General features: G+C 39.0%; 4 protein-coding genes across 9 annotated transcripts in view; all 4 read right to left on the bottom strand.

Annotated features, from left to right (window-relative positions):
• Positions 1-24546: 24546 nt before the first annotated feature.
• Positions 24547-25236, bottom strand: LOC141512395 (translationally-controlled tumor protein-like). The gene has a single exon (XM_074221302.1). It carries the CDS (start codon positions 25234-25236, stop codon positions 24718-24720), a length of 519 nt encoding a protein of 172 aa, XP_074077403.1. The 3' UTR covers positions 24547-24717.
• Positions 25237-42116: 16880 nt separating this feature from the next.
• Positions 42117-81563, bottom strand: LOC141512129 (uncharacterized). Of its 2 annotated transcripts, XM_074221003.1 has the most exons (5): positions 53594-53642; positions 52979-53119; positions 47412-47538; positions 46948-47043; positions 42117-43821 (listed from the first exon to the last, which is right to left on the bottom strand). In XM_074221003.1, the coding sequence occupies exons 2-5, from the start codon at positions 53093-53095 to the stop codon at positions 42215-42217; spliced, it is 1947 nt and encodes a 648-aa protein (XP_074077104.1). In that variant the 5' UTR covers positions 53096-53119; positions 53594-53642; the 3' UTR covers positions 42117-42214. The 2 variants fall into 2 exon arrangements, with proteins under 2 accessions (XP_074077104.1, XP_074077108.1); XM_074221007.1 differs by lacking the exons at positions 46948-47043; positions 47412-47538; positions 52979-53119; positions 53594-53642 and adding exons at positions 67967-70733; positions 76647-76773; positions 81149-81563 and having other exon boundaries at positions 42117-43490.
• A 1185-nt stretch (positions 81564-82748) lies between these two features.
• On the bottom strand, positions 82749-104137 carry LOC141511998 (uncharacterized). Of its 3 annotated transcripts, XM_074220932.1 has the most exons (5): positions 104041-104137; positions 103644-103742; positions 96271-96397; positions 95812-95895; positions 82749-92450 (listed from the first exon to the last, which is right to left on the bottom strand). In XM_074220932.1, the coding sequence occupies exons 3-5, from the start codon at positions 96392-96394 to the stop codon at positions 90175-90177; spliced, it is 2484 nt and encodes an 827-aa protein (XP_074077033.1). In that variant the 5' UTR covers positions 96395-96397; positions 103644-103742; positions 104041-104137; the 3' UTR covers positions 82749-90174. The 3 variants fall into 3 exon arrangements, with proteins under 3 accessions (XP_074077033.1, XP_074077039.1, XP_074077042.1); XM_074220938.1 differs by lacking the exon at positions 103644-103742 and having other exon boundaries at positions 104041-104097; XM_074220941.1 differs by lacking the exons at positions 95812-95895; positions 96271-96397; positions 103644-103742; positions 104041-104137 and adding an exon at positions 92962-95804.
• A 34641-nt stretch (positions 104138-138778) lies between these two features.
• LOC141512030 (uncharacterized) overlaps positions 138779-144179 on the bottom strand; it is a 23955-nt gene continuing 18554 nt past the window's right edge. For all 3 annotated transcript variants that reach the window (XM_074220950.1, XM_074220952.1, XM_074220956.1), the window contains one exon: positions 138779-144179. This exon is cut by the window's right edge. In XM_074220950.1, coding sequence (XP_074077051.1) covers positions 142275-144179 — 1905 coding nt within the window. In that variant the 3' untranslated portion in view covers positions 138779-142274.

A 144179-nucleotide genomic window follows, 5' to 3' on the forward strand; every position in this document is an offset into this window, starting at 1 on the left:
TTAAGAGAATTCAAAGAATAATGAAGAGGAGAAGAAGAACAGAAAAGACAGAATAAAGGAGAGGAAGAGAAAAGAACATTTTGTTCATCTAGGCCTCACATAATATGACCTCATGGACTTTCACCCTCCTGGTTGCTCTTGGCTGGATCAGTTCTGTTGCCAATGACAAATCATGTGCATCTGAATGGGTGAAAGAACCCATTACTCAGACTGAACTTACATTTTCTCTTAATATACTGTTCCACTAGTCTTTTTTCCATTAGCTCTTTTTGTTTTTAGTACATACTGTTCTTAACTTAAAATTTTATTTTTACAGCTACATAAATCACATATATGATTCCATTTTTCACAATACATTTTTTCCATTCAAAGGTCTTAATATTTAACACTTCTTGATTTTAACTGGTATAACATTTGGGAAGGCAAACAGTCACTCAAAAATCCTGCAGTGTAATTGGAATATCCTCTGTCCCCTCTTCAGCCAGAGTAAACCAATTAACTTCTTTTTAAGGGGACAGTCTTAATTTTTTTCTGGGGAGGAGTGGTCTTCTGTTTTTAAATCAACTGTCCCATTATTTTCTGTAATAATCAAATTATATATTTTAGAATGGACCTTATTCTCTTGTCTTTCTGGAATTTACTTCCCCCAAGCTTTCTCAATGTCAAATAGCATTTCTTTTGTGATTGCTTATTTAACACAAACCTTTCCTCATCTGAGAATACTCATTGTCTCTTTCTCTGTTTCTATAACTTCAAATAAATTCCCTTTTTAACATTTGTTTTCCCAAGTCTCCATAAAACTATTCTCTATCACTACATTATTATTAGTCTATTTTCTTAATTCCTCTTTTTGCTAACTTCAAGGTCGAGATAAATGAGCCACGAGCAAGCAAGGTGTCTGATCTCTCACACTCCTTCGAATTGCCTGTTGCAGCCTAACAAGAAATTGTGCAAAATCTTAATTAGCAAATTGTTTTATTTTTATAAATGAAATGTTGCCTCCTTTCTTTTCCAGCAATTTCAGCCATGCCTGTTTTGCAGCAATGATATGCTTGTAAGCTGTACCCAGTTTGTTTGTTTGTTTATTCTTGCCCATGGAACACTGCCAGTGAGCATTTCAAATAATATTCTTAACTTCATTTCTTTTAGCTTGACTTCTCAAAAAATTCAGTTTTCCATATGACGTAATCTCCTGTTGTAAGAGTACTTTTTGTTATCATAGTCCAATCGTCTGGGGCTAATATTTGGCTGACGTTTCTATCATAGTTAAAACATATTGGCTAGATTGCCATACATGCTTGTTGCGATTTTAATTCCTTAAATGTTTTAAAATCTAGATTATTATATTCTCTCAAAACATTCCCTGTATTCTTTGGATCAGGTCTCTCAAATATGGGAAAGGCGAACAGTAACTCATGCCCTATGGAATCTCTTCTCCTTTATCCACTCCTTTTTGAGCACCTATTATTTTTTGTGAGAAAATGAAACTCTGGAATCCTTTAGATTATGACAATTTTCAATTTAATTTATCAATTGCCTCATTGATATTCACAGAAAATTCATTTACAAATAGAGATTAATTGGAATTATTATTATTTTTAATTTGGATGAACAAAATAACCTTCCATAACAATGAAGATTCCTCTGCAAAAGTGATGCCAAAATGTCACACTAGCATGGTTGGCTATTAGAATTTAGATGAATGATAATTTATTACCTAATTTTAATATTGACATGATTATAGCAATTTACCATAGAGATCAGGAATATAAAACAATATGATCCCTATTATACGTGGATGTCTATTCCAGGTAGAGCTCATGTGGTAGTCAAATGCCTTAAGCCAGACTTTAAATTTGCCAAATTTATAAATTCCCAAATATCACATTTTGTGACACCAAGTCAGAAAGAGTTCAATCTCAGAATTTGTTGTAAAGGATTCTTTCAAATCTTATCCCAGTGAGCCTTTGATCTGCAGTGTCCAACCCCCATTGGATTTTCTGGCTTCTATAGACTATGGCCTACCAGCATTTCTTTGATCCCTGTATTTCAAACTCAAAACAGAAGGCCAATATTCAGTCCCATGAAGTTTTTAATAGCACATTCCTATAATCATATAGATATTCAGTTCTAAATTTATAGTTTAAAGGATCAGAAAATGCCACAAAGTGATTAGAAGTTTTCAGTGTTAACAATAAGGAAACTATCATAGGCAAACTCACAAACTTTTATCCTTGTTGCAAAGATGATTTTATAACGAATGATTTGGAAACATACACCACAAATTGTATAAAAGCAGTTTTTTCTATTAATATATTCGCTTATTATCAATGTCTAAATAAGCAAAATCACACAATTGCTTCCAGAATCCTGGCAAAAGCTGGTTCTTAAACACTTGCATATATTTCTACAAATGTTCTGTATTTAAGATGAATAAAAATAATTTATACTATGGTAATAGCCAGTTGTATTTGTAGAAAATGGAAAGGGAGAAAAAAGAAAAAGTGAGAACTAAAATTTAAAAAAAAATCAAAGTATAGTAACCCCAACTTATATATAAGGTTGAGAACATCATCTATAATATGCTTGAGGGGCAACTAGGTGCTGTAGTGGCTAGAGTATTGACTCTGGAGCCAGGAGGACCTGAGTTCAAATCCGACCTCAGACACTTAATACTTAATAACATATATGACCTTGTGTAAGCCATTGCTTTATAAATATGAAAAACAAGTTTGACAATCACAGAATTACTGCAAAAATATTTTAAAATATAAAACTACTGTTACAAAATTATACCAAAGTTCATACCAAATCTTAAACCAATCTTAAAAAGGGAATGAAATTTCTCAGCAACACAGTCTTATAAATGATAATCTCATATCACTAATGTAACTCTTACTTGTGCCATGGAATGGCAACAAAATTAGATCAAAACAACAAAAACTTTTCTTCTTGCAATCTTTAAATGCCTTAAATATTAACCCAATAGCTATTGTTACACAAATAATAACCATGAAAAAATAGACAATTTTAAATGACAGTTATAAGTAATATCATCCCATCACTGCAATAAATTAATTTACAGATTTGAAGGATTAGTAGACTTTACACAAATCACATCACAAAACTTCTATAAAACAGTCTTTTCTGAGATTTTTTTAAAACCACAATAAATGTTCCCGATGTTAAAAAGGACAACACATTAATTGTAAACTTGTAAAGTGATAGACATCTCTCTTCTTCTTTTTTTAAAATTTGTTATTTTTGAATTTTATATTTTTTCCCCTAATCTCGCTTCCCTCCCCCCCACTCCCCACAGAGGGCAGTCTGTTAGTCTTTACATTGTTTCTATGCTAGACACTGATCTAAATTGAATGTGTTGAGAGAGAAACCATATCCTTAAGGGAAAAAAAAATAAAATATATCTCTTCTTCAATCTTAAAGCAAAACTAAATCTTTTCTTATTTTTGCAAGGCAATGGAGTTAAGATCTTGCCCAAGACCACACAGTTAGGTAATTATTAAGTGTTTGAGGCTGGATTTGAGCTCAGATCCTCCTGACTCCTGGACTAGTGCTTTTGGCATTGCACCACCTACTGTCCCCAAAAATAAATCTTAAAATTGGATTTTATCAAATCCAATTGACCTAAAATTTATTTTTAGGCAAAAGACTGCAGTTACCACAGATCTTCTAAATATCACCTTCCTTGAATGTTAGGGTGTTTACATAAGGAAGGGTTTAAAACTGGGAAAATATACATACCTAAATTATCTTATCACAAATGACAAAATTTACAAAGGCCTTAAGATCTTATTGAATACAAATTTTGCTTTGGCTACATAGATGCTTTGTTTGAATAGTACTGACAAATTTTCTGTCTATCTTAAATTATATAAGTATATTCTTACATGGAATGAGTTTGACAATTTAAATTACACAGTTTCTCTCCATTCTGTGCAAGGATTTTTCCAGATTTTTCCAGCACTGATACTCTTGCAACAGGGTTGGACTTTCTCTTCTATTCCTCCTGCAGAACCCTCAAGATGAACCTCTAGAACTCAGTTCAGAGATGAGATAATTAAGAAATTAAAAGCTGATTCAATTCATCTCAAGAAACTGAAAAGTGGAATGGGAGTAGTGGTATATAGTGCCTTAAACAATGTAAGCTGCATGGTCAGTGCAGAGGAACAATGAAAACATATATTCCTGTCCAAATTTCTTCTACTTTATTCTCCAATAACTCAAATTAACAAATTAACAAAAAAATAATTTTTCATATAGAAAAACAACCTTTTGTCTAATTCCTTTCAAATATTAGTTTTAAAGGAACATTACATGATTAATCCAGATATTATCAATCAAGTTAATTAAAATTGCAAAAATTGTTAAATTCTCATCAAACTTCCTTACAGAAAATTCTTTATAAAGATTTATGACTAGATGGTTCAACATAATCATTTTTTATAATGACAAGGTTTTTCCTTGTACTTTACAATCTAATGAAATGCATATCACAGCCCCCAAATAAACAAAATAACAATACATAAGAGATTCCGTTTTTAATACATTCATTCCATTTATTTAATGCACAATTTAATATGTCCAATTATTGACCAATATCTCTTAATATTTGAACATTCATGAACATCACAGTATCATAATCCAAATTTTGCATTTTTCAAATACAATTTTATATACCATTATATATGGTAATACACACAAAAACAACCGATATATGGTTCTCTAATTAAAAAGGTGATTGTATAGCTTTAATGCATACCTTAATTTATGTAGTCCTATTACTTTTCAGAACTAAATTTTGGATTAATTCAAATCAGATTTAGATCCTTTTATTTCCTGATACCCAATTAACTATATATATATATATATATATATATATATATATACACACACACACATATGTATATATGTATATATATATATATATTCCTCCATATTTTTCAACACAATAACCTTTAATAGTAGAATAAGATTTTCAGCCTCCATTCTTTAGTCTGAAACCAACAATTGATGATTTCATGAGAATTCACCAACCCAACACTGTTTCTTGATACTAGGGTACCTTCTAACTGAAACATGGGCACATCCCAAATCATTTCAAATCTGGATTCCACACTCCCAGAAAGATTTCATTCACTTTTAAAATAATACCATATATATATATATATATATTATATATAGCATATATATAATATATATATATATATATATGGAGAGAGAGGGGGGGGAATTTTTAGTAGAACAAAGATTGTGCATTAGCAAACTGTGTTGCCAGATTTAAGAGGCTCTATTCTGGCCTTCCACCCCAAACCCCAAGTCCAGTGATCTCTTTTCAGTTCTACAGGCTAGGGGAAATTAGAGAAGAGTTGCCAGAGGAAGCAACACACAGAACTCTCTTATTTACATTATTATTATTATTATTATTATTATCATTATTATTATTAGTTTTTAAAAATCAAGCTAATTAAGATCAGTCAAAAATAATTACGGATTGATTATAATTTTTTGAAGCAGCTCATACATGTGTTAAGATTTTAAATAGCCAATCAACAATTAAATATTGAAATTTATTCTACTTTATCTAAAACTAGTTAATCATCAGCCCTATCAGGAAGATATCATTCCTCTTTAATAGGTGGAGAAACAAAGCAGCACAAGCCCAAGTTACTGATCTTAAACTAGCAAAGCTGAGAACTAAGACTTGACTCTTCGGTCTGTTAACACCCAATCTAGAAACCATACTAACTCAGAGAGAAGGTATTTTTTTCTGGAATAATTTTGCACTTTATTGCTGTTAATATTGTTCCTGTTTGAATAAAACAAAATTTGAAAAAATGGCTGCTTTAAAAAACTATTGAAATTTATCACACTAAATTTTTCTTTCTATATCTCAGATACTCAATTTTTGAACCCTTTAAACAACTCACAATTCATCAACAAAAGATTTTCAAGTTATTTTTATCAATTTATGGAGAAAAGATATTTATTTTTAAATTTAAGTGCAAAACAGATTTTAAAATATATGTAAATGTCACATAATTTGTATCAAATCTAAATATCTATAATATACCTTTCAAATAAACAGAACATTTTACATAAAATAATCCATAATTTGTCACCATTAAAATACCCAATTAAGCCTAAATATTTTTCTATTTTTTTTAAACAAACTTTCAGTTCAGATTAGTAGCTAGCCTGTGCTTTCTTCTTTGGATTTAGAGGCAGAATTGTGAGATGTCAGAAAACTTCCAAGGTGAATGAGATAAGGAAAGATAAGAGGAACAGCTAAAGAGGGAGATGCCATGCAGTCAGATTTTTAGAACAAACTTTTAGGATTGAATTGGCCACTTTTAAAAAGAAGATCGTTCAGATACATTGCTATCCTTCCCATGTGGAAATAAAAAGTTGACTGGTTTGAACAAGAATGAAGAAATAGACACTACATAGATCAACTACAGTGCACGTGGTAGCAAACAGAGGAATGAGAGAAAGCAGGGTGTGAATAACATAGGAAAGAAGGCAGGAAATTACCTGAAAATTATCTTGTCCAAGAGTAACAGAAAAAGGGGAAGTTTTAAAAGCTCACAAAGGGGGGGAAAGACATTTAAATTCTTTTTTTGGTTACTCTCCAAAAGTTTTCCCTATTTCTTCCAATGGCTTGGTTTCTTGCAATGATGACAAACCCTTATTACTTGATTCCGGGACATGCTTGCATGACATGTTTGAGCTGCATAATGTACATTTTATCTTTCTTGGCTTTCAAGTCCCTTTTCTCCTGGAGGTCCTCCTCTAATTGAGCTGCTAAGTGTACTAATGAAACAGCTGTGAACTGGGGACACCTAGTTTGCCATTCAGGCTGGATAAGTTTAGTATTCCAAGACAGAAAAGGCTGAAGATTGTTAATAGAGTAAGAGAGAGACTGAGTTTGTCCTCCTGCATCCTCATCATGCTTTAGACCAGAATTTGCATCATACTCAGCTAAATACTCAAAAAAAATTGAAATACTAATTTGTCTTGTTTTTGAATAATAGTTTCCATCTTTGAAAAATCCACTGGTCAGGGAAAAGCAAGTTGGATACCTTCTATTAAAGCATACCCTAAAGCTTTTGCATCCATATAATATCTTTCCTGATCTGCATAAGATACATAATCTGTCTCCCAAACTCCTCAAATGTAACTTTCACATTGCCTCCTTTCCAACTAAAGCTAAGATTAAAGGGCAAATGTCTGGAATCACAAGGTGATGGGATTGCAGAGTAACATTAAATTGAGCAGTAAAGCCTATTTTTTTTGTCAGGGGTCAAGGAAATTTTTTTCAAAATCTGTAATTCTATGTCCCATGATTTAAATTTATACTGTGAGACAGTAAAAGTTTAATATTGGATGGAACCTGTTCTTCTCCATCTCTGGTTGGAACAATCTGAGGGCATGGTTTATTTGTAAACTTAAAAGGATAGATCCCAACAGGGTTGATATTTGGGATCTTATCTGGAGATGGGGCAACCTCATTAGAAGCAGGATCTCCTGGGGCAAGAGGAGAGATAGCAGAGATATAAGAAGGAGATGAAATAGAACAGGAAGGATGGACAATGGGATACATTGGAGATTAGGAAGGTGAGATGCAGGGCGACAAGATGGTGCAATGGATAGAGCACCAGCCTTGGAGTCAGGAGTACCTGGGTTCAAATCCAGCCTCAGACACTTAAATAATAATCACCTAGCTGTGTGGCCTTGGGCAAGCCACTTAACCCAATTTGCCTTGAAAAAACCTTTAAAAAAAAAGGAAAGTGAGATGGAATAAGGAGAAGATTGAAGAGTAGGAATGGGAGGAATTCATGATATAATGAGATGAAACAGGAAAGTAAGAAGAGAAAATGAGCTGAAATTAAATAAAAGAATAAAAAGAACTTTAAGGAGATGAGCCAGAAACACAAGAAGAAACTGAGGAACAAAGAGAAAAGGCAATGGAGGGATTAATATTCAGGGGATAAAAAGGAGATGAAACAGAAGAGGAAAGGTAAGAACTTGGAAAGAGAAGAGCGAACAGGGATTAATATTGGGGAGAAAAGGAAGATGAAACAAAAGAGAAAGGAGAAGACATTGGAAGACAAAAAAAGGTAACAGGGATTAATATTGGGGAGATGAGATGAAATAGCAGATGAAGGGAAAGACATTGGAGGACTAAGAGGGATTAATATTTGAGAAAAAAGAATGACAAAAAACAGAAGAGGAAGGGGAAGAGATTGCAAATAAAGAGAAGAGGAATACAACTGGAAGGAGAAAGAGAAGGATTTGAACAAAGAGGAGGAGAAGGTAAATGAGAAGAGACAGAAGCAGAAGAACAAGAAGGAGATGAAACAGTGAGGGGAAAGAGAAACAAAAGGAGAAGAAAGTGAGTTATGAGTGAGGATGACTCTCAGATAGGAAAGTGGACAGAAAAGCAGGGGTTTCCTTCAGATTATGTAGAGCAGGATAAATGAAAATAGCTGAAAATGGGGTTTTACTAAGAGGTGGAGTAGGACTCGGGTTGGCAGCTGGGATGCACTACAATGAATCGTGAAGAGGAAGAAAGGCAAAGAAGGCGAATAAGGGGAGGGACAGAAGCTGAAGGAAGTAGAGGGGATGGAGTTTTTGAAGAAGGGAATAGAGTGAAGTTTGGAATGTCCACGGGCTTAGTAAGGGGAGGGGTGAAAATGAGACCAGAGGAGAAAAGTGGAGAGGTGGTTGAGGAAGGAAAACCTTTCTTAGGAATCATGAATGAAAAAATTTCAGGTTTGTACTCTCCTTGTACCATCTTACTAAACTAGTGATGAACATTCCCATTCCTTATTAGAAGTCATAATAGTTTTTTTTAATTGATGTTGTTTTAAGATAGTTCAATTTAGCTTTTTCAAAAGTTCCCCATCTGGATCAGCATAATTTAGGGTCATCACTTGTAAGTTTACTTCAATGCTGACAAAATGCATGAATCTTAGAGTCATAATGCTTAGTCATATGGAAAACTGGTATCCTTTCTACTTTAATCTTAGATTTAGATTGTCTTATGATCAGTTACAACAAACAAACAGAAATAACTGTACACAAAATCAAACACCAAAAGACACACAAACACAACAAAAAAAATATATAAAATAGACACTGGATATATGATAGGGGTGCTGGACAAATGCCTTGCACTTCACCAAAAAAGGGCCAGAAATCTAACCACCAGGACACTTCAACAAAGAAATGCCATACTTAGATCTAGGGATAAATCTTCAGCACTCATCCAGTTGCTTAAAAACCAGATAATTCTTACCAACCTGTGAGAATCCCCCAAAACAGTGGTAGAGAATTTCAGCTTCAAAGAAAACAAAAGTACAAAACTAGAACAAATTGAATTGAAAAGTAACAGACTCACCTTTAGACAAACCCTCTATTGGGTCAGCTCAAAATCTGTCCTAATTTTCTAAGGATCCCTTTTTGTGAATTTGTCCAGAGGGAAAGTCAATTCCCTTCCAAATCAAAATTGCCTCAACCCACATATGTCAGCTTAAAAACAATGATTTGAAAGAGAGCTGTAATTTTAAAAGTTACAGACCTCTTTTCTCCCAAGAAGCACATCTGACTACAAACTAAGGACCTGATTTGCAGAGCTCTTTCCCTCAAAGGAACATGTGTGAATTCAAATAGAGGAGAGAGAGAGAGAGAGAGAGAGAGAGAGAGAGAGAGAGAGAGAGAGAGAGATTTCCCTTGTTCCCAGTAAGATGTAAATTAGCTTGATTTATATCCAAGCAGCCTTTCCTCCTTGGACTCTATCATTCTACCTCTTTTCTTCATCTTCCCAAGCCATTTCTTTGTAAGATATAAACTGTTTTCTTCAGTTTCCCATAACTAATGCAGAAATGAAACCTAATCACTTATCCTAATCCCTTCTCTTTTTTCCCTACAAAATTTCTTTTCTACTCCTTTCTTCAATTTCTCAAATTTAGTTAAAATTTTTCATTTTCTTTCTCAAACATGTCTATTTCCTTGCCCTGTATTTCATCAAGTAAGAAGAGCTTTTCTGCTTATAATGTTCTAGCAAGGGGTAATTCACAAACATGAAGACTATTGGGAGGAGGCATAATGATGAGTGACATCTTACAGAATCAAGGGGAAGTTTCCAGAGATTAAAAATGGGACAGTCCCCAGGGATAAGCCATACAACTAAACACCAGATAAATTACAATATAACAAACTTCTGATCCAATTTTCTTTCCTCTGAAGACTTTTGATGTCCTTCTGCATCTTGAGAGTCTATTCCCAAAAAGTCCTCTCTAGTTCAGGTGACTTGTTGAGACCTTCTTTTCTAATAAAGGAACTTCTTAACACTACATTTTAATCAGATCAATATTTTGTGTTTTCATCATTAGCCACTAAAATTCTGGAGCTCCTTAGATCATGACAATTTATATTTGACTTGCCCACTGTCATGCTGACATACACAGAAAATTTAGTTACAAATAAGAATTAACCTAGTTTTGCTTTATCCTATCTTTTAATCATTCATTTGGAGGATGCTACTTCACTCTATCACAAAAAAACTTTCATAATTCTTCTACTACACAAGCCAGATTAACTTGAGTTTGTAACATAAACATTTGACAATCATATTAGTACTAAAAAGAGTATCCAGCAAGTAACTGACAATCTTAAACTTTTGCTACTATTATGATGACTCAAACATCCTTAACTAAAAAGAATTTTTCTCCCCCAAACTTTTCTAAATATAGCATAGATTCTTCTTCTTCTTCTTTTATTAAAGATTTTATTTATTTTGAGTTTTACAATTTTCCCCTAATCTTACTTCCCTCCCCCCACCCCCTACAGAAAGCAATTTGTCAGTCTTTACATTGTTTCCATGTTGTACATTGATCCAAATGGAATATGATAAGAAAGAAATCATATCCTTAAGGAAGAAACATGAAGTGTAAGAGATAACAAGATCAAAAATTAAAGCAAATAGTCCTTGGACTTTGTTCAAACTCCACGGTTCTTTATCTGGATACAGATAGTATTCTCCATTGCAGACAGCCTGATTCTTCTTCTTCTTCTTCTTCTTCTTCTTCTTCTTCTTCTTCTTCTTCTTCTTCTTCTTCTTCTTCTTCTTCTTCTAAACTCAGATGGCTCACATTCCCATTCATTAAATTGGGAGTTTACACAGAATCATATCTTTATATCCTAAAAGCTTCCCATTCTTCTTAGCTAAATACCCCCTCTAACATAAAAATTAAGGGATTAAATTCTCACCAAAACATATAGCTGACAGCAAATGCCAGAACCACATACTTAACCTAGCTGGCCATTAAATCCAATTGAACTAAAACTTCTATATGTGGTTTGATTATTTCAGTGTACTATGAAGTTTCAGGGTATCAAAGGAAAATTCCCTTATAGATATAATTTTGAAGGTCAATGTCCAGGCAGAAGTCATGTGGGTAAGTCAAATGCCTTAGAACAGATTTAACCTAGCAGGAGAGACATTATCCAAATGCAATATTTGGAAAGTCAAGTCAGAAGGGTCTAACCTCAGACCACAATGAAAAGACACCCCCTTCAGTTGTTCATCCCTGTCACCAAAAGTCTTCAGGTCCCCACTGAGCTTCCAGGCTCCAGAAAAAGATTAACCCACCAGCACTTCCTTTTGCCGACCATTCCTGGTATCAGACACAGAACAGAAAGTCAATTTTAAAACCCCATGATCAAAATAGAAATTTTACTTAATTAGAACTTCAAGTGAGTCCAGTTTACAAGAACTAAATACCAATTATTTTTTTAATTTTTTATTAAATTTTTTAAAAATTTTATTTATTTTGAGTTTTACAATTTCTCCCCCAATCTTCTTTCCCTCCCCACCCCAGAGGGCAGTCTGTTAGTCTTCACAATGTTTCCATGGTATACATTGATCTAAGTTGAGTGTGATGAGAGAGAAATCATATCCTTCTATTCACTTATGTTTTAAGGGAGAATTCACCCCATTTACATTCAAAGTTATAATTACTAACTCTTTATTGCCCTCCATGCTGTCTTCCCTCTGTTTGTATTTTTCCCCTTTTTTCCCTTTATCTATATTCCCCAGTATTTTGCTTCTGGATACCACCACCTTCAGTGTGCTTGCCCCCCCTGTGTCAACCACCCTCCCCTTTCTTTCCCCTTTCCCTTTTCCCCATCTACCCTCCCTTCCTTCTGTTAGTTCCCCTTTCCCCCCTCCCTATCTCCTCCCTCCCCTTTTCCCCTTTTAATACTTGGAAGGTAAGATAAGTTTCTTAACTTAACTTGGTGTGTAAGTTGACTTTAAGCCAAGTCTGATGAGAGGAAGATTCAGGTGGTTCTCAACTTCTCCCTTCTTCCCCTCTATTACAATAGGTCTTTTGTACTATTAATGTAATAAGATTCACCTCAATTCAGTCTCCTCCTTCTTCCCACATCCTTACTGTAACCCTTTTTAAGGAGGTATTTTTTTAAATCATTCTGAATCACAGAAAAGTCATGAGTGTCCATCACTTCTGGCTACGTATATTTTCTCTAATTGAGTTACAATTCTCAAGACTTATGAGAACCTTTCTCCCAAGTGGGTATATAGCCAGTTTCATCTTATTGAATAGTAGTTTTTTCCCTTTACCCCCTCTTTTTTTTACCTTTTCATGTGTCTCTTGAACCTCCTGTTTGATGTCCAAATTTTCTATTAAGCTCCAGTCTTTTCATCAGGAAATATTGGAAGTCTCCCATTTTGTTATATGTCCATCTAGTTTTGCTTTATCCTATCTCTTAATCATCCATTTGGAAGATACTACTTCACTCTAACACAATAAACTTTCAAAGACTCAGCTTTGCTGGGTAGTGGATTCTTGGCTGCATTCCAAGCTCTCTTGCTCTTTGGAATATCTCATTCCAGGCCCTTTGATCTCTTAATGTTGATGCAGTCAGGTCCTGCATAATCCTTACTGTGGCTCTTTGGTATCTAAATTGTTTCTCTCTGACTGCTTGCAGGATTTTCTCTTTTATCTGATAGTTCTGGAATTTGGCCACAACATTCCTTGGTGTTTTCATTTTAGGATCCCTTTCTAGAAGGGATTGATGTATTCTTTCAGTAACTATTTTGCCCTCTGGTCCCATGATATATGGGCAGTTTTCTATCACTAAATCCTGTAATATTAAGTCCAGGTATTTTCTCTCTTCTATGTTTTCAGAAAGACCTATAATTCTCAGGTAGCCCCTTCTTGATCAGTTCTCAAGGTCAGTGGTTTTGCTGATAAGGTATTTTACATTTTTGATTTTTTTGATTTTTTGGTTTTGTTTAACAGGCTCTTGTGGTCTCATGAAGTCATTAGTTTCCACATACTCTATTCTTTTTTTAAGAGAAGAATTTTCTTCATTTACCTTTTTCAACTCCTTTTCCAATTGGTCACTTCATATTCCATTTGACCAATTGAGGTTCTGAGAGAATTATTTTCTTTTTGCATTTGTCCAATTGTATTTTCCAATGATTTGTTTTCTTGTTGCAAGGTGTTAATTGTCTCTCCCAAATCTTCCAATTGATTTTTAAACTCCTTCTTGATTTCTTCAAGGAAGTCTTCCTGTGCTGGAGACCAGATCATATTCTCCTCAGGGGTTCTAGTTCTCTCTGAGTTAGGGTTTTTTCTTTCTAGGAATTTTTCCATGGACCCCATCTCTTATGGCCTTTCTTCATTTTCCTAAGACCTTATGTTGACAAGGGGCTGGTTCACAGAGGTTTGGTGCTGAGATCCTAGAGGCTTTGCTCACTGGGTTTAGTAAGTCCAAGTGGTCTGGACAAAAGGCTGTGTTGGTTGCTTTCTCTAGAGTCTAAATACTAAAGTCCCAATTAAAAAGCCCCCTACTCAATATGCAGATCCACTCTGTAAGTCCCTCCTGGGTCCTTGCTAAAATCAGGAATTCTAACTCTGACTTCCCCTACATCCCCTGTATCCTATCTCTGGCTCTCCTGTATCTTTGTAATACAATTACATTCTACCTTATGCAGAGATCAGTCAAGTTCTTCCAGAATTCAGAGTATTGTTTGATATACAAACCCCATCTCACAAGTATGTGGCATAACTAAATTAAAACATCTGTCCTTCTAGTGGCACTAAGTTCTGATCTCCAAACCCATGTTTATTTGTATGAAATTGATCTGTTAGGTCCCTTTCTCCTCTTTCCCTATACAAAGATGGTATTTCAGATGCCTCTTGGCTAGAGACCTCCCCCCACCAACCTGTTGTATTTTTTAAAATTTTATTTATTTAAAGCAATGGGGTTAAGAGTGACTTGCCCAAGGTCTCATAGCTAGGCAATTATTAAGTGTCTGAGGCTGGATTTGAACTCAGGTCCTCCTGAATCCAGAGCCAGTGCTCCATGCACTGTGCTACCTAGCTGCCCAAACTTGCTTTATTATACAATAAATAAATATCTCTACCTTCTTTGACTAGGAAATTGCCTATCATCTCCTGAATTCTCACATAATAATTCCTAGTGATTGTGACAGAAAAATCACAAATTATTGCCATTATTTTTATCTTTCTCATATTACAAAGGTGTTTTTTACTGCAAAGCAAGCAACCACAATCTTGGGGGGGGGTGTGATACACATAATCACAAAATCTCAATTTATATACAAAACTGGAAATTTTCTATAAAAGCAACTTCATATTAAAACTCTTTAACCACTAGCCATGCTTAAAATACAAATCATCATTTTCAGAATTCTTTCAAACCATTAGAGAATTTTTAGATGACTTTAAATCCTCAATATATGTTATTCCAATGTAACAAAACAGCAATGAGAATACTACATTAATTACTAGATTTAACGAAAGTATCTTTTCATTATTACATTATACCTAAACAAGTTCCAACACAAAGTTCCAACACATTACTTAAAAATTTCAGGGTTCCAAGAAGGGGTCATAATTTTTATAATTCCCCCCATTACCCTTTCAAAGTATTGAATTATTAATTCCAGGCTTTCACATATTACACTAACTCCAAATAGCTATATTTTTCACAACAGGTAACCAAATAATTCTAAGTACAATATCTCTGCTACAAAGTATGTCACATAACTAATAAAGATTTCTCCACATCTTCATTACAGGGGGCTACACAATTTTTTTTAAATTGCCCAAACATACTTTAGAGGTTCCCCCTCCCAATACATCAGCAGAAAGCATCCCAAATTCTGGTCATGCTTTCCAATTTCCTGGAAACTAATCCTCTGAGTCTATAATTACCATGAGGGAAGAAATGCACAATCTTGATAGCTTTAAAATAAAATATATAATTACTAACTTACATTAAACATAAGATTCCTATGCTAACATCTTCTTCCTTTAGAACAAAAACAAACAAAAGGGTTCCCTTAATTTAAGGTTAAACCTTATAACTTGATATCTTAACATCTTTTACATCTTGTTTTACATGGTTATTCACTTCTACCCCAAATATACTTCTATTTTCAAAAAGAAAAATTAGATATTTCCAAGCATTCAATGTCAAACATATGATAATTTTTATAACTGCAATTAACTCTTATTTATACCATGGATGCTGGGCAATGTTACATTTACATAAAATTTACAATTTGATATATTTTCTTATTTTCAAATAGCAGATGTTAGCTAGTTAATGTCTAAGACAGAAAATCAACTCAAGTCTTACCTGACTCCAAGTCTAGCACTTTGCTATTTTCCTTGAAGATAATTCCAGATAATTTGAAAAGGAATTAATCTCCCTACTTCATTTTTAAAATATCTAGTAGCAAATTAATCTTTAGATGACTAATTTTGTGGCCAAGCAGCATCCACAGGAAGAAAGGACCAAGAGCACATACAGAAAAATCTATGTATCCAATTAAAATTTAGAGAAGGCCGTTCTTTCTAACAAATGGAATCCTCATGATGGCTGCAAGTTTTCCAGTTTGCTTCTTGAACTGCGGCATCATTAGTTGTACGCACAATTTTCCAATTCATAAGACTAGTTTGTGTGTATGGGGAGAGGGGGCATTGAGAGGAAATGAGGAGAGAGCAATACTAATGATGGCTTCCCCATTTCCCCCTTTTATATAGCAAAGTTCTTGCGTTTAAGGTGCCAGTGATATTACACTATTTTTTCTTGCTTTTGAGGAGTTCTCAGTCAATAATGGGTAAGGAAACTAAATATTATCTAATACTTCAAGTCTTAGATCTTCACTTTGGCATCTCTGAACATTGTATTGATCAAGAAAGTAAAGGAAGAAGAAAAAAAGAAGATGGAAAGAAAATCTGGTTCATCCTATGACTAATTGTTATTTCGCCTTCTCTCACGTACTTAGAGGCCTAATCTCCTGGTCTTGACTGGACTCAATAAAGTATCAATCTGTAAAAAAAAATAACAGATGTTAAGTAGATTTACTTTAATCTTATATATACATAGTCCCTTCCATAAACATGAGGTGAAATGCAAGGTTTTTATTTTCTTCTTTAACAAACAAAAGACCTTGTGAAATCCTTGACAATGTATTATCACTTAACATTAAAAGGAAATGGCTCACAGATGAGAATTTAATAAATTCACTATATAAATGCCTCTTGCAAAACTTTTTCTCTTCTGACAGTGTTTCTTTCCCAAAAGGAATCAGCAAATATTCCTGATAACAATATTATTTTTCCTCTTCTTCCTTAGTAACATATATAAGTTCCCAAGTTTCTTCACATGTAATAAATTTCCATTTCCACAAAACTTCCGAGTATCACTTCCCTTAAACTCAAAGTGGGTCTGTTGGTTTCAGATAGGGAAACCTGTTAGTCTTAAGTTTTCTTTTTTTTCTTACCATCCAAATTAGTATTTTTCCTTTTAAAGCCGGGGGTGGCGGTATTTTTCTTTTCAAAAAAAGTCTCCCCAGTCCCCTCTTTTCACAGAGGGACTACTAAGATGCATGAAGCAGCCTTTTGCTATGGAAATGCCAAGTAAGTTTCAGATCAACTCAAGGAAACTAAACAGCTTAGGACCCCAACCAACCAAGACTGGTCTATGAATCATCTCCTAGGGCCAGATAAAGTGTTTCTGATCAACACCACAATTTAAATGCCCAAATATTTAATTTATTTGAGAACCTATTTTTAATTTCTAATTCTACCAAAATGTCAGTATTATATCATAATCAAAATTATGCATTTTATGAACTCAAGTTAACATTTTTCAAATAACAGAGCGGATCAGGCTCATATAGAGCCCCCCAATTTAAGAGATAATAAAAAGTTCAATTGCTTTCAAATCAAGGGGCAGTTAGGTGGCACAAGTGATAGAACACTGGCCTTGGAGTCATGAGTACCTGAGTTCAAATCCAGTCTCAGACACTTAATAATTACCTAGCTGTGTGGCCTTGGGCAAGCCACTTAACCCCATTGCCTTGCAAAAAAAAATAATATGATTTCATATCAAACACTTCAGAGTCATATGATCCAAAAACATACCTCTTTATGTTCTCCTTACAGAATAATAAACTGATTTACCTTTCATTCTGCAGTATATGAATTTTTCTAATCCCAAATCTCTAATATTGGGTATCCCTGATAGGGTAAACTATAATTCCATTTATCTCTGCATAATTTCAGATGCCTTTCCTTATCAAACTTCCTGTCCCAAACATCCCAGACTAAGCTCCTAGACAAGAAAATTACTTGCTCTCCAAGGGAGGAATTCAGCTGAATCTCTGTTGTTTTACTTCACTCCTGATCTAATTACTATCCCTAACTCCCCTTAAATATATTCCTCCATTCTTCACAGGAACAGCTTAAAAATCCCTCCTAGTTACCAAACTTTTTGCCATCATTCATTAGTATTCTTTTTAACTGATCTTTAACTAAAACAACTTTCTTTTCACTGTATTCTGTATTTCTGGTCTTCATTGTTTTCCAGACAATTCACTACTAGAGAATTAATTTTACCTTAATTCAGTTTGAGTTTGGATTCCATAATCCCAGAAAGATTACATAATTTAACTTTTTCTTGTATAATTTTTCAGATTTAGTCATACTGTCCTCATATATCCAAGACTATTCCTCTTCCTCCCAAATATGCCTTTCTTAGGGTTCAGAGAAACCAACCCCGAGCTTTTCATTTTCCATTCCCTTTTCTTCTCAAGTTCCTTAATATCCATTCTACAAATTTCCCATCTATAGTATTATTATACTATACTGCTTCACCATATTTCAGAGTTCACTGACTAACTTTAGTATAGATTGTTCTCTGACCAGATATGATAAGTTATTAAACCCATACCTTCACAACTACATCACCTCGTCTTTCTTTTAGTTTGTCACAATTAAAATAAACTCCTTAAAAGAAAACTTCTTAGATCACCCGCAACCCAGCAACCAACCTTTTCAAACTACTTTATCAAGTTTTTAAAGCAGGAATTTCACTCTTTCCCACCCATTTCCCCTGTAAAAAGGCATTTTAACTTTGAGAAGCACACTGAATAGGGAGCTGTCCAGGTTGAAATGCAACAGCCTGCTTCTGGGTGGGGGAGACCAAGCTGAACTCTGGTATCCTAGACCCAGATCTAAGGTGGAAGAGAGCCAGAGAGGAGGGTGGAAGGGAAAAGACTTCCCCCCATACACACACCCAGCCCTCTATAGCTTAACTGCACAGATCTGAAAGAAAAAATTTCTCTTCGTCTCTCATGGGAGGGTGGGAAGTCATTTAACCTCTGTTTGACACAGTTTTCTGAACTGAAATGAATATAATAAGAAAACCTTCATCACATGGTATTTTTGAAGATGGTCAAAAGTAGATTTTGGGGGCAAAACTAAGTCAGTCCAATATATCTATTAAAATTCTTTGCCTATGAGTCTAATGTTGCTTCCTTCTCACCTTGGAAAAGAAAACTCCTAAGATATTGACTAGTTCCCCCAAGTCAGCCTTTCCCTAAATCCTGTCTAATAAGGGAAGTCCTGGGTCCTGAATAAATGTAAATTAACTCTCAGATTAAAAAGATGCTCAAATAATGTGTCTAAGGAACCTTGAACAAGTGACTATGAGTGAGAAGACAACTTAACTGGTTTTCCTTAAGTTGCCATCTTTTCCTAAAAGAGCAGACCCAGAATATACAGGAGACCCAGAAAACTAGTTCACCTGCAGATCACAGACTTGGCTACTTAAACCCTCTACCCTATCAGTTTGACCTTGAGAGTCAACTCAGCTACAAGACAGGGGTCAGTCAGAGAGCATCAGAAAGATAAACTGGCCAGCTGGGATGCTTGAGGAGAAGCAGAGCATCCTATCTTCAAGATCTGTCAGGGAGGGGCAGCTAGGTGGCACAGTGGATAAAGCACCGACCCTGGAGTCAGGAGTACCTGGCTTCAAATCCGGTCTCAGACACTTAATAATTACCTAGCTGTGTGGCCTTGGGCAAGCCACTTAACCCCATTTGCCTTGCAAAAACCTAAAAAAAATCTGTCAGGGAGAGCTTGGCCAGAGAAACAGAGGCAAGGGGGAAGAGTTCTATGGAATGGGAGTGAGGGGGGCTAGACATGTTTTGTGGCTTGCTTCACCTTGGGGCCCACAGCAACAACATCCCTCCCAGAAGGAAGCTGAGAATCAGGAGTCAAGCCACCACTGCCTTATGCCTCCAGTTCAATTTTATTACTGCTTAGCTATTACATATATACTGTTGGGTCTTCCGGGGTAGAACAAAGAATACTGAGGTAACTGGGGGTGAAATACACACAAGCAGGGTACGTGCAGCATCTTGCATTACAAGATAAGGGGGTATGTTAGGGAGGAGGTGGTAAAACACAGCTGTGTCTAGTGCCCTTGGTCTGTGGGGTGGAATGTCCAGCTCCCAAGGACTCTGGTGCACCTTATCTCTTAGGGCAGCTTGCCAGCTCCTGAGACTGTCCAGGTGGTGATCTGTTAGAATAGCCTGTGTTCCCACGGACATATAGAAAGGGAGAAGAGACATGATGTCCCAGAACAGAGGAGAAAAATGTGTGGATTGTGCTTGTGGTTCAGAAATCATGAGGAAAAACAAAAAATTAACACAGCAGGGTAGAAATGGTAGGGGGGTGGGTAGTTAGTGCTTATGATGGCCAAATGTTCCAGATCAGTTTGAAACACAGAAGGAGAGAGCAGGGCAAGGTCATGCCTTCTTTATTCAATTACCTGCCTAGTTTTGTAAAGGATCATAAATAAGACATTGCCATTCTCATATTAATCTTGTCCTTCATTTTTGAAGAAGATCCCAACATCAGGGAGATGTTGCCATGACAAGCACAGAATTGGATTTGAATTAAAGGGGCTATGCTAAAATCTCTTCCCTCACTTTCTCTAATTTGGGTCCAGTGTCCAGATATTAATCAAGATGACTGGAGATGCTCTGGATGCCACAAAATCAAGATTAAGTAATGCCCAAGGTCACAGATAGTAAGAATCAAGTGTCTGAGACTGGATTCAAACTCCTGTCCTCCTGACTCCAAGGCCAGTGCTCTATGCACTACATCACTGTTATCTATAAAAGAAACAAATCTGCTGGAGTGAGAGAAGAATTGAACACTTTATTCACAGATCTTGCAAGACATGGGTGCCTCCCCTAGTGTGAAGCACAATGTGGTACAATTATAGCTGTTATTCTATAGGTTTTAGAAACCCTTTCCCCTCCCACCTGGATTTTCATAGGTTCTCAGAATGTGAATTACAGTCTAAGAGGTCCACCCATCCCATGAATGTCTCTAATATGATCCCTCCTCATCATACAACATATGTTATGTTGATGAACCTCAATTGTCACAGTGGGTATGTGGAATAGATTCAAGTACTTAACTGAGCAAACTCAGTTGTGTTAGGTCAATACCTCTAGGTCACCCCTGACTAATTTTCTTCTATTCTTAGGTTTGTAATCTTCAGAATGGCATTAGGAGAACTCTCCCAGGGTTTTGATTGTCTGGGGTCATTCCCCCTTTGGGGGGAATGGATTTCATAGGATTTCATAGGGACCCTCTACCCTATGGAGACCAGCAACACCCCACATTCCTCACAACCACCTAACCAGCCTCATAGGCAAGTGCTCTAGAGACCCAAGAGGCAGAAGGTAAAGAAGGAGAAATATCTATTCATTTTTGATTATTAAGGAAATGTTATTTGGGCCTCTTTAATGTGTTCTGAGGGTGTCCAGTAGCTGCAGGGACCCTCATCAAATGAAAATTGCCTCCTATTATTCAGTGTGACTCCATAGTCAAATGTAAATCCACCAAGATAAAAGCAACTTCAGCTCATCCCTGTCACCTCCTGAAATTTCCAAATTTGTTGAGTTCCCCTGTCCACCAGGGGCTGGATTCAGCTCAGGAGAGAAAAGAAAACACGTATACACCTGGGTGGGGAATACCAGCAGGACAACTGGCAGAGCCAGTTTATTGAAAACATCCAAGAGTTATTATAGAAGAAAACCACAAAAATTAGCATACAGGATGAAAACAATGATGTAGCTTTGTTATGGGCAGGAATTAACCCAGCAGGATATGACCCAGGTCAAGAAGTTCAGAAACAGGGTTTATCAAATAATGAGGCCATGAATGACACAGTTTGTGTTATCAAATCAGAGGTCTGTGGAAGCTTTCAGCTCAAGGATCACCAGAGCTTAGGTTTTTGGCCATAACTGGCCTCTTGACCCCAAACTCACTTGAATGGGCTCTACACTTCCCTCTTTTCTGTTTACACAACAAACTCACAATTTCCCAACCTGATGCTTAACCTGGGTAACATGATCCTGAACTCTATTAATAGCATATATAGTGACTTTGGTTACAGAAAAGAATACTTTGAAAAACACTTGGTAAACAACAAAAGAGAAACATAAAGAGAATTAATATAAGAGATAATTGTATAATATTCTGAGTCCAATGTCCAAAAAGGGTGGGATGATGAAACCATTTAATTATCTTATTGGCTGTCTTTTCAGGAATCAAATCCCATTGGGAGGCTATTTGGATGTCTGTAGCCAATTTATACAGATCTTCAGTACCAAAAGATAGTTTTTAAAATGAGAGACAAACAACAAATGATCAATATCATAATTACAACAAAGCTGAAATTGTTATTTACAGGTGGAAAATACAACCAATCATACAGTTTTTTGCTCAAATCTATATATTCTTCGCTAACTCAAATTGTTTATTACAGAAGTTTGTAATGCATTAACCAAATGATAAAGATTTTCATAAAGTCTTCTTCTGAGCCTTAAATGTTCTAGTAAGAGTTTCTGACAATTCTTGAGTAAATTTTGCCTCTATCTATTCCTTATTCATCACTTCTTTACATATACATGCTCAAATAATACAATTATACCAGTTAATATTATTTCTTCCTTTTTCTCAGTAATGATCATAAATTCCTCTATATGGGGTGTGATACTATTTAAGTCAGAAAAATTAGACCTAATTTCTCAGCATCTCTTCTTTGATATTTCTAATAGTAACTTTGTTATATCCCAAATAAATTTTCAGTTTCCCCTATCAAAATAACTTCAGTCATATTTTTCTCTCCATAATATAGTTGTTATCCATGGAGGGTTTTGCACATGAGTCCAATATTCAGTTCCTTTTGCAGTTCCCAAATTAACTTTCTTTTTGCATAGTCTGACCTTGCTTCTCCTCTTATGCTTTCTTTTTTCTTTTCTTTTTTTTCTTTTTTTTGGGGGGAGGGGGTTACAAGGCAAATTTGGTTAAGTGGCTTGCCCAAGGCCACACAGCTAGGTAATTATTAAGGGTCTGAGACCAGATTTGAACCCAGGTACTCCTGACTCCAGGGCCGGTGCTTTATCCACTACGCCACCTAGCCGCCCCCTTATGCTTTCTTAAATGTAAGTTGTTCATTTTCGATTTTATTTGATTCATCTGGTCTGCATGGTCTCATCTTTCTTTCTGACATTCAGACAGTTTCTCCATCTGTGGACAAAACAGAAGCAAACCCTGGACCCCAGGTTAGTAATTGATCAAGTCTTTTCCAATGTCCATCTTTTATATCCTTCCATATTACTCTATTGAGTACTTGTAGGGATATTTATTCTGTTATCTACAGTAATTTTGAAACCAAAGCCTTTTTCAGCCAAGGTTTTATTGTTATCATCAAAGTCAAATAATTAATGAATACAGAGCTTTATTTAGGCAGAGTCTCGTATCTGTTTCCCCTCATCCCCTCTTTTCTGTTTATGTGGGAACATTTTTAATGAACTATAGGCTTGATCCAATGGATTATAATGAATGCCTGTAATATATTTTATATTATAGAGATAGAATTGTATAAATGCCAAGTTTATCCAGGGTCATTATCTGTTTTTATAAATTTTGGTATCCCTGTAAAACAATAGAATAAATGATCAGTCACTCCTAGAGTAGCCTCTGAATTTTGTGCTGTTGCCATTGTATATGAACTAAATGTATCTACAGTAACATGAATAGATTTCATTTTTCCAAAAGGTGCATAATAAGTCACATCCATCATTAGGAGTCTGGCCTTTGGGATTCTTAAAATAATTTAGAAGGGCAGGTAAATACCCCTTTGTGGACAGGATATTACTATATTTCTAGCTTGCTCTCTGGTGATATTAAGGTCTTTCCTTAGTACAGAGGCATTCTGATGAAATTTTTTGTAAAATAGTTTAGCTTCCTCTTCTACAAAGCTTGTAAGGAATGGAAGGGTTAACTGACAGGTCTTATGATTACCTTCATATATATGTCCAGGTGATCCAGGATAGGATTTTATATATTCCATAAAAAAAGGAATTCTATCCATTTCTAATAACTTCTAGTAATTCTCTAAAGAGATGATTTAATACTATATCAGTGCTATGATTAATAATGATTGTTATTATGCATCTTATGACATCATAATCATGCTTACTAATCTGTAAAAATATTAAGGAGTTGTGGTCACTTTCTTAATACCAATAATATAGAATATAATTTTTTTTGTATAGATGTAAAAGGAGTATATAATTTCTTTTCTATTATTGCAATATGCTCAGACCTACAGGTTTAGAATAAGGTCTACTACATTGTTTAAAAATTTCAGGGAACCCAGAGGATCGTAACTTCTGATATTGTCCCTCATTATCTCTACAAGGCAATACAATGATTAATTCTAGCTTAGATATTATTAACTCTTAACCTATGTGAAACATAAGATTCCCAGGCTGATATTTCATTCTCTTAAAACAAAAACAAAGCAAGTTATCTTAAAGTTAACCTTAGACCTGAATGTCTTTCACACACAAATTTCTTTCAGATCTCTATATTATAAGTTTATTTTCCTCTTATTCCAAATATATTCCTTTTTTCAAAAAGAAAATAAATTTTCCATGAATTTAGTTATATATATATATGTATATATATATATATAAATTTCAAAAAACTTAATGTAAATTTTTTCCAAAGCCAGTGTTACAAGATACATATATAATTTTTTTTTGGGGGGGGGGGGTTAAATGTGTTTTATTTTAGACAACCTACATGACATGTTTTTAAAAACAATGCCTCCACTCTAAATAAATCAAGGTCAAAAATAAAGGAATAAAGCTCAAGATGACATCAGTCCAAGTTTGTCCAAGTCCTGGTGGTTGTGTAGATGACAAAAAGCAGCAGCCAGTTATGATGACAGGTGATTCAAAGTAATCAGCTGAATTTGTTAACATTTCTCCATTTCTAAACCATCCTTAAAGAAAATCATATATAGGGTCACAACATCCTCACGGAAGTCCAGGAGAGCCACCATGCCATCTGGATTCATGTTTTCACCTATGAAGAACTGATAGTTTTTAAAATTAGCAAGGATATGCTTGATTTGTTCTGCAGCTCCAGTCATAAAAGGTTTTACTCTATCTGGCTTGTTTTCTTCAAGTCTGCCTTTGATTGATTTCATGTAGTCTTTGATGTCCTTTTTGTAGGACTCTTTTGTGAAACTAGTTTCTTGCAGATGATGGTTTATTACTATATCGACTCCAGTGATTACGGTGGCATCTGTTCCTTCACCCTCAGGACCTTGAGCAGAGGCATTGCCACCGATGAGTGAATCATCAGTGGTACCCTCTGTCCTCCTGACCATCTTCCCCTCCACCTCCAGGCACAGCCCGCTCGCCATCTCCCGAATCTTGTCAATGTCGGAGAACATCTCGTCATGGCTGATGAGGTCCCGGTGGATGATCATGACCGCGGCGGCGGCCCGGAGCTCGGTGCGAGCGCGATGGAGCGGCGCTGGGGGGAGGGGGAGCGGGCAGAAAAGCTATAATTTTTAATAGATATAATTTCATAAACATGAAATGGAAAAACTTTTTGCAAACTCTCTGGGCCAAAAAGACCTTGAGAGATATAACCTGTTGGCAAGGATTTCTCTAATTTTCTTATAACAATCTTTACAAATGTGATGGATGACACTTTAATTCCTTCATATTTTGTTATTGTAACACAATTTTAAATTTTCAAAAAATTGTTTGAATCTGTTCTTATACAGCTTACTAATTACACATAACACATTTTCAATTTAAAGTATATTCCCTTTACTCCCTAAAACTTTGCAATAAAAAATTCTTAAGACTGTTTCAAAAAATTTTTTTATGATTACAAGATTTTCTTTATAGTTCTCTTAATAATCTTATAAATTCCAAAACTCATATTCAAAATTACCCTAAATCATTTTCTTTTTCAAAATATAAAAGTTTGCAAATTTCTTCTTATCTGTATCAGTGGTATTCTAATTTCTCAAAGTCTGTGCTAAACAAAGATTTTAGCAGACTTCCAGTCTCTATCAAGGTCATTCTGACTCTGACCCTATCTATTTTAACATTCCCAATAGTTCTTTTTCCTCCTTTTGACTCTGGAGGAACCACAAAATATTATAACCAAAAAAAGTATTATTTTTACAAATCCCTTAATTCAGTTACATGTATTTTCGGATAACTTTGTTCACTAGATTACACATTATAGATTTAACCAATCTGAAGAAAAAGTGAACATTTACTTAGCAACTGCTTTCAAATCAATTAGGCAGAGTCTTATATATCTTCTATATCTGCATCATTGAAGGGGATTATTACTTTTCCAATCAATTCACTGCCAGATATTGTAAAAGTGGTGGTTTAGTGCAATTGTCAGATTATCCCCATCTCATTTAAATACATATCTCCATTTACTTTTTCCTCTTCCCATTTGATTTTCTTTTTGTTGTTGTTGTTTTGTTGTTGATGCAACTCTTTTTTTAATATTTTATTTTATTTTTTTATTCTCATTTTGTACAAATGTTTTTTTTACATTAATAAAATATTCTTGTTTAAGAGTAAACAAAATACCCCTCCCCCCATGAATATAGACTTGCTTGGGCAATAAAGGGGAGAGAAAAAAAATAAAATTAAAAAAAATAATAGTAATAATTGTAGGTATGGCCAGGTGGCGCAATGGACGGAGCACCAGCCCTGGAGCCATGGGCACCCAAGCCCACATCCAGCCCCACAGACCCAACAATCACCCAGCCGTGTGACAGGCAAGCCATCTGATCCCCACTGCCCTGCAAAAACCAAAAAAGAAGGGGGAAAAAAAGACCCAAAATAAAATAAAATAGTAATATTAGTAAGGGTGGCTAGGTGGCAGACAGAGCATTGGCCCCTGAGCCAGGAGCACCCTGGTCCAAATCTGGCCTCAGACACCCAAAGATCACCCTGCTATGTGGCCCCAGGCAGGCCATCCAGCCCCATTTGCCCTGCACCCTCCCCCAAATAATAATAATAAAATGTGCTTGAGTCTTTGTTCCAACACCAACAACTCTGTCATGGGTGGATCACATTCTTTATGATAAGTCCATCACAAAAGTTACTTCCATATTTTTCCAACATTGCCATTGCTGATCGCAACTCCCTCCTTTCTTATTTCTCCACTACCATGTACTGTATTTTCTCTCTCCTTTCACTCTGACTCTGCTGTAGGGTCACTGAGTGGCACAGCAGACAGATCCCTGGTCCTGGGGCCAAGAAGCCCTGAGCCCCCATACCACCCCTTAGGCCTAGCATCCACCTGGCCCTATGGTCCTGGACAGGCCTTCCAATCCCAGCGCCTTGCAAGAAGTAAAAAAGAAAATGTGTTATATCTGATCACTCTCCGCCCATGGTCCATCCTGTCCTCCTTTGTTCACATCCCCACCCCTTCCCCCTGCTCCCCCCCACTTCTTACTCCAGATGTCTATACCCCATTGAGTATATTTGCTGTTTCCCTCTCCTAGCTATCTATGATGAGAGCAAAGGTTCCCTCATTCCCCCTTGCCTCCCCCCTTCCATATCATTGCAATAGCTCATTGTAATAATAAAAAAAAATCTTATTATATGAAATATCTTGGCCTATTCCCCCTCTCCTTTTTCTTTCTCCCATTACATTTCCCTTTTTTCTATTGACTCCATTTTTACACCATATTTTATCTTCGAATTCAGCTTTCTCCTGTGCTACAACTATAAAAGCTCCCTCTACCTGCTCTATTAACTGAAAAGGTTCATATGAGTGTTATCAGTGTCATTTTTCTATGCAGGAATACATGCAGTTCATCATCATTAAGTCCCTCATATTTTCCCCCTCTCCTCCAATCTCCATGCTTCACCTGAGTCCTGTATCTGAAGATCAAATCTTCTATTCAGCTCTGGCCATTCCAAAAGGAACTTTTGAAATTCCCCTGGATCATTGAAAGTCCATCTTTTTCCCTGGAAGAGGACATTCAGCCTTGCCGGGTAGTTCATTCTTGGCTGCATTCTAAGCTCTTTTGCCTTCTGGTAATATTATATTCCAAGCCCTACAAGCTTCCAATGTAGTTGCTGCTAAGTCCAGTGTGATCCTGACTGCAGCTCCACAATATTTGAACTGTGTCCTTCTGGCTGCTTGTAATATTTTCTCTTTGACTTGGGAGTTCTGGAACTTGGCTATAATATTCCTAGGGGTTGGTTTTTTGGGATCTCTTTCTTGGGGGGAATCGGTGGATTCTCTCCATTTCTATTTTGCCCTCTGCTTCTAGAATATCAGGGCAATTTTCCTGTAGTAATTCTTTGAAAATGATGTCAAAGGGCGGTTAGGTGGCGCAGTGGATAAAGCACCGACCCTGGAGTCAGGAGTACCTGAGTTCAAATCTGGTCTCAGTCACTTAATAATTACCTAGCTGTGTGGCCTTGGGCAAGCTACTTAACCCCATTTGCCTTGCAAAAACCTAAAAAAAAGAAAAAAAGAAAAAAAAGAAAATGATGTCAAGGCTCTTTTCCTGATCATGACTTTCAGGTATTCCAATAATTTTTAAATTATCTTTCCTAAGTCTGTTTTCCATATCAGTTGTTTTTTCAATGAGATATTTCACATTTTCTTCTAATTTTTCATTTTTTTGGTTTTGAAGTATTGATTCCTGATTTCTGGTAAATACATTAATCTCCCTGAATTCTATTCTTTGTCTGAAGGATTTGTTCTCCTCAGAGAGTTTTCTTATCTCTTTTTCCATCTGGCCAATTTTGCTTTTTAAAGCATTCTTCTCCTCAATAACTTTTTGAACTGTTTTATCCATTTGACCTAAGCTGGTTTTTAGCATGCTATTTTCTTCAGTGTTTTTTTTTTTGGATTTCCTTGACTAGGCTGTTTTTCCTGCATCTCTCTCATTTCTTTTCCCAGTTTTTCTTCTAACTCCTTCATTTGATTTTCAAATTCTCTTTTGAGCTCTGTCATAGCCTGGGCCCAATTTCTGTTTTTCTTGGAGTCTTTAGATGCAGGAGCTTGTGCTTCCTCATCTTCAGACTGAGTATTTTGATCCTTCTTGGGCTCATTTGCAAAATATTTCTCAACGGTGCTCCTCTTATTTCTCGGCTTGCTCATTTTCCCAGCCTGGGCCTGGTTTTGGGGTGCTTCCTGAGCTTTTGGGACACTCCCACAAGGGTCTCAGTGTGTGAGGCTCTGTCCTCCCTCCTGGTCTGTGAATGACCATAAGTGCCCCCCTCTGCCACGGGGCTGAGGTGGGGGGGGCCCTGCTGTTCTATGGGGGGGCCTAGACTGGAATCAGGATCTGAATGTAGTCAGAACCCCAGAGTCCTGTTCCAGGGGCAGAGGGTAGAGCTCTGCAGTCTCTCTTCGCTCCCCTCCCTCAGCTCAATGGGCTCATGCCCTGAGGGCTCCTGCTTTTCGGCTCTGCCTGCTTCTGTTTCTGGATCTGGGCTGCAGAAAGACCAAGCTACTCACTGTGTACCCTGAGGGCTGGGCTCCACGTGCTCGCTCTGGCAGAGGTCCCCCACTGTTCCCCCACTTTGTGCCTGGTGCTCCCGGGGGTGCAGCTCAGGAGACTCCCCCACTGCTGTGAGCAGCTCCCAGCGGCCTGGGGCTGCCTCCGGGAGGCTGAAGTTCTTTCGCTCTGGTGGGCCACCCCTTTGGTGGGCTGCCCCTCCAACACCGGGGAGCAGAGCCTTTCTGCTCTTTTCCAGGTTACCTTGAGTAGGAGAATTGCCTCAATGGGTCCTTGTTCAGTCAATGTTAATTAACTGAAACTTTTAAGCATTCTTTAGGGTTTAGAAAATGTAGCTATTCCTAAATTTTGATAATGAGGCTGGTTGATTCCTTGCTTCATTTCTGTGAAACTGTAACCACAAGACATCCGCCCTCAAGATGCTCTAAAAGTTTAGGACTAAAAGTAAAATCTACTTAACATCTGTTATTTGAAAATAATAAAATGCATCAACTTTGAAATCTTGTTTGATGTAAATGTAACATTGCCTAGCATCCTGGCATAAAATAAGAGTTAATTGGTGTTTTAAAAATTATGATAGTTCTCTCTATTCCACTGGTTGTCCTTCAGGGAAATCTGATCTGTTATCCATGTACTATTAACTTTGCAAGTGAACACAATCAATCAGCCACAAAATAAAAGAAAATGTAGTTGCTAGCATACCCAGTCTCCAGTCAATCATATTGTTTTCCTTATCTATGATGCTCCCTTTTACTATGGATGCTCCTCCTTCTGTCTATAAAAAATTATCTATAAACTCCAACCTGGGGTCTTAGCTATTGATGAGGAGGCTAAGACTCTATTTATTGGCAAGTTTGTGCCTTGCTAATAAATAAATCATGCTCTGAAAAAAAATTATGATAGAGATAGAGATAGAGATATAAAGATTGAGTCCTTGGGAATTCTCATTTTCTTTGAAAATAGAATAATATTTGGGATAGACGTAAATAAGCATATAAAACAAAATGTAAAAGATACTGAAGGGGCAGCTAGGTGGTGCAGTAGATAAAGCACCGGCCCTGGAGTCAGGAGTACCTGGGTTCAAATCCCGTCTCAGACACTTAATAATTACCTGGCCGTGTGGCCTTGGGCAAGCCACTTAACCCCATTTGCCCTGCAAAAACCTAAAAAAAAAAAGATACTGAGTTATAAGATCTGCCTTAAGTTACGGAAAACCTCTTCATTGTTTGGTGTTGTTCTAAGGGAATGAGATGTTAGTATAAGAATTTTAGTAATTAAATGTTAATTTTCAAGAATTGAAATCTTTAGCAGTTACGTGATATACTGTTATAGATTTATAATTATTTGGTTATCTCTTATGAACTTATAAGCTATTTGAATACTGTAATAGTATTGAAGCCTGGAATTAATACCTGACTTTTTGTAAGGATAATGAAAGTGAAATATCAAAACTAAGACCACCACTAGGATTCCAAATATTACTAAATAATATATAATATAATCATGGGAATATTGTTTTGTAAAATTTAAAAACTCATATGTTAACTGACTTGAATACCTGGTTGTTCTTACTATTTTATTACATTGAAATTAATAACACGTGCTGGAAGGTTTTAAAGTCATCTAAAATATGCTAATAGTTTGAAAGAATTCTGAAAGTAATAATTTGTATTTTGAGTTTGGCTAGCAGTTAAATAGGTTTGATGTGAAGTTGTCTTTATAGAAGTTTTCAAGCTATATAGATAAACTGGGATTATTTTGGATATATGTATTTTCCATAACTGTGGGTGAGGTAAAAGCTCCTATGTAATAAGAGAATATAAAATAATAGAGATAACTTGAGATTTCTCTGTGGCAATCTCTAATTGTTATATGAGAAGTCTGAAGATGATGGGCAATCTCCTAGCCAAAGGAGGTGTTTAGTTATTTTAAGCATAGTTAATAACTAAAGGAGTTCATTGAAAAAATGCTTTTATCAATAAATCCAGTTTTAAATGTGAATTAGGATTATTATATTTTTACATCTCAAATTCTGCTTATCATATTTCATTTATAGCATTGTCCTCATGATGCAGAGAAAAGATGAAGAGAATTGTGAATGTAGCTGAAAGAAATTGGGTGGAGATGTAACTTGACTACCATGGAAAAGATATAGAAAATTATGAATGTAACTGAAACAATCTGTAATCTCAAATTGGGTAGTGATCCCCATTACCATTGATTCATTGTTTAATGTAAAATTTGTATCCTGATCTACCTAATTCCAGGTCCAGTATAGAGGGAGTTCACCTTTTGCCCTCTGGATGAGAGGCAAGACATAAAACCCTGGGTTGGACCCTGGCTCAGGGCCACAGTCTTCTCTGACTATGGCCTAGTCAACCCTGTTTTTATCCCTCACTCTCTGTCTCTCTCCCTAGCCCTTCCTATGTCTTGTAAACTTAAATTTTTGTTTTTTTCCACCCTTGCTTTCCCAAGTCTAAATAATAATTGCTCATAGACAGAACTGAACCCAAGTAGCCAGTGGCAACACTTAGGTACAAGAGCAGCAATTGAATTATGACTTTCTCTGGATCTCTGATACCAAAATACAGCCTGGCACACTCTTGATTCAATTAATGTTCAAACCACCTGAAGCTCTGATCATAGGTAATTGCTATATTACAATATACTAATAATTGATTTATCTGACATCAGATGTGTTAAAATAGAAAGACAATATGCCATTTGAGCCATTAAACCTATGAGATTTGACACTGATACTGCAGATGGAGTGAGTGGCTTTTTTTTAAGATTTTTTTTTTTTTTGCTAGGCAATGGGGTTAAGTGGCTTGCCCAAGGCCACACAGCTGGGGATTTATTAAGTGTCTGAGACCGGATTTGAACCCAGCTACTCCTGACTCCAGGGCCAGTGCTTTATCCACTGCGCCACCTAGCTGCCCCATGAGTGGCTTTTAAGAGAACAATCTGAACTCAGCTGAGATAGAATTCCCTTAAGGAAAGGCCTCATCTGGCAGACCTGAAACCTGGCTCAATGGAAAAGGATTGTCTAGAACCCCTGCCTATAACAGACATCTAATACATAAACATATCTCCTGTCCCTCCATGCTTTTTAATAGCAAATTGCCATAATCATGCCAGATGCACAATAATTAAGTAGAAGAGTGATCCATTGGAACTCATCTTCTAAATCTTCAATAATTGACAAGTATTTATTTAAATTTTGTTGCAAACTACTTATTGGACATGTGCAGATCTGAAATGATTATTCAGTACAGTTGTTTATATTATTTTTGAGCTTTTGGTTCCAGCTTAACGTGGCATTTATTAATGTATCTGTGTTTTATTGGAATCCATGTTCTTATGAAAAGTATTCTGATACTGACAGGATCATAAAATATAATTCTTGATCTTTATAGACCTAGTTTTGTCCTAATTATTTGGCCTCTGCTGAATAGCTGTTAAAATAGCTCTCTCTGGTTTTGCTTGCTCAAATTTTTTCCTGAGTTTTGCTTCTCTAGATGACCAATTATACATCTCCATTAGTCTCTGCAGGATGCCAGTCAGCTGTGCCAGTCCTGATAGCAAACATCCTCTGGAACTTGCCTTAGAGTCCTCACTGCAATGTATTCCTCTCCAAGTGGACCCTGAAAAGCCCAGATGAATCTGGGTCCCAAACAATTGAGGGAGGAAATGATGTAGAGGATTATGAATATAGGAATTTTATAATTAGAAACAAAAAATGTTATCTTCTATGCTGTTAAATTTTGTTAATTGCTGAAGACTCTTTGCTTCTGGGATATAAACTGATCCCTATTGTTTTATTGCTAAATGCAAAATTTGTACCCTCTCCTCATTCCCCCTTCTCCCAGTTTCTGGTTTAAAATAGAGCTCATGCATCTTGGGACAGGAAGTACCAGAATGTAGCTTGTCATTGGAGGATACCAGGTTCAGGTGCTAGACCACCACCCAAGCATCAACCCACTACAAAAGAGCATTTAAAAAAAAGCACTGCCCCTTCTGGGCTCTTTGACTCTCTTGGACCCTATCCACAAGGATATTCTCTCTTTCCTAGGCCATGTACTCCCAAACTATACCCTGGTGATTCACCATGGACCCCCATGCCACATGGGGGGGCTCATGGTCTCTGTCTCTCTTTCTCCCTATTTCTCTCCCTGTCTGTCTCTGTGTGTGTGTCTCTCTCTCTCTCTTTGTCTCTATCTCACTCAAACTTCACCTAGCCTGTCCTCAAAGTGCTTATTTCTTTTCTAGAAGTTTTAACCTGTATACTTTGTAATAATTTGTAATAAATCCTGAGCAGTTTTAAAATAAAATCCCTGAGCAGGGAGCATGTGAATTCTTTTGTCTTCCAATAACCCTAGATCTTCTGTCTTTAATTGGCAACCCTCAAATATCATCAGCAATAGCTATTCCCTGTTTGGGAATTGGCCCCTGGCAGGGACTGCAGACTGAAAGCAGAGGGGTAAGAGGGAGGGTTTGGGAGACTCCTGGCAGGGGGTCAGGGACAGGCCCAGAACTACTACAGAGGGAAGCAGAAGGACTGTGTACTGTCTTTCTAGGTGCTGAAAGGGCTCCTGGTATCCTCGGGTAGAACTGAGGTTTGGAATCTCTAAAGGGAACTGAATCCAGGGCCTGGGGTCTAATGGGAACCAGTCCAAGAACCTTGGGGCCAGCTAAAGAAGGTGGGGCAAGCAGAAATTCTGTTCCTGTATTCAAAGTGGGGTTCTGGGGGCAGAAAGGTGGTCAGGATGGATCCTTATCCCAAGTCATATCAGAAGGCAGAGCAGCCAAATCACGACACAGGAACTGGGGGCAGGTAGACAAGACACCTGGTTCCCTCTTGGCAAAGTCTGAAGCTTGAGAAAAGGTGATCGAATGGTCAGTCTGTGGAGGGTAAGCCAGGATACTCGGGAGATGACTAGAACTCTGGAAAAGAGCTAGCAGTCAGGAGTTTGTCCAGTAGCCAGGGCTGGGAGGGAGACCAGCTCCAGACACTCACCACAAGGTCCGTTGAGACTGATGAGATCCAAGACAAGAGCAGCCAGCAGACACCAGGAAATGGGGGTTGGGGGTTGAGGATAGAGGAAGACTAGTTCAGACTTACCTGGGACCTGCAGCACCAGAGCTGGTTTACAGAAGGCAGTGATTTTGGCTCCAAGGAAAGATAGCAGTGTTTTCTCACTTACTTTTTATCATCCGCCTCTGTGAGGGTTCTCTTAGTTCCAAGAGTACAACCTCACCAGGACCTCAGGGACCTACCTCACCCTCATCCCTAAAATGACTTCCCCTTTTCCACTCTAGACTCCTCCCAGCCCTCCAAACTCTACTTCAAGGCATCTGTTCCACCTGGGCTTCAGTCCACTCCACCTTGGAGAGTTTCTCCTCCTCCAGCCCCCAAGTACCTCCCTCCCCCTTCCTGAGATTTAGACCCTCCACTTTCTCAGTAGAAAGAATGTCATAAAACCCTTTGGGCAGCAGACTATGGAGAGGGCCCTATAGTTTGAGGGTAAACTGAGGTTCCCTATGGTACCACTTACATTTCTAAATTCAGATTGGATGGGGCTGTTTGTCCTAAACTGAATGATAACAGGCTATCATTTTAAGCAACACGTTTATTAAATAGGATAATTCTGATGTTGGACCTTGTTTGGGGAAGTCAGACCTTAAAACAAAATACTTAAATTTGAAAAGAAGGTGGCATATTTACAAACTATAGCTAGGTGGTGCAGTGGATAGAGCACTGGCCCTGGAGTCAGGACCACCTGAGTTCAAATTTGACCTCAAACATTTAATAATTACCTAGCTGTGTGGTCTTGGGCAAGCCACTTAACCCCATTGCCTTGGGAAAAAAATAAAAAAACTTAAAAAAAGAGTAATTGTATCAAACAGTATATCAAATCAATAGATTCATAGAGATTTTTATATATGATTATTTAGAAATGCATTGAATTGATGTCAATTGACTGGTAATCATTAGAATTCACATTTTAAATCCAAAATACTATTTATCTTATTCAATATTTCTTCTATCAATATTTTTAGGAAACTACTGTATGTGCAATGTATGAATCCTAAAATTATAAAAATCTCAAAAATATGAAGTTAAAACAAATCTAATAGAAAAAAGATAGATTGGGAATGAATTTTATTCTCTGTGTTTTACCAAACAAAACCTAAAAGTAATGGAGACTATCCCATCATGATCACAAAGAAATTGGGAAAGCAAATGGCTTCTTATACTACTTGGGAAATCAGAAAAATCCGTAATGTTGTAAATCGATTGTAATTATAAATGCTTAGTCCAGAGTGTTTAAAATAGCTTTTATTAATAAATTTTTCTACAGAAAATAGCCATTTCTCCTAGTGAGAAAGACAGGGAATTGTCAGGACATCCAGTTTTTATATGCAGTTTGAAAGGCTTGCTCCTCCCCTTTGTGCCAGCCATCGGTCAGGGTTACAATCTAATCCATAATCACCCCCATACCACTTTCTAATAATGTTTTCCCTGCCCTGGTCAGGGACCCTAGGTCAACCCTTGTCTAGTTGAAGCTACTTTTTGACGTCCCCTGGGTAAGGAGGCTTAATGTTAGTTAGGAGACCCACTCAGTTCAAAGATTAGTCAAGGTCATTTCTTTTGTCTTAAACTCACATACCTGCAGGCAAATGTACCATCAGCTACAGGAGGATCCCAGTCTTTGCAATATGTGTGTGTGTACGTGTGTGTGTGTGTGTGTGTGTGTGTGTGTGTGTGTGTATTTTTTGCAAACTAACAATCTCCTCTTACATTCTACGGAAGCCAAATAGTCAAACACCTTTCATCACACTTAACATCCTTATTGGCTATGCATAGGAAATTCCTCAATATCCCTAGCTGAAAGTGAGCTACAAAGATCATAATTTTTTATCTCTTCCTGAATTCTTCTCTTCTCTTCCAGGAGGATGGTTTCCTTACATTCTGAGCACTGTTCTCCTAGATACTGAGATCATCACAACAGGGGCTAAATTTCTAACTAGTCAGGCAAAGTGACCTGATCTGAAGCCTAGTATTCTCTAAACTGAATTAATCTTCTTTCACAATACAGTAATGAGAAATTATTATTGCTTTCCCAGCTGTAAATTAAAAACTGAAGGTGATGCAATTAAACCCTTACTAAATCAACTCCTCTTTAGAGGCTGTGGAATGATGAATTAAACTATTTGAGAATGTAGTTCCAATGTTTAAAATTTTTATTTAATTTTACTTTAAACAAATACTGATAATAACATCATTTAGGAAAAATATCAAACACATAGCAAATTCTTAGGAATATTTAACAGAAATAGAACACGTGCCTGAGTCTTTTCTCTTTGGAAAAGGTCCAAAATCCTCCCAAACTTTCAGTAGAAACTGAAAAAAAGTTGATTGTCCCATTCTGACTTAGTAACTAAGAGCTCTCCCAGGTCTAAGGAACTTGTGTAGTGGGGCTGGTTTTTAGAAGTTTTTACCTGATACATTTTCTGGCCATTGATGATAAAAAAAAAAAAGCATAAAACTGCAAATGGGAGAATCTTGAACAAAAAGATTATTTTCCATGTCCATGTATAATAATTACTATAAGTTTTTACCACTATTCCTGGTAAAGGGGCAGTTTTTCTTAGCTTTCCTGAGGAATGGAATGGGTCCTCCTTAGGCTTCAAAAGGAAAAGTAGTCCTGCCTTCCACAGTCCAGAAAAGAACTATCATTTGAAGAGTGCATGCCCTTGTCCCCTTAACTCAAACTCCTTCAAGCAAAATAGCATTGGAGAGGGATGGTTCTCTTTGATATCAAATAATGAATGATCTCTAGACAAGTTTACTCGTCTTATGGATATTCTGTTCCCCCCCCCTTGTTGCTGTTGTGAAAGCAATATTAATTTCTCATAACTATTTTGTGATAGAAGATTAATTCAGATCAAGTCAGTTTGCCTTACTAACTCCTGGTGTATGTTACTCATAATATCTAATCCCAGGAAAAGACAAGAGAATTCAGGAAGAGATAAGAAAAGAATTCAGGAAGAGATACAGTAATGATCATCTTTGAAGATCAGATGCATCTAGAGATATTGAGCTATGCATAGGCCATTAAGGATATTAAGGATTTTTTTTCCATTTTGTGACTTCTGTGTGACCATCAAGGATTCACTGATGTTTAGTAAGGGAAGAGTGTGAATTAAAAACTTTACACAGTCTAGATTTTCTTAAGATTTTTCTCTTGTGTGTATTCTCTGATGTTGAACAAGATTGGGCTTCTTGTGAAAGTCTTTCCACAATGATTACAGTTAGAAGGTTTCTCTCCCCTGTGGATTCTTTGGAGAACAGCCAATTTCTGTCCTGGAAAACTGAGATCACTGGGCTTTTCTTGGTGTTCGGGGTGGGAGCAGAGAGACACTAAAATTTCGAAACACTGGGATGCAGATGCACAATCTTTGTACTATTAAAAATTCTCTCTCTCTTATATATATATATATATATATATATATATATATATATATATATACACATATATGTATACACACACACACACACACACACACATATATATATATATATATACTTTTAAAAAAGCAGTTCAAAGGAAACATGACGTACTACCTAAGTTTAGAGTACCCACCCAGTTGTTCAGAAGGATTATTCACATCCAACCTGTGGTAGAGTATTCTGAGCTTGTATTGGTCTGATCAGTCACAATTAGGCACACTGTAATTTTTCCTCAAACACAATGATGTCATTTTGGTCTTCTTTGATAATGAAGGACAAGAACCAACCAACTTTTTTTAAAAAAAGTAAAGAAACCTTTCTGGGAGTGTGGAACCCAGATTTGAAATGCTTTTGGATATGTTCATGTTTGAGTTAGAAGAAATCCTCACATCATGAAACCATGGTGGTTTGGAGAGTTCTCATGAAATCATTAAGTGTTGATTTCAAAATAAAGAATGGAAGCTGAAAATCTTATTCTGCTATTAACTGTTTTTCAGTTTGAAACTGTAGAAAGAAGTTTCTAATTTGGTTTTGTTTTTTAAAAAAAATAGGAATACATGGATTAGGAGTTAAGGGCCTGAATCTGGTTTGATTTCATCAAAAATTTAGTTCTGAAGGAAAAAGTATGATGACATAAATTAAGAAATGTATCAAAGCTATATGATCAGCTTTTTCATTAGAGAACCATATATAATTTTCTGTCCATTTCTAAATATATTGTATTAATTTGATAGATTTTTAAGTTGAAAAATGCATAATTTGGATTATAAAATTGTGATATTCCTGAATGTTCAAATATTAAGAAGCATTGATTATTTATTGTGATTTTTAAAAATTGTGATTAAACAAAAAGATTGCATCAATTAAGGAAAATTAAATCTCTTATGTATTATTTTTGTTTATTGTAACCAAAGATTGTTTGTTTTTTGATTATAATTTATGATTTCATAAGATTAAGTACAAAGAAAATCTTGTAATCATAAAGAAATATTTAGAAAGATCTGATCATAAATCTTATCAGGAAATTTCTATAAGTCTGATGGGCATTTAACAATTTTATCCACTGATTTTGGTGGATTTTTAATTGGCTTAATTGTTAATGAATGGGTTAATAACACTCTTTAAAGTCAGTCTTTGAAAGGAATTTGACTTAAGGTTGTTTATATGAAAATTGTGTATTTGTTAATTTGAGCATATAGTAGAGGCATTTTGGACAGAAAAAATATATTTGTATTGTTCCCACTGCATTGACCATGTAGCTTATATTGCTAAAGACAATATACCTGCCTACCCCTATCCCATTTTTCAGGTTCTTTGGTTGAAATCTAACCCTCTTGTAACAGAATGGGGAGTAATTGTATAATTTAAATTGCCAAACAAGTTCCATCTAAGAATATATTTATATAAGCTAAAGTAGAAGATAAACAGCAAATTTGTCCATGCTGTTCAAATAAACTATCTATGTGGCCAAAGAAAAATTGTATTTGAGTAAATCTTAAGGCCTTGGTAAACTCTATCATTTGTGATAATTTGTCAGTGCTGTTCAAATAAACTATCTATGTGGCCAAAGAAAAATTGTATTTGAGTAACTCTTAAGGCCTTGGTAAACTCTATCATTTGTGATAATTTAGTTACATACATTCTCCTTGTCTTAAACCAACGGACCCTTCCTTTTCTAAATACTCTTGAATTCAAAGAAAGTGATACTTAGAAGACCTATGGTAAATGGGATTTATTGTATGTGAAATGTATTGTGAGATTACTTTATAATGCATAAAATAAATATTTTTATCAATTTGCTTGATAAATTCCAATTTTAAGATTTATTTTTGCTTTAAGATTGAATGAAGGATGTGGGTGGGGGTGGCTAGGTGGCCTAGTGGATAAAGCACCGGCCTTGGAGTCAGGAGTACCTGGGTTCAAATCCAGTCTCAGATAATTAATAATTACCTAGCTGTGTGGCCTTGGGCAAGCCACTTAACTCCATTTGCCTTGCAAAAACCTAAAAAAAAAAAAAAAAGATTGAATGAAGGGGTGGCTAGGTGGTGCAGTGGACAGAGCACTGGCCCTGGATTCAGGAGTACCTGGGTTCAAATCCAGCCTCAAACACTTAATAATTACCTAGCTGTGTGGCCTTGGGCAAGCCACTTAACCCCATTGCCTTGCAAAAAAAAGATTGAATGAGAGTTGTCTATCAATTTATATGTTCACAACTTATTGTCCTTTTTAATATCAAGAATACTTATTCTTTAGAAAAAAAACTCAGAAAAAAGACACTTTTGTAAGTTTTTTAAATGCAATTTCTACAAGGTCTACTAAATTTTCAAATCTGTAAGTTAATTCGTTGTCATTAAGTGATGATACTACCTATAGCTGTCAAAGAAGTTTCTATTTTTTCAAGGTTATTTTTTTGTGAAACAATTAGCTACTGTATATTAATAGTAAAAGCATCTAAAGTTTGCAAGTAGAAAAGTTTTTGTTACTCTGATCTAAATTTGTTGCCATTCCATGGCATAAATAAGAGTTACATTAGTATTAAAAGATTATTATCTACAAGATTAAGTTGCTGAGAAATCTCATTTTCTTTTTAGGATTTGTTAAATTTTAGTTTTGAATTTTAAAATGTTAGTAGCAATTCTGTGATAATTAAATTATTACAGATGTTCTCAACTATATATATATTACACATATAAAGTTGGAGTTACTGTACCTTAAAATAATTATTTTTTTCTTTTAGGATTCACATTTTTCATTTTTCTCTTTCCATTTTACAAAGTTATGTAGATATTATCATTGTATAAATTGTTTTTACATATCTTAAATTTCTCCCAGATTATAGGAAGTTGTTATTAAAGAATTAATAGGACTGACAATTGGCCTTCTATCTGGAGTCTGAAATTCAGGTATCAAAAAAATGCTAATAGATCAGAGTCTAGAGAGGCCAAAAAAATCAATGTGGGTTAAACAGTGAGGATAAAAGGCTCGTTGGGATAAAATTTGAAAGTCATTTTCAACAGGTTCTGAGATTGGACTCTTTCTGACACAGTTTCCCCAAATGTGACATTTGGAAAGTATCTCACTGGCAGATTTAAAATCTGGTTTAAGGCATTTGACTACCTATATGATCTCTGTTGGGAACAGACATCTAAATGCTGTAGGGAACATTTTCTTTTAGGTCCCTGATGTTTATGGTAAATTGCTATAATCATGTCAGGTGATCAATATTAAAATTAGGCATAGAAATTTAAGTCATTTTGCCTACATTCATCTAAATTCTTACAGCCAGCCAAGCTAGTGTAAGATTTTGGCATCACTTTTGCAGTGGAATTTTCAGTTTATTTTGTTAAATGTAAGGTCATCCTCCAAATGGGGGAATAACAGTAATAATAATGCAAGCTAATATCGATTAGTAAATGAACTTTCTGTGAATATCAACAAGGCAACTGGCAAATCAAACTGTGCAAATAATCACGATCTAAAAAGTTCCAGAATTTCATTTTCTAATAATAAAATTGGTTTTAATTTGTTTAAAATGTTTTTCTAGAAAAGTTCTTTCATCAAAAAGGAAAGTCTCTCTCTCTAAGTGACCTGAAATGACAAAATCTTTGAATCAACATTTGAAGTCACAGAATTGCACCAGATAGCTCCAGAAGAAATGAACCTGAATTTCTCCTTTTGTTGTTTTGTGTTTCTCAATGACTAGTCTATATAACCAAAAGGGGACTTCTCCCTTTTGATCTCTGTAATTTGTCTTTTTTTGTACATTGTAATTGTATCATCTGCTTTATGTACTATTATAGACCTTATATTGCCTGCTCATGTCTCTTGACAAAACTAGGTCCCAAAGATGTCATTCTCCCTCCAAAATGTCCATCATCTCCCTAAATTTGATTTTGATTGATCAAATATAATAAAGTGTATTTGATCAAAATGGGGGAATACCTAATTCTGATACTCTTTAATTCAATATTTCTGATGAAAAATTGCTTTAGCAGTCTCTGATTGAGGTTTTGAAGTCTGAATGTTAGCCTCTGCCCTCCACAAGTCTGTGTCTCTCCAGTTAGAAAGGTGAAGGCAAGCTCTGCCAGTATGAAACAGCCTAATCCCCCTCTAGTTGCATTTGCAAGTTTGGGCTTTTACATTTGTGGAAACAATGAGAGTAAAGACTATCATGAGAAGGCAGGATCTGGTCAGGTTATCACTGTGACTGAATAAATTCTTAAATTTATAATATTTGGAAAAGGAGAAATCCCAATGTTTTATATGTCAACGTTATATCTGATAGCAACAAAAAAATATGAAGTCAGAAGAAGAGACAGTAGTCCTGTTGCAAATTAGATCTTTGTCAGTTCTCTAAGTTCAGCAAGTTTCTCTCCAAGGTGGATTCTCCAATATTCAGCAAGACTAGAGCCATGGATGAAAGTCTTAACACTCGTTACATTCATAGGATTTGTCCCCAGTGTGGATTCTCTGATGTCGAGCAAGATGGGACCTTGCCGTGAAAGTCTTTCCACACTGATTACATTCATAGGGTTTCTCCCCAGTGTGGATCCTCTGATGTACAGCAACACTGGAGCTTTGACTGAAAGTCTTTCCACACTGATTGCATTCATAAGGCTTCTCTCCAGTGTGGATTCTCTGATGGACAGCAAGATAGGAGCTCAATCCAAAAGTCTTTCCACACTGATTACATTCATAAGGCTTCTCCCCAGTGTGGATTCTCTGATGTACAGCAAGATTGGAGCTCTGTCTGAAAGTCTTTCCACACTGATTACATTCATAAGGTTTCTCCCCAGTGTGGATTCTCTGATGTTCAGCAAGACTGTAGCTAAGTCTGAAAGTCTTTCCACACTGATTACATTCATAAGGTTTCTCTCCAGTGTGGATTCTCTGATGTAGAGCAAGAAAGTGGTTTGTTGTGAATGTTCTTCCACACTGATAACATTCATAAGGTTTCTCCCCTGTGTGGATTCTCTGATGTACAGCAAGACTGTAGCTCTGTCTGAAAGTCTTTCCACACTGATTACATTCATATGGCTTCTCTCCAGTGTGGATTCTCTGATGTTCAGCAAGACTGGAGCTCAATCGGAAAGTCTTTCCACACTGATTACATTCATAAGGCTTATCCCCAGTGTGTATTCTCTGATGGTCAGCAAGATGGGAGCTCCATCTGAATGTTTTTCCACACTGATTACATTCATAAGGTTTCTCTCCAGTGTGAATTCTCTGATGTCCAGCAAGACTGTAGCTCTGTCTGAAAGTCTTTCCACACTGATTACATTCATAAGGTTTCTCCCCAGTGTGGATTCTCTGATGTCCAGCAAGACTGTAGCTTTGTCTGAAAGTCTTTCCACATTGAATACATTCATAAGGTTTGTCCCCAGTGTGGATTCTCTGATGGTCAGAAAGATGGGAGCTCCATCTGAATGTTTTTCCACATTCATTACATTCATAAGGTTTTTCTCCAGTGTGGATTCTCTGATGTCCAGCAAGATGGGAGCTCCACCTGAATGTTTTTCCACATTCATTACATTCATAAGGTTTCTCCCCACTATGGATTCTCTGATGTCCAGCAAGACTGGAGCTCAATCTGAAAGTCTTTCCACACTGATTACATTCATAAGGCTTCTCCAAAGGGTGGTATCTCTGATGTACACTAAGACTGGAGCTCTGTGTGAAAATCTTTCCACACTGATTACATGTATAGCGTTTCTCTGCAGTATCAGTTCTCTGATGTACAGTACGTTTGACTATACTTGTAACAGTCTTTCCATGTGGATTACATTCATTAGGTTTGTCCTTAATGTGGATTTTCTCACATTTAGCAAGTTTATCTTTATTTTGGGAAGTTTTCCCACATTGATTGCTTTCACATGGTTTCCCTCCAGTGGGAATTCTCTGATATATAGCAGAGATTTCTCTCCAAGTGTAGTCATAGGAACTGTCATTCATGAATATTTGTTCGTGACTATTTTCCTCTGAAGGCCTTCTCTCTGCAGCATTCTCATTGACTTCAAGTGTCATGTCTCTTTCTAAAGGACACAAATATTAAGTAGACATACACAATCACCTATATACACATACATGTATAATAATATCCCCTTCTCTCCACTGGCAGAATGCAAACTGATTTACATTCTTTTTCCACAGGCAAAGAGAAAACTCTTTAAACTTAAATTCAAACAATTATTTGAAAAAGTAGTCAGCTCATATTAAATCACCTGATTATTCACAATCTCATTAAACCTGTTGTGACACAGGCAGGACTAGCATTCTCGTTACATTCACAATTCATGCCATGAGTTCAGATTGACTGGGTGACTTCACCCAAATATCAGCAGCCAAGATTGGAACTCAAACATCATGACTGAGCATGCTCTATACATAGTACTAGACAACTTGTCTCCACTTTGAATCTTTTTGCTTCACATTACTGTGTTTGGGCAAGACAGTTACTAATTCTGTATAAAAAAAATTATCTTTCGATGCCTAAAACATAGACATTTAGAAAAAAATTCCATATATATAGAACACAAGTTCAAAAAACTGCATGTCATTTTCCATGTCTGAAAATATGTAACTCATAAAGGAACTTGAGTCCATCATACTTTTAAAGAAGTGAACAGCATGCCTCTTGCAGTCCTTCCCATTCAGTGGCTCACAAGGCCATTGGAGGTTCTAGGCAGTGGTCCAAGGGATTTGTGCTAAAACTTTGTCACTGGCACCCTAACCAATAAAGAAAGATCCAATTTTGCTTCAAAGACATTTTTCCTTTCTGATAGCAAGTATGGTTTCCACCATAACAAGATTCTGTCTGCACTGATTCCAAACCACTAAAATCAGACCTATAAAGCTTTTGGGGATCATAAAGTGATGACATCATAGATATATCAAACTAAGTATATCACTTTCCACTTGACATCAAATGACCAAACTTCCATGTGCAAAATGTCACTGACATGCATAGACCCTCCTTACTGGGAACCATCATCCATTTCTATTACTCTTTGTCTCCCTGGCAGTCTCTCCAAGGAATTATTTGGCAATAAAGATTAGTCATTCAGTAGAGTTTCAGTAAAAGTGGAGCTGGATTGCCAACAGGTGAAAAGAGAAACTGAAGACTGAAGAAATTCTGTCCTTATAGAGGTGATTTTTAAGAATAGTTTGAAAAAAATAACAAAACAAAATCTAAAATTGACCTTCCAGCTCATTTAGCATTATCAATATACTGTCATGAGCCAAGATGAAAATCTTTTATATAGTAACCAATAATTCATTGAATTGATTAGTTAGAAAGCTAAAAACAAAATCAAAAAGAAAATATGCATTTCCATCCCAAAGCAAGAGCCTGTCCAGTTCTTCTTCCATTTCCCAACCATACATGTAGGAACTTTTTCAGTAACTACTAGTTTTATTATAGAATCCAATGAGATAATATTTATAAAATGTATGGCACACTCCCCGCCCTCCCCCTCCCCCCCCCCCCCCCCCCGCCTTCCTTCCTATGTAAATGCTAGCTAGTTGGTACAGTGGATAGAGCACCCAGTCTGAAGTCAGGAAGACTCATACTTCATTCTTTCTTCCTGTCCTTCCAAAATTAATAGTTGTGTGATTCAGGGCAAGTCACTTAACCTTTTTCATTAATTCATCTGTAAAATGAGCTGGAAAGGAAATGGCAAACCACTCCCATATCTTTGTCAAAAAAAAACAAACCTCTAAATGGGGTCACAAAGCGTAAGAAAAGACTGGAAATTGAACAACAACAAAATGTCTGTGCTGCTACTATTTTCATTCTATATATTGGTTTCTATTCTTTCTTCCCCAATTCTGCTCACTTTCTAAAACTATAATTATAGTCATTCCTCTTTCCCTATGTCCAAGTTGAATGACAAGTATTTCCATCTGGATCAGCTAAGTGTGAAGGTCATGATCTCCTGATTCTCATACCAACTCAATATTTGTTTAGTAGACTATGACCTCAATGACAGCAGGGATTCAATGCCTTTTGCCTTCCTTTGCATACTCAGGGTGAGCACAATGGGAAAAAGATAGAAGGTGCTTAATCAATGATTGATAAATTGACTGGATCCAGGGTGGACCCAAGCCCCGGGCTCTGGCTCAGTCTCTGCCTTCTATTCCCTTCCCTAGTTGTCAAAGGCAAGTTCTGACCTCAGTCATCCATTTATCTCTTTCTAATCTTTAATCACTTTTGAAACCTAGACCCAGTGCTGAAAATCAGATGTTTCTGTCTAGGCTCCTGTAGAGTTTCCTATTATGGAAAACCTGGGAATCTTTTCCTCCCATGCCAATTCCCAAAACCAAGTTATTGGTTACCGATACGAAACTGGCCAATGATTCGCCAAGAATAAGACAGAAATGGAATTACAGAAATCAAGAAAAGCACTTGAGCTGATGATTTATAAAAACTTAGCCTTAGATGATTTCCAAGTATGGCAGCCCCATTCACACAGAGAAAATCACGTGCTGGCTGGGTGTACTCAGCTGGGCCCACCTTGTGGCAAGACAATCTCTGACATCTCCCTGATTGACTCCCTAGGTCACTGAGCCAAGCAGCTTTTTGAGATCTTGTCATCCAACCCCACACTGTCTGTTCTGGCTAACTTGCACCCATCTTCCTTTCTCCATATTTTATCAACTGAGAGCCTGGTCCATAATTCACTAAAAAACTGGATCTTTTTTCTGTTCCAGGAAGAGAACTCTCCACTCCCTAACCCTGAGACTTTTTCACCCTTTCCCTGTTGCCCAGGATGCTTGCCATGGCTTTTCTGAAGCTGTAGTCACAGCCTACTTTCTATAATCAGTTTATTTCATTCCTCCTTAACTTTAGGACCTTCTCTCTCTTGATCAGTTCCAATTTATTCTATCCATAGTAGGTTTATATATAGATATTTATGTATTTTCTGCCCCTCCAGACTATGAGCTCCATGAAGCTGGGTAAGACCCTTGCCTTTCCTTACATCGTCAACTGCTCATTGGTTCAGGGACTTGCTCAGGAAGTCACTACCAAAAAAAAAAATCTGAAAAAACAAATTCCAACACAGGTATTCCTGCCCCGAAGTCTAGGGCTTGCTTTCACCACAACACAGGGGAGCCTCTAGTAAACACATCTCTCATCTACCTGCTTTCACCACACTCACCTAGGCAGCAGCTCCCCAGTCCATCTTGCTGCAGCAACCAGGGTGCTCCCTTTTGTTCAAAATGAGAGATCACATCTTCTTTGGAAACTGGAAGCCCTGGACATGAGGAATCAAGGATGAGCTTGGAGAGAAACTTGTAATTTAGTTCTCTTTAGGTAAAGTGAATATGGTCTAACACATGTATCTGTTCTCCCCTTCAGTGCTGATAAACTTAGTAGAGATTAGACTAAATAACCTCTGAGATTAGTTCCACCTCTGAGATGCTTCCACCCTAATTTTATCCTTGACCTGAAGACATCTAGGAACCCTCAAGGTTCCTACCCTTTTACAGGACATTGAAGAGCAAGAGGACCTTGTCTCTTAGACATAGGAGACCAGTATTTTTCTTTCTAATAATTGATAAATACTCCCAATCCCGCACCCTTGGAAACAGAGGCTAAGATTGGGAAGGGAAGCATCCTTACCCACAAAGAAGAGGTTCCATACATTCTCCAACATGACCTCTTTGTACAGCTCCTTCTGAGGATGGTCCAAGAGGCCCCATTCCTCCTGGGTGAAGTCCACAGTCACATCCTTGAATGTTACCAACTCCTAAATTATCAAGAGTATAGGATGTAGAGTTATAGGATACTTCAGAATTCCCCTAGTCTAACATCGTCCATTTAGGAGGAAACTGAAGCAAAGAGAAGGCATTTCAGTGATGGCCATACCCTTTACGAATGTCAATGTCAACACTTGAAATCATCAATATGAACAGCCTAATGATTAGTTAGGGAAAAAAAGAGCTGAAAAATGTCTTCCTATGGAATCAGGGAGAAAGTATGTGTTCCATCTCTGAAGTAGGTTTTTCTATTGGAGAGAAAAGGAGAAAATGACCTGAGATAAGTGATATCTCAATTAAAAAATGCATGAAGAATATTTGAGAAGCTGGAAAATACTGAGTATTCTGGAAATGAGTGGAGTTTTATGTGATCACTTAAAAGATAATAAAGAAAAGATTTAGTTTGCTTCCTGAACAGTAAAGATGATATCTAATCTGAATAAAAAGATACAGAGGATTGTAAAGAGATACTATTGAGAATCTGGATGGTATGAATGATATGAAGTGGTTCCATGGCAAGTGAAAAGGAGTTATCTGTTTGTTTTATAGAGGGCTTGAGGTTATTCTGGGGCTGTTTTACCATAGCCAGAACAGTTTATAACTTTGCTTTATACTTGCTTTCTTTTGTCTGAGAAATATATTCCTTAATTATATATATTTTGTTACAAAGAAAGCATAGTTTCAATGATGGAGAAGGGAGGAATTAAATTAAATTAAATTAAAAAGGAATTTTTCATGAGCTTGGATTTTGTTTAAACAAATTAATCAAAAAAAAATGCTGCCAGTTTCTTTGGGAGAAATGCATGATCTAAACATTCCCTTAGAAGGAGAAAACCATGAGAGAACAAGAGTTGAGACTATGAGTTAATAGGTCAACTGCTGGGTCATAAATAGGAGAGGCTGGACATCTCAAATACCCTGAGAACCAAACCAGTGTTTTGAATTCCCATGATGACTGTGTCTAATTGTTGACACACCTGGGAAAGCCAAATTAGTAGATGGCCTTTGAGGTGGACCAGGCTGTTGAACACAGAGTCAATCTTCATATGAAAAACAAGAGACTTTGAGCAGAGCACAAAGTAACATTCAGACTTAAAAACCTTAAATAAAGTTTGATACAGTAATATTTAATCAGATATAGAATATTAAAGAAATCTTGGGGCAGCTAGGTGGTGAAGTGGATAGAGCACCAGCCCAGGAGTCAGGAGGACCTGAGTACAAATCTGGTCTCAGACACTTAATTACTTAACTGTGTGACCTTGGGCAAGTCACTTAACCCCATAGACTTGTAACCCCCCCCCCAAAAAAAAAGAGAGAAAGAAATCTCACTTTCACAATAGATACTGGTTTACCATTCTAAAGACAACTCCATTTATTCTTCTGCTCCCTAGTGTTTTTGATAGGAAAGGGGTAGTGTTTTGTCAAAGGTGAATGCTTCTTTAAGTTTTCTTTTTGATATGATCAGTTATGCTGATTGACCAACAAAGTGTCTCAGGTTGGTTATTCCTGGGGCCCTCATTAGCTCAGATTGAATGAAAACAGCAATTGCTTCTTCGTGGTCCAGAATCCCTGAGGGTCCCCCCCTCCCAGATTGGTTTTCTTTAAGCTAAAGAGGCTCTTCTTTGCTACATTTCTTTCTTACTGGGTAGGGTCTTTGACTCCCATTTTTTTGGTTCTTAACAGAGCAAAAGGCATCTTTCTTGCCTATACTTAATCACTGGATGAACATTGTCTCCAAGAAACTGTGACTTATCCATTTCACTCGCATGTCAAAGCATCAATTCCCTGATGCCCTGGTCTTCTGTTAACAGAGAAAATTCATATATTTGTCAATATCCTGCCATTTCACTTAATTTGTTAAAATTATTGATCATTCTCCCACTTTATTTTTCCTAGTAGTGATTTTTGATGAATTCATTGAAACTTTGGGAAAGATCTTGCTCTCTTGTAAGGAATCAACAAATCCCTGCCCTAGCCTGAAAAGATGAAGTCTCTGAAGCAGGACCCTCATCTGCATGACCCTAATTACCCAACCCTAAACCTGCATCTTGATTTGGGAAAAAGTCTGAGTCAGAATTCTTTCCAAGAACATTTGTGTCCTATACCTCAACGATTTGGTTTTCTGGTCTCACTCAGGTATACATGTCACTGGATAATGGGAGTTATCGGTGTGGATTCATGTAAGCTAGGTGATCTAGTGAACAGAACACTGGCATTGGAGTCAAATCTGACCTCAGATACTTAATACTTACTTAACTGTGTGACCCTAGGCAAGTCATTCAACCCCATTGCCTTGCCAAAAAAGAAAAAGCTTTGTGGAATTCTTTCTAAATTCAGTGAATCCTTGCATCTCTCTTATCAGTATCACTTATGAAAATCACCAGCTGTTTCTGCCCCTCCTTCTCCATCCAAGATTTACCTCCTGGCCTAGTCATCAGTCTACTAGATCAAAAGCTTGCGAGTGACCTTGGGAGATCTAGAAATTCAATGGCCTCAATAAGTAAGGGGAGGCACCCAAGAAAGCATCTGAATTTTGGAGTCAGCGTTAAATGAGCTCATTCTTTTTGTCGATTGTTGTTTGTCCTTGGTCCTTGCTTCTCCAAGAAGACCATGACCTCTGGGACTTGATCCTATGACATGTAAGTAAATGGGATTTAAGTGAGCTGAGGGCACTCTGCAAAGTCAGCAGCCTCATTTTCACCTCCAGAGTGGTGATTAAGATAGCTAAATAAAATGAAGCAATGAATATTCTGTTTGCCTAGTTAAAAACAAAAGTCAAACTAGGAAGGAACACCTTCAGAGTTTCTGGTCAAAACAGAACCAACCGCTATTTATACTCACTCCCAACCAGAGTTCAAATAAGGATTAACTGGGCTTAGCCCAAGACCAATTGTTGGACAATCCCTGAAAACCAGAGTGATTTAGGGCCTGTAAATCCCAAGAAATATTTTCAGGTCTTCTGGCAGAGGACCACAGGTATGGAAAGGAGGAAGCTGTGAAGTCCTTGTTCAATTATCAGAATTATGAGAAAATCTTTATTGCATTGTTTGAACTCAGCCTGGGTTCAAGCTGGATCACTTCCCCCTCCTGCTTTGAGACCCTTAACTAAGGACCTTGGGGATCTTGAACAGAAACCCAGATCCAGAATATGCAAGGACTTTTCTAGCAATACTACTTAGTTGGTGTCTGACCAGCCAGGATAATGATCAGTGTTGGGAAGGGATGTAGGAATTCTGAGACGCTAATGCATTGTTGGTGGAGCTGTGACCTGTTCCAACTTTCTGGAGAGCAATTTGGAATTATGCCCAAAGGACAATAAAAATGTGCATGCCCTTTGATTCAGCAATCCCACTATTGGGTCTGTATCCTGAAGAGATCATGAGAAAGGGTAAAAATATCACTTGTACAAAAATATTCATAGCAGCCCTGTTTGTGCTGGCAAAGAATTGAAAATTGAGTGAATGCCCATCAATTGGGGAATGGCTGAACAAACTGTGGTATATGTATGTCATGGAACACTATTGTTCTCTTAGAAACCAGGAGGGACAGGAATTCAGGGAAGCCTGGAAAGACGTGCACCAACTGATGCTGAGTGAAGTGAGCAGAACCAGAAGAACACTGTACACACTAACAACATGGGCTGATGATCAACCAAGATGGACATGGTCATTCCATCAGAGCAATAATCAGGGAAAATTGTAGGGGATTTGTAATGGAGAATGCCTTCTGTATCCAGAGAAGGACTGTGGCGTTTGAATGAAGACCAAAGCTTATTATCTTTAATTTTTAAAAGTTGTCTCAAGTATTATGCAATTATGTTATCCCTAATGTTTGCTTTCTCCCTTTTGGATCCACTTCTTCTCTCACACATGATCAGTGTCCATCTATGTTCATCCTGGTTGCAAATATAAAGTCTCTATCAAATTGCATTCTAGTGAGAGAAGGGGGAAGGAAGGAAGAGAAACTGAAGAACTCAAAACCTTGCTAAGAAAAGATGACTGGTAGAAACTAGCATGGTATGTAATTGGAAGAACAAATAAAATATTTATGCAATAAAATTAAATAAACAAAAATTTAAAATACTACTGTTGGAGGATGAAGGGGCCACCATCTTTTTCTAGTTTCAGGGAATTCTATGTATTCCCTCTGGAGCAGACAATCCACATATACATCTGTGTATGAATTTAAAACATTGGTAACACTGAAGGACACTTGGGTCCATCTCCCCTAGAGGAGGGTGATCAGTCTTCGGTGGATACACAATGGTGGCCACCCTGCCAGGCTGCTTCCTCAGTTGCCTCCAGCAAGGACCCTGACAATTCTTGCAACAGGCTCAAATAAGAAGCAATGTCAAAGATGGCTCAGATGGTCCCCAGGGGGTGGCTACAACCTGGGTCAATCCCCTTTCTATTCTAACTACATCTCACTCCTCTCCTTCTCCTCCTCTTCTCTGCCCCAGATACAGTGGCCTCCAAGCTGACCCCTGATCAGGACCCCCTTCACCTGACTGTGTCTTCCAAGGGCTCCTAGGCCCGGGGAGTTGGAACTTCTCACCAGGCCTCTGGTCTTCCTTCAAGTTTCAGCTCTTGCCTCTCCTTCTGACAAAGTGATGTCCCTGGGCCCTGAAGCTGCCAGAGCCTTCCCTCTCCAAGAACCTCCCACCTCCCCCTTGGAGAACCACTTTGGACCCAGCTGCTGCCAGTTTCTCTGCCCGACAGACTGGGAGCTCCCTGGGGGTGGGTATATTCCTCTGTGGCCACTGAAGGCTCCAACAGCGCTGACACACAGTAGGGCCTTTCCAACTCTTTACTGACCAGACCTAAGAACTGGTAAAGGAGAGGGAGTCAGAGAGGCCTGGGAAGGCTGGGGGGCCTGAGCAGCCCCAGGAGGCCACTGTCTGCTCCGCTGACTGCATTGCCAAGGACAGGAGCTGGGGAGGCCTTCAGGGCTCTGTCCTACAAGACTCAGGGGAAAGGGGTTTCCTGAACCTTCAGTTGTCCCATGGGAGAGTTTGGTCACCAGAACCCCACCCCCAAATAAACCCCCATCCCTGCAGTTGTGTGTATGGAGAGGGGACCAGGTGGGCCCCAAGAGACCAAAGACATGATCCCTCTGGACCAGAGACTAAGGCGGAGGTGGTCATCCTTGGGAGTCAGCTGGAATGAGAACTTCAAAACAAAAAATGGGGAGAGGGCACAGCAACTTGGGGCGAGAGGGATCAGTGCTGGAAACCCCAAAGCCCGTGATTCAGTCTGAACCCCAAAAGCAGAGAGCAGGGCAGAGGGGCTCGTACTTGATTCAATCTCATGCCTATTTTTATGAGGAAATGATTCATCTGTGAGGCCCTGACAGCCTCCCAGAGCATCCTCTATGCCAAGGGATGGGGCCTCCATGGCTGATCTTGGTCGGCTTTCCAAGGGCTGCTCTCACCTGGGCTGGGGGACTGGGGTGCCCGGGGGCCATGCCCTCCAGGCTCCCTGCTTGGTCCTCTGCAGGCTGAGCTGGGAAGGAACAGGGATCCGGGAGGGGGAGAGAGGGGGGATCCATTGTCTTCCGGAGCAGGAGGCCGGCCTGGGAGGAGGGAGGGAGGAGTGAGAAAGGCCCAGACCCCGACACCCCACCCTGCACAGGGGGCTCGGCCGGGACAGTCGGGCCTTCCCAGGCAAAGCCCCCCCTCCCCTCCTGGGGAGCCCCCAGAGGCACCGGGGGCTCTGGGGGCTCCGAGTCCCCCCCCCACACTGGTCCTCTGGCCTCCCAGCATCCCCTCCCCACCTGACACCCACCTCTTCTCCGGACCCCACCAGGAGGCGGGGGGGGGGGGGGACCAGGGCAACCCCGAGACAAAAGCTGGCCTGGGATGGGGGTCGGCGGGGAGGGGCCGGGGCCGGGCCAGGCTAGTCCAGGACCCTGGACAGGGGCAGGCGGGCTGGGGGCGGATGGGGGGGTCAGACCCCTCCAGGGCCCGCCGGGTGAGCAGGGATTGTGGGGGGCCGCTGGAGGAGAGGCCCCGGGGCCCGGGGGGGCGGGGCGGGGGCTCGGGCCTACCTGGGTGCTGCAAGCACAGCGCGGGCTCCGGGGGCCGAGGGGGAGGGGCGGCGGGCAGAGCACTCTGGGAGAGCCGCGCCGGCCCCGCCCCCGCGCAGCCGCCTCGCCCAATCACAGCCCGGGCCGGGGCCTCGGGCCCGCCCCCACCGCCCGGGCCCCGCCCCCACCGCCCGGGCCCCGCCCCCTCCTGAACAAAGAAGCGCGGCCCGGGGCCCCGGGGAGCTGGGGCCGGGCCGAGGGCCCCGACAGGGTCCCGGGCCCCGCGCTCCCGGCTCCCTCCTGCCTTTCCCGATCCAGCTGGGTCTCAGAATCCTGCCACAGCCTTTCCTCCAGACTCGCTCCGTAGTGGGTTCGCGCTTTCCTATTCCGGGGGGCGGCAGCTTCCCCTTGTCACTGCCCATTTGGGGTCTTTAGCGTTGCCTGCTATTTCCTCTGGAACTCTGGCACCCAAACCTCGCCCGAGTTCTCCTCGCTCGGCCCATGAAACGTCCTAATTCCCCCGGGGTCCGGCTCTTCCCGCTCTAGCAGCCCCGCAGCCAAGTACAAAGTCAATAGCGGCAAAGGCTAGACGGGCATTCCAAAGTGTGTGTGTGTGTGGGGGGGGGCGTTGTGATACATGCGGAAATGCAGAAATATCACACGGCTGCCAATACAAGTGGAAAAGGGCCTCCCCTTCTCCGAAAGGAGAGAATTTGCACCAGCTGAAAACGATGAGGCGGCGGCTTCTGCAGCATGGCAGCGGCTTCTGCAGCATGGCAGCGGCTCCTGCAGCATGGCAGCGGCTTCTGCAGCATGGCAGCGGCTTCTGCAGCATGGCAGCGGCTTCTGCACCATGGCAGCGGCTTCTGCAGCATGGCAGCGGCTTCTGCAGCATGGCAGCGGCTTCTGCACCATGGCAGCGGCTCCTGCAGCATGGCAGCGGCTCCTGCAGCATGGCAGCGGCTCCTGCAGCATGGCAGCGGCTCCTGCAGCATGGCAGCGGCTCCTGCACCATGGCAGCGGCTCCTGCAGCATGGCAGCGGCTCCTGCAGCATGGCAGCGGCTCCTGCAGCATGGCAGCGGCTCCTGCAGCATGGCAGCGGCTCCTGCAGCATGGCAGCGGCTCCTGCAGCATGGCAGCGGCTTCTGCAGCATGGCAGCGGCTTCTGCACCATGGCAGCGGCTTCTGCACCATGGCAGCGGCTTCTGCAGCATGGCAGCGGCTTCTGCACCATGGCAGCGGCTCCTGCACCATGGCAGCGGCTCCTGCAGCATGGCAGCGGCTCCTGCAGCATGGCAGCGGCTCCTGCAGCATGGCAGCGGCTCCTGCAGCATGGCAGCGGCTCCTGCAGCATGGCAGCGGCTCCTGCACCATGGCAGCGGCTTCTGCAGCATGGCAGCGGCTGTGTGACATACTTGTAAGTGGCTGAGACACGAAGGACTCTGAAGTGATTTCTCACAGGACACTACAAGACAGGACTAAAGGGTTTAGTATTGTTATTTTTTGATCTCTGAACCTTTCTTCTACATGGATATTTTCCCTGAGGGAAGTAATTTTTTTGAGTTTAAGTACCAGGGGTAGGGTGAGTGTCTAAAGTAGGACAAAATTCTTTCCTGCATTAGGAGAAGATCTTCCTTTCAAATTATAAAGGATGCAATTCTTTTCTGGACTAAGGAGGGCAAGATAAGGCTTCTTATCAAAGTCTAAGAAGGACCCATTACGTTCCTCAAAATAGCTAAGAAACATCAAGTTTGACCAGGAGTAGTTGTAAAGACTTAAATTATACTTCGATGTCTCTTACCCAGTTTTTGTCCGTCTTGCCAATTTTCAGACCAGGAGCTGAAGCCTCACAGTTGTTTTAGTTTACATTTGTCCTCTTCCTGTTTGGAGACATTTTTTCATATGGTTGGGAAGAGTTGGCAGTTCTTCATTTAAGTATTCTTTGTTTATGTCTTTTGGCTTCTATCTATTTGTCAATGGCTATTTATTGTAGTTTCAATCACTTTTGACTTTGTGACACACCTTAGGGTTTTCCTGGCAAAGACTCTGGAATGACTTGCCATTTTAATCCCCAGCTCATTTTACAGGTGAGGAAACTGAGACAAACATGCTTAAGTCATTTGTCCAGGGATATATATCTAGTAAATATCTGAGGATGAATTTGAATTCAGATTCTCTTGACTCCAGACCTGGTCCTCTACCTATGTGCCACCCAGGTGCCTTTGACTATTACTTTTTTTTTAAAAAAAAGAACATTTCATTCCCCCCCATCACATTTAAATTTTTTTTAAATTGATTACTCTAAATTTTGAGTTCTTGAAATCTTGACCTGCCTTCCTTCTTATTACCTCTCACAGACAGTAATTTGAAATAGGTTAAACCTATACAATCATGCAAAACATTTCCACTATCAGTCATTTTGTAGAAGTAAAATTGGTCCAAAAAGAACGAAAATTAAACTTAGTATGCTTTAGGTCTGGTTCAGACTCAATTAGTTCTTTCTGAGGAGGGGGATAGTATTTTTCATCATGAGTCCTTTGGCTTGTCTTAGATCAGTGTATTGCTAAGAAGAGCTAAATCACATACACTGTTTTTCAGCGTATTATATTAGTTGTTTCTATGTCAACTGTTCTAGTTCTCCCCACTTCACTCTGTATCCGTTTATTTAAGGCTTTCTCCATGTTTTAAACTTTCTGCTTGTCATTTCTTACAGCACAATGGCATTATAATACCGTCATGCTCCACAACCTATTCAGTCATTCCCCTATAAATGGGCATTCCCTTAATTCCCATTTCTTTCCCAGCACCAAAAGAGCTATTATAGTCATGTATAGATTCTTTTCCCCTTTTTTTTTAAAAAAAAAAATTCTGATTGGGATGCTTACTTATTTGTGCTTTTGCTACCTGTCTTTTTTTTTTTCCTTTCCTTCATCTTAAGCAAAATAGGTTATGCTCCAACTACTTATCTTTGGTTGGTTCCTTGGTTTATCTTGTTCTTCCTTACCAAAGAAGACCAAAACACATCACTGAGACAAATGATGTCTGACTGTGGCTGATCAGATCAGTAGGAACACAGAATGCTCTCTCATAGGTCCATGTGAACACCTGGAGTGAGTATTCCAAGTGTTTGTCTACACATGTTATGTATATTCTGTTCTACTCCCTTTAATGCTATATAAATTTCGGGGGTTTTTTAGGTTTTTGCAAGGCAAATGGGGTTAAGTGGCTTGCCCAAGGCCACACAGCTAGGTAATTATTAAGTGTCTGAGACAGAATTTGAACCCAGGTACTCCTGACTCCAGGGCCAGTGCTTTATCCACTGTGCCACCTAGCCGCCCCTAAAGCTATATAAATTTTCTGATCTTCAGCAGAGGATAGTTTTTAGATGATCTCCATTGTTTACTGGTGGTTTGGAAAATCCAAGAGAATAAAATTTCATGTCTAATCTATTTTTTAATATTGTTGTTATTATGTTTTAAGGTTCTTAATTTTAAGTTAAAACAATCTGTGAGGAATATAAAGTATTTCTGTAAGGAAGAAGTTGTCTAGGATCTACAAAGACTGGGGTCTGTCTATGGTAGTTGTGCCTACCTACAGGTAGGTGAGAATAAGACAAAAGGGTTATCAAAGGCACTGACCCCCACCAATCTCAGAACTGGGAGTGGTCTCTCAAGGTGATCATTCCCGGATCATTACTGCTCCATCTAGGCCTGAGTTGACCTAGTTGCTCTGGGATCATCATACTGATTAGATTGGACCCCTGGTGATTCAGACCAATGGCTGACTCAGAGGGGAGGAGAAAGTCTTTCAATTTATATAGAAGACTGACATTCTCACAATTCAGGGCTTTTCCCCACTAGAGGAGATAGCCCTTTTCTGCAGAAAACTTAATAAGAACCATTTAATCACTGCATAATAATTTTTTATAATTAGGAGCCATTTATAACAGTTGTGAGAGATGACCTTCAGTGAAGTTTCCTCATGAATACATTCTTATACACAACTGTGAGAGATCACCTTCTATAAAGCTTCTTCATGAATACACTATTATGCATTCTTATCTGTAGTCTTCTCTCCACAAATTAGTCCCTTTCCTTTCCTTACAAAAGGAAAATTTCTTAGAATGAGGCAATTTGACTGGGAACTGGAATAGCTTCCTTTCTGATTAGATGCCTCCAAATTTGGTAAAATGAAATGTATAAAGAAGTTTTGTAAAACATTACTTTTTTTTCCCTTTGGTTTCTGAAAGGCAGTGGGGTTAAATGACTTGCCCAAGGTCACACAACTAGGTAATTAATAAGTGTCTGAGGGTGAATTTGAACTCAGGTCCTCTAGACTCCAGGGCTGGTGCTCTATCTACTGCGCCTCTTAACTGTCCCTGTAAAACAATTCTTTTAATAAGGCATAGATTAGTTATGAATAGCTATGGTAATAAGGGATTGAAAACTATAACTTTCTAATGGGATAGAGATTAGGTATGAATAATTAGTATGATGAGGATTGAATTGGTTTTGCACTGTTTGGGTAGTATTAGTAAAATAGATTGTGAGCTTTTCTTACCAGTCAATGGTGAGAGAAGACAGAATTCAGAGATATTCATATTGGAATAAAAGAAGCCTGTGAGCTTCTTTTTGACACTCCCTGGTTGATGCTGCTTGAGCAAAGGGGAGAAGGGAATTGTATCCTTTGCTCACAAGACAAATAAAAAGGCCCTTTTCTGTTCTCCAACTCAGACTCTGAACTTGATTCCAGTTTTCATCATTCCATACACAGTCTATATTGGAGGGACTGTGGGCAGATGGGCACACTAAGATAAGTTTAGTAGAACTAGGAAATGGTAGAAGATCAGGAAGACCTCAGTTCAAATCCACTCTCAGACACGTCCTAGCTATGTGACCATGGGAACTCATTGGACCTCTGTTTGACTCAATTTTCTTAACTGAAATGCAAGTAATAAGAATAGCTCCCTCAATGAACAGGGGTGAAGTTGATCAAAAATGGAGAAACTAAGTCAGTCCATTGTATCTATTAAAATTCTTTATCTTTGAGACTTATGTTCAAGGTCTCCTTCATATGCCCCCTTCCTAGGTTGGAAAAGAAAACTGCAAGGACTTTGCTTAGTTCCCACAACTCAGTCCCTTCCCTAAATCCTGTCTAACAAGGGAAGTCTGGGGCCCTGAACAAATATACTAATTACCTCACAGATTAAGAAGGTGCTCAAAGAACTTGAGTCAGTGAGAAGTTCACTAAAATGGATTTCTTGGGTTGCCATCTATTCTGGAAACACAAGACCCAGAATAGGCAGGAGGGCCAGAAAACCAACCCACCTGAAGATCACATACTTGACTACTTGGAATCCTCACTACCCCTGTCAGTGTGACCTGGATTCATCTACAAGGCAGGGGTCAGTCGGCAATGTGTTCCAGAACAAGAAACTGGGTGACTGGGACACTCAAGGAGACGCAGTACATCCTATTTTCAAGATCTGTCAGGGGGGCAGCTAGATGGCACAGTGGATAGAGCCTCAGCCCTGGAGTCAGGAGGACCTGAGTTCAAATCCAGCCTCGCACATTTTATGACACTTAACCTCACTGCCTTGCAAAAACCAAAAGAAAAAAGATCCGTTAGGGAGAAGTCCCTGTGAGAGCAGTCTGTCCAAACGTAGCCTGAGAGGCTGGTTTTGCCCCTAAAGATTGAGAACTGTTGTAAAAGCTAAGGAATTCATAATTAGCCCTTGAGTTGAAATAGCTCAGGATTTATTATTTTGAAAAAGATCAGCATTTCTTTCATTAGATAGAATGATATAAAATGTAGGTTAGACATGAAACCTGACTCTCTAGGATTTATCCTTAACCTATAGGTGGAGGTGATTTTAGTAAATGACCCTCCCAAGGCAAAGGGAGATCAGAAAACTTACAGAGCAGCAAGGGGAGACCACTTCCAAGAGACCATTCTGTATAGACATAACAAAGGGAACTTTTCTTCTCCAAAGTTATCTTCCATGAGAAAGGTAACATTTTTGCAAGTAGAAAGGGCTGGTCTTCCAAAAGGACACATTCCTCAGGACAGCTCAGAAAAGCAACCTTTGAACAGGAATAGAATTGAAAAAACTCATAGTATTATTATTATCATCATCATTATTATTATCATTACACACTGAGAACCTTTGGACCTAGAATAAGGAAGACTCATTGTAATGAGATCAAATGTGGCCTCGGACACTGACTAGCTGTGGGACTCTGGGACAGTCTCCTGGCCCTGTTTGACTCAGTTTCATATATGTAAAAAGCCCTGGAGAAGGAAATGGGTAAGCTCTGCAGTGTCTGCCAAGTAAACCCCAAAGGGGGTCACAAAGAGTCTGACATGACTGGAATTGGGGGCAGAAAGAAATACTGTAATCTTGCCCCCCCCCTTTTTCTGAATTAATAGAGAAATGTAATCCCTTCCTTTCTCCATCTTGTTCCTTACAAGCAAACCCCCTTTGGCAAGGAATGTACCTAAGCAAAAAGTCACTCTGTTCAGAGAGTTGTGCTTTGAAAACTGGTTCACTTTCAAGCAGAACCAAGAGAACAAAGTCCATAGTCACACACTGTGAGTTGAACAACTACGTTCCTCTCAGCAGGTCGGAGCTAGGTCGGCCTTGGAGACCTGCTATGGACAATGCCTTCCATATCCAGGAGAAAAAATCAACAAAAACCTTATAGAATCTGAATGGATACTATGGTCACTCTTTTTAAACTTCTTTTATGTTTTTTCTTCCCTAGCCCATGTTTTCTTTCTTTTCGCCTAGTCCTAATTCCTCATACAGAGAATGACTAAAATCTAAATATATTAAACACAAACATGGACAGCTTTTACCAGACTGTGTTCACCATCGTGGGGAGGGGGGTGGGAGAGTAATTAACTTGGGGAGCTTGATTTCTATCTAGGAAGAAAAAGTGACCTGATACAACCTAGTATTCTCTAAAATGAATTAATTTTCTATCACAATTCAGGTATGACAAACTATTATTGTTTTCACATAGCCTACTCAGGGAGGGTGGTCCTAGTCCCAAGGCTAAATCTCAGGGACCTGTCTGGTCCTTTCCCCTGAAATGATCCCCATTTTCCACTCTTGACTCCTCCCAGTCCTCCAAACTCCACTTCAAGGCTCCTATTTCACCTGGACCCCAAACCAGTGATTACCTTGGAGAGCTCCCCGACTATTTCTTCATGCACCTCCCTCCCCCAGCCTGAGATCAAGACCCTCCTCCTTCTCAGTAGAAAGAATGCCATGAAATCTTTTGGGGAGCAGACTAAGGAGAAGGCCCTGTCGTTTGAGGGTAAACTGAGGTTCCCTAGGGTATCATTTATAGTTTTAAATTCAGATTGTTTGTCCTAAACTGAATGATAATTAATCATTTCAAGCAACATATGTTTCCTTATTAGGATAATTCTGATGTTTGACCTTGTTTGGGGAGGTCAGACTTTAACACAAAATAAGATTTGATAAGAAGGTCATATGTTTAAAAACTATAAGAATCATAAGAGTAATTGGATCAAAATCATGCTGTTGGAGAGTGGCTAGGTGGTGCAGTGAATAAAGCACCTGCCTTGGAGTTGAAACTGCCTGGGTACAAATCCGGCCTCAGACACTTAATAATTACCTAGCCATGTGGCCTTGGGCAAGCCACTTAACACCGTTTGCCTTGAAAAATCTAAAAAAAAAAAAATCATGCTGTTGGGTCTCTGAATACACACAGCCCATCAAATTGACAGAATTCATGACAACTTTCTATGTATGATTATTTGGAAATGCCTTGAATTAAACTGATGTCAATTGACCAGCAATCACTTTAGTTCACATTTTAAATTGAAAATACCATTTATCTTATTTTAACATGTTTATATTAGTATTTTTAGGAAACTACTATATATGCAATGTTGTATGAACTCTAAAATTATAAGAATCTCAAAAACATGGGGTTAACACAAATCTGAAAGAAAAATATAGTTTATACAAGAAGTTTAATTCTCTGGGTTTGACCAAACAAAACCACACAGGTAATGGAGACCATCCCATGATGATTACAAAGAAACCAAGGTGCTTCTTATACCGTTTGGGAAATCACAAAAATCCTTAATGTTAGCAATGGATTGTGATTATAAGTACTTATTCCTGAGTGTTTAATAGAGCTTTTATTAACAAATTTTGATAGGGGAAGTTAGGTGGCACAGTGACTTGAGTACCGGCCCTGGAATCAGGAGGAGCTGAGTTCAAATCTGGTCTCAGACACATAATAATTACCTGTGTAAAGCTGGGCAAGTCACTTAACCCCACTGCCTTGGGGGGAAAAAAACGAACATTTCTGGGGAAAGGGGCCATTCCTTTTAGGGAGGAAGGCAGAGAATTGTAAGTGTCCAGTTTTATATGCAGTTTGAAAGGGTTGTTCCTCCCCTTGGCCCCAAACATTGGTCAGTTACAATCTAATCAATTTTCATCCCCATACCAATCTCTAGTAATGCTTTCCTCCCTCAGGTCATTATACAAATGAGCACAGGGGAGTGAACAGTAATGTGTATGAACTTCATTGAGCAGGTGCATTTGCAGAGGACAGGGACCCTGGGTCAATCCTGGACTAGTTGAAGCTCGTTCTTGACCTCCCTCTGGGTAAGGAGGCTTAATGTCAGAACTCACTCAGCTCAGGGTCATTTCTTTTGTCTTACACTCAAGTACCTACAGGTAGATGCCACCAGCGACAGGGAGAAGGCAGTCTTTGTAATTTAATGTTTTGTGGAAGCCAAACAGTAAAATATCCTACATTCCATGATGCTGTGGAATGATGAATTAAAACTATTTGAGGGGCGGCTAGGTGGTGCAGTGGATAAAGCACCGGCCCTGGAGTCAGGAGTACCTGGGTTCAAATCCAGTCTCACACACTTAATAATTACCTAGCTGTGTGGCCTTGGGCAAACCATTGGCCTTGCACACACACACACACACACACACACACAAAAACACCTAATAAAAAAACATTTGAGAATGTGGTTCCAATGTTTAAAAATTGTATCTAATTGGGCACATTTTGTTTTAAAACAAATGATGAAAGGGGCAGCTAGGTGGCATAATGGATAAAGTACCGGCACTGGAGTCAGGAGTACCTGGGTTCAAATCCAGTCTCAAGACACTTAGTAATTGCCTAGCTGTGTGGCCTTGGGCAAGCCACTTTACCCCCATTTGCCTTGCAAAAACCTAAAAAAAAAAAAAACTAGCTGGCCAAAGGGCATTTTTCTTAGCTATAACATGGAATGGAATGTATCCTCTTAGACTTTGAAAGATTTGTCTTGCCCTATATAGTTCAGAAAATAACTTTATAATTTGAAAAGTGTCCTCACCCTGCCCCCTAAAACTCAAACTACCCCAAGCCCAATAGCATTTGAGAAAGACGGTTCTCTTTGATATCAAATGATAGTCTCCAGAGAAGTTTACTCTTCTTATGGATATCTTGATGCTGTTGTGAAAATCATAATTTCTCATAACTATGTTATGATAGATTAATTCCTAAGTTTAGAGAATACTAGGCCTCATAATGGGGTCCCTTGCCTTACTAGTTTAAGTGGTTGCTCACAACATCTATTCCCAGGAAGAGACAAGAGAAGAATTCAGAAAGAAATACAAAAATGATAATCTTTGTAGCTTGGGTTCATTTAGAGATATTGAGCAAATTCCTATGCATGGGCTATTAAGGATATTAAGGATTTTTTTTCTATTTTCAGACTTCTATATGACCATGATGGATTCACTGAAGTTTGGTAAGGGAAGAGCATGAATTAAAAACTTTACACATTCTAGATCCACATATCCTTGTGCATATTCTCTGATGCTGATCAAGACTGGGCTTTGCTTAAAAGGTTTCTCTCCCCTATACATTCTCTGGAAAACATCTAATTTCTGAGATCCCTGGGCTTTTCTTGGTGTACAAAGGTGGGGAGTTATGCCAGAACCCCTAAAATTCTGAAACACAGATGAAAGCACACAATCTTTGTTCTATTAAAAATTATCTCTCTATACATATATGTTCATTATAAAAAAAGTAAAGAAAGCTTTCAGGGAGTGTGGAGCCCACATTTGAAATGCTTTAGGATGTGCTCATGTTTGAGTTATGAATCATGAAACAGTGGTGGTTTGGAGAGTTCTCATGAAATCATCAAGTGGTGAATTCAGAATAAAGAATAGAGGCTGAAATTTTTTTTCTGCTATTAACTGTTTTCAGTTAGAAACGACAGAAAGAAAAAGTTTTTTATATTGTTGGATATTTTTAAAAAATAGGGATACACATATTAAGAGTTAAGGACCTGAATCTGGTTTGATTTAATCAAAAATTTAGTTCCAAAGGGAAAAGTAGCAGGATGACATAAATTAAGAAAGGTATTAAAGCTACATGACCACCTTTTTAATTAGAGAACTATATATGATTTTCTATGCATTTCAAAATATATTGTATTAATTAGATGGGTTTAAGTTGAGAAATGAATAATGTGGATTATGATACTGTGATGTTCCTGAAGGTTCAAATATTAAGAAGAATTGGTCAGTTATTGGGAGCTTTACAATTGTGATGTAAACAAATAGACTGAATGAATTAAGGGAAATTGCATTTCATATGTATTTATTATTGCTTAGTGTTAACAATTTTGGGGGGGGGATTTTTTGGCTATAACTTATGCATTTCATAAGATTGCTAAGCACAAAGAAAACCTTGTGATCATAAAAAATATTTAGAACATGTCATAAATCTTTATCAGGAGTTTTCTGTAAGTTAATCTGATAGGCATTTATGAATTTTAGCCATCTGATTTTTGTCATTCTCATTAACTTAATTGCTAATATGAATGGATTAATCCTGTGATGTCACTCTTTAAAGTCAATCTTTGAAATGAATTTGACTTAAGGTTGTTTGTGTATAAGAAAAATGGCGAATAGGTTAATTTGAGCTATTGGAGAATATAGTAGAGGAAATTTGCACAGGAAAAAATGTTTAAATTTTTCCCGCTGCATTGACCATGTAGCTTATATTGCTAAAACTAATATACAGGCCTATCCCCTACCCCTTGTTCAGGTTCTTGAAGTGAGCTCAATCAACTTTTAGTTTCTTAATTACCTCATTTCTGAACTGGAGTCTAACCTGTTGCAAAAGTATCAGTGTTGTAAAATACTGGTAAAATCCTTGTAAAGGGGAATTATTGTGTAATTTAAATTATCAAACAGGTTCCATCTAAGAATATACTTATATAAGTTAAGGTGAGATAGGCAACAAATCTGTCAGTGCTATTCAAAGAAACCATCTATATGACTAAAGAAAAAAATTCTATTTGAATAAATCTTAAGGCCTTGGTAAACTTTGTCATTTGTGATAAGATATAAAAATAAATTTTATATCAATTTATGCTGGATGTCTTCAAATTTTAAGATTTATTTTTGCTTTAAGACTGAATAAGAAATGGATCACTTTAAAATTTCTCAATTAATTTACTGTCATTTAAATATCTAGAATATTTATTGTTGTTTAAAAATTCAGAAAAAGATGGATTTGTAAAACATTTACTTATAATACTTCTATAAGCTAAAATAACTTTCAAATCTGTAAGTTAATTTATTGCCATAATGTGATATTCCTTATAGTTGTCACAAAAGTTTCTATTTTTTTAACGGTATTGTGAAACATCTATTAGATTAATAGTAAAAGCATTTAAAGTTTGCACGCAGAAAAGATGTTGTTGCTTTGATCTAAATTTATTCCATGGCACATATAATAGTTATATTAAAAGTTATGAGATTACCACATATAAGATTAAGTTGCAGAAAAATCTCATTTTCATTTTATGATTGGTATAAGAATTGGTATGATTTTTGGTATTACTTTATAACAGTAGTTTTATATTTAAAAATGTTAATAGCATTTCTGTGATAATAAAAAATAATTATAATGTTCTCAATATAGAGGGTGGGGTTACTAAACTTTAAAATAATTTATGTTGGGGTTTTTGAGTGTTCATTTCTTTCTATTTTCAGCAAAGATATCTAGAATTGCCATTGTCTAAATTGTTTTTATACATTTCAAATTTAGATGATCTGTAGAATATATGCAAGTGTTTAAGAATCAGCATTTAAATGGATTCCAGAATAAATGGTGTGTTGACTAAGTTTATTCAGATATGGATAAACAGTGACCATATTAATAGAGCAAACTGGTTTTATAAAGTGTTTCTACATGATATATATTTCGAAGTCTTTTGTTGTAAAATCACCTGTTCAATATTGATTAAAATTTTGTGATTTTTTTCCTGTGATATTTTTCTTATTCCTGTTTTGGGTTTTTTTTTTTTAACAGGGCAATGGGGTTAAATTACTTGCCCAACACCACACAGCTAGGTAATTGTTAAGTTTCTGACGTCGTATTTAAACTCAGGTCCTCCTGACTCCAAGGCTGGTGCTCTATCCACTGTGCCACCTAGCTGACCCTATTTTTCTTATACTTAAAACTGAAATCACTGACATTTTATGATACTTTAGATTATAAATTTAGAGTTGAATCTGTATGATTATAGGAAGTTGATGTTAAAGACATCATGGGATTGAAAAATGGCCTTCTATCTGGAGTCAGAAATCCAGGTATCAAAGACATGCTGGTAGATCATAGAAGCCAGAAAATGCAATGGGGGTTGGACACTGCAAGTCAAAGGCTCATTAGGTCAGTTTCCATAAGTTCTGAGATTAAACGCTTTCTGACTCAGTTTCTCAATATGTGACATTTGAATAGTGTCTCATCTGGAAGATATAAAGTCTGACTTAAGGCATTTGACTACCTACATGATCTCTGTCTAGAACAAACATGTAAATGGCATAGGGAACATGTCTATGTCCCTGAACATTACAGTAAATTGCATGTCAGGAGATCAATATGAAAACTGGATATAGAAATTAATGGCATCTAAATTCTTGGATTTTTGCATTACTTTTGCAGTGGAATCTTCATTTTTATGGATGTTTATTTTGTTAAGAGTAACAGCATCCTCCAAATAGGAAACAACAATGGAAATAAGATTGCAAATATATGTTTGCATATGAATTTTCTGTGAATGTCAATAAGAAAATTGGCAAACCAAATTGCAAATCATCATGATCTAAAGGGTTCCAAAATTTCATTTTCTAGCAATTAAAAGAATTGGTTTTGACTTGCTTACAAGGTTTTTCTAAAGTTCTTTCATCAGAAAGGAAAATCACTACTAGTAACATGGATTAAAGAAATCTCTGAAACACCACAGGCATCCAGATGAAGTAGACCTGAATTTTTTCCCTTTGCTGTTTTGTGCTTCACAACTGACTAGATTATTTAAACAAAAGGGGATTGACCTCTTTTTATCTCTGAAATTTGCATTTTATTTACTACATTGTAATTGTATTAACCACTTTATGTACTGTTTTAGACCTTACATTGCCTGGTCGTGTTTGACAAAACTAGGTCCCAATGATGTTGCCTCCTTCCTATATGCCCATCATCTCCCTAAATCTTTCATCAAAGGTTATTTGATGAAAACAAGGGAATTCCCAAGTCTGATACTCTTTAATTCTATATTTCTTTTTTTTTTAATTGAAATAACTATAAAGATTATACTGATCCCACTGGTGTTTTAGAAACTAGTTTTGAAAAGCTGTTAAACTTCTATCTGTAGGCCTGGGTGCAGAAGTTGTTTCAGAAATCAGAATCACTTCAGTTAACTCATTTGAAAACAAAATACCTTTAATCCTTGGCTGACTATGATTGTTAACCAAATGGTCTGTTGGAGGGAGAGAAGTGGTTACATTTGAGGATTTCTGAAACCTTAGCTAAAAAATACTGTTATTTACAGTGGCTCAGTTAAGCTTCTGGCAGGTAGAAGTTCCATTCTCTGGGGTTTAGGGTGATGTGTTGAGTTCAGGTTGGCTTTCAGGTACTGCTCAATTCCAAAGAAATACAGGTAAGTACTTGGAAATGTCAGCAGACTCTCAAAGGCTGAGTTGGAACTGAAAATCAATGGCTCATTCCTTAATATACTTCTCTTAAGTTTCTCCAAGTTCACTATTATTATTATTATTTTTCCTGAAAAAGTAGCAGTTAAATCCATGACTCTGAGGTAAAGGAACTGGTTTCTTTTTTTTTAATGCCCCCAGGCCCTAGCACATAGTAGGTGCTTAACAAAGTCTTGTGGAATGTCACTGAATGGAAGTAGCACAATGAACAGGAGACAGTAGTTCTGTTGCAAATTAGATAGAGAACAGTTCTCTAAGTTCAGCAAGTTTCTCTCCAGTGTGGATTTCCTGATGCTGAGCAAAACTGGAGTCACAAATGAAAGTCTTTCCACACCGATTACATTCATAAAGTTTGTTCCCAGTGTGAATTCTCTGATGTACAGCAAGACTGGAGCTCTGTCTGAAAGTCTTTCCACACTGATTGCATTCGTAAGGTTTCTCCCCAGTGTGGATTCTCCGATGTACAGCAAGATGAGAGCTTCGTCTGAAAGTCTTTCCACAGTGATTGCATTCATATGGTTTCTCCCCAGTGTGGATTCTCTGATGTGAAGCAAGAGTGGAGCTCTGACTGAAACTCTTTCCACATTGATTACATTTATAAGGTTTCTCCCCAGTGTGGATTCTCTGATGTATAGCAAGACTGGCAACAGGAATGAAAGTCTTTCCACACTGATTACATTGAAAAGGTTTGTACCCAGTATGGATTCTCTGATGTACAGCAAGACTGGAGCTCTGTCTGTAAGTCTTTCCACACTGCTTACATTCATAAGGTTTCTCCCCAGTGTGGATTCTCTGATGTACAGCAAGACTGGAGCTTCGTCTGAAAGTTTTTCCACACTGAATACATTCATAAGGTTTCTCCCCAGTGTGGATTCTCTGATGTGCAGCAAGACTGGAGCTCTGTCTGAAAGTCTTTCTGCATTGACTACATTCATAAGGTTTCTCTCCAGTGTGGATTCTCTGATGTACAGCAAGATGGGAGCCACGAATGAAAGTCTTTCCACACTGATTACATTCATAAGTTTTCTCCCCAGTGTGGATTCTCTGATGTGCAGCAAGACTGGAGCTGTGTGTGAAAGTCTTTCCACACTGATTACATTCATGAGGTTTCTCCCCAGTGTGGATTCTCTGATGTACATTAAGATGGTATCTCTCTCTGAAAGTCTTTCCACACAGATTACATTCAAAAGGTTTGTACCCAGTATGGATTCTCTGATGTACAGCAAGACTGGACCTCTTAATGAAAGTCTTCCCACATTGATTACATTTGAAAGGTTTCTCCCCAGTGTGGATTCTCTGATGTACAGTAAGACTGAAGTTATTAACGAAAGTCTTTCCACACAGATTACATTCAAAAGGTTTGTACCCAGTATGGATTCTCAGATGTACAGCAAGACTGGAGCCACGAATGAAAGTCTTTCCACACCGATTACATTCAAAAGGCTTCTCCCCAGTGTGGATTCTCTGATGCACAGCAAGGCTGGAGTTCTCTCTGAAAGTCTTTCCACACTGCTTACATTCATAAGGCTTCTCCCCAATGTGGACTCTCTGATGTACATTAAGATGGTATCTCTCTCTGAAAGTTTTTCCACACAGATTACATTCAAAAGGTTTGTACCCAGTATGGATTCTCTGATGTAGAGCAAGACGGGAGCTCTGTCTGAACATCTTTCCACACTGATTACATTTGTATGGTTTTTCCCCAGTGTGGATTCTCTGATGTACAGTAAGACTGGAGTTTTCTCTGAATGTCTTTCTGCACTGCTTACATTCATAAGGTTTCTCCCCAGTGTGGATTCTCTGATGTACAGCAAGATGTGAGCCACGAATGAAAGTCTTTCCACACTGTTTACATTTATAAGGTTTCTCCCCAGTGTGCATTCTCTGATGTACAGCAAGACTGGAGCTCTGTCTGAAAGTCTTTCCACACTGCTTACATTCATAAGGTTTCTCCCCAGTGTGGATTCTCTGATGTACAGCAAGACTGGAGTTTCGTCTGAAAGTTTTTCCACACTGAATACATTCATAAGGTTTCTCCCCAGTGTGGATTCTCTGATGTGCAGCAAGACTGGAGCTCTGTCTGAAAGTCTTTCTGCATTGATTACATTCATAAGGTTTCTCCCCAGTGTGGATTCTCTGATGTACAGCAAGATGTGAGCCACGAATGAAAGTCTTTCCACACTGTTTACATTCATAAGGTTTCTCCCCAGTGTGGATTCTCTGATGCATATTAAGATGGTATCTCTCTCTGAAAGTTTTTCCACACAGATTACATTCAAAAGGTTTGTACCCAGTATGGATTCTCTGATGTACAGCAAGACTGGACCTCTTAATGAAAGTCTTCCCACATTGATTACATTTGTAAGGTTTCTCCCCAGTGTGGATTCTCTGATGTACAGTAAGACCGAAGTTATTAACAAAAGTCTTTCCACATGGCTTGCATTGATAAGGTTTGTCCCCAGTATGGATTCTCAGATGTACAGCAAGACTGGAGTTTCGTCTGAAAGTTTTTCCACACCGAATACATTCATAAGTTTTCTCCCCAGTATGGATTCTCTGATGTACAGCAAGACGGGAGCTCCATCTGAATGTTTTTCCACACTCCTTACATTCATAAGGCTTCCTCCTCGTATGGATTTTCTGATGTACAGCAAGACTGGAGCCACAAATGAAAGTCTTTCCACAGTGATTATATTCATAAGGTTTCTCCCCAGTGTGGATTCTCTGATGTGCACCAAGATTGGAGCTCTGTGTGAAAGTCTTTCCACACTGATTACATGTATAGCATTTCTCTGCAGTATCATTTATCTGATGTACAGCAAGGTTGACCCTTCTTGTAAAAGTCTTTCCATGTGTATTATATCCATAATATTTTTCCCTAGTGTGGAATCTCCCATGTTTAGCAAGTTTATCTTTTTTATGGAAAGTTTTTCCACATTGATTGAATTTATATGGCTTCTCTCCACAGGGAATTCTCTGATATATAGCACAGATTTCTCTCCAAGTGTATTCATAGGAAAGGTCATCCATGAATCTTTGCTTGTTGGTTTTTTCCTCTAAAAGCCTCATCTCTGCAGTTTTCTCTTTGTCTTCTTGTCTTATCTCTCCTTCTAAGGGGCACAAATATTAAATAGACAAACACAGCCACATACACATCTATATATAATTATATCCCCTTCCCTCCACTAGCAGAATGCTAACTAATTTTCATTCTGTTACCGCAGGCAAAGAGAAAACTCTTCAAACTTAAATGGTCAGAATCAGTCATTTGAAAAAGTCATCAGCTCACATTAGATCACCTGATGAGTCACAATCATATTGGATCCAAAACACAAATCTGTTGTGACACAGGCAGAACTAGCATTCTCATTATATTCACAATTCAGGCCATGAGTTCAGATTGACTGAGTAACTTCACCCAAATATCAGAAGCTGAGAATGTATGAAAATAGTGTATCTCATAAAGGAACTTGAGTTCATGATCTTTTAGGAGCACTACAAATTTGGTATATAGATCTCAGCTGGGCCCTCCTTTTGGCTAGGCAATCTTTTTTTTCTTTTTTTTTTCTACGCAATCTTTTGACATCTTCCTGAGTGACTCCTTGGGACACTTAACAAAGTAGTGTTTCTTTTTTTTTTAACTTTCTTTATTTAAGGCAAAGGGGTTAAGTAACTTGCCCAAGGTTGCACAGTTAGGCAATTATTAAGTATCTGAGGCCTGACTTGAACCTTGGTCCTCCTGACTCCAGGGCTGGTGCTCTATCCACTGCACCACCTAGTCACCCACAAAGCAGCTTTAAAAGGAAGTAGACAGTATGTCTCCCCATGAGTCCTCTTGCAGTCCTTCCCATTCAGTGCCTCAAAAAGCCATTAAAGATTCAAGACAGTGATCCAAGGGGTTTGTGATAAAAATTTGTTATTGACACCTTAAGCAGCAAAGAAAGGCCCAAAGCCAACTTCACTTTCTGATAGAAAGTATGGTTTCCACTATAAGATTCTGTCTGCAGTGATTCTAAGTTATTACAATCAGGTCTATGAAGCTTTTGGGGATCATAAAGTGATGACATCATAGACTATGTGAGAATAAGTACATCATATTCTTTCTACTTTGACATAAAATTAATTCCACACTTCATCTGCAAAATCTCACTGACATGCATAGACCCTCTTTACTGGGAACCCTAATTCACTTCTACTGCTCTTTGTCTCCCAGCAGTCTCTCCAAGGAATTATCTGGCCATGCAGATTAGCCATTCAGTAGTTTCAGTAAGAGTGTAGCTGGATTAGTAGCAGGATAAAAGAAACTGAAGGCTGAAAAAATTCTATCCTTACAGAAGTGATTTTAAGAATTAAACAGTCTGATGATGGTCTACCTAGAGAATTCCAAATCATCCAAAAAACTACTGGAAACAATTAGCAATTTTAGCAAAGTTGCAGGTTATAAAATTAACCCTCATAAATCCTCAACTTTTCTATATATATATATATATATATATATATATACATATATATATATATATATGTATATATATATATATATATATATATATGTCTAGCAAGATACAGCAGGAAGAGCTAGAAAGAGAAATCCCATGCAAAGTAACCTCAGACAATATAAAATACCTGGGAGTCTATTTGCCAAGACAGACTCAGAAACTTTTTGAAAACAATTATAAAACACTTCTCACACAAATTAAATCAGATTTAAATAACTGGGCAAATATCAACTGCTCATGGATAGGTAGAGCTAATATAATAAAAATGACAATTCTACCAAAACTAAACTACCTGTTTAGTGCCCTACCAATCAAAATTCCAAAAAATTACTTTAATGAGTTAGAAAAATTTGTAAGTAAATTCATGTGGAGAAATAAAAAGTCAAGAATTTCTAGGAACTTAATGAAAAAAAATGCAAAAGAAGGGGGCTTAGCCCTACCTGATCTAAAATTATATTATAAAGCATCAGTCATCAAAACTGTTTGGTATTGTCCAAGGAATAGAGTGGTGGACAAGTGAAATAGACTAGGTGCAAAAGCAGGAGACAGTTATAGTAATCTACTGTTTGATAAACTCAAAGAGTCCACCTATTGGGATAAAAACTCTCTCTCTCTGATAAAAACTGCTGGAAAAATTGAAAGTTAGTATGGAAGAAATTTAGATTAGACCAACACCTAACACCCTTTACCAAGATAAGATCCAAATGGTTACAGGATTTAGACATAAAAAACAATACTATAAGCAAGTTGGAAGATCAAGGGCTAGTTTACCTGTCAGATATATGGAAAGGGGAACAGTTTATGACTAAGGAAGAGTTGGAGAACATCACCAAAAACCAACTAGATGGTTTCAGTTACTTTAAATTAAAAAGCTTGTGCACAAATAAAACTATTGTAACCAAGATCAAAAGAAATGCAGTAAATTGGGAAACAATCTTTACAACTAATGATTCCAACAAAGGACTTATTTCTAAAATATACAGAGAACCAAGTCATATTTTTAAAACAAAAAGCCATTCTCTAATTGACAAATGGTCAAAGGATATGCAAAGGCAATTTACAGATGAGGAGATTAAAACAATCCATAGCCATATGAAAAATTGCTCTAAATCATTATAAGACAAATGCAAATTAAAGCTTCTCTGAGGTACCACCTCACACCTCTCAGATTGGCTAATATGACCAGAAAGGATAATGATCATTGTTGGAAGGGTTGTGGGAAATCTGGGACACTATTACACTGTTGGTGGAGCTGTGAATTCATCGGACCTTTCTGGAGAGAAATTTGAACTAAATCCAAAGGGCAACAAAAATGTGCACACCCTTTGACCCAGCAATACCACTACTGGGTCTATACCCTGAAGAGATGAGAAAAAAAGGTAAAAACATTACTTGTACAAAAATATTTATAGCAGCCCTGTCTGTGGTGGCAAAGAATTGGAAATCAAGTACATGTCCTTCAATTGGGGAATGGCTTAGTAAACTGTGGTATATGTATGTCATGGAACACTATTGTTCTATTAGAAACCAGGAGGGACAGGATTTCAGTGAAGCCTGGAGGTATTTGCATCAACTGATGATGAGTGAGATGAGCAGAACCAGAAAAACACTGTATACCCTAACAGCAACATGGGAGTGATGTTCAACCTTGAAGGACTCGGTCATTCCATCAGTGCAAAAATCGGTAACAATTTTGCGTTGTCTACAAAGGAGAGCTCCATCTGTATCCAGATAAAGAGCAGTGGAGTTTGAAGGAAGTTCAAGGACTATTCCCTTTAATTTAGGGGGTAAAAAAAACAGATATTGTCTTATCTTGTTACCTCTTAGACTTCTTGTCTCTTCCTTAAGGATATGATTTCTCTCTCATCACACTCAATTTGGATCAATGTACAACATGGAAACAAAGTAAAGACTGACAGATTGCTTTCCATGGGGGGGGAGGGGCGGGAAGTAAGATTGGGGGAAAATTGTAAAACTCAAATAATATCTTTAATAAAAAAAATTAAACAGTCTGAAAAACAACAAAACAACATGTAAAATTGACCTTCCAGTTCATTTAGCATTATCAATACACAACTTGTCCAGAGCCAAGATGAAAATCTTGTATATAGTGACCAGCAATTAATTGTATTGACTAGAAAAGGAAGTAAAAACGAAATTTAAAAAAAATGCATTTCCATCCCAAAGAAAGGTTGTCCAATTTTTCTTCCACTTTCATCCCAAACATGTGTGAATTTTTCCAGTGTTATCTTAAAAAATTGGAATACCAATGGTAGTACAATAAATAACATGCTGGAGCTCAAGTCAAGAAGAGCCAAATTTTCTAATCCTGTGACCTTGGGGAAAGACCTCTATTTTTTTAGTTACTTCATCTGTCATATGGGCATAATAGTAGCATATAACTCCTAGTTTTATTATGAGAATCCAATGAGATGATATTTATAAAATGCATGGCAAACTCTTTCCCTGACTCTCTCTCTCTAGGTAAATGCTAGCCAGTTGGTACAACGGATAGAGCACCAGGTCAGAAGTCAAGAAGACTTATCTTCGGTACATCAAATATAGCATTCCAACCTTAATAGCTGTGTGATCCCAAATAAGTCTCTTAACCCTTTACATTAACTCATCTGTAAAATGAGCTGGAAAGGCATTAGCAAACCACTCCAGTATCATTGCCAACATCTCTAAATGGGGTCACAAAGTATGAGAAATGACTAGAAATTGAGCAACAATAAAAAAATGTGTGCTGTTACTATTTTCCTTCTGTTCATTTCTGTTCTTTCCTCCCCAATTCTGCTCACCTAAAACTATTATTATAGAGATTCCTCTTTCCTTATGTCCCTGTTGAACTAAAAGCATTTATAACTGGATCAGCTAAGTGTGAGGGTCATGATCTGCTGCTTCTTCTCATACCATCTCTATGCTTGTATACCAGACTATGAGCTCAGTGAGAACAGCAGTTGACCAACTTATTGCTTCCTTTGCATGATCAGGGAGAGCACAATGTTTAAAAGATGGAAGGTGCTTAATCAAAGATTGATGAACCCCCCCCACTCTTGCTCAATCTCCACCTTTTATTCCCTTCCCTATTTGTCAAAGGCAAGTTCTACCCTCAGTCATTTATCTACCTCTTTCTAACAACTAATCAGTTCTTTTTTGGCTGGATGCACTACAAATTTAGGCTACACATCTCAGCCATCTTCTGGCAAAGCAATCTTCTGACATCCCCCTGAATGACTCCCTAGGCCACTCAGCAAAGTAGTTTTTCAAGATCTTTTCATCTGACCTCACACTCTTCCTTCAGGCTAACTTGCACCCCTCTTCCTCTCTCCATATATTATCAACTGAGAACCTGGTCTCATAATTCACTGAAAAACAGGACCTCCTTTCTCTTCTGTGAAGAGCACATTGGACCTCCCAACTCTGAGACTTTTTTACCCTTTCCCTGTTGCATAGGAGGCCTGCCATGGTTTTTCTGAAGCCCCAGTTGCAGCCCAACTTCTACAATCATTCTATTCCAGTCTTCCTTAATTGTAAGACCTTCCCTCTTTTGAGAAGTTCCAATTTATCCTGGCCATAGTAGATTTTTACACGGAGATTTATGTGTTTGCTACCCCTCCAGACTGTGAGTTCCATGACATCAGGGGAAGATTCTTGCCTTTCCTTACATCATCAATGCTTAGGGCCTGGCAAGGAACAGGCACTTAAATTTTTGTTCACTCAAAGATGACCTAAAATAGAGCCCATACTGTGTAGCCTAAGACTGAGCTTCATGTCCCCAGATCCCAAGGACTTTTTATAGATTAATGGAATAATTAATGGAAAGGAATTGAAAGGTTAAAATACATCTCTTCATTTTATCCAATGGGACTACTCAGGCTGCTCACAAGTTCAGGGACTTGCCCAGAAGTCAATGCCAAAAGAAAAGCTGAAAAATAATTCCAAGGCAAATTTTCCTTCCCCAAAAGCTAGCACCTGCTTCACCACAACACAGAGAAGCCTCAAGGAAAGACATCTCTCATCTACCTGATTTCACTACATTCACCTGGGCAAGGGATAATTGGGACTTGTTCCAGCATCCAAAGTGCACCCCTTTGCTCAAAATGAGTGATCATATCATCACTGAGAACTGAAAGCCCTGGACACAAGGAAGCATTTAGAGGTGAGCTTGCAGAAAATTTTGTAATGTAGTCCTCTTTAGGGAAAAACTCATGTGGATATTGAAACAGGTATCTGTTCTCCCCATTGGTGCTGATAAACCAAGTAGTAATTAAACTAAATAACCTCTGAAATTAGCTCCCCAACCGAGATGCTTCTACCCTGATTTGATCTTTGACCTGAAGCTACCTAGTTTCAGAAGCAACAAAGGAAATGCTCAGGTTCCTTTTATAGGACAAGGGACATCAAGAGTACCTTGTCTCTTAAGACACAGGAGAACAGCATTTTTCTTTTTCTACTAACTGATAAATGCTCCAGACTCTGCATTTTAGAGAATAGAGGCTCACTTAGGAGGGGAAACATCCTTACCCACGGCAACTAGGTTCCACACATTCTCCAACATGACCTCTCTGTACAATTCCTTCTGAGGATGCTCCAAGAGGCCCCATTCCTCCTGGGTGAAATCCACAGTCACATCCTTGAATGTCACCAACTCCTAAAGTATCAAAAGTATAGGATGGAGAGTTACAGGACACATCAGTATTTCCCATAGAAAAGAGAAAAAGGCTGAACTTATCCCCACATGAGCTTCATCTCTGAGTCAAAGAAGCAGCTTTTTGGTTTCTCACAGAGACTACAGAACATGATTCCTAAATAAAGAAATAACAAATAATTCCCTCCACTAATCAAATTACGTAGCAACATTTTAGAGAGCTAAATAAAACCACAGTAAAATTCATTCAGAAAAACCAAAGACTCAGAATATCAAGGGTAATGATGAAACACAGTGAGAACATAGCAGGGGCAACATCAGCAGACCTTAACTGCATTCTAAAGCAGCAGTTCCTTGAGACCATGTGGCACTGGAAAATAGAGAGAAAAATTGTGGCAATGGAAAATAGTGAGAAAAATCAACCAAAAAGGGAAATAGATCTGCCAAAAACTAAAATGTCTGTTATAAAGAGAACCAGAGCAGGTTGACCTTTGTCTAATTATTGACGCATCTGGGAAAACCAAATTAGTAGATGGACTTTGAGGTGGACCAGGCTGTTTTACACAGACAATCTTCAAATGTATAACTGGAGAGATACATAACTTGAGGAGTAGACAACTTAACATTCAGACTTATATGCTGTTTGAGAAGATAATTATTTGTAGAAATACAATATTAAGTCTCACTTTCATAATAGATACTACTTACCATTCTGAGGAAAACTCCATTTATTCTTATTCTCCCTAGTATTTTTATTAGGAAAGGGTATGGTATTTTGCCAAAGGCTCTTCCAACATCTTTTGCGTTAATCATAGGCTTTGGTAAGTTTTCCTTTCACATGGTCACTTGTGTTGATTGACCAACAAAGTGTCTCAGGTTGGTCATCCTTGGGGCCTCAATAGCTCAGATTGAATGACAACAGCAATTGCCTCTCCATTGGCCAGAATGACTGAGGATCTTCCTCTTCAGACTAATTTTCTTTAAACTCACCTAAAGAGGCACTTTTTTTTTTTTTTTTTTTTTAGGTTTTTGCAAGGCAAACAGGGTTAAGTGGCTTACCCAAGGCCACACAGCTAGGTAATTATTAAGTGTCTGAGACTGGACTTGAAACCAGGTACTCCTGACTCCAGGGCCAATACTTTATCCACTTATGCCACCTAGTGGCCCCTTAAGAGGCACTTCTTTGCTATATTTCTTTCATACCTATTTAGGTCTGAGAAATCTGGAGGGTCTTAGCTTCCCAGTTTAACTTTTTTTGCCAAAGCAAAAGGTGTCAATTCTCAGGCTCTTTGCCTCATCTTTCTTACCTATACTTAATCAGTGGATGGGCATTGTCTCCAGCAAAATGTGACTTGGGAAAAACCTAACTTTAAAAGACCAAGGTATAACACTGCACCCAGGGCCATTTTCCAGTCTATATCTGGTCACTGGGCCCAGATGACACTGAAAGAGAAAGTGTTGCTTGTAACGTTTGCAAGGCACCCCACCTGGAAATCCAATTCACATGCATGGTATAACATCACCTCCCTGATGTACTGGTCTTCTGTTAACAAAGGTTATTATACATTTGTTAAGAATTTATCATTTCACTTAATTTGTTAAATTTATTGATCATGGAATTGGACAAAAGAACTCCTTATAATTGTTTAATTTCATTAACCTTAGAGGTACAGTCATCCAATTTATTTTTTCTAGTAGGAATTTTGAGGAATTCATTGAAGTGCTGGCAAGGACCTTGCTCCCCAGTAAGAAATCAGAAAATCCCTGCCCCTAGGCATAAGGAAAACAAGACAACACCTGCCCTAGTCTGAAAAGATGAAGGCTCTGCAGCAGGACCCTCATCTATATGTACCTGATTAATTCATCTTTGCTCTTTGAGCTGCTGCCCCACATCTGCACAACCCTGATTACTTAATGCTAACCCTACATCTGGATTTGGAGACAGTCTGAGTCTGAATTCTTTTCAGAGAACATATTTCCTGATCAACAATCTGGTTTTCTTCTCTAACTCAGAGACGTCATTGGACAATGGAGGTATCAGTGTGGATTCATGTTAGCTAGTTCGGAAGAAGCCTTCCCAAAACATTTACATACTGTTACAATTTTTTTAAAAGCCTCGAAGTTTCCAAGTGCATTTTCTCCTTACATAGTCCATATGACTATAGCTTCAGAGGTAATTTCATTTCATCTTTTCATAACTGTTCTTCTGGAAACTTGTCTCTTGTCTTTGCTATACTATTTCTTCAATCTCTTCTTCTCAATGAATACAACATCTGGAAATTGTCCTAAAGTAATGAAGTCTAATCCTTTCATTTTTGAGGTAAGGAAACTGAACCCTGGAAGAATAGTCTTTTTTCCACCTACACTTTAATTTCCTTTTCATTTTTAAAATCCATTTCAGCAGAGAAAACTTTAAAAACCTGCAACGACCCAGATGCAAAAGTGTTTTTCAAATCCTTATTCTTACATCTATCTTAACTAAATTTCCCCAAAAAAATCTAGCACTGATTACTATTTGAGTTCCTTGATATTGTAATATTTACATTAATGGGGAAACATTTTCATATCCCTGAACACCTCTGGGTTAAAAGCTGAATGGGGGCAGCTAGATGACTTGACTTGGAGTCAGGACAATCTGAGTTCAAATCTGCCTTCAAAGACTTGATACTTACTTAAACTGTGTGATCTTGGAGGACTCATTCAACCCCATTGCTTTGCCAAAAAAGAAAAAGCTGTGTGGAATTCTTTCCAAATTGATTGAACCCCTGTATCTTTCTCACCAGCCTCACTCTGCTGAACACCAGCTGCTTCTTTCCCTCTTTCTCTCTCCAGGTTCCACCTCCTGCACTAGTCATCTGTCCACTAGAAGAAAAGCTTGCAGGGGACCTTGGGAGATCATAGCGATCCAAAGACCTCAATGAATAAGGGGAGGAGCACTAGAAAACTTGTGAATTTAGGAGTCATCCTTATACTGACACAAATGATGTCATTCTTATTGTCAAGTCTTTTGTCCTGCTTCTTCCAGAAGACCATGACCTAAGGAAGTTAATCCTAAAACAGGTAAGTAAATTGAATTAAAGTGAAGGGAGGGCACTCTGCAAAGATACCAGCCTCACTTTCACCTCCAGAGCCATCCGGGTACAGGGGCCCAGTATGGATCAGGAATATTGGAAATGTCCCTGGATGCAATGAAAGACCTGGGTCTATTAAAGCTAGATTTTTCCAAGGTCAGAGTTGTATAGATAAGAAAGAGATGAGGGAAAGAGATCAAGAATGACCACTTTTAAGGCAGCTAGGTGGTGCACTGGACAAAGCACCGGCCCTGGAGTCAGGAGTACCTGGGTTCAAATCTGACCTCAGACACTTAATAATTACCTGCTGTGTGGCCTTGGGCAAGTCACTTAGCCCCACTGCCTTGCCAAAGCTAAGGAAAAAAAAAAAGGATGACCACTTTTGCTTTATCACAAACAAAAAATTAAACTGGGAGGATAATATTTTGGTGTGTGAGTGATTAAGGCAGGGAAAGACCAGCGGCCAAGAAGAGCCTCATTAGCAGAGTCAAAAACCATCAAACTGGGAGGGGAAGATGATCCGAGATTCTGGCCAGAGGAGAAACTACTATTTCCCTTCACTCTAAGCTAATCGGGGCCCAACCAGGGCCAAGTGGGCACAACCTAGGACCCACTGCTGATCAGAAAGGAGAGTGAGTGAGTGAGGGGCTCTTTGGGCAGATGGTGCGAAGGGAAGCAAAGAGAAGGGAGGGGCAGGGGAGACGCCGTGGTTGAGCGGGTGTAGTCTGGCGGCCCTAAGGGCATGGGCTGATGGTCAGCTTCGCTGGCCTTGTTCATTCCGTCATTTAGGGGATCTGTCCGGCCCCCTCGGCCGCCCCCCGGCAGGCCCCTGCCGTTGCCTACAAGAGGACCAAGTTGGGGACACCCGTCTCAGGTGCCTCAGGGGACCCCGTGGGGGGCAGTGGCCAGGCCCGACGCCCCTTCCATTCTCCCTACATCACCCCCCCCCCTTCTCCGCCCCCGAGCCGACCCTGCCCAGGACCCCTTCACCTGTGTCTCCCAAGGGCTCCCGGGCCCGGGGAGTCGGGGCTCCTCACCAGGCCTCTGGTCTTCCTTCAGGCTCCGGCTCCCCGCCGACAGAGGGGGGTCCCCGGAGCCCCCCCTCTGCAACACCCTCCCCGCCCCCCGGAGCCGCTGCCGGGGTCTCTGCCCCGCAGATTGGGGGCTCCCCGGGCCGGGGCCCCCCCTGGGGCCGCTGAAGGCTCCGCCAGCCCGACACGCAGCGGGGGGGGCCGGGCCCGGGGGGCAGCGGGGGGCTGGGGGGAGGCCCCCGGGGGGGCCGGGCCCGGGGGGGCCCCAGCACTCACCTGGGCCGGGGCGCCGCGCGGCTCCTGGGCTGGGCAGGCACAAGGGTCCCGGGGCGGGACGGACGGGGGGTCCATGGTCTTGGGGTGCGGGAGGCGGCCTGGGGGGGAGGGAGGGGTCAGGGAGGCCCCGGCGGGAGCCCCGCCCCTGCTCCGCGCCCCCTCCCCAGCCTCCCCCGGCCCCGCCAGCGCCCCCGGGGTCTAGAGAGTCGGGGCTCTAGAAGGTTCTAGAGGGAGGGGAGTGGGGGGCCGGAGGGGGGGCACAGGGAGGAGCGAGCCGGGGACGCGGGGTGGGGCCCGTGAGGCCGGGACGCAGGAGGGGAGGGGGCGCGCCGCGGAGGAGTCCTGGGGGGCAGGAAAGCAGGCGGGGGCGGAGCCGGGGGCGGAGCCGGGGGCGGAGCCGGGGCCACGGGCCCCCCTGGGCGCCGCCCGCACTGCGCAGGCCCGGGGGAGGGCCGCTGGGTCTAGAGTTCGCGCGGGGACTCTGGGAGATCCTCCTCTGCAGCCCCGCCCCCGCCGTTTCCTCCAATCACCGCCTGGTCCGACACCTCAGACCCGCCCCCTGCATGCGCCTCGGCCAATAGGCCGGAGTCTCCCCTGCCCCGCCCCCTCCCCGCCCTCTCTGAGGCGGCTCCGCCCACTGTGGCCGAGGGCGGGGCCGGGCACCCTTGCCCACCCCACTGTAGACAGGCATTAAAGCCAGCCGCCCCGAAGGGCACGGCCTGCGTCTGCCCAGCCAGCGGCCTCGCCTCCTTCCTCCTTCCTCGAAGGCAGTGTCGCCCGAAGCTGCCGTCTCGGCCGGATGGCGGCATCACTACTACTAATAATTACTATTATTATTATTATCATCATCATTATGATCTCTACACACTGAGAACCTTTGGACCTAGAATCAGGAAGACTCATTGTAATGAGATCAAATGTGGCCTCGGACACTGACTAGCTGTGGGACTCTGGGACCTTCTCCTGGCCCTGTTTGACTCAGTTTCATATATGTAAAAAGCCCTGGAGAAGGAAATGGGTAAGCTCTACCGTGTTTGCAAGTAAACCCCAAAGGGGGTCACAAAGAGTCTGACATGACTGGAATTGAAGCCAGGGAATTGGGGGCAGAAAGAAATACTGTAATCTTGCCCCCCCCTTTTCCTGAATTAACAGAGAAATGTAATCCCTTCCTTTCTCCATATTGTTCCTTACAAGCAAACCCCCTTTGGCAAGGAATGTACCTAAGCAAAAAGTCACTCTGTTCAGAGAGTTGTGCTTTGAAAACTGGTTCACTTTCAAGCAGAACCAAGAGAACCATGTCCATAGTCACACACTGTGAGTTGAACAACTACGCTCCTCTCAGCAGGTCAGAGCTAGGTCAGCCTTGGAGACCCGCTATGGACAATGCCTTCCATATCCAGGAGAAAAAATCAACAAAAACCTTATAGAATCTGAATGGATACTATGGTCACTCTTTTTAAACTTCTTTTGTTTTTTCTTCCCTAGCCCATGTTTTCTTTCTTTTCGCCTAGTCCTAATTCCTCATACAGAGAATGACTAAAATCTTAATATATTAAACACAAACATAGACAGCTTTTACCAGACTGTGTTCACTATCGTGGGGAGGGGGGTGGGAGAGTAATTAACTTAGGGAGCTTGATTTCTATCTAGGAAGAAAAAGTGACCTGATACAGCCTAATATTCTCTAAAATGAATTAATTTTCTATCACAGTTCGGGTATGAGGAAACTATTACTGTTTTCACATAGCCCACTCAGGGAAGGTGGTCCTAGTCCCAAGGTTCCATCTCAGGGACCCATCTGGTCCTTTCCCCTAAAAAGATCCGCATTTTTGACTCCTGACTCCTCCCAGTCCTCCAAACTACCTCAAGGCTCCTATTTCCACAACCCAGTGATTACCTTGGAGAGCTCCCCAACTATTCCTTCATACAACCTCCCTCCCGTAGCCTGGGATCAAGACCCTCCTCCTTCTTAGTAGAAAGAATGCCATGAAATCCTTTGGGCAGCAGACTAAGGGGAAGGCCCGGGAATTTGAGGGTAAACTGAGGTTCCCTATGGTATCATTTATAGTTCCAAATTCAGAATGGATGGGGCTGTTTCTCCCAACCTGAATGATGATGAATTATCATTTCAAGCAACTTGTTTCCTTATTAGAATTTTCTAATTCTGATGTTTGACACTGTTTGGAAGGTCAGAGCTTAACGAAATAATTAAGATTTGATAAGGTGATATTTTTAAAAACTATAAGAATCATAAGAGTAATTAGATCAAAATCATGCTGTTGGGTCTCTGAATACACACAGCCCATCAAATTGGTAGATGCATGACAATTTTCTATGTATGATTATTTGGAAATGCCTTGAATTGAACTGATGTCAATTGACTGGCAATCACTTTAGTTCACATTTTAAATCCAAAATACCATTTATCTTATTTTAACATGTTTATATTAGTATTTTTAGGAAACTACTATATATGCAATGTTGTGTGATCCCTAGTTATAAGAATGTCAAAAACATGGGGTTAAAACAAATCTAAAAGAAAAATGTAGTTCATGCAAGTTTTATTCTCTGAGTTTGACCAAACAAAGCCACACAGGTAAGGGAGATCATTCCATGATGATCACAAACAAAGCAAGGTGCTTCCTATACCATTTGGGAAATCAGAAAAATCATTAATGTGGGAAATGGACTGTGATTATATTTATTCCCGAGTGTTAAAAGAGCTTTTATTAATAAACTTTTCTAGGGGCAGCTAGGTGGCTCAGGGGATTGAGCACCTGCCCTGGAATCAGGAGGACCTGAGTTCAAATTCTGTATCACAGACATACATAATAATTACCTAGCTGTGTGACTTTGGGCAAATCATTTAACCCCACTGCCTTGGAGAAAAAAAATTAACTTTTCTGGAGAAAAGGGCCATTCCTTTTAGGGAGAAAGGCAGAGAATTGTAAGTGTCCAGTTCTATATGCAGTTTGAAAGGGTTGTTCCTCGACTTGGTGTCCACCATTGGTCAGAGTTACAATCTAATCAATTCTGACCCCCATACCATTCTCTAGTAATGTTTTCCTCCCTCAGGTCATTATACTAAAGAGCACAGGGGAGTGAACGGTAATGTGTATGAACTTCACTGAGCAGGCCCATTTACAGAGGGCAGGGACCCTAGGCCAATCCTGGACTAGTTGAAGCTCTTTCTTGACCTCCCTCAGGGTAAGGAGGCTTAATGTCAGAACTCACTCAGCTCAATGACTGGTCAGTCATTTCTTTTGTCTTACACTCAAGTACCTGCAGGTAGTCACCCCCAGCCACAGGGGAAAGGCAGTCTTTGTAATATATAGCATTGGAAAAAGATGGTCCTCTTTGATATCAAATAAAGAATGGCCTCCAAACAAGTTTACTCTTATGGATATTTTGTTGCCTCACCTTGTTGCTGTTGTGAAAACTATAATTTCTCATAACTATATTGTGATATATTAATTCAGTTTTGAGATTACTAGGCCTCATATCAGGTCCCCTTGCCTTACTAGTTTAAGCCCCTGGTGTGTTGCTCACAATATGTATTCCCAGGAAGAGATGAGAAGAATTCAGAAATACAAAATTGATAATCTTTGTAGATTGGGTTCATTTAGAGATATTGAACAAATTTTTGTGCATGGGCCATTAAGGATATTAAGGATTTTTTCCCCTATTTTCAGACTTCTGTGTGACCATGAAGGATTCACAGAAGTTTGGCGAGCAAAGAGCATGAATTAAAAACTTCACACATTCTAGATCCTCATAACATTCTTCTCTTGTGTATATTCTCTGATGCTGACCAAGATTGGACTTTCTTGTGAAAGTCTTTGCTTAAAAGGTTTCTCTCCCCCATACATTCTCAGCAAAACATCCAATTTCTGAGGTCCCTGGGGTTTTCTTGGTGTTCGGGGGGGGGGGGAGTTATGCCAAAAACCCTAAAATTTTGAAACACTGGATGAAAGCACACAATCTTTGTTCTATTAAAAATTATCTTTCTCTACACATATGTACTTTAACTTTTTTTTAGATTTTTTTTTTAAGGCAAATGGGGTTAATTTCCTTGCTGAAGGCCACACAGCTAGGAAATTATTAAGTGTCTGAGGCCAGATTTGAACTCAGGTACTCCTGACTTCAGGGCAGGTGCTCTATTCACTGTGCCACCTAGCCGCCCCCATATGTACTTTATTTTAAAAAAAAGTAAAGAAACCTTTCTGGGAGTGTGAAACCCATATTTGAAATGCTTTCGTGTGTGCTCATGTTTGAGTTAGAAGGAATCCTCACATCATGAAACAGTGGTGGTTTGGTGAGATCTTATGAAATCATCAATAATTGATTTCAGAATGAAGAATAGAGGCTGAAAATTTTATTCTGCTATTAACAGTTTTTCAGTTAGAAATTGCAGAAAGATTTCTTTAAAAGTAGGAATACATATATTAGGAGTTAAGGATCTGAATCTGGCTTGATTTAATCAAAAATTTAGTTCCAAAGGGAAAAGTAGCAGGATAACATAAATTAAGAAAGGTATTAAAGCTACATGACCACCTTTTTAATTAGAGGACCATATGTGATTTTCTTTGCTTTAAATTAACTAATTTTGTACAAATGATTTTATATATTACTAAAATATTCTTGTTTAAGAGTAAACATAATACCCCTGCTCCCAAAATAAAGACCTGTATGAGCAATAAAGATAAAAAATTAAAATTAATAATAATTATTATAATTATAGGTGCAGCCAAGTGTTACAGTGGACGGAGCACTGGCCCTGGAGCCAGGAGCACCTGAACCCAAATCTGGACCCAGACACCCAAAATCCAACTATTTGTGTGAGCCTGGGCAAGCCACCCCAACCCCACTGCCCCGTAAAAATTTTAAAAAAGACCCAAAATAAAAGAAATAATAATAGTATGGGTAGCCAGGTGGCGCAGACAGAGCACCAGCCATGGAGCCAGAAGCACTTGGGTTCAAATCTGGCTTCAGACACCCACCAATCACCCAGCTGTGCACCCCCAAGCAAGCCACCCAGACCCATTTACCCTGCAACCCCCCCAAAATAATATTAATAATAATGATAAATGTGCTTCAGTTTGGCATGTGATTTTTATGCATTTCAAGATATATTGTATTAAATAAGTTTTTAAGTTGAAAAATGAATAATTTGGATTATGATATTGTGATGTTCCTAAAGGTTCAAATATTAAGAAGCATCAGTCAGTTATTGGGAATTTTACAATTGTGATATAAACAAATAGACTGAATGAATTAAGGAAAATTGCATTATTGCTTATTGTGAACAGTTTTTTGGCTATAACTTGTGCTTTTCATAAGATTGCTAAGCATAAATAAAACCTTGTAATCATAAAAAAGAATATTTAGAACATATCATAAATCTTTATCAGGAATTTTCTGTGAGTTAATCTGATGGGCATTTAAGAAATTTAGCCATCTGATTTTTGTCATTCTAATTAACTTGATGGCTTAATATGGTGATGTCACTCTTTAAAAATCAATCTTTGAAATGAACTTGATTTAAGGTTGTTGGTCTATAAGAAAAATGGTGAGTAGGTTAATTTGAGCTATTGGAGAATATAGTAGAGGAAATCTGGACAGGAAAAAATGTTTAAATTTTTCCCACTGTATTGACCATGTAGCTTATATTGCTAAAGGTAATATACACGCCTATCCCCTACTCCTTCAGGTTCTTGAGGTGAGCTCAAACAACATTTAGTTTCTTAATTACTACCTCATTCCTGAACTGGAGTCTAACCCTGTTCCAAGTGTATCAGTTGTAAAATACTGGCAAAATCATTGTAAAGGGGAATTATTGTGTAATTTCAATTATCAAACAGGTTCCATTTAAGAATATACTTGTACAAGTTAAGGTGGAAGAAAGGCAGCAAATTTTTAAGTGCTTATCAAAAAAACTATATGACCAAAGAAAAAATTCTATTTGAGTAAATCCTAAGGCCTTGGTAAACTTTTGTCATTTGTGATAAGATATTAAAAATACATTTTATACCAATTTATGCTTGATGTCTTCAAATTTTAAGATTTTGGCTTTAAGACTGACTAAAAGATGTATCAGTCTAAAATTTCTCAACTTATTGCCAGTTTAAATATCTAGAATATGTATTGCTGTTCAAAAAGTCAGAAAAAGATGCTTTTGTTTTATACTTCTATAAGCTCAAATAAATTTTCAAATTTGTAAGTTAATTTATTGCCATAATGTGATATTCCTTATAGTTGTACAGAAGTCTCTATTTTTTCAAGGTTATTGATTGTGAAACAATTATCTATTAGATTAATAGTAAAAGCATTTAAAGTTTGCACGCAGAAAAGATTTTGTTGCTTTAATCTAAATTTATTCCATGCTACATATAAGTTACATGACTGTTATGAGATCACCATGCATAAGAATAAGTTGCTAAAAAAAAAAAATCACACTATCATTTTATGATTGGTCTAAGAATTGGTATGATTTTGGTAATACATTATAACAGTTAGCTTTACATTGAAAAATGTTAGTCGCATTTCTGTGATAATCAAAAAATAATGATAATGTTCTCAGCCTTATATAGGAGCTGGGGTTATTCAACTTTAAAACAATTTATGTTTGGGGTTTTTTAAGTAATCATTTATTTCCATTTTCAGCAAAGATATCTAGAATTGCCATTGTATAAACTATTCTTATACATTTCAAATTTAGATGATCTGTAAAAATATATGCAAGTGTATAAGAATCAACATTTAAAAGAATTCCAGAAGAAGTGGTGTGTTGATTAAGTTTATTCAGATATGGATAAACAGTGACTGGAAAATTGGTTTTATAAAATGTTTCTGCATGATAAATATTTGCAAGTCTTGCTAGAAAATCTCCTGTGCAACATGGATTAAAATTTTATGAATTTTTCATGTGATTATTTTTTTCCCAGTTTTTTGACATGTTTGGGGTTTGTTACAGGGATACAGGGTTAAGTGACTTGCCCAATGTCACACAGCTAGGTAATTGTTAAGTACCTGAGGTCTTATTTAAACTTAGGTCCTCGAGGTGGCTAGGTAGCACAGTGGATAAAGCACTGGCGCTGGAGTCAGGAGTACCTGGGTTCAAATCCTGTCCCAGACACTTAATAATTACCTAGCTCTGTGGCCTTGGGCAAGCCACTTAACCCCAGTGCCTTGCAAAAAAAAAAAAAACCCTAAAAAAATAAATAAATAAACTCAGGTCCTCCTGACTCCAAGGCTGGTGCTCTATCCACTGTGCCACCTAGCTGACCCTGTTTTTATTCTTAACAATGAAATCCCTGACGTTTTATGATACTTTAGATAATAAATTTAGAGCTGAAACTGTCTGATTGTAGGAAGTTGATGTTAAAGACATCACGGGATTGAAAAATGGCCTTCTATCTGGAGTCAAAGGTATCAAAGAAAGGCTAGTAGATCACAGCAGCCAGAAAACCCAATAGGGGTTGAACACTGCAGATCAAAGGCTCATTGGGATAAGATTTCAAAGGGTCATTTTTCAACAAGTCCTGAGATTGAACTTTCTGACTCAGTTTCCTTAATATGTAACATTGGGATAGTGTCTCACCTCAGATATAAAGTCTGACTTGAGGCATTTGACTGGCTACAGGACCTCTGTCTGGAACAACCATTTAAATGCTGTAGGGAACATGTTCATTTATGTCCCTAAACTTTGTGGCAAATTGCTATTATGTCAGGTGATCCATGTAAAAACTGCATATAGAAATTAAAGTCATCTAAATTCTTATAGCCAGCGAGATGTGACATATAACCAGCTGACGTGAGATTTGGGTATCACTTTTGCAGGGGAATCTTCATTTTTATGGAAGTTTATTTTCTTAAGGATAATAGCATCCTGCAAATTGGAAACAATAGAAATAAAATTGCAAATATATGTTTGTATATGAATTTTCTGTGAATGTCAATAAGAAAATTGGCAAACCAAACTGCAAATCATCATGATCTAAAGGGTTCCAAAGTTTCATTTTCTAGCAATTAAAAGAATTGGTTTTGACTTGCTTACAATATTTTCTAAAGATTTTTTTTTTATCAGAAAGGATAATCTCTACTAGTAACAGGGATTAAAGAAATCTCTGAAACACCAGATGGGTCCAGATGAAGTGGACCTAAATTTTTCCCTTTGCTGTTTTGTACTTCACAACTGACTAGATTATTTAAACAAAAGGGAATTGACCTCTTTTTATCTCTGAAATTTGCCTTTTATTTAATGCAATGCAATTGTATTACCCACTTTATGTATTGTTTTAGACCTTTACATTACCTGGTCATGTTTGACAAAACTAGGTCCCAATAATGTCACCTCCCTCCTATATGCCCATCATCTTCCTAAATCTTTGACTGATCTACAGATAATAGTAAAGGTTATTTGATGAAAACAAGGGAATGCCCAAGTCTGATACACTTTAATTCTATATTTCTTTATTGCTTTCTTTTTTTTTATTGAAATAACTATAAAGATTACACTGGTGTTTTAGAAACCAGTTTTGAAAAGCTGTTAAACTTCTATCTCCAGGCCTGGGTGCCAAAGCTGTTTCAGAAATTAGAATCACTTCAGTTACCTCATTTGAAAATAAAATATCTATAAACCTTGGCTGACTATGATTGTTAACCAAATGGTCTCTTAGAGGAATAGGGAGAGAAGAAGTTACGTTCAAGGAAACCTTAGTTCAGAAATACTACTTAGTTTCAGAAATACTACTATTTTTACTTAGCTCAGTTAAGCTTCTGGCAGCTAGAAGTTCCATTCTCTGGGGGTTAGGGTGATGTGTTGAGTTTAGGTTGGCTTTCAGGTACTGCTCAATTCCAAAGAAATACAGGTAAGTACTCAATAGTAGCAGGTTGAGGGAAAGAAACTGATTTCTTTTGTTTTAGGTCCTCAGACCCTAGCATATAGTAGGTGCTTTACAAAGTCTTGTGGAGTGTCATTGAATGGAAGTAGCACAACGAAGAGGTGACAGAAGTTCTGTTGCAAATTAGATCTCTGTCAGTTCTCTAAGTTCAGCAAGTTTCTCTCCAGTGTGGATTTTCTGATGCTGAACAAAACTGGAGTCAGAAAAGAAAGTCTTTCCACACTGATTACATACATAAGCTTTGTTCCCAGTGTGGATTCTCTGATGCACAGCAAGATGGGAGCTCTGTCTAAAAGTCTTTCCACACTGATTACATTCATAAGGCTTCACCCCGGTGTGGATTCTTTGATGTGCATTAAGACCAGAACCCAATCTAAAACTCTTTCCACACTGATTACATTCGTATGGTTTCTCCCCAGTGTGGATTCTCTGATGTACAGTGAGAATGGAGCGATTAATGAAAGTTTTCCCACACTGATTACATCCATAAGGTTTCTCCCCAGTATGGATTCTCTGATGCACAGCAAGACTGGAGGCACGAATGAAAGTCTTTCCACACTGATTACATTTATAAGGTTTGTCTCCGGTATGAATTCTCTGATGTCTACCACGACTGGAAGCACGATTAAAAGTCTTTCCACACAAATTGCATTCATAAGTTTTCTCTCCAGTGTGGAGGCTCTGATGTGCAGCAAGACTGGAGCTCTGACTGAAAGTCTTCCCACACTGATTACATTCATAATGTTTCTCTAAAGTGTGGATTCTCTGGTGTACAATAAGATGGTATCTCTCTCTGAAAGTCTTTCCGCACTGCTTACATTCAAAAGGTTTGTACCCAGTATGGATTCTCCGATGTACAGCAAGACTAGAGGTCTGTCTGAAAGTCTTTCCACACTGCTTACATTCATAAGGTTTCTCCCCAGTGTGGATTCTCTTATGAACAGCAAGACCAGAGCTATTAGTGAAAGTTTTCCCACACTGTTTACATTCATAACGTTTCTCCCCAGTATGGATTCTCTGATGTTTATTAAGGATATATCTCTCTCTGAAAGTCTTTCCGCACAGATTGCATTCAAAAGGTTTGTACCCAGTATGGATTCTCTTATGTATAGCAAGACCGGTGCTCTGTATGAAAGTTTTTCCACACTGATTACATTTGTAAGGTTTTTCCCCAGTGTGAATTCTTTGATGTACAGTAACACTGGAGCTATTAGTGAAAGTTTTCCCACAATGACTACATTTATAAGGTTTCTCCCCAGTATGGATTCTCTGATGTACTGCAAGACCGGATTTCTCTCTGAAACTCTTATTACACAAGTTACATTCATAAGGTCTCTCTCCATTGTGGATTCTCTGATGTACAGCAAGACTGGAGACACGAATGAAAGTCTTTCCACACTGCTTACATTCATAAGGCTTGTCTCCAGTGTGGATTCTCTGATGTACAGCAAGACTAGAGACACTAATTAAAGTCTTTCCACACTGATTACATTCATAAGGCTTCTCCCCAGTGTGGATTCTCTGATGTACAGCAAGCATGGAGACACGAATGAAAGTTTTTCCACACTGAATACATTCATAAGGTTTTTCCCCAGTGTGTATTCTCTGATGTGCTGCAAGATTGGAGCTCTGTGTGAAAGTCTTTCCACACTGATTACATCTGTAAGGTCTCTCCCCAGTATGGGTCCTCTGATGTATAGTAAGACTGGAGCTATTACTGAATGCTTTCCCACACTGAATACATTGATAAGGTTTCTCCCCAGTGTGGATTCTCAGATGTGCAGCAAGACCGGAGCCACGAAGGAAAGTCTTCCCACACTGATTACATTCATAAGGTTTCTCCCCAGTGTGGATTCTCTGATGTATAGTAAGACTGGAGCACTGTGTAAAAGTCTTTCCACAATGATTACATGCAAAAGGTTTGACCCCAGTATGGATTCTCTGATGTACAGTAAGACTGGACTTATTAATGAATGTCTTCCCACACTGCTTACATTTATAAGGTTTCTCCCCAGTGTCAATTCTCTGATGTTTAGCAAGACTGGAGCTCTTTGCACCCGGATTACACATATAACGTTTCTCTGTAGTATCATTTCTCTGATGTACAGCAAAGTTGATGCATTTTGCAAAAGTCTTTCCATGTGGATTATATTCAGAAGTTTTTTCCCTAGTGTGGAATCTCCCATGTTTAGCGAAGTTATCCTCTGTATGGAAAATTTTTCCACACTGATTGCATTCATATGGCTTCTCTACAGGGGGAATTCTCTCATATATAGTACAGATTTCTCTCCAAGTGTATTCATAGGAAATGCCATCCATGAATCTTTGCTTGTGGGTTTTTTCCTCTAAAAGCCTCATCTCTTCAGTTTTCTCTTTGACTTCACATCTGATCTCTCCTTCTAAGGGAAGACATATCAAACAGACATACACAGCCACATATACAACTATATATATAATTATATTCCCTCCCCTCCACTGGCAGAATGCTAACTAATTTTTGTTCTGGAAACTAAAATGGTCAGAATCAATCATTAGAAAAAGTCATCAGCTCACATTAGATCACCTGATGAGTCACAATCACATTGAATCCAAAACACAAATCTATTCTGACAGAGACAGGACTAGAATTCTCATTACATTCACAACTCAGGCCATTAGTTCAGATTGACTGAGTGACTTCACCCAAACATCAGAAGCTGTAAATGTATGAAAATACGTCTCTCATAAATGAACTTGAGTCTAACATCTTTTGGGTGGACTACAAATTCGGGATACATCTCAGCTGGGCCTTCCTTTTCGATAGGCAATCTTTTGATATCTCCCTGACTAACTTCCTAGGACACTTAGCAAAGCAATTTCTTTTTTTTTTTCAATTTTACACATTTAAGGAAATGGGGTTAAGTAACTTACCCAAGGTTACACAGTTAGGCAATTATGAAGTATCTGAGGCCTGATTTGAACTCAGGTCCTCGTCTCCAGGGCTGGTGCTCTATCCACTGCCCCACCTAGTCGCCACCAAAGCAGCTTTACAAGGAAGTAGACAACATGTCTCCATGGGAGTCCTCACAAAGCCACTGAAGATTCAAGACAGTGATCCAAAGGGTTTGTGATGAAAATCTGTTACTGGCATCTTAAGCAGCAAAGAAAGACCCAAACACATTTTTTCCTTTCTGATAGCAAGTATGGTTTCCACCACAACAAGATTCTGTCTGCCGTGATTCCAAGTCATTACCATGAGGTCTATGAAGCTCTTGGGGATAAAAAAGCGATGATATCATAGACTACGTGAGACTAAGTACATCACAGTCTTTTTTACCTGACATCAAATTAACTCCAAACTTCATCTGCAAAATCACACTGACATGCACAGAGCCTCCTTACTGGGAGCCTAATTCACTTCTACTGCTCTTTGTCTCCCAGCAGTCTCTCCAAGGAATTATCTGGCCATGAAGATTAACCATTCAGTAGTTTCAGTAAGAGTGTGGCTGGATTACCAGCAGGAGAAAAGAGAAACTGAAGGCTGAAAAAATTCTATCTTTACAGGGAAAATAACAACAAAGCAAGATGTAAAATTGACCTTCCAGTTCATTTAGCTTTATCAATACACAACTTGTCCAGGGCCAAGATGAAAGCCTTGTATATACTAACCAGCAATTCATTGCATTGACTGGAAAGGGAGCTAAAAACAAAATAAAAAAAGATGCATTTCCATTCTGTAGCAAAATCTTGTACAATTTTTTTCCACTTTCATGGCAAGCATAAATAAACTTTTTTCAGTGTTCTCTTAAAAAACTGGAATACCAATGGTACTACAATAAATAACATGCTGCACCTCAATTAAAGAACACCCAAATTTTCTAATCCGTGACCTTGATGTAAGACCTCTGTTATTCCAAATTTATTCTTCCAAGCCATATAGGCATAAGACTGCCATGTAACTCCTACTTTTATTATGAGAATTCAATGAGATAATATTTATAAAATGCATGGTATATTTCCTTCCTATGTAAATGCCAACTAGTTGGTACAATGGATAGAGCACCAGGTCTGAAGTCAAGAAGACTTATCTTCCATACATCAAATATGGCCTTCCAACCTTAATCCAACCTTGTGATCCCAAAATAAGTCTCTTAACCCTTTTCAATAACTCATCTGTAAAATAAACTGGAAAGGAAGTGGCAAACCACTCCAGTGTCTTTGTCAACATCTCTAAATGGGGTCACAAAGTACAAGAAATGACTAGAAATTGAGCGACAATAAAAGGTGTGTGCCGTTACTATTTTCCTTCTGTTGATTTCTGTTCTTTGCTCCCCAATACTGCTCACCAAAACTATTATTATAGAGACTCCTCTTTCCTTATGTCCCTGTTGAACTAAAAGCATTTGTAACTGGATCAGCTAAGTGTGAGGGTCATGATCTACTGCTTCTTCTCATACCATCTCCATGCTTGTATACCAAACCGTGAACTCAGAGAGAGTAGCAGTTGATCGGCTTTTTCCTTCCTTTGCATGATCACGGAGAGCACAATGTTTAAAAGATAGAAGGTGCTTAATCAATGATTGATGAAAACCCCACACTCTTGTTCAATCTCTGCCTATTATTCCCTTCCCTATTTGTCAAAGGCAAGTTCTGCCTTCAGTAATCTATCTACTCCTTTCTAACCCCTAATCAGCTTTCAAACCTAGACCCAGAACTAAGGACCAGAGATTTCTGTGTAGGCTTCTATAGAGTTTCATATTATGGATAATCTGGGTATCTCTCCCTACCATGCCACCTCCCAAAACCAAGGCATGGTTCACCTGGAAGAACCTGGGCAATGATTCTAAAAGGAAAGAGCCTAGAGTTGCTGATTTGTAAAAAACTTAGCCTTAGATGATTTCTAAATATGGCAGCCCCCTTCACACAGAGAAAATCATGAAACCTTTTTTGGCTGGATTCACTACTAATTGAGGTTATACGTCTCAGCCACCTTCTGGGAAAGTAATCTCCCTTTATGACTCCCCCAGGACACTTAGCAAAGCAGATTTTCAAGATCCTTTCAATTGACCCACCACTCTTCCTTCTGGCTAACTTGCACCCCTCTTCCTTTCTCCATATATTATCAACTGAGAACCTGGTTTCCATAATTCACTGAAAAACAGGACCTCCTTTCTCTTCCATGAAGGGCACACTCGACCTCCTAACTCCGAGATTTTTTCGCCCTTTCCCTGTTGCTTAGGATGCTTGCGAAGGTTTTTCCAAAGCCCCAGTTACAACCCAACTTCTACAATCATTCTATTCCAGTCTTCTTTAATTTTAAGACATTCCCTCTTTTGAGAAGTTCCAATTTATCCTGTCCATACTAGAGTTTTACAGAGATTTATGGGTTTGCTACCCCTCCAGACTGAGTGCCATGACAGCAGGGGAAGATTCCAGCATTTCCTTACATCGCTAGTGCTTAGGGCTTGGCAAAGAACAGGCACTGAAATGTTTCTTCATTCAAAGACCTAAATATACTGTGTAGCCTAAGACTTCCAATGATTTTTTATAGATTCGTGGAATAATCAATGGAAAGGAACTGAAAGGTTAAAATGCATCCCCTCCTTTTATCAAATAGGAAAACTCAAGCAGGGACTTGCCCAGGAAGTCAATGCCAAAAGAAAATATGAAAAAGAACTCCAAAGCAAATTTTCCTGCCCACCAAAGCTAGCACTTGCTTAACTACAACACAACGAAGCCTCTAGTAAACACACCTCTCATTTATCTGCTTTCACCACTCACCTAGGCAGGAGTTCCTTGGGACTTGCTGTTCCAGCACCCAAGGTGCTCCCCGTGCCTTCACATCATCTCTGGGAACTGGAAGCCCTGGACATGAGGAAGCATTTGAAGAAAAATTTGTAATGTAGTTCTCTTTAGGAAAAAGCTCACATGGATACTGAAACAGGTATCTGGTTCTCCTCCCTGGTGCTGATAAACCAAGTAGTAATTAGACTAAACAACCTCTGAAATTAGTTCCACAACTGAGATGCTTCTACCCTGATTTGAACTTTAACCTGAAGCTACCTAGTTTCAGAAGCAACAAAGGAAATGCTCAGGTTCCTTTTATAGGACAAGGGACATCAAGAGGGGCTTCTCTCTTAGACACAGGAGAACAGTATTTTCCTCTTTCTACTAACTGACAAATGCTCCAGACTGCATTCTAGAGAATGGAGGCTCACTTAGGAGGGGAAACATCCTTACCCACAGCAACTAGGTTCCACACATTCTCCAACATGACCTGTCTGTACAACTCCTTCTGAGGATGCTCCAAGAGACCCCATTCCTCCTGGGTGAAATCCACAGTCACATCCTTGAATGTCACCATCTCCTAAAGTATCAAAAGTATAGGATGGAGAGTTACAGGACACATCAGTATTCCCCTTGTCTAAAAATCATCAATTTAGGAGGAACCTGAAGCACAGAGAAGGGATTTCAATGTGGGTCACACCCTTGAAGAGTGTCAAAGTCAACACTTGAAATCATGGGCAAGAACAGCCTAATGATTAATTGGCAAAAAGAGCTGAGAAATGTCTTCCTTTGGAATCATGGAGAATTGATGTGTTCCATCTCTGAAATAGGTTTACTTGTGGGGGGGAAGGAAAAAAAATGACACAATATAAGTAATATCACATAAAGAAACATCTTTGAAAAATTTTTGAAAAGTTGGCAAACACAACATATTCTGGGGGTGAGTGGAGTTTTATATGATTTCTTAGGAGATAATGAAGTCAATGAAAAGATTTAGTTTGTTTTTGAATGGCAGAAATATTTTCCCTCAATAAACAGGTGCAAAGGATTGTAGAGATTCTATTTAGCAGAATCTAGACAGCACTGAGTGATATGAGGTGGTTCCAAGGCAAGTGAATGTGAGCAATCTGGTTCTTTCATGGATGGCCTGAGGTCATTTTATATACTTTGTTATAAAGGAAGAAGAGTTGGAATGATGGAAAAGAAAAGCTTGCTTCATTAATTAAAAGAGTAATTTGTAATTATCTTGTTTGAGCAAATTCACCCAAAAAAATCTGGTCAGTTTCTTTATGAGAAATACAGGTTCTCAACATTTCCCTAGAAGGATAGGACCTTGGGAGAAGAGCCAAGAGAATGAATTAATAGGCAACTGATAGACCACATACAGAAGTTGGCCACATCTAAAATACCCTGATACTTGGGAGGGATCATCTCTATTGCTCAAGTACTATATGTCTGCATATGGGCTTAGAAAGGATAATCTTCCATTTCCATCAGAAAGATAGGATTCACTTTATCAGGGATTCAGATGTTTGAGAACCATTCCTCATCTATCCATAAAATTAACCTTTCCTTGTCATTATTATGACTTATCTTCTAAAAATTCTGCCCAGAAAACCTGTAAAGACTTACATGAACTGATGCATCACCAAGTGAACAGAACCAGGAGAATGTTACACACATTAGCAGCAAAAAAGTAAAAGCTGTGAATGGGCGAGCTATTGTCAGCAACACACTGACCAAAGACTAATCCAAAGGACTGATGAGGTGTAGCATTTGCCTCTAGAGAAAGAGATGATGATGTCTGAATGCATGCTATACAAATACATGAAGCATGGCATTTTCACTTTTTTTCATTTGTGTCTGCTCATACAAAATGACTAACATGGAAATGTTTCATGTGACTGCATAATCTATATCTGATTGCTCACTGTCAGTGAGCAGAAGGGGTAGGGAAGAAAGGACAGAATTTGGAACTGCATATGAAAAAAGGTAAAAAGTTTTAATATAATGAGAAAATAAAATATATTTAATTCATTTAAAATTAAAATCTGATTTATGGCATATTTGTAATCATGAATTCATCGTCCATTTCCAAATTTATTTCATTATTTTACTTTTGAGCAAATGAGGAATTTATTGCTTTGGTTCACTTTTTGAGATTCCCAAGAATTGTCAAAGAATTCCTTTCTGAGTCACTCTTCATTGTATGGGATTCAGTGTGGGTTTTCAGTGAAAGAAGACAGTTGTTTTATTAGAAGTTCAATGAACTCTGAGAGGCTACTCCTAAACTCTTACTGCTACTGACTTGAAGTTTTGTCTCAATTTCTATATTGGAACCTAGAACACTGTAAGAGAGAGAAAACGACTGAACTTAATCCCCACATGAGCTTCATCTCTAAATCAAAGCAGCTTTTTACTTTCTCACAGAGACTACAGAATATGATTACTGATATGATTACAAATAATTCCCTCACTAACCAAATTATGTAGCCAATATTTTAGAAAGCTAAATAAAATGACAGTAAAATTCATTTGGAAAAACCAAAGATTCACAATATCAAGAGAAATGATGAAACACAGTGAGAACAAAGCAGGGGCAACAACAGCAGACCTCAATTGCATTCTAAAGCAGCAGTTCCTTGAGACCATCTGGCACTGGAAAATAGAGAAAAATCAACTGAAAAGGGAAATAGATCCACCAAAGATCAAAAATTCAAAGAATGACAACTAAACCTAAACGCTGTACATAGAGGAAGGTCAAAGAAAAACCAGAATAAGGAAAGAAAAAATATTATACAGTTTTATGTTAAAGAAACAGGGATTCCTTCCAAAACAGTTCAACTATCATAATATTGCCATAGAAACACTAAGTAGAAGAAAAATAGTTGAATTCTAGGCCTTTCTGTAGTAGACTACATGATAGAGAATGCTGGTTTCATTATTCCGAGGAAATATTTTTTTGTAATAGGATTTGCCACTCTCTCTCTGAGAAAAAGTCCTAAAATTTTCCTCCCATATTCCAGATCTTGAATTGTTTACACCCAACCACTGTCTGGGTCACATAAATATAGATACCCTGACCCCAGGAGGATTCTACAAGGACATGGAAAGAGAGATAGGAGCCAAATGTGATAACCCTTAGATCTTTACTTTCCAAAACGTAAATGTAATTGTAAAAATAAAATATCTTAAGTATGAGAATTGATCTCAGTCTCTCATAGAGAGAACCAGAGCAGATTTTTGAATTCTCAGGACGACCTTTGTCTAATTGTTGACACATCTGGGAAAGCCAAATTAGCCAATCAACTTTGAGGCTGTTTCACAAAAAGTCAATCTTCAAATGTATAATTGGAGAGGTACAGACCTTGAGGAGGAGACAAGATAACATTCAGACTTATAAGCTTACAGAGTTGGAGAAGATAATTTTTTGTAGAAATAGAACATTAAATCTCACCTTCACAAGAGATACTACTCATCATTCTTTTTTTTTTAGGTTTTTTTTCATGGCAAACAGGGTTCAGTGGCTTGCCCAAGGCCACAGAGCTAGATAACTATTAAGTGTCTAAGACCGGATTTGAACCCAGGTACTCCTGACTCCAGGGCTGGTGCTTTATCCACTACGTCACCTAGCCGCCCCACTACTCATCATTCTAAGGAAAGCTCTGTTTATTCCCATTCTCCCTAGTGTTTTTATAAGGACAAGGTATTGTATTTTGTCAAAGGCTCTTTCAGCATCTTTTTCGATAATCATAGGCTTTGGTAAGTTTTCCTTTTGATATGGTCAATTGTGTTAATTGACCAACAAAGTGTCTCAGGTTGGTCATCCTTGGGGCCTCAATAGCTCAGATTGAATGACAACAGCAATTGCTTCTCCATTGGTCAGAATCACTGAGGATCTTCCTCCACAGACTAATTTTCTTTAAACTCACCTAAAGAGGCTCTTCTTTGCTACATTTCTTTCATAACTGTCTAGATCACTGAGAAATCTGGAGGGTCTTAGCTTCCCAGTTTAACTTTTATTTTGCCAAAGAAAAAGGTGTCTATTGATCTCTTTGCCTCACCTTTCTTACCTGTACTTTATCACTGGATAAGCATTGTCTCCAGCAAACTGTGACTTGGGGGAAACCTAGGGTTAAAAAGACCAAGGTCTAACACTGCACCCAGGGTCATTTCCTGTCCATATCTGGCCACTAGACCCAGATGATGCTGAAAAAGAAAGTGTTGCTTGTAACTGTGCAAGGCACCCCTCCTGGAAATCCAATTCACTTGCATGGCCTAGCATCACCTCCCTGATATCCTAGTCTTCTGTTAACAAAGGCAATTTATACATTTGTCAAGATTTTGTCATTTTACTTAATTGGTTGAATTCATTGATCATGGAATTGGACAAGAAAACTCCTTATAATTACTTTAATTTCAAAAACCTTAGAGGCATAGTCACCCACTTTGTTTTACGTAGTAGAGATTTTGATGAATTCATTGAACTGCTGGAAAGGACCTTGCTCCCCAGTAAGAAATTAGGAAATCCCTGCCCCTAAGCACTAGGCTCTGAAGCAGGACCCTCATCTTTATGTGCCTGATTAATTCACCTTTGCACTTTGAGCTACTGCCCCACATCTTTATGACCCTGATTACTTAACCCTACATCTACATTTGGAGAAAGTCTGAGGCTGAATTCTTTACAGAGAACATGTTTCCTAAGCCTCAACAATCTGGTTTTCTTCTCTAACTCAAATACATGTCACTGGACAATGGAGGTATCAATGTGGATTATGTTAGCTAGTTCAGAAGAAGCCTTCCCAAAACATTTACATACTGTTACAATTTTTAAAAAGCCTCCAAGTTTCCAAGTGCATTTTTTTCCTTACATAGTCCATTTGACTATAGCTTCAGAAGTAATTTCATTCCATCTTTTCATAATTGTTCTACTGGAAACCTTGTCTCTTGTCTTTGCTATACTATCTCTTCAATCTCTTCTCAATGAATACAAGATCTGGAAATTGTCCTAAAGTAATAAAATATAATGCTTTCATTTTTTGAGGTAAAGAAACTGAACCCCGAAAGAATAGTCTCTTTTCCATCTACTCTTTAATTTCCTTTTCATTTTTAAACTCCATTTCAGAAGAGAAAACTAAAAAACTGCAACAATCCAGATGCAGAAGTGGTTTTCAAATCCGTATTCTTGCTTTTACCTTAAATAAATTTCCCCCAAAAAACTTAGCACAGATTACTATTTAAATTCCTTGATATTTTAATATTCTCATTAATGGGGAAACTTTTTCATATCCCTGAAAATCTCTGGGTTAAAAGCTGTAGAGGGGGCAACCTGAGTTCAATTCTGCCTTCAAACACTTGACATTTAAACTGTGTGATCTTGGGGAATTCATTTAACCCCACTGCCTTACCAAAAAAGAAAATGCTGCGTGGAATTCAGTCCTAATTGATTGAACCCCTTTATCTTTCTCATTCTGATGAACAACAGCTGATTCTATCCCTCTTTCTGCCTCCAGGTTCTACCTCCTGGACTAGTCATCCACTAGAACAGGGACCTTGGGAGATCATAGAGATCCAAAGACCTCAATGAACAAGAGGAGGTGACCTCGAAAACATCTGAATTTAGGAATCATCCTTGTTCTGAGATAAATGATCTCATTCTTATCTCAAGTCTTATTTTGGTCCTTGCATCTCCCAGAAGACTTGACCTAAGGGAGTTAATCCTAAAACAGGTAAGTAATGAAGGGGGAAAGGGCACTCGGTAAAGATACCAGCCTCACTTTCATCTCCAGAGCCATGCCGGTGAGTGGGGGGGACCTGATCTGCATCAGGAAGATTGGCAACGTCCCTGGATGCAATGAAAGACCTGAGACTTTTAAAGCTAGATTTTTCCAAGGTCACAGTAGTATAGATAAGAGATAGAGATGAGGGAAAGAGGTGAAGAATGACCACTTTTGCTTTGTCAAAAAAAAAAAATTAAGGGGTGACTAGGTGGCTCATTGGATAGAGCACTGACCCTGGAGGCAGGAGGACCTGAGTTCAAATTTGACCTCAGACAGTTAATAATTACCTGTGTGGACTTCGGCAAGCCACTTAAGCCCATTGCCTTGCAAAAAAAAGAAAATTAAACTTGGAGGATAATATTCTCAGGTTTGTCAGTGATTAAGGCAGGGAAAGACCAGCGGCCAAGAAGAGCCTCATTAGCAGAGTGAAAAACCATCAAACTGGGAGGGGAAGATGATCTGAGATTCTGGCCAGAGGAGAAACTACTATTTCCCTTCACTCTAAGCTAATTGGGGCCCAACCATGGCCAAGTGGGCACAACCTAGAACCCACAGCTGAACAACAAGAAGGGGAGTGATTGAGGAGCTCTATGGGCAGATCGCTGTGGATTTACATGAAGGGAAGAAAAGAGAAGGGAGGGACATGAAAGCTTTTGTTGCTGAGAGGATGTAGACCGGTGACCCTAACCCCCATTTTTTTTATGAAAGATCCTGGAGGAATAGTGCTTCTCCAGATCATTTGACAGATGAGTAAACTGGGGTAAACAGGGGTAGAAGAGGGCCATGTTCATACAGCTCCTAAGAATCCAAGTAAGCATCTGCCCTCAGATGACTCTGACTCTAGGCCTGGCATCCTATCCAGACCACGTACCTTGCTGTCCCACTGGTTGCATAAAAATTAGAAAGGTTTCAGGCTAAATTGGGGGGGGGGGGGCTTCGAGAGCACCTTAGTGAGTGAGGGAATTTATCAGTTTGAATTCTTCTCTTGTGAGATGTTGAGAAATTGATATTTGTCCTTCCTTCTGTAAGAAGACCATGATGTCATGGAGGTGATGCCCATGACAAGCAAGGGGGGAGCAGCTATGCCAAGTCACCAAACACACTCTCTACCCTGGAGACCACCTGTTATCTTCAATTGTTAAAAACTATCTTTGGCATTTTGCAATTATATTCTCTCTAATGTTTGCTTCCATCCTTTGTGGCCTGATTCTTCCCTGAGAATATGATCAATGACAATCTCTGTCCATCATGACTGCAGATCTAAAGCCTGGGAGGGAGGGTAGGTGGGGAGGCAGAGAAACTGTAGAACTCAAACCCTTGCAACAAAAAGAGGATGAAAATGGAACACCAATTTAGAATGGCGGCCAGTCTGTCCGGCCCCCTCGGCCGCCCCCGGGCAGGCCCCTGCCATTGCCTACAAGAGGACCAAGTTGGGGACACCCGTCTCAGGTGCCTCAGGGGACCCCGTGGGGGGCAGTGGCCAGGCCCGACGCCCCTTCCATTCTCCCTACATCTCCCCCCTCTTCTCCGCCCCCGAGCCGACCCTGCCCAGGACCCCTTCACCTGTGTCTCCCAAGGGCTCCCGGGCCCGGGGAGTCGGGGCTCCTCACCAGGCCTCTGGTCTTCCTTCAGGCTCCGGCTCCCCGCCGACAGAGGGGGGTCCCCGGAGCCCCCCCTCTCCAACACCCTCCCCGCCCCCCGGAGCCGCTGCCGGGGTCTCTGCCCCGCAGATTGGGGGCTCCCCGGGCCGGGGCCCCCCCTGGGGCCGCTGAAGGCTCTGCCAGCCCGACACGCAGCGGGGCCCTTCCGAGTCTTCCCGGCCGGGTCCGGGGCGCCTGCGGGGCTCTGTCCCCCAACCCCCGTGACAAGGGGACCCGAACCCTCACAGGCACGGGGGGGCCTGGGCCCCAGCACCCCCATACACCCCCGTCCCTGCAGCTGCGGGTGGGGGGCCCCCGGGGCAGGGCCGGAGGCCCCAGGCGCCCCGGCCGCAGTCTGAACCCCAGAAGCAGGGGGCCGGGCCCGGGGGGGGGCCCCCGCACTCACCTGGGCCGGGGCGCCGCGCGGCTCCTGGGCTGGGCAGGCACAAGGGTCCCGGGGCGGGACGGACGGGGGGGTCCATGGTCTTGGGGTGCGGGAGGCGGCCTGGGGGGGAGGGAGGGGTCAGGGAGGCCCCGGCGGGAGCCCCGCCCCTGCTCCGCGCCCCCTCCCCAGCCTCCCCCGGCCCCGCCAGCGCCCCCGGGGTCTAGAGAGTCGGGGCTCTAGAAGGTTCTAGAGGGAGGGGGCGGGGGCCGGAGGGGGGGCACAGGGAGGAGCGAGCCGGGGACGCGGGGTGGGGCCCGTGAGGCCGGGACCCAGGAGGGGAGGGGGCGCGCCGCGGAGGAGTCCTGGGGGGCAGGAAAGCAGGCGGGGGGCGCAGAGGGCAGGTGACTCTCGCGCCTACCTGGGCGCCCACAGCACGGCGCGGGGTGAAAGCGCAGGGAAAAGGACACAGCGGCTTCTAGAGTTGGCGCGTGGAGCAGAGGACTCTGGGACATCCTCCTCTGCAGCCCCGCCCCCGCCGCTTCCTCCAATCGCCGCCTGGTCCGACACCTCAGATCCCGCCTTCCTCCCCAACGCCCGCCTCCAGGGCGCGCCTCGGCCAATGGGCGGAAGCCTCGGCTGCCCCGACTCCGCCTCGCCCCACGACCCCATCCGGGTCCTCGGCCCCTCCCCTTCCCGTTCCCAGACCTGCCCCAACACAGCAGGGCGCCAGCCTCCACTTCCGGGGAGTGGGGGCCCGGGGGACGCTGGGAGCTGCAGCGGGATTGGCCCCGGCCCCGCCGGGGGAGGATCGGCCCCTGGGGCCGGAAGGGCCTTCCCTGGGGGCAGTGAGGTCAGAGGTCAGGGGCTGCAAGAGAGGGTTCTGGGAACATTCCTCCCTGGCCTTCCGAGGCCAGGCCCAGGGCATGCCGGGAGGGGGCGGGCCGGGCCGGAGGGGGCCGCAGTGCTACTCCATCCCTGTTACCTAATCAGCTGGCCAGGACTCTTGGCATCACTGCCACGTCTTTCAAACCAGACGTGAATATCCTCCTACGGAAGAAGCATGCTCAGTATTCACGCGCAAAATGCCATGTTCCTATTTGTGCGTTAAAACTCCGTGTGTTATTTTTACCATTGCTTCTGTTACTTATTCTCTCCATTATACTTTATTGCGGTCTATTATTTCGGTCACTGATCCAATGGGGTACAATGTCATCAGAAATAAATATTAAATTGTCTAAGTGGCCCGTGAGAAGCTTTTGTTGGGCAGTGCTGCCCAGGAGAGCTAAAAGGTGGGAATCCACCTCATCCACGCTCAGTTGGTTACAGAAAGCTGGCTCACTCTGTGGGGAGTAACAGGGGACAGAGATAAGAGAAGGGGCGAGAGTGATACAAGGAAGGGCAGATGGGGGGAGCCCTTGGTCAGAAGCAAAGCGCTGGGGAGGAGGGACAGGCTGAAAGAGGGGAGAGACATGCAGACTTAGTGATAATAACTCCAATTATGAATGTTGGGAATTCACGCCTAAATTGGGCAGGGACAGCAGAATAATTTAAAAACGCTTATAAGAACTTTTATCCTCACTGGACAATATTCTTTTTTTGTTTGGTTGGTTTTTGCATGGCAATGGGGTTAAGTGACTTGCAGAAGGTAATATAGCTAGTTGATTATTAAGTGTCTGAGATTGGATTTGAACTCAGGTCCTCCTGACTCCAGTGACAGTACACTATCCACTGGACTGCATAGCCACTGCAACAATATTGTTAATATTAATACATTTAGGAACATCCCAACATCATAGTCAAAATTGTGCATTTTTCCAAACCCCTTAATTCCGTTATATACATTTTCAGATTACTTTATACAGAAGATCAGTCAATAAAAAGTTATCTAAGAAGAAACAATAATAAATAAACAAATTAACACTTACATAAAAATTCCTTTCTTTTTAAACATTTCATATTTGGGGCTTTATTATTTCTAGTAAATTCACTGCCAGAAATTGCAAAACTGGCTGTCTAATGTTGTATCAAATTACCCCAATCTCTTTGAAGAACACATCTCAATTTAATACAAGTCTGGGTTATGTAAAACCGAAGACATTTCATAGCTAATCAATTGACTTGTAGGTCTCTACTCTTCCTACATAGATTTTTATATCAATTTTCAAAGCTCCCCAAAATCAACCTTTCAACTTAAACAAAATTAAATCTGCTCATACCTTCTTTCTACATGCTTTACCTAATTTCCATAAATTTGAGCTACCACAAAATCCCAACCTTCTCTATGTCTTTTCACTTTTCCTTGCACCCCTTTTATTAATCCTTCACAGGTCTTTCACTCATTACTCAGATGGCATAATTTGCATTTTCCCTTAATAAACAGTTTAACCATCTTTCAGACTGTATTCACTGTTGTTTTTTTCTGATTTCAGTAGATACAGTTTTTAACCAGATCTACTGACTTATTTAAGACCTTATTTTACTTCTGCATAAACTATATAGCAATTCAGGATTCTGCTTTTCTCAATACACCTTTCCATTCAAAGGTCTTCATATTTAACACTCTTTAATTATTAATACTTTAATTATAATTTCTGAAAAAGCAAAAATCCCACAGCCTAATGGGGATAGCCCTTGCCCCTCCTCAGATAGAGTAAACCAAATAATTTTTTTTATAAGAAGACAGTCCTAAATATTTTCTGAGGCCTCTTCTCCTCAATCCCCAATTGTTCCATTATTTCCTATAATATTTTGGAAATGTAATGACTGCCATTGTCAGAATAATATCAACTTTTGTACTTTGAAATGGAAAAAGGCCTGACTCTCATTCTCCTTGAATTTGCTTCCTCAAAACTTTCTCAATGTAAAAGAGTAGTCCTCACACGATTTGTTTATTTAACATGTCTTTCTCATCTGGTAATATCCACTGTTCCCCTTTCTGTTTCTATAACTCCTAATGTTGTTGGCTTCCTCTTTTCTGTTGGCACATCTTTAATTTAAGGACCTGTGGAATCCTAACATGCATTTTGACTAAGGAATTCATTTTTTTCCTTTAGCTTCAAAGGAATTCCCTGTTTTGTGTCTCTTCCCAGGACGATTGCACTTCATTGGCTAACACTTATTTCACTGGGGCGCCATGAAACAATTCCCTCTCTTTATTATTGTTTAATCCTCTTTCTCAGATTCTCCCTTCTGCTCCTCTTTCAGGGGACAAGGTAGGATCGGGGGCTAGATGTGGAGGAAAGCAGTTGGAGGGGAGTTTGGCAGCAGAGAATTATAGGGAGGAAGCAGGGGAGACAAAGCAAGTAAGTGATCCCACTGGTTGAAAGGGTGTTTTTGAGTCTTATTAACATAAGTTCTTAAAATTTAGCTCTCCCATCCTTAATCTGTTCCCTATCCAGTTATGGAGAGGAGTATTTGTGGAAAGGGGGTTTTTACTGACTCATTTTGTGTGAGGCTTTTCCATCTCAGTCCCTAATTCCACTCATGGGTGAAGATTAAATTTATTCCATCTTTGTTTCTTGCTAGCAAATCACTGCATCTCTGAACTGGGCCTTCTCAGCCCAAGTATTTGAGGGACACATGACAAAACAGCCTAGGCCAATTCCCATCTTTTTCTTGCTTGAGTGTCTTTGTGACAAAATCCAGGTGGCTGAGAATACCCCATCAGGGGAATTCCCTTCATCAGAGTTTTTCTCAGTCCATGTGCTGGGTCTCCAAACCTCAAGGCTCAACAGAACTTGCTCATTCAGTCACCCAGGTACCTTACCTGGGTCCCTGTGCTAGGGACCGTGATTATTCTTTCTGATCTCATATTCCCCTTTAGAGTTTTCCATTCTTGGTCTCAGTCTCCTTTTGGACATCGTTCTCATCAGAGGAGGGTCACAGAAATGATTTCAGTGGAATGTCCTACTGATCTGCCAAGGCTGGATAATTCCTCCCCCTTCAGAGAGGAGAGCAGGAATCTTGGTGGGAATTCTAAATTGTGTAGGATGATAACAGCTGGAATCAAGAATTCAGAGTGTGAGTTGGAGAAAAGAAAAGGTTTTAATTTTCTCTAGAGAAAGGACACAGCCCCCACTGCTCAAGCAGCAGCATCCTGGGAATGTCATAAATAGCTCACAGGCTTCATTTATCCTAATCCTAATCCTACCTCTAAATTCTGTCTTATCCCTCATTGGCAGGTAAGACAAGTTTATAATTTTTTCACTAATACTAAACAACCACAACTGGCACAAAGCCAATTCAATCCTCATTGTCCCAGTTATTCATAGCTAATCTCTATACTATTGGAAAGTTATAGATTTCAATCCCTTATAAACAAAATTATTCACACTTAATCTATAGCCTATTAAAAGGGATGCTTTATCAAACTTTCTTATGCATTTCCTTTGACTAATTTTGGATGTATCCAATCAGAAAGGGGGCTTGTGCTATTCCCAGTCAAATTACCTCATTTCTGAGAAATCATAGATTGCTAAGGGAACAGCACTGACCTTTGCAAAGTGAAAAAAAGATAAGGGTGTATAAGAGTGTATTTGTGAGGAAACTTCACTGAAGGTCATCTCTCACATCTGAGTTTTCAAAATTAGGGGAACAATTCCCCAGGGAAATTCACATGACTATATAATTTTTTTTATCCCTTTAAGAAAATTAAACCACCTGATTGGCAATTTTAATTAATTTGTGCTAATGAATTAGGTTAACCATGTGTTGTTGTAACTCTTAAAAATCTATAATCAAATGGAATTTGACATAAGATTTTTTGACTGTTATGAAAATATGAATTTCAGACATTGGGGAATGTAGTAAAGGAAATGTTGGAGGGGAAAATATGTTTTATACATAGATTGTTCCATGCACTGACTATGTAAGTTATGGTGCTCAAGGCAATTGAGACCCCTATCCCATCATATTTTTCAAGTTCTTGACATGAGGACAATAAACTTTTAGGAGAGTATCTTACCCTTCTCTGGCTAGGCCTTTCCATAGGTAAGGCCTATCAACAAAGCAATAGATCCCTTTCCTTGACTGAAGGATTCAGTTTTTGAGCTATAGCCCCACATCCTTATTACATTCATAAACCAGGCCATGAGCTCTCAGTGACTGAGTGACTTGATCAGCATCCCTATAGAATTTCAGCCCTGACTGCGAATGCTCTGGTTATATATAAAAGATGGTCTTTCCCCGTTGCAGTGTTTTTTGAAAGAAAAGTTATTTTTTCTTGCATATTGACTTCTCTACTTTTCCCTGCTCTTCCCTGTTTGCTGAAACACAATATCAAAATCAGATCAATTAATAACCCTCCAATGGATCTCATGTTCAATTGAAAATAATCACATGGCAAACATCAAGGTTTCCTGGGCTGTTCCTTCTTCTCAAATCATCTCCGTGCTTATATGTCAGAGTGGGACCTCCTTGATGGCAGAGACTGGCTTTTCTCTAACTTTGTAACCCAAGGAATTGCCTGGAGTGTAGAAATTTGGAGTTACTTAATCCATGCTTGACTGACGGGCCTAATGATGACCCCAGACCCCAATCTCTGAATTCTGGTGTCTGTCCTACTTGGCAAATGCAGGTTCTGTCCTCAGTCCTGCTTTGGAATCCTTTTCATACCTCATCCCTTACATTGAGTGACCTTTGGGTCTAACCTTGCTTAGACATCACCAGACCCAGAGTGAAGTTCTAAGAGGTTCCTGAAGCATTTCAGACTATGGGACTCTAAAGTCCCCTCCATATATAATAAAACCCAAAGGTATGGGCCTCCTTTCTACTCTGTGAACTGGACAGTCCACCTCCTGACTCTATGGCCTTTCCTCACCATGCTGGTCCTAGAAAGTTGCCCTGGTTAGAGCTCACCTTCCACAATTAGCTTTTTCCAGTCCTCCCTCATTTTAATTCCTTACTTCTACAGACTGGGTTTTCCTTTATTATGCATTTTTTACTTATTAATTTTTCATTATTCTATGTTGAAAGTTTTCCATGTTCATTTTTTGAAAAATTGTCTTCCTCCCTTCCCCATCCTTTAGAAAGCAAGCAATTTGATGTAGTTTATATATGTGCAATTATTGTAAACATTCCCATATAACTCATCATTATGGGTTCTTTGGTTTCATTTCTTTCTGAAGTAGAGGCAGGCAAGAGAAATAAGATTAAAAAAAAGTAAAATTGTTTTCTAAAAATCATGAGAAAACACATTCAGGTAACTTTCACAATTATAACTAGGAGAATTCCTATTAACTACAAAAAAAGCCCAATCATCATATCCAAGAAACAGCAAGAATCTATGCCAATGTGCACCAAAGTTTACAAAGAAAAAGACAGATATGAATTGCCACAGGAAAATAATATGTTCCACAGGAGAAATCATATTAAAATAATCTTGCCATTACCCTTGGTACATTCATAATGGGCAAAAATGAGAAAATTTCAGTTTCCATTTTGTTTTAAATTTCAGAACCATGAAAGAAAATTGTCACTATGGAAATGAATACTTTTATACACACATACACAGTTAAGCAGAAAAAGAGGATGCCAATGAAATAATTTGTTATTTATTATTTGAATTTCTTTTTAAGATTTTACCAAATTCATTATTGCACTTACAAATCTGTCTTTATTCCTCCTAATCTTCCTCCTATTACTCACTTTTGAGGCTTCACACCTTTTTTAAGAGTATAGAAATGAAGGTGCTTATTAGTAATGAGTGAACTTGGCTGTATAAAATAAAGATTGATTTTTTAATTTAATTTTTTTTTGTTTTTCTTTTTGTTTTGTTAAGGCAATAGAGTTAAGTGATTTGCCCAAGATCTGTCATGTAGGTAATTATTAAGTGTCTGAGGTTGGATTTGTGTATATATATGTATATACTCAAGGAAAATATATTCCCCCCAAATATTTGTCATTTCCTTCAATATAAGGAAATAAAGTAGGCTTCTATTAAATACTCTAAAGACAAGTGAACAGAATCAGAAAAACTTCTAAATAGAAACAAAACCATAATGAAAGATGAGTCAGAAAGACTTAAGAATCAATGTTTGAGTTTTCTCCAGTTTTGCATGCTGAGTAAAGTACAAACTCCTCAAGCCTAACTACCTCAAACAGCAAGGGGGAAGCAGTAGGAGCAACCTGGCTGAATGGTGGCCTCTGCCTGAGCCACAAAAAATTTCAAATACGGGACCAGGCCCAGCCTTACAAGTGAGAAACAGTCCTGGGGAGGAGAGAACAAGCACAAACTGGACAAATGCAGAGGCAGTGGAGATGGATGATGCTGGTGGTTGACACATACAAAAAATGGAGTTCTTGATCTTGGATCCAGGCCAGAGAAGACCACTGAATGTTAGAGCCACTTGAGGATTCTAAGGGAGGAAGATCATCTCCAGCACACTGTGTAAAGGAGCCCCAGCTGTGACTTGGAAAGGGAAATGAAAATTGCATCAGACCTAACAGAGGCTACTTAAAAAGAGTACAAGTCTTGAACACAACATCTTGAAAAGAAAAAAAAATGAAGTCGTGGTTGAAAGTATCATACCCAGCAAAGTGAAGCATAATCCTAAATGAAAAAAAAAGACATTCAATGAATTGCCAGTCTTCCAGGATTTTGATGCAAAAAGATGTGAACTTAATAAAAAATTTCATACAAGGACCAAAATAAATATAAGGTAAACGTTATATATTTATTCATTTTGGCTTTTGCAAGGCAATGGGTTTAAGTGAAATGACATCAAGTGACTGGACCAAGGCCACACAGCTAGGTAATTATTAAGTGTCTGAGGCTGGATTTGAACTCAGATCCCCCTGATTTCTGGTTTAGGAAAAAGATTTTAAAAAAAAGGAATTGCTATCTTATACAAATGTGGTATGACAAGAAGAATTGATACAGGGGAATTAGATGAGGAAGGACAACTAGTAGTTCTGGAAACCAACTCTGAGAATGGGCTAAAAGGGGAAGTCTGTCTGTCTGTCTGTCTGTCTGTCTGTCTGTCTGTCTGTCTGTCTCTCTCTCTCTCTCTGTATATGTGCTTATTTAATAAAGGATAAAATAGCTTCTAAATTCAGAAAGAAATAAGTAGAAAGGATAGGTAGGTAATGAGCTAGAATATAAGGGAACAGGATAAGAAGGTATATAAAATGGGGTATAGATTCATGGGGGAGTATAAAAGGGCATGTAAGGAGAATTTTTTTGAAAGGCAGTTGATTTAAGAATAGGACACCTAGGTTCTATGCAGAAGCTTTTAGGAAATATAAATGAGAGATGCACAAAAACCAAATATATGTCTCTGTACCTAAATAGAAATATATACACAGACATACATACATACATTTAAATATGCCTAATTATGGGTGAATATATATATATATGCCTATAAGCATGTTTGTAAATTTATATGTCTATGTACAAACATGTATCTATATCTATGCTTAACTATAGCTCCCCTGGAGGTTCATAGGAGAGGAAAAAGTAAGGTAAGTAGTGGACAGCAGAGAACAGAAGAGAATCTGCAACAAAAGAAAGAAAAGATGGAGAATTTTGAACACAAGATGTTCAAATATATAATTACACAATATGTAACACTGATTTTATAGACCTTCTTGAAATTGAAATTTATCTTTGTATATTATGAATTTTCTTGTGCTTTGCTGTACACATGATGATGTGTGAACTTGAGAATTAAATAGACATTAAAAGAATCCATCGATCACTTCTTTTTTTAATTGATTTTTTTTTTGGCAAGGCTTTGGATTTAAGTAATTTACCCAATGTCACACAATTAGGTAATTAGTAAATGTAGTTTATACAAGAAATTTTATTCTCTGAGTTTGACCAAACAAAACCACACAGGTAATGGAGACCATCCATTGATGATCACAAAGAAACCAAGGTGCTTCTTATACCATTTGGGAAATCAGAAAAATTCTTAATGTTAGAAACGGACTGTGATTACACTTATCCAGAGTGTTTCAAACAGCTTTCATTAACAGATTTTTCTAGGGGTAGCTAGGTGACACAGTAGATTGAGCACCTGCCCTGGAATCAGGAGGAGCTGAGTTCAAATCCAGTATCAGACATATACACTGCTTTATAAGGAAAAAAATAGCTTTTCTGGAGAAAAAAAGGTCATTTCTTTTGGGAAGGAAGGCAGCAAGTTGTGAAAGTGTACAGTTTTCTATGCAGTTTAAAAGGGTTATTCCTTCCCTTGGTGCCAGCCATTGGTCAGGGTTACAGTCTAATCAATACTCATCAACATACCACTCTCTAATGTTTTCCTCCCTTAGGTCATTATACTAATGAGCACAGGGGAGTGAATAGTAATGTGTATGAACTTCACTGGGCAGGTGCATTTGCAGAGGACAAGGACCCTAGGTCAATCCTGGACTAGTTGAAGCTAGTTCTTGACCTCCCCTTGGGTAAGGAGGCTTAATGTCAGATCTCACTCAGTTCAATGATTGGTCAGTCATTTCTTTTTTCTTACACTCAAGTACCTGCAGGTAGATACCACCAACCACAGGGGGAAGGGAGTCTCAGTAAAATTATCTTACATTCCATGATGCTATGGAATGATGAATTAAAACTATTTGAGAATGTGGTTCCAATGTTTAAAAACTGTTATTTAATTGGGCATATTTTGTTTTAAGACAAATGATAACATCATTTAAGAAAAATAGCTGGCCAAAGGGCATTTTTCTTAGCTATAGTGAGGAATGGAATGTGTCCTTAGACCTTGAAAAGAAGATTTGCCCTGCCCTTTATAGTTCAGAAAAGAATTTTGTAATTTGAAAAGGGTGCTTGCCCTGCCCTAGGAAACTCAAACTACCTCAAGCCCAATAGCATTGGAAAAGGATGTTCCTCTTTGATATCAAATGAATAGCCTCCAGACAAGTTTACTCTTCATATGGATATTTTGTTCCCTCCCCTTATTGCTGTTGTGAAAATCATAATTTCTCTTAACAATATTGCGATAGAAGATTAATTCAGTTTAGGGAACACTAAGCCTCATATCAGGTCCCCTTGCCTTACTAGTTTAAGCCCTGGTGTGTTGCTCACAATATCTATTCCCAGGAAGGGACAAGAGAAGAATTCAGAAAGAGATACAAAAATGATAATCTTTGTAGATTGGGTTCATTTAGAGATATTAAGCAAATTCCTATGCCATTAAAGATATTAAGGATTTTTTTCTATTTTCAGACTCCTGTGTGACCATGATGGATTTGTTGAAGTTTGGTAAGGTAAGAGCATGAATTAAAAACATTACACATTCTAGATCCTCATAAGGTTTTTCTTTTGTGTGTATTCTCTGATGCTGACCAAGACTGGGCTTTCTTGCAAAAGCCTTTTCTTAAAAGGTTTCTCTCCCCTATGAGAAAAATCCAATTTTTGAGCCCTAGACTTTTCTTGGTATTCAAGGGGAGAGTTAGGCCAGAACCCCTAAAATTTTGAAACACTGGGTAAAAGCAATCTTTGTTCCATTAAAAATTATTTCTCTCTTCATATATGTACTTTATTTTAAAAAAGTAAAGAAATCTTTCTGGGAGTGTGGAACTCATATTTGAAATGATTTAGGATGTGCTCATGTTTGAGTTAGAAGAAATCCTCACATCATGAAACAGTGGTGGTTTGATGAGTTCTCATGAAATCATCAAGTGTTGATTTCAGAATAAAGAATGGAAGGTGAAAGTCTTATTTGGCTATTAACTGTTTTTCAGTTAGAAACTGCAGAAAGAAAAGTTTTTTATGTTGGATTTTTTAAAAAATAGGAATACATATATTAAGAGTTAAAGACCTGAATCTGGCTTGATTTAATCAAAAATTTAGTTCCAAAGGGAAAAGTAATAGGATGATGTAAATTAAGAAAGGTATTAAAGCTATATGAACACCTTTTTAATTAGAGAAATTTAGAGAGCAATTTTCTGTGCATTTCAAAATATATGGTATCAATTAGATAGGTTTTTAAGTTGAAAAATGAATAATTTGGATTATCTTGTGATGTTCCTGAAGGTTCAAATATTAAGAAGCATTGGTCAGTTATTGGGAACTTTATAATTGTGATGTAAACAATAGACAGAATTAGGAAAAATTATATTTCATATCTATTAATATTGCTTTTTATAAACAGTTTTTAATTTGACTTTTGGTTATAACTTATGTATTTCACAAGATTGTTAAGCACAAGGAAAATCTTGTAATCATAAAAAAGAACATTTAGAATATGTCATAAATCTTTATCAGGAATTTTCTGTTAAGTTAATCTGGTGGGCATTTAAGAATTTTAGCTATCTAATTTTTGTCATTTTAATTAAGTTAATTGCTATTGAATGAGTTAATCCTGTGGTGTCACTCCTTAAAATCAATCTTTGAAATGAATTTGACTTAAGGTTGTTTGTCTATAAAATTCTGAATCGGTTAATTATTAAGAATAGTTCGAGCAAGTTTGGGTTGGAAGGTCATTATGACAAAAAAAAAATCTAAGATCTGGTGACCCTCCAGCTGAAGGCTTTCCATGGAACTCTGATTTGATAACACAACTGCCTCATTCGTGGACTCACTTGGTGATAGCCCTGTTCCCGAACTTCTTGACCTGGTTTACATCCTGCTAGGTTACAGCATGCCCAAAACAGAGGTACATCATTGTTTTTATTCTGTATGCTAATTTTGTGGTTTTTCTGTTATAAGAACTGTTTGATACTCTCAATAAACAGCTCTGCTAGTTGTCCTGCATGCATGTTTCTCTTTCTTTCCTGAGCTGAATGAATCCCCTGGTAGACAGGGAAACTCAACATTTGGCGCCCTTACATGGGGCAGGAGTAGGAGACTTGAAGATGTCTGGAGGCTGAGATAGTCTTTCAGGAGAAGGAAACCCCCTGATAAGGCTGTGAGAATCCTGGGATGATTCAGGTGAGGGGAAGGTTTGAGATGAACTGATAGAGGAATCAGCTTTTTACTTCTTTTTCCAAGCAAGGACAAAGGGTGTAATAGGGGAGGAACTATTTATAGAACTAAAGAAGCCAAGACAAGACATAAATATTTTGAAGAAACTGTCTAAAGAGCTTAGAAATCATTGAAAAACAAATAGATAAGTTTTTACAGACCAATTATGAATGTTCTCCATGGTTCCCAAAGAAAGGAAAATTGAGCATAGAAGGTACTTTTAAATCTACATGATTGGAGAACAGTGTGTGAACAGATAAATGATAATAATATGATAAAATGCTGTTGATTTTTTCTCTTCCCTACTTCTTCACTGTGATTCTGCCAGAATGTTTCCCACTCCTTCTCCCTCTCTGCAGCTTGTCTGTTTTACAATGCTGGTTCTAAATAGTTACTAAATAGTTAATCTTTTACCAGAATGATATCATAACAGTATAACTTAAGGAATTTATCAATATAGATTCTGATAATGTTAGTTATTACAGAAAAGTATAGGTCCAGTGAGAACTTAAAAACAGAAGATTCCACCCCTCCCCCAGAAAAGACTTGGGACTGTCTCCTTAAAAAAGAAGTTATTTGCAGCAACATGGGGGTAGATGATCAACCTTGATGGACTTGCTCATCCCTTCAGTGCAACAACCAGGGACAATTTTGGGCTATCTGCAAAGGAGAGTACCATCTGTATCTAGAGAAAGAATTATGGACTTTGAACAAAGACCAAAGACTATTACCATCAAGTTAGAAAAAAAAATGTTATATTATTATGCAATTTTACTATCTCATACTTTATTTTTCTTCCTTAAGGATATGATTCCTCTGTCATCATAATCAACTGAGATCAATGAATAACATGGAACAAAAAAAAAGTTATTTGAAGAAAGGGGATATTCTAATTAGGCTGAGGGATTTTTTTTTGTTTTGCCTTCTCAAAAGTTATACTAGTTAAAATCCAGAAGTGTTAAATAGTAATACCTTTGTATGGAAAAATGTATTGTGATAAATAGAAAGTTTTATGTATTTTCTCTAGTGTGAGAGCAAGGTAGGGCTTTCCCCAGAGTTCCGGGGCTCCTCTGAAGGAAGGCTGCTTCATTAATTAAAAGAGCAATTTTTCATTAAGCAATTAACAGACCACAGACAGGAGAGGTTGCCCATATCTAAAATACCCTAATACTTGGGAGGGATCATCTCTATTTCTCAAGTACTATATGTCAGCATATGGGCTTAGAAAGGATGATCTTCCATTTCCATCATTAGGATAAGATTCACTTTATCAGGGATTCAGATGTTTGAGAACCACTATTCATCTAGCCATAAAATTACATTTTCTTTTTCATTATAATGACTTCTGTTTTAAAAAATATGACTAGAAAAACCTGGAAAGACTTACATGAATTGATATATCACCAAGTGAACAGAACCAGGAGAATGTTATGCACAGTAGCAACAATAGCTATGAATAGGTGAGCTATTCTCAGCAATATATTGACCCAAGACTAATCCAAAGGACTGATGAGGTGTAGCATTTGCTTCTGGAGAAAGAGATGATGATGTCTAAATGCATGCTGTACAAATACACGAAGCATGGTATTTTTCACTTTCTTTCATTTGAGTCTACTTGTACAAAATGACTAACATGGAAATGTTTCATGTGATTGCATAATCTATATCTGATTGCTCACTGTCATTGAGCAGGAGGGGTAGGGAAGGAAGGACAGAATTTGGAACTGCATAAGGAAAAAAAGGTAAAAATGGTTTTAATATAATGAGAAAATAAAATATATTTAATTCATTTAAAATTAAAATCTGATTTATGGTATATTTGTAATTGTGCATTCATCTTCCATTTCCTTGATTTTATTATTTTACTTTTGAGCAAATGAGGAATCTATTGCTTTGGTTCACTTTTTGAGATTCCCAAAAATTTTCAAAGAATTCCTTTTTTTGTCACTCTTCTTCCTTGCATGGTATTCAGTGTGGGTTTTCATTAAAAGAAGATAATTCTATTATTGAAAGTTCACTTGACTCTAATTGATTCCCTAACTCATCCCTAAGAGAGGCTACTCCTAAACTCTTTTTTTCTTCAAGTGTCTCTCTTAGCCATCCTCCACCATCAGGGAAAAAGGAAGATCTGAGATCCATTCCATTACATTCTTTAATAAACTGCTCTGTCTTGAAGTTCTGTCTCAGTTTCTTTATTGGAGGTTTGAATCCCATAAGAGAGAGAAAAAGACTGAACTTATCCCCACATTAGCTTCATCTCTGAGAATCAAAGAAAGCTTTCTGGGTTTCTCACAGAGAATACTGAATATAATTACTGAATAAAGAAATAAATAATTCCCTCACTAATCAAATTATATAGCAAATATTTTAGAAAGCTAAATAAAACCATAGTAAAATTCATTTGGAAAAACAAAGATTCATAAGATCAAGGGAAATGATGAAACAGTGAGAACATAGCAGGAACAACATAGGCAGACCTCCACAGCATTCTAAAGGAGCAGTTCCTTGAGACCATCGGACATGGGAAAATAGAGAGAAAAATCAATAGAAAAGGGAAATAGATCCACCAAATACCAAAAAGTCAAAAAATGACAACTAAACCTAAATGCTGGTTCTTTGAAAAGACTAATAAAAATGAAAACATCCTTAGCATATCCCAATGCAAAAAAATCAGCAGAAAAGTCAAGCTTAAAATAGCAAATGAAAAAGGTAAAATCAAAGAAAAACCAAAATAAGCAAAGAAAAAAACATTATGCATAGTTTTATGTTAAAGAAACAGGGATTCCTTCCAAAACAGTTCAACTATCAGAATATTGCTATGGAAACACTGGACAGAAAGCATTTAGTTTAATTCTTGGCCTTTCTATAACAGACTACATCATTTGTTATTCTGAGGAAAATTTTTTTGTAATATTCTTTGCTACTCTCTGAGAAACAGTCTTGAGATTTTCTTCCCTTATACCAGATCTTGAATTGGTTAGCACCAACCACTGTCTGTCAAATAGCTATAGATGCCTTTGCCTCCAGGAGGATTCTACAAGGACATGGAAACAGAGGTAGGAGCCAAACATAACACTCTTAGTTCTTTGTTTTCCAAAATGTGTCTTCCTTACCCCTGAATATGTTCTCAAGACAAAATCATAGACACCTCAACATTTGGAGGCTATCCCATGTACCCCTATCCTTTTCCCCTAATTCTCTCTGGTTATTTTAATTACAAATTCAGGAAAACAAAGATAAGGATGCTGAAAACCTGTCTTACCCTGATGATATTTAAAGATAACAATGCATCAGATAGTCTAGAATAGAATAACGATGATAATGTCTGAGGAGCAACTGGGCAACTTAATATTGTACAACCTTCATAGTGAGGCCACCAAAGAGGTTGATTTTCCCTATACTTGGTTTTTGGATAAATATCATTCCTCCTCCCCACTGTGCAGTGGTCATCTCAAACAGACGTCCTTCACTTTTAGGTTTTATGGTAAGCATAGAGTAGAAAACTTTACTTTTACCCTACATTTTCAGTCATTTTATTTTAACCCTATCTTTTTAAGGTTTACTTGACCAAACAATCAATTTACACAGTAGCACAGAAAGGAGTCATTGATTACTTTATGCTCCTCTTATGCACTGAATCATTAATCAATGAAGCTCTTCCATGTACCTAGTATGACCTGAACAAAAATAGTAGAACAAGTTAGGAGCAGTGACCTTGTAGCAAAACACTCATAAAACTGGGAACTTGGCCAGTCTCCAAGAAGAAGGGGAGCATTTATTAGAAACTTGGCCAATCCTGCAAACACATCTCCCTTTCCTCAATTATCTGAAGAAATATCCTCCTGAAACTTGGCCTATTTCAAGATAGATCCTCTGAGTTCAGAATCACAGATATTGGTACCAGCCCTTCTTTGTTCAGTCCTGAAATTACACAAGCCTTGAGCAGATTCCTTTGCAATTTCACCCATAGAGAGGAAGCTCTGCCTTGGAGGCTTCTGATCTGGACTATGTAAGAGGCTGCTTGAAATTTGTAATTTCCAAGTCTGAAGTTTGCTTTCACTGAGTTGCAGCCTCTCTTGACTGCCTTTTTTGATTGATTGGTAAAACTTTCTGCTTGGACTGATCATCTTTAAGAAAACTATCTATTGCATTGATGATCTTTGATAATGTTTCCTATCTCATTCATTATCTTAATTAGTTATTGTTGTAACTTTTCTGTGACTTTACCTTTGTTGTGATAATAATCAACTACTTTGTGTTTTTTCCCCTTTTGGAGTGTCTTACTATAGGTGGGAATCTGAACTAAAACCATTACTAACACACACATCAATAAGGTCTGTTCTGTGTCAGAACTGACAAAATATGCAAATAGTACCATGACAGCTATTTCCTATAATGATTTGATATTTTATCTTGGTAACAAATTAGATATAGAGATATAAAATATTGTAAATATAATTGTAAACATAAAATGTCATAAGAATAAGAATTGATCTAAGTCTCTTATAGAGAAAATCAGAGCAGTTCTTTGAATTCTCAGAATGACCTTTGTCTAATTGTTGACACATCTGGGAAAGTCAAATTAGTAGATGGACTTTGAGGTGGACCAGGCTGTTTCACACAGAGTCAATCTTCAAATGTATAACTGGAGAGACACAGACCTGGAGGAGAAGACAACATGACAGCCTTATAAACCTTATATGGAGTTAGAGAAGATCATTTTGTGCAGAAATGTAATACTAAATCTGACTTTCACAATAGATATTGCTTATTCTAAGGAAAACTCCATTTATTCTTATTCTCCCTAGTATATTTGTTAGGAAATGGTATTGTAGGGGCAGCTAGGGAGTACCTGAGTTCAAATCTGATCTCAGACACTTATTACCTAGCTGTGTGGCCTTGGGCAAGCCACTTAACCCCATTGCAAAAAAAAAAAAAACTAAACTAAAAAAATAAAAAAGGAAATAGTAGTGTGTTTTGTCAAAGGCTCTTTCACCATCTTTTGCAATAATCATAGGCTTTGGGAGAGGTTAGGTGTCACAGTGGGTAAAGCACCGGCCCTGGAGTCAGGAGTACCTGGGTTCAAATCCAGTCTCAGACACTTAATAATTACCTAGCTGTGTGGCCTTGGGGAAGCCACTTAATCCCATTTGCCTTGCAAAAACCTAAATAAAATAAAATAAAATAAAAAAATAATCATAGGCTTTGGTAAGTTTTCTTTTTGATATGGTCAGTAATGCTGACTGACCTAGAAAGTGTCTCAGGTTGGTCATTCTTGCAGCCTCAATAGCTCACATTGAATAAAAACAGCAATTGCTTCTCCATTGGCCAGAATCACTGAGGGTAATTTTCTTTAAACTAGGCTAAAGAGGCTCTTCTCTGGTACACTTCTTTCATACCTGTCTAGACCACTATGAAATCCTGAGGGTCTTAGCTTCCCAATTTAAATTTTCTTTTTAACCAAAGCAAAAGGTGTCCATTCTCAGTCTCTTTGCCTCATCTTTCTTACCTATACTTAATCACTGGATAAGAATTGAATTGTCTCCAGCAAATTGTGACTTAGGAAAAACAAAATCAAGGTCTAACACTGCACGCAGGGTCATTTCCACTCCATATTTGGCTAGTGGACTCAGATAATGCTGAAAGAGAAAATGTTGCTTATAACTTTGGAAGGCACCCCTCATGAAAATCCAATTCACTTCCATGTTATAACATCACCTCCCTGATGTACTGGTCTTCTGTTAACAAAGGCAATTTATACATTTGTCAAGATTTTGTCATTTTACTTAATGTGTTAAATCTATTGATCATGGAATTGGACAAAAGAACTCCTTATAATTGTTTTAATTTCATAAACCTTAGAGGTATAGTCATCTACTTTATTTTTCCTAGTAGGGATTTTGAGGAATTCATTGAAGCTCTGGAAAGGACCTTGCTCTCCAGTAAGAAATCAGGAAATCAAGACAACATCTGCCCTAGCCTGAAAAGATGAAGGCTCTGAAACAGGACCCTCATCTGTATGTGCCTGATTAATTCATCTTTGCTCTTTGAGCTACTGCCCCATATCTGCATGACCCTGATTACTTAACCCTAACCCTACATCTGGATTTGGAGAAAGTTTGAGTCTGAAATCTTTTCAGAGATCATGTTTCCTGAACCTTAAAAATTTGGTTTTCTTCTCTAACTCAGACACATCAATGGACAATGGAGGTATCAGTGTGGATTCATGTTAGCTAGTTTGGAAGAAGCCTTCTCAATACATTTACATACTGTTACGATTTTAAAAATCCTTGAAGTTTACAAGTGCATTTTCTCCTTACATAGTCCATTTGATTATAGCTTCAGAGGTGATTTCATCTTTTCATAATTGTTCTTTCAGAGACTTGTCTCTTGTCTTTGCTAAACTGTCTCTTCAATCTCTTCTTCTCAATGAATACAACATCTGGAAATTGTCCTAAAGTAAAAGTCTAATCCTTTCATTTTTGAGGTAAGGAAATTGAACCCCAGAAAAAAAGTCTCTTTTCCATCTACTCTTTTATTTCCTTTTCATTTTTAAACTGCACTTGAGCAGAGAAAACTTTAAAAAACTGCAACGATCCAGATGCAGAAGTATTTTTCAAATCCTTATTCTTACAACTATCTTAAATTTCCCCAAAAAAATCTAGCACTGATTAGTATTTAAGTTCCTCGATATTTTAATATTCACATTAATGGGGAAACTTTTTCATATCCCTGAACACCTCTGGGTTAAAAGCTGAATGGGGGCAGCTAGGCGACCCAGGGAAGAAAGCACTGGCCTTGGAGTGAGGACAACCTGAGTTCAAATCTGTCTTCAGACACTTGATACTTACATAAACTGTATGATCTTGGGAAATTCATTTAACCCCATTGAAATGCCAAAAAAAGAAAAAGCTGTGTGGAATTCTTTCCAAATTCATTGAACCCCTGTATCTTTCTCACCAGCCTCACTCTGATGAACACCAGCTGCTTCTGTCCCTCTTTCTCTCTCCAGGTTCCACCTCCTGCACTAGTCATCTGTCCACTAGAACAAAAGCTTGCAGGGGACCTTGGGAGATCATAGAGATCCAAAGACCTCAAGGAATAAGGGGAGGAGCACTAGAAAACTTCTGAATTTAGGAGTCATCATTATTCTGACATCATCTGAGATTCTGGCCAAAGTAGAAACTACTATCTCCATTCTCTCGAAGCTAATGGGATAGCCAAGTGGGCACAACCTAGGATCCACTGGTGATGAACAAGGAGGAGTGAGTGAGGGGCTCTTTGGGCAGATGGTGAGCGTGTACATGAAGAAGAGAAGGGAAGCAAGAGAAGGGAGGGGCAGGGAAGATTTTGTTGCTGAGAGTAGTCTGGTGATCCTAACCCCCATTTTTCTCCTTAAAGATCCTGGAGGGACAGTCCTTCTCCAGCTCATTTTACAGTTCAGAAAACTGGGGTAAACAAGGATAAAACAGGGCCTTGTTCATACAGCTGGCAAGAGTCTGAGTAAGGATCTGAACTCAGGTGATTCTGAATCTAGGCCTGGCACTCTATGCAGGGCATTTACCTTGCTGTCCCGTTGGATGCACTGGGCTTATTAAAATTGGAAAGGTTTCAAGCTAACTTGAAGGGGTCTTCTGAAGCCCCTTAGGGAGTAAGAGAATTGTGTGAATCTAGTAAACCACAGACTTCTTTTTATGACCTAAAAAAAATCTGGAGCTAGCTTAGTCCCCTGTCTATTCCATTGTGGGTCTAGTCCAATATCTATCTTGTGAGATGTTGAGGAATTTATGGTTGTCCTTCATTCTGTAAGAAGACCATGACATCAGGGAGGTGATGGCATGACAAGCAAATGGGGGGGGTAGCTATGCTAAGTCACCAGTTACACCCTCTCCTCTGGAGGCAGCCATGGCAAGTGGGCAGATACGGATCAGGATAAGGAGAGATGCCTGGACCCTTTTGGAGCTAAGGTGTTTGTTTGCTTGGTCTCAGAGTTGAGACAAAGAGGACACCAAGTTGATGATTTACCTAGCCAGCAAATATGGACAGAAAACTGAGAGGACAAGACCCTTAAGGTTTCTCAGTGATTAAGATGCCAAAGAAAGGAATGAAGCAAGAATATTCTCTTTGCATAATGAAAAACAAAAATTAAACCAGGAGGTTTAATTAAACCTTCAGTTTCTGGTCAAAACAGAAGCAATTGCTATTTACATTCAGTCCCTACCAATCAGGGCTCAAATAAAGATTAAGAATAACTGGGCCTAGCCTGAGATCCAATGTTGCACAATCCCAGGAAACCAGAGTGATGTGGGGCCCTGTAAATGCCAAGAAATCTTTTCAGGTCTTCTGGCAGAACACCACAGGGATGGGAAAGAAGGACAAAATGACAAGAAGGAAGGAAAGAAAAGAAGGAAGTTGTGGAGCCTTTGTTTAATTATGAGAAAATCTTTATTGCATTGTTTGAACTCAAACTGGGACCAGGCTGGACCACCTCTGCCTCCTGCATAGAGATCCTTAACTGTAAGGACCTTCTGGATCTTGAAACCCAAGACCTATAATATCTATGCAAAGAGTTTTCTGGGAATAGGACTGTTGGGGTATGACCAGACAGGACAATGATCAATGATGGGAGGGGATGTGGGAATTCTGGGACACTAATGTACTACTGGGGAGTTGGGAACTGATCTGACCTTTCTGGAGAAAAGTTTGGAATTATGCCTAAAGGGGATAAAAATGTGTAGCCCCTTTGATCCAGCAATCTAATACAGGGACTGTACCCTGAAGACATGAACTAGGCACAGTGAAGTGAGCAGAACCAGAAGAACATTGTACACACTAACAACATGGGCTGACGATCAACTTTGCTGGGCTTGTTCTTTCCATCAGGAAAATAATCAGGAACAATTTTAGGGGATCTGTAATGGAGAATGTCTTCTGCATCCAGAGGACTGTGGAGTCTGAACAAAGACCAAAGGTTATTATCTTCAAACTGTTAAAAATTGTCTTATGTATTGTGCAATTATATTCTCTCTAGTGTTTGCTTTCTTCCTTTTGGAGTTGATTCTTCTCTCAGAATATAATCGATGACAATCTTTGTTCATCATGATTGCAGATATAAATCCTAGGGGCGTAGGGGGGGTAGGGGGGAAGGAAGAGAAACTGTAGAACTCAAAGCCTTGCCAAGAAAAGATGACTGGTAGGAACTACCATTGTATGAAAATGGAAAATCAAATAAAATATTTATAAAATAAAAATAAATAAATAAAAATTTAAAAATACTACTCCTGGGGGATGAAGGGGCAACCTCTTTTTCTGGTGTCAAGGAATTGATATTCCCTCTGTCCCTGGAGGAGACAATGCATATATACATCTGTGTATGAATTGAAAACATTGGTTTTCAGGCACTGCTCAATTCCAAAGAAATAGAAATACGTACTCCTAAATGTCAGCAGAGTTTCGCTTACTTTCCAATTCTTTGCCACTACAGACCTCACACCTCTTAAAGTGGCCAATATGACCAGAAAGGACAATGATTAATGTTGGAAGGGCTGCATGAAATCTGGGACACTGATACAATGTTGGTGGATCTGTGAAGTCACCCAACCTTTCTGGAGAGCAATTTGGAATTATGTCCAAAGGGGAAAAAAAAATGTGCAACCCCTTTGATTCAGCAATACCACTACTGGGTCTATACCTGGAAGAGATGATGAAAAAGGGTAAAAACATCACTTGTACAAAAATACTCATAGGAGCCCTCTGTATGGTGGCAAAGAATTGGAAGTCAAGTGAATGTCCTTTAATTGGGGAATGGCTTAGCAAACTGAGGTATAGGTATGTCATGGAACACTATTGTTCTATTAGAAACCAGGAGGGATGTCAATTCAGGGTAGCCTGGAAGGATTTGCATGAAGTGATGCTGACTGAAAGGAGCAGAACCAGAAGAACACTGTCCACCCTAACAGCAACATGGGGGTGATGATCCACCTTGATGGACTCGCTCATTCATCAATGCAACAATCAGGGACAATTTGGGGCTGTCTGCAAAGGAGAATCCCATCTGTATCCAGAGAAGGAACTGTGGAGTTTGAACAAAGACCAAGACTACTACCTTTAATTTAGAAAAAAAAATGGATTATCTTATTGTCTGATCTTGTTATCTCTTATACTTTATGTTTCTTCCTTAAGGATAAGATTTCTCTCTCAGCAAGTTCAATTTCAATCACTGTATGCCATGGAAACAACGGAAAGACTGACAGACTGCCTTGGGGGGGGAATAAATAAAATCTTTTTAATTCAAAAAACAAAAGAAAGTATTGGTACCACTGAAGGACACTTGGGTCCGTCTCCAGAGACTGCTGGCGCTTCTGGAAGGGAGACCGTGGCGGCCAGTCTGTCCGGCCTCCTCGGCCGCCCCCGGGCAGGCCCCTGCCATTGCCTACAAGAGGACCAAGTTGGGGACACCCGTCTCAGGTGCCTCAGGGGCCCCCGTGGGGGGCAGTGGCCAGGCCCGACGCCCCTTCCATTCTCCCTACATCCCCCCCTTCTCCGCCCCCGAGCCGACCCTGCCCAGGACCCCTTCACCTGTGTCTCCCAAGGGCTCCCGGGCCCGGGGAGTCGGGGCTCCTCACCAGGCCTCTGGTCTTCCTTCAGGCTCCGGCTCCCCGCCGACAGAGGGGGGTCCCCGGAGCCCCCCCTCTCCAACACCCTCCCCGCCCCCGGAGCCGCTGCCGGGGTCTCTGCCCCGCAGATTGGGGGCTCCCCGGGCCGGGGCCCCCCCTGGGGCCGCTGAAGGCTCCGCCAGCCCGACACGCAGCGGGGCCCTTCCGAGTCTTCCCGGCCGGGGCCGGGGGGCAGCGGGGGCCGGGGGGAGCCCCTGCATTCACCTGGGCCGGGGGACAGCGGGGGGCGAGGGCGGGGCCCCGCCGTAGGAGGAGACCTGGGGGGCAGGAAAGCAGTCGGGGACGGAGTCGGGGCCACGGGCCCACGGGCAAAAAGAAGAGTGCGGCAGCGGGATCAAGAGTTCGCGCGTGGAACTGCCAGCACTGGGAGATCCTGCCTTCGCCGGCACGCCCCCTCCGAGTCCTCCAATCACTGCCTGGTCCGAGACATCAGGTCCCGCCTTCCTCCGACACGGCCAATGGGCTGAAGCCTCCCCGCCCCCGACTCCGCCCCGCCCCCACGCCCCGATCCGGGTCCTCGGGCCCTCCCCCTCCCCCTGCCGCGCACAGACCCGCTCCGACACGGCGGGGCGCCACCCTCCCCGGAAGTGGGGGCCCGGAGGACGCTGGGAGCTGCCACGGGATTGGCCCCGAGGGCCACCCGAGCCGGCCCGAGGCTGAGAGCTCTTGAGTGACAGTGCGGCGGCCCCTCCCACTGCCCGCAGCTGCTGGGCCCCGGCCGAGGGAGCCGCCCCGCCTTCCGGTCAGGCCCCGCCTATCAGAGCTTCGGCATGAATATTCATGCTGCAGGAAACTGAGGCAAACAGGGTTCCCCGTAAATCCTCCCCGCCTTCTCCGGCACTGGCTCGCTTCCCACGTACACAAGGGGTTTTCCACAAGCCCACCACTGCTCCCAACCTCTTCCACTGTTTCTGTTGAGGTCACACTAGGGACACGGAAGGGCTTTAGTGATTAACCCTTCAGGGAGGTGCAAAGGGAGCAAAGGCTGAATGTTACTCTCATAAGAACTGACCCAAAGGGAATAAAACCCAGGTGGGTTTTTATATTTATATTTTTATATTTCTATTTTTTATATTTATATATATATTTATATTCTCAAACCCGACCTCAGACACTTAATAATTACCTAGCTATCTGACCTTGGGCAAGTCACTTCACCCTACTGCCCTAAAAACCAAATAAGATTTTTTAAAAAAGTTTTAGGATTATACTCATTTTTTACCTCTTTGCTATACTTTATCACATTTTATTGTTGTACTCACAGGCAATATGGCTTACATTGTAGTTATAAATAAGTATTAAATTGTATAAATATAGAACCCTTGACAAGTTTTTCTGGGCAATGTAACCCAGAAGAAGTAAAAGGTTGGACATCATCATATACACACTCAGGTCAGAAATTTGGTTTATCCTATAGGGAAGTAAAAGGGAACATGGGTAAGAGTAGGGGGATTAGATTGATACAAGGAAGGGCAGACTGGGGGAGACACTCATGAGAAACAAAACACTGGTGAGGAGGGACAGGGTGACAGAGGAGAAAGAAGGATACAGAGGGGGAAATAGGTTGCAGAGAAATAAAGTTGGTCAACATAGAGTAAAGGTAAGGGTGAAAGATGTGTTCAAGGAAAATTAGTACCTAGGTATCAGAGCTACCAAGCCATCTTCAGAGTCTTCAGTTCATCAGTGAGTAGTGGGGAGGGTGTATCCCAAGCAGGTGAAGTCTTCCACTGATGGAATGTGTGGAATAGAACAATTCATTCCAAGGACCATGAAGCCAGCTGAAGCAGGTGCTATGGTGCCCTCAGAGCCTGGTTAGACATCAAAGACACCAAGGTCATCCACTGCATCTAGAGATATCACCAGTGGTCTTGACTCTGTCTTGCCATGGGATCCTGATGACTTTGGATGAGAAAGTGAGGTTGATGACTTTAGGCAGCTCTTAACTCACTGAAATCCAATTTATGCTCACGAGAAAAGAAAAGTTAATCAGTCCCTAGCTGAAGTCCCAACTGAAGAAAAGGATTTTGAATTCCATTAGGCTCCATTCAAGTGTGAAGGCACCAGGTGCTGATTGTATTATTCTGTGAAAAACACAGGGATGTTTCTCTTTTAGTCATTGCAGGTAAGATTCTTCATAGAGTCCCTGCTGATCCTTCACCTGGATGTTGATCACCTTCCACAGAGCCAGTGTGACTTTAGAAAAGTTAGAGGAAAAGTCGATATGGTGTTTGCTGCCCTACAACTCCAGGAAAAATGCCAGGAACAGAAGAGAGGTCGGTCCCCAATAATTGTAGATCTGGCCAAGGCCTTTGATACCATCAGTTGTAAGGCTTTATAGAAAATTAGGTTCAAATTGGTTGCCCAGAGAAGTTCAGCAATATTGTCCGTCAATCTCATGACAGCATGCATGCCTGGGTTCTGAATAGTGGACGATGCTCTTGAGATTTCCCAGAAACCATTGGAGTGAAAGAAGGATGTGTCCTTGCTCTCATACATTTTAAGATATTGTTTTCAGTCATGCCATCAAATGCCTTTACTAAGGATGAACATGGCCTCAAGATCAGCCACTGCACTGATGGCAAATTCTGGAAGCAGAAAATAGTGCCCTCAATGCAGCTTCTCTGCTGCTAAATTGGGTCTGACAATTAAGACCAAGCAAACTCAGGTGCTCCATCAGCCAGCACCACACCATCCAAATGTGGAATCATTGATTATAGTAAATGAAATTTTGAGTACTGTGGACAAGTTCACTTACCTTGTTTGTGACCATTCCAAGGAAGTATTGTCAATGAGGTTGACACATGCAATGCCAGAGCTAGCTCAGTATTTGGGAGGCTCTGAAAGAAAGTGTGGGAGGGAAGTATTTGACTGACTATCAAACTGAAAGTCTACAGAGCCATTGTGCTGACTTCATTGCTACGTGCCTGTGAAATCTGTACAGTCTACCAGTTCCATGTTAGGAAACTGAATGTCTTCCATTTAAATGGTCTTAGGAAGATTCTGATGATCAACTGGCAGGAGAAAATATTAGGCACTGAGGTCCTTTCTCAATGTTTTAAATGTTATTCTGCTTGCCATTTGTTAGAGCATTCCAACAATACTACGAGGTATGCAACTACGATGGGCTGGGCATATTGTTAGAATGCCAGATGTATAATTGCCAAAAAAAAACTATTTTATGGAGAACTCACAGAGGACAAGTACTTACAAGGAGGTCAGAAGAAGCAATACCAGGACATGCTGCAGGTCTCATTGAAGAATTTTAGAATTGATTGTACAGCATGGGTGACACTGGAACAGGACTGCCCAGCATGTTATGCCCTCATTAGTGAGGGGGCTGTGCTCTATGGGGAAACGGGATGGAAGCAGCTCAAAGGAAATGTGACATCCATACATTTAGAATACTCACTCCAGATGTTCACATGGACCTATGAGAGAGCATTTTTTCAGACATCATTTGTCTCAGTGATGTGTTTTAGTCTTCTTTGGTAAGGAAGAACAAGATCAACCAAGGAACCAACCAAAGATAAGTAGTTGGAGCATAACCTATTTTGCTTAAGATGAAGGAAAGGAAAAAAAAAAAAAACAAAGACAGGTAGCAAAAGCACAAATAAGTAAGCATCCCAATCAGAATTTTTTTTTTAAAAAAAAGGGGAAAAGAATCTATACATGACTATAATAGCTCCTTTGGTGGTGTGAAAGAAATGGGAATTAAGGGAATGCCCATTTATAGGGGAATGACTGAATAGGTTGTGGAGCATGACGGTATTATAATGCCATTGTGCTGTAAGAAATGACAAGCAGAAAGTTTAAAACATGGAGAAAGCCTTAAATAAACGGATACAGAGTGAAGTGGGGAGAACTAGAACAGTTGACATAGAAACAACTAATATAATACGCTGAAAAACAGTGTATGTGATTTAGCTCTTCTTAGCAATACACTGATCTAAGACAAGCCAAAGGACTCATGATGAAAAATACTATCCCCCTCCTCAGAAAGAACTAATTGAGTCTGAACCAGACCTAAAGCATACTAAGTTTAATTTTCGTTCTTTTTGGACCAATTTTACTTCTACAAAATGACTGATAGTGGAAATGTTTTGCATGATTGTATAGGTTTAACCTATTTCAAATTACTGTCTGTGAGAGGTAATAAGAAGGAAGGCAGGTCAAGATTTCAAGAACTCAAAATTTAGAGTAATCAATTTAAAAAAAATTTAAATGTGATGGGGGGGAATGAAATGTTCTTTTTTTTAAAAAAAAAGTAATAGTCAAAGGCACCTGGGTGGCACATAGGTAGAGGACCAGGTCTGGAGTCAAGAGAATCTGAATTCAAATTCATCCTCAGATATTTACTAGATATATATCCCTGGACAAATGACTTAAGCATGTTTGTCTCAGTTTCCTCACCTGTAAAATGAGCTGGGGATTAAAATGGCAAGTCATTCCAGAGTCTTTGCCAGGAAAACCCTAAGGTGTGTCACAAAGTCAAAAGTGATTGAAACTACAATAAATAGCCATTGACAAATAGATAGAAGCCAAAAGACATAAACAAAGAATACTTAAATGAAGAACTGCCAACTCTTCCCAACCATATGAAAAAATGTCTCCAAACAGGAAGAGGACAAATGTAAACTAAAACAACTGTGAGGCTTCAGCTCCTGGTCTGAAAATTGGCAAGACGGACAAAAACTGGGTAAGAGACATCGAAGTATAATTTAAGTCTTTACAACTACTCCTGGTCAAACTTGATGTTTCTTAGCTATTTTGAGGAACGTAATGGGTCCTTCTTAGACTTTGATAAGAAGCCTTATCTTGCCCTCCTTAGTCCAGAAAAGAATTGCATCCTTTATAATTTGAAAGGAAGATCTTCTCCTAATGCAGGAAAGAATTTTGTCCTACTTTAGACACTCACCCTACCCCTGGTACTTAAACTAAAAAAAAATTACTTCCCTCAGGGAAAATATCCATGTAGAAGAAAGGTTCCTATATCAAAAAATAAAATGATTTCCAAGTGTTTGTCTACACATGTTAAATATATTCTGTTCCACTCCTTTTAATGCTATATAAATTTTCTGATCTTCTTCAGCAGAAGATAGATTTTAGATAATCTCCATTACCTACTGGTGGTTTGGAAAATCCAAGAGAATAAAGTTTCATGTCTAATCTATTTTTTTTAGGTTGTTTTTTTTTTCAAGGCAAATGGGGTTAAGTGGCTTGCCCAAGGCCACACAGCTAGTTAATTATTAAGTGTCTGAGACCAGATTTGAACCCAGGTACTCCTGACTCCAAGGCAGGTGCTTTATCCACTACGCCACCTACCCGCCCCCTAATCTATTTTTAATATTGTTCTTATTATGTTTTAAGGTTCTTAATTTTAAGTTAAAACAATCTGTGAGGAATATAAAATATTTGGTTTCTGTAAGGAGGAAGTTGTCTAGGATCTACAAAGACTGGGGTCTGTCTATGGTAGTTGTGCCTACCTACAGGTAGGTGAGAATAAGACAAAAGGGTTATCAAAGGCACTGACCCCCACCAATCTCAGAACTGGGAGTGGTCTCTCAAGGTGATCATTCCCGGATCATTATTGCTCCATCTAGGCCTGAGTTGACCTAGTTGCTCTGGGATCATCATACTGATTAGATTGGACCCCTGGTGATTCAGACCAATGGCTGACTCAGAGGGGAGGAGAAAGTCTTTCAATTTATATAGAAGACTGACATTCTCACAATTCAGGGCTTTTCCCCACTAGAGGAGATAGCCCTTTTCTGCAGAAAACTTAATAAGAACCATTTAATCACTGCATAATAATTTTTTATAATTAGGAGCCATTTATAACAGTTGTGAGAGATGACCTTCAGTGAAGTTTCCTCATGAATACATTCTTATACACAACTGTGAGAGATCACCTTCTATAAAGCTTCTTCATGAATACACTATTATGCATTCTTATCTGTAGTCTTCTCTCCACAAATTAGTCCCTTTCCTTTCCTTACAAAAGGAAAATTTCTTAGAATGAGGCAATTTGACTGGGAACTGGAATAGCTTCCTTTCTGATTAGATGCCTCCAAATTTGGTAAAATGAAATGTATAATGAAGTTTTATAAAACATTACTTTTTTTTCCCTTTGGTTTCTGAAAGGCAGTGGGGTTAAATGACTTGCCCAAGGTCACACAACTAGGTAATTAATAAGTGTCTGAGGGTGAATTTGAACTCAGGTCCTCTAGACTCCAGGGCTGGTGCTCTATCTACTGCGCCTCTTAACTGTCCCTGTAAAACAATTCTTTTAATAAGGCATAGATTAGTTATGAATAGCTATGGTAATAAGGGATTGAAAACTATAACTTTCTAAAGGGATAGAGATTAGGTATGAATAATTAGTATGATGAGGATTGAATTGGTTTTGCACTGTTTGGGTAGTATTAGTAAAATAGATTATGAGCTTTTCTTACCAGTCAATGGTGAGAGAAGACAGAATTCAGAGATATTCATATTGGAATAAAAGAAGCCTGTGAGCTTCTTTTTGACACTCCCTGGTTGATGCTGCTTGAGCAAAGGGGAGAAGGGAATTGTATCCTTTGCTCACAAGACAAATAAAAAGGCCCTTTTCTGTTCTCCAACTCAGACTCTGAACTTGATTCCAGTTTTCATCATTCCATACACAGTCTATATTGGAGGGACTGTGGGCAGATGGGCACACTAAGATAAGTTTAGTAGAACTAGGAAATGGTAGATCAGGAAGACCTCAGTTCAAATCCACTCTCAGACACGTCCTAGCTATGTGACCATGGGAACTCATTGGACCTCTGTTTGACTCAATTTTCTTAACTGAAATGAAAGTAATAAGAATACCTCCCTCAATGAACAGGGGTGAAGTTGATCAAAAATAGAGAAACTAAGTCAGTCCATTGTATCTATTAAAATTCTTTATCTTTGAGACTTATGTTCAAGGTCTCCTTCATATGCCCCCTTCCTAGGTTGGAAAAGAAAACTGCCAGGACTTTGCTTAGTTCCCACAACTCAGTCCTTTCCCTAAATCCTGTCTAACAAGGGAAGTCTGGGGCCCTGAACAAATATGCTAATTACCTCACAGATTAAGAAGGTGCTCAAAGAACTTGAGTCAGTGAGAAGTTCACTAAAATGGATTTCTTGGGTTGCCATCTATTCTGGAAACACAAGACCCAGAATAGGCAGGAGGGCCAGAAAACCAACCCACCTGAAGATCACATACTTGACTACTTGGAATCCTCACTACCCCTGTCAGTGTGACCTGGATTCATCTACAAGGCAGGGGTCAGTCGGCAATGTGTTCCAGAACAAGAAACTGGGTGACTGGGACACTCAAGGAGACGCAGTACATCCTATTTTCAAGATCTGTCAGGGGGGCAGCTAGATGGCACAGTGGATAGAGCCTCAGCCCTGCAGTCAGGAGGACCTGAGTTCAAATCCAGCCTCGGACATTTTATGACACTTAACCTCACTGCCTTGCAAAAACCAAAAGAAAAAAAGATCCGTCAGGGAGAAGTTCCTGTGAGGGCAGTCTCTCCAAAAACCAACCTGTGAGGCTGGTTTTGCCCCTAAAGATTGAGAACTGTTGTAAAAGTGAATGAATTCATAAGTAGCCCTTGAGTTGAAATAGTTCAGGCTTTATTATTGTGAAACAGCTCTGGATTTCTTTTATTAGGTAGAATGATATAAAATGTAGGTTAGACATGAAACTTGATTCTCTAGGATTTATCCTTAACCTATAGGTGGAGGTGATTTTAATAAATGACCCCCCCTCCAAGGCAAAGGGAGATCAGAAAACTTACAGAGCAGCAAGGGGAGACCACTTCCAAGAGACCATTCTGTATAGAGATAACAAAGGGAACTTTCCTTCTCCAAAGGTATCTTCCATGAGAAAGGTAACATTTTTCCAAGTAGAAAGGGCTGGTCTTCCAAAAGGACACATTCCTCAGGACAGCTCAGAAAAGCAACATTTGAACAGGAATAGAATTGAAAAAACTCATAGTAGTAGTAGTGGTAATACTACTACTAATAATAATTACTATTATTATTATCATAATCATTATGATCTTTACACACTGAGAACCTTTGGACCTAGAATCAGGAAGACTCATTGTAATGAGATCAAATCTGGCCTCGGACACTGACTAGCTGTGGGACTCTGGGACCTTCTCCTGGCCCTGTTTGACTCAGTTTCATATATGTAAAAAGCCCTGGAGAAGGAAATGGGTAAGCTCTACCGTGTTTGCAAGTAAACCCCAAAGGGGGTCACAAAGAGTCTGACATGACTAGAATTGAAGCCAGGGAATTGGGGGCAGAAAGAAATACTGTAATTTTCCCCCACCCTTTTCTGAATTAACAGAGAAATGTAATCCCTTCCTTTCTCCATATTGTTCCTTACAAGCAAACCCCCTTTGGCAAGGAATGTACCTAAGCAAAAAGTCACTGTTCAAAGAGTTGTGCTTTGAAAACTGGTTCACTTTCAAGCAGAACCAAGAGAACAAAGTCCATAGTCACACACTGTGAGTTGAACAACTACGCTCCTCTCAGCAGGTCAGAGCTAGGTCAGCCTTGGAGACCCGCTATGGACAATGCCTTCCATATCCAGGAGAAAAAATCAACAAAAACCTTATAGAATCTGAATGGATACTATGGTCACTCTTTTTAAACTTCTTTTGTTTTTTCTTCCCTAGCCCATGTTTTCTTTCTTTTCGCCTAGTCCTAATTCCTCATACAGAGAATGACTAAAATCTTAATATATTAAACACAAACATGGACAACTTTTACCAGACTGTGTTCACCATCGTGGGGAGGGGGGTGGGAGAGTAATTAATTTGGGGAGCTTGATTTCTATCTAGGAAGAAAAAGTGACAAGATGCAGCCTAGTATTCTCTGAAAGGAATTAATAATCTATCACAGTTCGGGTATGAGGAAAATATTACTGTTTTCACATAGCCCACTCAGGGAGGGTGGTCCTAGTCCCAAAGTTCTATCCGAGGGACCCATCTGGTCCTTTCCCCTGAAATGTTCCCCATTTTCACTCCTCAGTCCGCCCAGTCCTCCAAACTCCACCTCAAGGCTCCTATTTCCACAACCCAGTGATTACCTTGGAGAGCTCCCCAATTATTCCTTCATGCAACCTCCCTCCAGCAGCCTGAGATCAAGACCCTCTTCCTTCTTAGTAGAAAGAATGCTATGAAATCCTTTGGGCAGCAGACTAAGGGGAAGGCCCTGGAATTTGAGGGTAAACTGAGGTTCCCTATGGTATCATTTATAGTTTCAAATTCAGAATGGATGGGGCTGTTTCTCCTAACCTGAATGATGATGAACTATCATTTCAAGCAATGTGTTTCCTTATTAGAATAATTCTGATGTTTGACACTGTTTTGGAAGGTCAGAGCTTAACGAAATAATTAAGATTTGATAAGGTGATATGTTTAAAAATTATAAGAATCATAAGAGTAATTGGATCAAAATCATGCTGTTGGGTCTCTGAATACACACAGCCCATCAAATTGGTAGATGCATGACAATTTTCTATGTATGATTATTTGGAAATGCCTTGAATTGAACTGATGTCAATTGACTGGCAATCACTTTAGTTCACATTTTAAATCCAAAATACCATTTATCTTATTTTAACATGTTTATATTAGTATTTTTAGGAAACTACTATATATGCAATGTTGTGTGATCCCTAGTTATAAGAATGTCAAAAACATGGGGTTAAAACAAATCTAAAAGAAAAATGTAGTTCATGCAAGAAGTTTTATTCTCTGAGTTTGACCAAACAAAGCCACACAGGTAAGGGAGATCATTCCATGATGATCACAAACAAAGCAAGGTGCTTCCTATACCATTTGGGAAATCAGAAAAATCATTAATGTGGGAAATGGACTGTGATTATATTTATTCCTGAGTGTTAAAAGAGCTTTTATTAAACTTTTCTAGGGGCAGCTAGGTGGCTCAGTGGATTGAGCACCTGCCCTGGAATCAGGAGGACCTGAGTTCAAATTCTGTATCACAGACATACATAATTACCTAGCTGTGTGACTTTGGGCAAATCATTTAACCCCACTGCCTTGGAGAAAAAAAATTAACTTTTCTGGAGAAAGGGGCCATTCCTTTTAGGGAGAAAGGCAGAGAATTGTAAGTGTCCAGTTCTATATGCAGTTTGAAAGGGTTGTTCCTCGACTTGGTGTCCACCATTGGTCAGAGTTACAATCTAATCAATTCTGACCCCCATACCATTCTCTAGTAATGTTTTCCTCCCTCAGGTCGTTATACTAAAGAGCATAGGGGAGTGAACGGTAATGTGTATGAACTTCACTGAGCAGGCCCATTTACAGAGGGCAGGGACCCTAGGCCAATCCTGGACTAGTTGAAGCTCTTTCTTGACCTCCCTCAGGGTAAGGAGGCTTAATGTCAGATCTCACTCAGCTCAATGACTGGTCAGTCATTTCTTTTGTCTTACACTCAAGTACCTGCAGGGTCTTTGTAACATATATATATTTAAACTAGCAATCTCCTCTAACATTGTGTGGAAGTCAAACAGTAAAATATCCTACATTCCCTGATGCTGTGGAATGATGAATTAAAACTATTTGAGAATGTGCTTCCATTATGTAAAAACTGCATTTAATTGGCTATATTTTGTTTTAAAACAAATAATAACCTCATTTAAGAAAAATAACTGGTCAAAGGGCATTTTTTTTCTTAGCTGTACTGAGGAATGCAGTGTGTCCTCTATAGTTCAGAAAACTACTTTATAATTTGAAAAAGGTGCTTACCCTGCCCCTTGAAACTCATACTACCACAAGTCAAATAGCCTTGGAAAAAGATGGTCCTCTTTGATATCAAATAAAGAATGGCCTCCAAACAAGTTTACTCTTATGGATATTTTGTTCCCTCACTTTGTTACTGTTGTGAAAACTATAATTTCTCATAACTATATTGTGATACATTAATTCAGTTTTGAGATTACTAGGCCTCATATCAGGTCCCCTTGCCTTACTAGTTTAAGCCCCTGGTGTGTTGCTCACAATATGTATTCCCAGGAAGAGATAGAAGAATTCAGAGATACAAAATTGATAATCTTTGTAGATTGGGTTCATTTAGAGATATTGAACAAATTCTTGTGCATGGGCCATTAAGGATATTAAGGATTTTTTCCCCTATTTTCAGACTTCTGTGTGACCATGATGCATTCACTGAAGTTTGGCGAGGAAAGAGCATGAATTAAAAACTTCACACATTCTACATCCTTGTAAGGATTTTCTCTTGTGCATATTCTCTGATGCTGACCAAGATTGGACTTTCTTGTGAGTCTTTGTTTAAAAGGTTTCTCTCCCCTATACATTCTCTGGAAAACATCCAATTTCTGAGGTCCCTGGGCTTTTCTTGGTGTTCAAGGGGGGGGGGGGGGGAGTTATGCCAAAGACCCTAAAATTTTGAAACACTGGATGAACGTACACAATCTTTGTTCTATTAAAAATTATCTTTCTCTACACATATGTACTTTATTCAACTTTTTTAAAAGGCAAATAGGGTTAATTTCCTTGCTTAAGGCCACACAGCTAGGTAATTATTAAGTGTCTTGAGGCCAGATTTGAACTCAGGTACTCCTGACTTCAGGGCCGGTGCTCTATTCACTGTGCCACCTAGCTGCCCTCATGTGTACTTTATTTAAAAAAAAAAAAAGTAAAGAAACCTTTCTGGGAGTGTGAAACCCTGCTATTAACAGTTTTTCAGTTAGAAACTGCAGAAAGAAAAGTTTTTCATATTCTTACATTTTTTTTTAAAAAGTAGGAATACATACATTAGGAGTTAAGGATCTGAATCCGGCTTGATTAAATCAAAAATTTAGTTCCAAAGGGAAAAGTAGCAGGATAACATAAATTAAGAAAGGCATTAAAGCTACATGACCGTTTTAGAGAACCATGTGATTTTCTTTTCTTTAAATTAATTTGTAGAAATGATTTTATATATCACTAAAATATTCTTGTTAATTAGTAAACATAATACCTCCTCCCCCCCAAAAAAATAAAGACCTGCATGAGCAATAGAGAAAAAAACTAAAATAATACTAATTATAATAATAGGTGCAGCTATGTGGAGCAGTGGACAGAGCACTGGCCCTGGACCCAGCAGCACCTAAGCCCAAATCTGGACCCAGACACCCAAAATCCAACCTTAGTGTGAGCCTGGGCAAGCCACCACACTGCCTTGTAAAAATTTTTAAAAAGACCCCAAATAAAATAAAAGTAATAATAATAGTATGGGTGGCCAGGTGGTGCAGGGGACAGAGCACCAGCCATGGAGCCAGAAGCACTCGGGCTCAAATCCGGCCTCAGAAACCCACCAATCACCCAATTGTGCACCCTCCAGGCAAGCCACCCAGGCCCATTTACCCTGCAACCCCCCCAAAATAATAATAATGATAAATGTGCTTCAGTTTGGCATGTGATTTTCTATACATTTCAATATATATAGTATTAAATAATAAGTTTTTAAGTTGAAAAATGAATAATTTAGATTATGATATTGTGATGTTCCTGAAGGTTCAAATATTAAGAAGCATCAGTCAGTTATTGGGAATTTTACAATTGTGATATAAACAAATAGACTGAATGAATTAAGGAAAATTGCATTATTGCTTATTGTGAACAGTTTTTTGGCTATAATTTGTGCTTTTCATAAGATTGCTAAGCATAAATAAAACCTTGTAATCATAAAAAAGAATATTTAAAATATATCATAAATCTTTATCAGGAATTTTCTGTGAGTTAATCTGATGGGCATTTAAGAAATTTAGCCATCTGATTTTTGTCATTTTAATTAACTTGATGGCTTAATATGGTGATGTCACTCTTTAAAGTCAATCTCTGAAATGAATTTGACTGAAGGTTGTTTGTCTATAATAAAAATGGTGAATCGGTTAATTTGAGGTATTGGAAAATATAGTAGAGGAAATCTGGACAGGAAAAAATGTTTAAATTTTTCCTGCTGCACTGACCATGTAGCTTATATTTTGCTAAAGGTAATATACAGACCTATCCCCTACTCCTTCAGGTTCTTGAGGTGAGCTCAAACAACATTCAGTTTCTTAATTACTACCTCATTCCTGAACTGGAGTCTAACCCTGTTCCAAGTGTATCAGTTGTAAAATACTGGCAAAATCATTGTAAAGGGGAATTATTGTGTAATTTCAATTATCAAACAGGTTCCATTTAAGAATATACTTGTACAAGTTAAGGTGGAAGAAAGGCAGCAAATTTCTAAGTGCTTATCAAAGAAACCATCTATATGACCAAAGGAAAAATTCTATTCGAGTAAATCTTAAAGCCTTGGTAAACTTTTGTCATTTGTGATAAGATAATAAAAATAAATTTTTAAACCAATTTATGTTTGATATCTTCAAATTTCAAGATTTTGGCTTTAAGCCTGACTACAAGATGTATCCCTCTAAAATTTCTCAATTTATTGCCAGTTTAAATATCTAGAATATATATTGCAGTACAAAAAGTCACAAAAAGATGCTTCTATAAGGTCTAATAAATTTTTGAATTTGTAAGTTAATGTATTGCCATAATGTGGTATTCCTCATAGTTGTCACAGAAGTCTCTATTTTTTCAAGGTTATTGATTGTGAAACAATTATCTATTAGGTTAATAGTAAAACATTTAAAGTTTAAACGCAGAAAAGATTTTGTTGCTTTGATCTAAATTTATTCCATGCTACATATAAGTTACATGACTGTTACGAGATCACCATGCATAAGATTAAGTTGCTAAAAAAAAAAAATCACACTATCATTTTATGATTGGTCTAAGAATTGGTATGATTTTCATATTACATTATAACAGTAGTTTTACATTGAAAAATGTTAGTCACATTTCTATGATAATCAAAAAATGATAAATGTTCTCAGCCTTATATAGAAGCTGGGGTTACTCAACTTTAAAACAATTTTTCTTTAAGTAATCATTTATTTACATTTTCAGCAAAGATATCTAGAATTGCCATTGTATAAACTTTTTATACATTTCAAATTTAGATGATCTGTAGAAATATATGCAAGTGTATAAGAATCAGCATTTAAAAGGATTCCAGAAGAAATGTTAAGTTCATTCAGATATAAACAGTGAGCATATTAATACAGAAAATTGGTTTTATAAAATGTTTCTGCATGGTAAATATTTCCAAGTTTTTTTGCTATAAAATCACTTGTGTTACATGGATTAAAATTTTGTGCAATTTTCCTCTGATATTTTTGTGATTGCAGTTTTTTGACTTTTTCGGGGTTTTTTTACAGGCCAACAGGGTTAAGTGACTTGCCTAATGTCACACAGCTCCAAGGTTGGTGCTCTATCTACTGTGCCACCTAGCTGACCCTGTTTTTCTTATTCTTAACAATGAAATCACTGACATTTAATGATATTTTAGGTTATAAATTTAGAGTTGAAACTGTAATTGTAGGAAGCTGATGGGATTGAAAAATGGCCTTCTATCTGGAGTCAAAGGTATCAAAGAAATGCTGGTAGATCACAGAAGCCAGAAAACCCAATAGAGGTTGAACACCACAGATCAAAGGCTCATTGGGGTAAGATTTCAAAGGGTCATTTTCAACAAGTCCTGAGACTGAACTCTTTCTGACTCAGTTTCTCAATATGTTGACATTGGGATAGTCTCACCTCACAGATATAAAGTCTGACTTGAGGCATTTGACTGCTTGCAGGACCTCTGTCTGAAACAACCATTTAAATGCTGTAGGGAACACGTTCATTTATGTCCCTAAACTTTATGACAAATTGCTATTATGTCAGGTGATCCATGTAAAAACTGGATACAGAAATTAAGCCATCTAAATTCTTATAGCCAGCGAGATGTGACATATAACCAGCTGACATGAGATTTGGTTATCACTTTTGTAGGGAAATCTTTATTTTTATGGAAGTTTATTTTAAAGATAATAGTATCCTGCAAATGTGAAACAATATAAATAAGATTGCAAATATATATTTACATATGAATTTTCTGTGAATGTCAGTAAGAAAACTGGCAAACCAAATTGCAAATCATCATGATCTGAAGGGTTCCAAAGTTTCGTTTTCTAGCAATTAAAAGAATTGGTTTTGACTTGCTTACAATATTTTCTTAAGTTCTTTCATCAGAAAGGATAATCTCTACTAGTAACATGGATTAAAGAAATCATTGGAACACAAGATGGGTCCAGATGAAGTGGACCTGAACTTTCCCCTTTGCTGTTTTGTGCTTCACAACTGACTAGATTATTTAAACAAAAGGGGATTGACCTCTTTTTGTCTCTGAAATTTGCATTTTATTAAATACATTGTAATTGTATTACCCAAATTATGTATTGTTTTAGACCTTACATTGTCTGGTCATATTTGACAAAACTAGTTTCCAATGATGTCACCTCCCTCCTATATGCCCTAAATCTTTATTTGATTGATCTACAGATAATAGTAAAGATTATTTGATGAAAACAAGGGAATGCCCAAGTCTGAAGCTCTTTAATTCTATATTTTTTTCATTTTTTTTAATCGAAATAACTATAAAGATTACACTGAGCCCACTGGTGTTTTAGAAACTAGTTTTGAAAAGCTATTAATTTTCTATCTCTAGGCCTGTGTGCAGAAGCTGTTTCAGAAATCGGAATCACTTCAGTTAATTCATTTGAAAACAAAATACCTTTAATCCTTGGCTGACTATGATTGTTAACCAAATGGTCTGTTAGAGGAATAGGGAGAGAAGTGAATACGTTCAAGGATTTCTGAAACCGTAGCTAGCAAATACTGTTATTTACAGTGACTCAGTTAAGCTTCTGGCAGGTAGAAGTTCCATTCTCTGGGGTTTAGGGTGATGTGTTGAGTTTAGGTTGGCTTTCAGGTACTGCTCAATTCCAAAGAAATACAGTTAAGTACTCAATAGTAGCAGATTGAGAGAAAGAAACTGGTTTTTTTTTTTGTTTTAGGCCCTCAGACCCTAGCACATAGTAGGTGCTAAACAAAGTTTTGTGGAATGTTATTGAATGGAAGTAGAACAATGAAGAGGAGACAGAAGTTCTGTTGCAAGTTTCTCTCCAGTGTGGATTTTCTGATGCTTAGCAAAACTGGAGCCAGAAAAGAGAGTCTTTCCACACTGATTACATACATAAGCTTTGTTCCCAGTGTGGATTCTCTGATGCACAGCAAGATGGGCCCGTTGTCTGAAAGTCTTTCCACACTGATTACATTCATAAGGCTTTGCCCCAGTGTGGATTCTTTGATGTGCAGCAAGAGTGGAGCTGAGTCTAAAACTCTTCCCACACTGATTACATTCATAGTGTTTCTCTAAAGTGTGGATTCTCTGGTGTACATTAAGATGGTATCTTTCTCTGAAAGCCTTTCCACATTGCTTACATTCAAAAGGTTTCTCCCCAGTATGGATTCTCTGATGTACAGCAAGACTAGAGGTCTGTCTGAACATCTTTCCACACTGCTTACATTCATAAGGTTTCTCCCCAGTGTGGATTCTCTTATGAACAGCAAGACCAGAGCTATTAGTGAAAGTTTTCCCACACTGTTTACATTCATAACGTTTCTCCCCAGTATGGATTCTCTGATGTTTATTAAGGATATATCTCTCTCTGAAAGTCTTTCCGCACAGATTACATTCAAAAGGTTTGCACCCAGTATGGATTCTCTTATGTATAGCAAGACCACTGTTCTGCATGAAAGTTTTTCCACACTGATTACATTTGTAAGGTTTCTCCCCAGTGTGAATTCTCTCATGTACAGTAACACTGGAGCTATTAGTGAAAGTTTTCCCACAATGACTACATTTATAAGGTTTCTCCCCAGTGTGAATTCTCTTATGTACTACAAGACCGGATTTCTCTCTGAAACTTTTATTACACAAGTTACATTCATAAGGTCTCTCTCCATTGTGGATTCTCTGATGTACAGCAAGACTGGAGACACGAATGAAAGTCTTTCCACACTGCTTACATTCATAAGGCTTGTCTCCAGTGTGGATTCTCTGATGTACAGCAAGACTAGAGACACTAATTAAAGTCTTTCCACACTGATTACATTCATAAGGCTTCTCCCCAGTGTGGATCCTCTGATGTACAGCAAGCATGGAGACACGAATGAAAGTTTTTCCACACTGAATACATTCATAAGGTTTTTCCCCAGTGTGTATTCTCTGATGTGCTGCAAGATTGGAGCCCTGTGTGAAAGTTTTTCCACACTGATTACATATGTAAGGTCTCTCCCCAGTATGGGTCCTCTGATGTATAGTAAGACTGGAGCTATTACTGAATGCTTTCCCACACTGAATACATTGATAAGGTTTCTCCCCAGTGTGGATTCTCAGATGTGCAGCAAGACCGGAGCCACGAAGGAAAGTCTTCCCACACTGATTACATTCATAAGGTTTCTCCCCAGTGTGGATTCTCTGATGTATAGTAAGACTGGAGCTCTGTGTGAAAGTCTTTCCACAATGATTACATTCAAAAGGTTTGACCCCAGTATGGATTCTCTGATGTACAGTAAGAGTGGACTTATTAACGAATGTCTTCCCACACTGCTTACATTTATAAGGTTTCTCCCCAGTGTCGATTCTCTGATGTTGGGCAAGCCTGGAGTACTTTCCACCCTGATTACACATATAGCGTTTCTCTGCAGTATCATTTCTCTGATGTACAGCAAGGTTGACCCATTTTGCAAAAGTCTTTCCATGTGGATTATATTCAGAAGTTTTTTCCCTAGTGTGGAATCTCCCATGTTTAGTGAAGTTATCCTTTGTATGGAAAATTTTTCCACACTGATTGCATTCATATGGCTTCTCTACAGGGGGAATTCTCTCATATATAGCACAAATTTCTCTCCAAGTGTATTCATAGGAAATGTCATCCGTGAATCGTTGCTTGTTAGTTTTTTCCTC

This window comes from Macrotis lagotis, chromosome 1 (genome assembly GCF_037893015.1).
Source record: "Macrotis lagotis isolate mMagLag1 chromosome 1, bilby.v1.9.chrom.fasta, whole genome shotgun sequence".
NCBI lineage: Eukaryota > Metazoa > Chordata > Mammalia > Peramelemorphia > Peramelidae > Macrotis > Macrotis lagotis.

Excerpts from the sequence above, each read along its gene's own strand:
- LOC141512395 (XM_074221302.1), bottom strand. The coding sequence starts at position 25,236 with ATGATCATCCACCGGGACCTCATCAGCCATGACGAGATGTTCTCCGAC.
- LOC141512129 (XM_074221007.1), bottom strand. The coding sequence starts at position 81,223 with ATGGACCCCCCGTCCGTCCCGCCCCGGGACCCTTGTGCCTGCCCAGCC. Across the intron at positions 76,774-81,148 it reads CGCGCGGCGCCCCGGCCCAG|GAGTTGGTGACATTCAAGGA; the intron begins GTGAGTGCTGGG and ends TTGATACTTTAG. Across the intron at positions 70,734-76,646 it reads GTGGAACCTAGTTGCCGTGG|AAGGAGAGATAAGACAAGAA; the intron begins GTAAGGATGTTT and ends TGTGCCCCTTAG.
- LOC141511998 (XM_074220932.1), bottom strand. The coding sequence starts at position 96,394 with ATGGTGACATTCAAGGATGTGACTGTGGATTTCACCCAGGAGGAATGG. Across the intron at positions 95,896-96,270 it reads GTGGAACCTAGTTGCTGTGG|GGCTTCCAGTTCCCAGAGAT; the intron begins GTAAGGATGTTT and ends CCTCATGTCCAG. Across the intron at positions 92,451-95,811 it reads CCCAAGGAACTCCTGCCTAG|AAGGAGAGATCAGATGTGAA; the intron begins GTGAGTGGTGAA and ends GTCTTCCCTTAG.